This window comes from Pongo abelii, chromosome 11, assembly GCF_028885655.2.
Source record: "Pongo abelii isolate AG06213 chromosome 11, NHGRI_mPonAbe1-v2.0_pri, whole genome shotgun sequence".
In the NCBI taxonomy this organism is placed as follows: domain Eukaryota; kingdom Metazoa; phylum Chordata; class Mammalia; order Primates; family Hominidae; genus Pongo; species Pongo abelii.
Genome location: NC_071996.2, coordinates 134,261,609 through 134,405,787, shown reverse-complemented (window position 1 = coordinate 134,405,787; position 144,179 = coordinate 134,261,609). Strand labels below are relative to the sequence as shown.

Here is a 144,179-nt window from a genome sequence, read left to right as displayed (position 1 = left end):
TTACAGGCGCCCGCCTCCACCACGCCCAGCTAATTTTTGTATTTTTAATAGAGACAGGGTTTCACCATGTTGGCCAGGCTGGTCTCGAACTCCTGACCTCAAGTGATCTGCCCGCCTCGGCCTCCCAAAGTGCTGGAATTACAGGCATGAGACACCATCCCCGGCCTTTTTTGTATTTTTTATAGAGATGGGGTTTCTCCATGTTGCCCAGGCTGGTCTCGAACTCCTGGCCTCAAGTGATCCTTCCACTTTGGCCTCCCAGAGGGCTGGGATTACAGGCATGAGCTCCTGCGCCCGGCCGTCATGTTGTTTTAATTTGCACCTCTCTGATTACTGCGAGGTCTGGAATATTTTCCTGTGTGTTTATTGGTCAAATAGTTCTTTCTGAATAGTCTGCCTGTGTCCTTTCCCAGTTTTCTATTTGTCTGTTGATCTTCATAAAAAACAGAGACGACCCCTCTGTATATTAAGAATATTACCTGTGTCCATCAGAAGTCACTGGTATTTTTCCATTTTGACATCTGCCTCTTTATTGCATTCATGGGCTCTTTTGATACATAAATCTATCAAACTTTTCTATTATGGTTTATTCCTTGCTTGTGCCCGCAGAAAGTTCCTCTCCTCCTTGTATATTCACCAATATTTCCTTCCAGCACTGATAGACACACATAATCAAACATTAAAATTGTTGGTCATCATTACTTTTTTTTTTTTTTAAATGGTCTTGACTATTGTAATGTGTTGGCTTTTCAAGACAAATTTTAGAATGGTTTTGCTACTTGTTTGCAAAAACCTGTTGGGATTTAAATTGGATTTGCTTTAATTTTGGGGAGAATCAGCATTTTCATAACCTTCCCATCCAAGAATATGGTTTGTCTCTCCATTTACTTTAAGCTTTATGGTCCGTAGTAAAGCTTTATGCCTTTCTTTAGGTAGATTATAAATTTCTTCCTAGGAATTCTGTATTTGCAGTTGCTGCGAAGGGAATGTTTTTGCAGCCAGTCTTCTTCCTGGGAACGCCGTCGCGGGCTGGGCCTCTTTTCCCGCGGTTGGGGGAACCTGCAGAGGGCAAGAGGCACGTTCGCGGACCGCAGACCTGGAGGTGGTGGCGCCTAGCTGAGGGCCCTTGAGGCCTCCGGGAGTCCCCGCCGGGCCTCGCTCGGGGCGAAGACCCCGAGAGAAACTGGATTCCGGCGGCGCCCCCTTGTGGCAGACGGCGGCGCCGCCTTGTGGCAGTCTGCAGGGCCGCGCTTCTGCTACTGTTAAGTTCCACCCCGAACTCCCCTCCTCCGCCTTCCTTCCCAGCTACAAGTTTGAGTCACCGCCCAGAAGGAAGGCAAATGATTTTTAACCACTTTAGACTCAGAAAAAGACAAATACAGTTTGGAAGGTGGATATGAAAAAGTCACTTGAGGCCGGGCGCGGTGGCTCAGCACTCTGGGAGGTAATCCCAGCACTTTGGGAGGCTGAGGCAGGCGGATCACTTGAGGTCAGCAGTTCGAGACCAGCCTGGCCAACATGGTGAAACCTCGTCTCCACTAAAAATACAAAAATTAGCCGGGTATGGTGGTGCATGCCTGTAATCCTGGCTACTCAGGAGGCTGAGGTGAGAGGATCACTCAAACCTGGGAGGCAGAGGTTGCAATGAGCTGAGATCTTGCCACTGCACTCCAGCCTGGATGGCAGAGTAAGACCCTGTCTCAAAAAAAAAAAAAAAAAAAAAAAAAGTCACCTGAAAGTCACACTTACTCTTAAAAGTGCAGCAGCATCTTATTCATTCATTTAATGCCTATTGATTGAGCGAGGTGTCTCATGCACCAGGCTGTGGGGATTCAGGCTTGAACCAAGATAGACAAGGGCACTACTATTCCCTTTCATCTATGTTCTAATGAAAGGAGACAGGCAATAAGCAAGTAAATAAGTGTGATTATTTCCAAGAGTAAGTGCTTTGAAGAAAACAGAACGGTGATGTAAGAGGAATGAAGGGTGGGGGGTGGCCAGCATTGGCTAGGGTAGTCAGGGTGGGCTTTTGTGGGGAGGCATCGTTGAAGTGATGAGCTGATGAACAGAAGTCAGCCAGGGCAAGATGGGTCTACTAGAGATCACCCACTCTTGTCAAATCCAGAGTCTATTTGTTGTAGAAATGGAAATTCAATCAGGAAAGACTGTAACACGTGCATCTGGTTGCCTTGTCTGTTCTTTCATATTCATGTTCACCCACAACATTAAAGTTCAGTTTCGTCCACAGGGATAAGGGCATGTGGGTCCCCCTAGCAGTTTGTACTTGTTTAGGGAGTGTGGACCTCTTTGGCCTGGGTATGGGAGGCATTTCTTTTTAGAACTTGAGCTGTCTTTTGGGCTATGCTTAAGGACATTTTTTCATCTGTAATTATTGTTGTCAATAAAGAAGTGTAAGTCTAGAATTGGTGACAGTTTAATGGGCTAAATTGTACGCCTATCCTCAATTCATATGTTGAAGTCTTAATCTCCAATATCTCAGAATGGGACTGTATTTGGAGATAGGGTGTTTAAAGAGGTAATTAAATTAAAATGAGGTCATTAGAGTGGGTCCTAATCCAGTGCTGGCCACCCCCCTCCCTTCATTCCTTTTACATCACTGTCCTTATAAGAAGAGGAGATTCGGACACAGACACACACAAAAGGGGGACCACGAGACCCCTTGGGAGAAGATGGCATCTACAAGCCAGGGAGAGAGGCCTCTGGAGAAACCAACCCTGCAGACACCTTGGTCTTGGACTTCCAGCCACCCAGTCCGTGGTACTTTGTTATGGCAACCTCAGCAAACTAACACACTTAGATAATGTGATCCTTAGAATGAAATTAAGAAAAATCAAAGTATAATGGTTGAAAGGAATGACCCACTCTAAGACATTATTTGTAAATAGGCCTTAGGCAAGCTGAGGCCTAAGTAGTCATGCTGTACCTGGTGTGAGGAAAGAATGTGTTCAGAGGAGGTGGAACAGGGAGCTCAAAGGATAGGGACTTGAAAGCTTTCAAAAACTCATTCATTCAACCAACAGTGTAATAAGCACCAGCTGCTTGCTAAGGGGTGGAGGTGAATCAAGCCCAAGGAAGGGACACATGAAGTTCAGAGCAAACTAAACAACAAATCAAGTCTGCAGGTCTGGGGAAATTCATCATGTATTTCCATCATCTGCTGAAACAGTCCTTGAGACACCCCCTCCACTGTCCTGACTGCTGCCGTGTTGGATGCCTACTAGACAACTTTTGGTTTCTAATTTTGCTTGACTTAGGAGAATGGTGTTCACCATCCACCTGAAGTTCATTTAATGAGCACCTACTGTGTGCCAGGCACTGGAGATAACAGTGAGGGATTGACCGGGCCCCTGATTTTAGGGAGGCTTTATATTCTGGGATATAGAGAGAAGTGGGTGGAGTTGCACTATGTTTGTAAATAGAGTCAGAAGAACATGGAGAAGAATTGGATGTGTGGGGAGGTAGGAAGGAAAGAGAGGACTCCAGGATGACTCCCAGGCTTTTGGTCTAAGGAACAGGGTAGATGGTTGTGAAATGGAAGCCCGTGGAGAGGGGAATGGGGGAGAATTATCTCAGTTGTGTTGGGTTTGAGATGTCCTTTAAGCACCCAGGAGACATTAAGTAGCAGTTTGATACGTGGATCCTGGGAGGAGGCTGGGCTGGAGATATAGATTTGGGATTCAGCTTACAGGGAATTGAAAGTCATGAGGCTGAATGAGAATACCTGGGAATAACCCATAGAAGGAGCAGTGAAAGGCCAGAATGAAGCCTTGGGGCTTGCGCACATTTAGAGGTTGAGCAGAAGAGGGGAAGAGACCAGCACGGAGACGAGGAAGCCTCCTTCTATCAGGAATGTGTGGTGCACAGAAGCCAAGGGATGATCATGCTCTAACAGGGAAGGTGTGGTCAACTGTGTCACATGCTGCAGAGAAGCAGGGTAAGACGAGGACAGAGACTGGAAGTCTTGGGTGTCCTGCCCAGCCGCCACAGGGAGATCCACGGGGATGGTGCCACTCTCCACTGCAAACTGATCACCTCGTGAGATTCCCTAGTATCAGTGAGTCCCTGGTCACTGGGATTCCCGCTCAAGAAGTGGGGAATGTTTCTGGGTGTCTGTCTAGACAGCCCCCCACCTGCCAATGCCAGTAGACATATCCAGAGACCAAAGTACATTGTTAAGGTATTTTCTGTCTTTGAATAACTAAATTATCTTCTCAGACATGAATGGGAAGGTATAAAACACCATTAAAGATTGGGATGGGGGCCTATGAGCAAACCTTACCTGTAGTCTTTCCAGGATGAACCACATAGTCGTTAAGGTAAATACAGAAGGAATAAATAGATAAAGGTATGCCTGGATGGTAGAATGGCTGGCTGGATACAGAGTTTCACAACCTTAGGACCATTGGTATTTTAGGCTGAAGAACTCTTGGTTGTAAGGGCTGTCCTCTGCATTAGTAATATCCCTGGTCTCCAACTACTGGATGCCAGAAGCACCCTGCTCCCCACCACCAATTGTGATAACCAAGAATATCTATCTCTAGGCATTGCTGGAAGTTCCTTGCAAAATTGCCTTTGGTTGATAGATGTTTGGATGGCCACATGGCTGGCTGAATGAATGGATGGCTGGCTGGCTGGTTGGATGGTTCGATGGATGGATGGGTGGTTGAGGATGACAAGGGCAATAGAAACTAGAGACTCTCCAAGGGAAGGAGGAAGAAACCTGGGAAGTAGAATACAGTCTGCTTAGCCACCGGGGACCCTCTGCTCCTGGCAGTTCTTCAGTGCTAAACCTTTACATATTAATTGACTTGGTTACTTAGAAAGGAGGTTGGACAGGGACAGGTATCTGGAAAGGAGGGTTGAGGAGTCCAGAATAATTAGTGGGTGGGAACAGAGTAGGCACAGGAAATCTACTCATGCTTTCCTCTCAGCAGCTAGGACAGAACTGTTGTGAACAAAGTCTACCAGGAAATGACTTAAGATGATTTGGTTTTCCAGCATAAAACAGGGCGGACATGGTGAGGAAGGCGGTTACCCTGAGGTATCTATAGTTATTCATATATCTATACCTATGTCACCTTGGAAGATAGAGATCTAGATCTATATTAAAAGCAGCAGCCGCTAACATGTATTGAGCATTTACTACTTTCAATACAGGCACAGTGCTAAGCACTTTATGTCCATTACTTAATTTCTCCCATCTCTATGAGGTAGTTATTACTACCATTACTATTGTCCCCACTTTATAGACCTGGAAACTGAGGCATTTAATTTTCACAAAGTCACAAAGCTGCTAATCAGTAGAACAAGGATTTGAACCTCCAGAATCTGTACTGTCTACCATCAGCATCTTTAATGATTTGTCTGTTCTGCTGTCTATATTCTCAACCTCATCTCCTTTAGTGACTTGGAGCCTTTAAAACAGCAATGCCTGTTACTGATTGCTAGGGGTTCAGCAGGTCCTGCTGCTTGCCACACAGAAAGCCAGTCACTGAGACAATGAGTATTGCCAGGGAAAATGGCTTTATTACAGGTGACGTCAGCTGGAGGGATGGGAGGCAAGCCTCAAATATGTCTTTCTCTCACCAACTAAAGTTAGGGGTTTAGATTATAGCAGGGGAGGGAAAACAGGTGGGGCAAGGAAGAAGAGTTGCTCAGCAGGTGCTTAGATGAGGGGTCCAGCGTCTGTCTCATAACCACGTGCAGGAGAACAGGAGTTAGGGAGGGGTGAGGAAGAGGAGGTGGTCAACAGGCAGCAGGTGTGACTCACTGTACAAATGGAAGTTTCTCAAGCTTCAGTTCTATGGGCATCTGGCTTGTTGGAAAATTGAGCCTGTCTTTCCTCTGTTACTTCTGCCATAATGGCCTTCTTCTCTTCATGAATGACTGGGTCAGGGGTCCCTTACTGGACCCTGGGGAGAGCAGTTGCTGATGAACTCTTACTTTATGATATGATGTTCCATTCCATCCCATTGCTTATTGTTTTCTCATCTTCCTTTCTGCATGTAGAGACCCCAGTGACAGCAACTTTGTCTTCATTATCTTCATACACCCAGTGGTTGTTACAATGCCTAACTCAAGAAAGTTATTCAGTAATTGCTAATAGTAGGTTATTGTGCTTTATCATCTTTAGTGCTTACTAAATTCAGTCGAATAAAACAGGTATATACAGCAAGTTTTATACAGCAAGTATAAAAATACTTCCAAGTGTTTGACATATTATTTCTCTTAATTTGAACATATCCCTTATGTAAAGGTACCACTTTCATCCTGGTTTTACAGACAAGGAAACTGACATACAAAAGGTTAAGGTGGCTGGGCAAATTGGCTCACGCCTATAATCCCAGCACTTTGGGAGGCCGAGGCAGGTGGATCACCTGAGGTCAGGAGTTTGAGACCAGCCTGGCCAACATGGCGAAACCCCATCTCTACTAAAAATACAAAAATTAGCGGGGCATGGTGGCGTGCACCTGTAGTCCCAGCTACTTGGGAGGCTGAGGCATGAGAATCACTTGAACCCAGGAGGTAGAGGTTGTGTTGAGCTGAGATCACCCCACTGCATTCTAGCTTGGGTGATAGAGTGATACTGTGTCTCAAACACACACACACACACACACACACACACACACACACACACACACACACACACACAGAGTTAAGGTACTTGCTTGAGGTCACACATTTAGTAGATCAGTCTGTCTGGATGCATAGCCTGGAGCTCTTACTGTGCAGGAGAGGACTGTGGGAAAGGAGCTGTGGAGGACAATTAGAATGAAGGGAGGTAGAAAGTTGGGCAGAGATGGCCGGGCGCGGTGGCTTATGCCTGTAACCCCAGCACTTTGGGAGGCCGAGGCGGGCGGATCACCTGAGGTCGGGAGTTGGAGACCAGCCTGACCAACATGGAGAAACCCCAGCTCTACTAAAAAATTTTTTAAAAATTATATATATATATAATTTAATATAGATATATATATAATTTAATATATATGTATAATTATATATAATTTAATATATATTATAATTATATATAATTTAATATATATGTATTATATATAATTTAATATATGTATAATTATATATATAATTTAATATATGTATAATTTAATATATATAATTTTATATATATATAATTTAGCTGGGCGTGGTGGCACATGCCTGTAATCCCAACTACTCGGGAGGCTGAGGCAGAAGAATTGCTTGAACCTGGGAGGCGGAGGTTGTGGTGAGCTGAGATCCTTCCATTGCACTCCAGCCTGGGCAACAAGAGTAAAACTTCCCTCTCAAAAAAAAAAAAAAAAAAGAAAGAAAGAAAGAATGAAAGTTGGGCAGAGATAACTAAAATCCAAATATGGGTAAGTCTTTAAAGACAGCTTTAAAAGATAGTTAGATTTTTTCAATAAAGATCAGAAATAGCCCAGTGCAGTGGCTCACACCTGTAACCCCAGCACTTTGGGAGGCTGAGGCAGGAGGATCGCTTGAGCCCAGGAGTTCGACACCAGCCTGTACCACAAAGCGAGACCCCATCTCTACAAAAAAAATTTAAAAAATAGCTGAGCGTGGTGGTGCCCGCCTGTAGTCCCAGCTACTCAGGAGGCTGAGGCAGGAGGATGGCTTGAGCCCAGGAAGTTGAGGCTGCAGTGAGCTGTGATCGCACCACAGCACTCCGGCCTGGGTGACAGAATGAGACCCTGTCTCAAAGAATAAAATAATAATAAAAATTTGTGTAGTATGAGTCTGTCAAATTTAGCTGGGCGTCCTGTGTTTAATGTGGCAGCCCTGCCTGGTGGTTCTCTTGGCCTTGGCCAAATGCCCATTTGGAACATCAGGGTTGCAGGCATACTCTTGAAAGCATTAACATTCTTCTCCAATAAGTTTTACTAAAGTATAATTTTTCTTAAGTTTCTAAGGTTTTTTTTTTTTTTTTTTTTTTTTTTCAGCCAACAGAGCTCTCAGCCCATTATCGTGGGTTTTTTTCTCTTACAGGAAATAGGCTAGCTTGCGTAACAGCTTATGATTCTTCTGCATTTTTCTGACAGAATTTGGGCTTGTACTTTATAAGTCTCCAGTATGCTTGATCTTGCCATCTGCTTCGGAAATAGTCTCCTCTATCATTAAAGGGCAAATTCTCTCTAAATTGGCTATTTGGTGCACACTGATTTCTTTTTCTTGATGCAATTCAGGAAGGACTTGGAGTTCCTGCTGGAGCTGTTGCCTCCCCTTTCTGTGTTTGTCTGACTTCAGTGAGTCTGTCTCAGTTTGTAGATTTTAAATACGAGGGCATCGATCATTTCATCTCCCTCAGCTAATTTAGTGTACATTTGATTTCTTTTAAGTGTTTTAGCTGGGCTCAGTGGCTCATTGCTGTAATCCCAACACTTTGGGAGGCTGAGGTGAGTGGATTACTTGAGCCCAGGAGTTGGAGACCAGCATGGGCAAGCTAAAAAGACCCTGTCTCTACAAAAAATACAAAATTAGCTGGGTGTGGTGGTGTGCACCTGTAGTCCCAGCTACTTGGGAGGCTGAGGTGGGAGGATTGCTCGAGCCCAGGAGGTCCAAGCTTCAGTGAGCCATGTATGTGGCACTGCACTGCAGCCTGGGTGACGCTGTCTTAAAAAAAAAATAAACAAAAATAAATAAATAAATAAATAAATAAATGAAGAGTTTTATAAGAATTCTTTGAGTTGCATTCACTTCTTCAAAACTCCTTTTGAATAATCTAGGAGCCGTTGGTTTTCGAATGCAGTTGTTCTACCCAGTTCTGAGCTCCCACCATCCACGCTGCCTTCTCCCAGGAAGGCCGCCCAATCACTCCTCTTTAAGCAAGTGGCCACCTACAGGCTTGATCTAATCTCCTTCAGAGTTTTCTATATTTCATTCTGCTTAATATGCTCACTCACTCTTCCTTCTCTTCTCTGGTTTCTTGCGAAAGCAGCCTCACACACCCCTGAAGACCACCATGGTCATCCAGGTCACGCTTCATGCTGTCTAAAGGTCCTCTGTTTCCTTTGATGTATTTTGAAGGCGGTTTGGGTTGCAGATACTTGATATCGGATATATTTTGGTGCATCTTCTAAAGACTGAATGTTTCTTGCAATGCCAGCCGTCAACTCAACTTGTTCTGAATGTTTAGATTTCTCTTTACGTCCTCTTCTAAAAGCCTCTATTTTAAGCCCAAATAAAGAGTTGGCACTTTCCAACTCTTGATCAATGGCCTCCAGTTTTTATATTTCCATGTGGCTGAGTTTTCCCCCTAGAAGGATGGAAATGTCAGTGGCCAGTCTGTCTCTACTTGCATAAAGTAGGCTCTCAACTAAACTCTGGCTATGACCAAAATCGCCCTCTTGCCCAACAGTCCTTGGGGAGCTGGGCCTGGTCCTGGGCATTGCTCCCACTACTTGGCGTGGCATCTCTAGGACCAGTGTGACACAGAGCATCATGGCCATAGCAGATCCTACGTGGCCCTGACGCCACTGTGAAGTCCCTCGGGTTGTCAGGACCCTGCCAGTTACAACAAACTGAGGAAAACACAAAGACTGAACCAAACCAGCCTTGGCAACCAGGGCAGACTCCAGCGGAGGTGGGGCAGGGGACAAGTTAGTAGACCTGGCTAAAGTTCTTTCTTCTCGTAAACTTTTCATTCTGAGGCCCTGAAGGCTTCATCTTGCCCATAAAAAGTTACACAAAACTCCTGATGCTCAGTTCCTCCTTGGTCTGGGTCTGGCCACCCTTGAATGTGTGTAGGGAGGGGTTCAGGAGGGGTTACTTGGGGTCCTGCAATGAGGTTTGGCTTACTTCACTAACTTCATCTTTAAACAAGGAGGAGGAAGTAAGTGGGATTTTTTTGTCCTAATAGTATAACTGCCCAAGGGGTTCACCTTGCCTGCCGCCTAGACAGAGCCAATTTATCAAGACAGGGGGATTGCAGTAGAGGAAGGGTAATTCACATAGAGCTGGCTGTGCAGGAGACCAGAGTTTTATCATTACTCAAATCAGTCTCCCCCAGCATTCGGGGAGCAGAGTTTTTAAGGACAACTTGGTGGGTGGGCGGAAGCCAGTGAGCCAGGAGTGCTGATTGGTCAAAGATGAAATCATAGGGAGTCGGAGCTGTCTTCTTGCACAGTCAGTTCCTAGGTGGGTTCCTAGGTGGAGGCTGCAAGATCAGATGAATCAGTTTATCAGTCTGGGTGGTGCCAGCTGGTCCATCAAGTGCAAGGTCTGCAAAATATCTCAAGCACTGATCTTAGAAGCAGTTTAGGGAGGGTCAGAGTCTTGTGGCCTCCAGCTGCATGACTCCCAAACCATAATTTCTAATCTTGTGGCTAGCATTAGTCCTACAAGGCAATTTAGTCCCCAGGCAAGAAGGAGGTCTACTTTGGGAAAGGGCTGTTACCGTCTTTGTTTTAAGCTATAAACAATAAATTAAGTTTCTCCCAAAGTTAGTTCAGCCTACACCCAGGAATGAACACGGATAGCTTGGAGGTTAGAAGCAAGATGGAGTCTATGAAGTTAGATCTCTTCCACTGTCTCAGTCATAAGTTTGCAAAGGTGGTTTCAATAGTTCAAGAAATAAGCCAGCCAGCATGAGCAAGGAAGACATGACATTCAACTCTTCTTATAGGAGTGAAGTGTTTGATAAGTCAGAAGCCCTTAGAAGGTATTAGATGCTGGATAGAATGTGTGGCAGGAGGTTTGGGCCACCTGAACGCTTCTGCAATGTAGAATCTGGTCCCTGGGCTATGGGGGAGACCAGCCTTGTCTAGCTTAATGAGCAGCCGGGTGTTGTTGATGATGAGGCTGCAGGTCAGCTGGAGGTTGGCTGATTTGGGCTGGGCATGGCTGGGAAGTTCTGCTGACCTCAGCTGAGCTCACTCCGGTGTCTCAGGGTCAGCTGAAAGTTGGCTGAGCTTGACAGCCCTCTGCCTGACTTGCTCATATGTCTCAGGGGCTGCTGGGGGTTGACCAATTCTGAGATTGGACTGTGGGGGACATTGGTGATCTTGGCTGGGCACGCTCCTGTGTCTCAGGGTTGGCTGGGTGTCTGTTGATGTAGGCTGGGCTTAGTGGGGTGCTCGGCCCTGCCCCACGTGTGTCTTTCCTTGGAGACGTCAGCAATTGTTTTGATGACCGTTTCCTTTCTCTTCCTGAAGTCATCCTTGTCAGGAAGGCTGTAGGTTTTCAAAACCAGGATATAGAATAGGAGCAGGTATAGTCACCCATTGCTTATTTTGTTTCTACGGCTCGCTTTACCTCACCAGCCACTGAATAATAGAACATGTATGGAAAAAATCTCAGGTCTGGTAGGGCCTCATTTAGTGTGGACAGTGCATGCTTGGCAGAGCTGATGGAGCAAAGTTTCAACCTCTGTAGGGTTTTCATGAAAGAATAAGCCAGAATCCATGTCATATGGATGCACCAAGCCATTTCTCCTATGGCCTTGTTCAAAGGCCATGAGCTTTTAATTCTTGGTCTGAAAGAACAGCTGCAACCAAGAGCTCCAAAATCTCAGTCAACTTGGCATTTTGCTCTTCATCTCTCATTTCCACCTCTGAGAGCCACTGGCCCTCCTGCTCCTTGGGGACTTCCGTGACTGACTCCCTTGGGCTGGGCAGTGGCAGCAAAGTGCAAGGGGGTATCCAGAGGAAGCTGCTGTCTTCACTGGATTTTGTCTGCTTATTCCATTAATGACAGAGAAAGGCATGTTTCATTGATAGATTGCTGCATAGCAAACCACCCCAAAACTTCATGGCTTAAAACAATTCATTATTCCCCATGAGTCTGTGGGTCCACTGGATCATTCAGCTTGCTGAGGTCTCAGCTGGTATCATTTAAACAGCTGCAACCATCCAGAAGTTCAGCTACTGCTAGCTTCACTTATGTGTTGGGGCCTTGGCTAGGATGCATCAGTTTTAGTCCATGTGGAGTCTCTGACTCCATGTGATCTTCCAATTCTCAATAGTCTAGTCCAAGGTATTCTACATGGCAACTGGCTTCCAAAAGAGTGAAAGAGAATCTTTCAGCCTCTTAAGGGCCAGGCTGGAACTGGCCCAGAATCATTTCTGCTACATTCTGTTAGTCAAAGCAAGTCATAAGGACCATGCTGATTTAAAGAGTAGGAAAATACAGCTGGGCGTGGTGGCTCACACCTGTAATCCCAACACTTTGAGAGGCCAAGAGGAGTGGATCACTTGAGGTCAGGAGTTCAAGACCATCCTGGCCAATGTAGTGAAACCCCGTCTCTACTGAAAATATAGAAATTAGCCAAGTGTGGTTGTGCATGCCTGTAGTCCCAGCTACTCAGGAGGCTGAGGCGGGAGAATCGCTTGAACCCAGGAGGCAGAGGTTGCAGTGAGCCAAGGTCACACCACGGCACTCCAGCCTGGGTGACAGAGCGAGACTCTGTCTCAAAAAATAATAATAATAATAAAAATAAATTAAATAAAGAGTAGGAAAATAACTCTTGTTGGGAGGTGTAGTACGTGGTTGGATGATGGTGACATTGTTGGTGGCCATCTTTGGAGACAATGTGACAATGATTGCAGATTCATCTATTTCTCCATTTAGTTCTGTCAATTTTTGTTTCATGTGTTTTCAAACTGTCATTAGATACAGACATATTTAGGGTTGTTATCTTCTTGATAAATTGACTCGATTATCATTAAGAACTATGTCTCTTTATCTTTGGTAATGCCTCTTGCCTCAGAGTCTATTGATATTAATATGGTTATGCCAGCTTTCTTGTGATTAGTGTTTGTACGTTCTTCTTAATCCTTTTACTTTTTATCTTTGTATCTGTATCTTTATATTTAAAGTACACTTATTGTAAACAGTATGTAGTTGGGGCTTGTTTTTTATTCAGTTCAACAATGTTTTTTGTTTTCTCCTCTCGTTCTTGCTGTCATCTTAACAGTTTTTGTCTTCGAAATGGAGTGGTTACCCTGTTTACATTTAACGTAAGTATTGATATGGTTGAGGTTTCAGTTCATCATTTTGCTATTTGTTTTCGATTCATCCTATCTGTTGTTTGTGGCTTCTGTTTTTCTGTCTTGTTGAGGATTAATCAGGTACGTTGTGGTATTTTATCTTATCTCCTCTGTTGGTTTTTCAGATATACATCTTTGTTTCCATTTATTTGATTTCTTTAAAGTGGTTGCTTCAGGCAGTCAATAAAGCATGTATCCTTAATTTATCACAATGTACATTGAATTAATATTAAACCACTTCTGTATAATACAAGAACATTACATTAGTATAATTATTCCTGTTGTCTTTGATCTATCTGTGTCATAGATTTTGCTTCACATTTGTTATAAACTCCATATTATTTTTTTGCCTTTTAAAGAAATGAAGAAAAGAGATAAAAACTGTCTTTTATGTTTACCCATAAATTTGTATTTCTGGCTCTCTTTACACCTTCCTGTTTTCATCTGTATCATTTCTCTTCAGCTAATGAGCTCCCTGTAGCATCTCTTGTCTGGTGAGTCTATAGGCTATGAATTCTCTCAGCTGCAATTTCTTCACAAGTGTCTTTATTTCACCTTCAATTGAAAATTTTTTTTAAACTTTGGTATGATGGAAATTATTCTTTTTTTTTTTGCAGCATCTCATTCCCATGGCCCAGGCTAGAGTGCAGTGGTGTGATCATGGCTCACTGCAGCCTCGACCTCCCAGGCTCAGGTGGTGGTTTTACCACCTCAGCCTCCCAAGTAGCTGGGACTATAGACACGCGCCACTATACCTAGCTAATTTTTTTGTATTTTTAGTGAGATGGGGTTTTGCCACGTTGCCCAGGCTGGTCTCAAACTCCTAGGCTCAAACGATCCACTTGCTTTGGCCTCCCAACATGCTGGGATTACAGGAATGGGCTACTGTGTCCAGCCTGGAAATTATTATTTATTTCCATATTATAATGATATTTTACCACTACTTTGTGCTAAGAAAAATGTATTAGCAATTATTACTTTATTTATCAATAGATCATATTTATTCAATAAAAAAATACAAACTTTTTTTTTTTTAACAATAAAGTGTTTCTAAACTTTAAGATAGCTGGGGCCAGGCGTGGTGGCTCATGCCTGTAATCCCAGCACTTTGGGAGGCCGAGGCGGGCGGATCACTTGAGGTCAGGAGTTTGAGACCAGCCTGGCCAACATAAAGTGAAACCCTGTCTACTAAAAATACAAGAATTAGCCGGGCATGGTGGCACGTGCCTGTAATCCCAGCTACTTGTGAGGCTGAGGCAGGAGAATCACTTAAACCTGGGAGGCAGAGGTTGCAGTGAGCCAAGATCGTGCCATTGCACTCCATCCTGGGTAACAAGAACAAGACTCCATCTCAAACAACAACAACAATAACAACAACTACTCCTGGTAGGTTCAACATATTTGAGGACCTACCACGTGGATCTCTTTGCATTGATCGTAGTTGGGGTTCGTTGAGTTTCTTGGATGTGTGGAATGATGTTATTTCACATACAATCATAGTTGTTGATGGAAGCCTTTCCCCCTATCTGGTGCAGGGATGGATCTTTCAGATTCCTTCTAGAACAAGATGAGTTTGACTGGGCTGCAGCTTTAATCAGGGGCATTCTCTATGGGGAGCCCAGTCCCCAGTCTCCTGAGCCACTGTCTTTTGCTCTTATAGACAGGGAGCTGATTGTCTTCAATTTCAGCTATTTTTGGTTCACCTTTGGATTCAACGCTGGCAGAGCCCCAGGATCCAATCACTGCAAGAATGTTTCGGATTACACAGTTTCTTTCTAGTTATCATTCTTTGCCCTATTGGTGTTTTCTTAGCAAAACTCAGAGGAGGATATTTCTGGGCCAAGTGATCCGTTCTTGTGTTTGAGGCTCGTCCAGACTCAGTCTGTCCCACAGCCCTGTTTTCCAAGATCTGACTGATTTCCCCTAAAAGTCTCTCCATCCTTGGCAGAACTGCTCTCACCCAGATGAGGCATCACCTCCCCATATGGAAGCTGTCTCAGCTTCCCATTCACCTACAACAGCCTCAGAATGCTCCAGAATTTACTTCTTCCAGGTTCCTTGTTGCTACCACTTTTTGCTAGCTTCATAAGAAGCACGCTGTTTCTTATTTTGCTTGTTTTCTTCTTGTTACCACAAGACTGAAGTCTCTTGTGACCTAAATCCTAGCTGGGAGCAGAGGCCAAATCGGGAGTGCTTTCTTGCGTGTCCTGAACTTCAGGGTGACTGTTCTTGAAATCACCATTGCAAAATTATAACTGAGACACTGAAAGAGATCTGACCTCACCAACTCCATCTTGCTTCTAACCTCCAAGCTGTTCAGTCCTGGGCGTAGGTCGAACTAACTTTGGGAGGAACTTAGTTTATAGTTAAGAGTTTAAAACCAAGATGATAACAGCCCTTTCCCAACAAACCCCTTTCTTGCCTGGGGACTAGACTGCCTTTGTAGGATTAACAAATTAGCCAAAAGAATAGAAATTATGGTTTAGGCGTTATGTAGCTGGAGGCTACAAGATTCTGACCCTCCCCAAATCGCTCCTGGGGATAACATCACTATTGCAAAACCTAAGATCAGTGCTTGAGATATTTTGCAGACCTTGCACCTGGTGGATCAGCTGGCACTACACAGATCGATAAGCTGGCTCATCTGATCTTGTGGCCACCACCCAGGAACTGACTCAGGGCAAGAGGACAGCTTCGACTCCCTATGATTTCATCTCAGACCCAACCAATTAGCAATCCTGACTCACTAACTCCCAACCCACCAAATTATCCTTTAAAACTCTGATCCCAGAATGCTCGGGGATACCGATTTGAGTAATAATACAACTCTGGCTTTGTGTGAATTTCTCTTTTGCAATTCCTGTCTTGGTAAATCGGCTCTGTCTAGGCAGCGGACAGGCTGAACCCGCTGGACTCCTACCTACGGTGCTTCACTGTCCTGGCAGTCCTGACCTCACTGTGTGAGGGTGGAAGGACCGAGACACAGCCACACTCAGCACCACCTGGGCTGGCAGCAGGGTTCGGTACGCACTAGCTGTAACAGTGGCTACAAAGCACGGTGGCCCAAGCAGGGAAGGCACCAGGATGTTTCTAGCACAGTAAATGCCAGTGAGTGGCTGTGCTTTCATCCATCAAACAGGGGTGATGAGTCAAGGCAAGCAGTGACCTGAAGGTCACACTACACACGTGACACCCAGTGGTTTTTCCAAGCAAGCATGTGTTAAGCCGGGCACTCTCTGAGGTCCTCACAAACTCTGGCTTATTTAGTGCTCACAGAAGGCCTTAGGAGGTAGCTCTTACTCTCTCCAGCCTGCACAGAGCTGAGGAAAGCAGGCTGGGGAGAGGGGAAGCACATGTCCTGCCATTGCACTTGGCTTCAATGCCTGCATGAACTTGACATTTCGTCTCTCACATTTTCAAAATGTAGTAATATTTAAACTGACAGGATCTTTCACTGAGACAGTTTTTAACACTTTGTCCTTCACAACTGCAGGTCTGGGTCAAAGGCCCACCTCTTACATGAGGAATAAAGGATTTGCTGTCCTCCTGGCCTCAGTGACGTTCCCATGTACGTCAAGGAGAAACCACCCACGGTGTCCATAGGGACAGCCACTGGCCCAGGCTTCCTCCCTCGCACCTAGCATGGCCAACAGGGGTCTCGGGGACCATTTCCTCAGGAACTGTGACTGGATGCAGGTGACAGAAGCCATGTGGCAGTGGCATGGGGTTCTCCTCACTTCACAAATGCTCCCAAGTGGGGAGTCCATGCCTGGGCCGGGCTGTGTCCAGGTCGGCACCAAGCCTCTAGGACGCTTTCACCCCTGCTCAGCATCCCCAGGGCCCAGCAGAAGGTCCTGTCTCCACTCCTGGCTGGTGGTGGTCTGGGGTGGACTGAGCAGGGTGACACCATGTGTATTGCTTCTTCCCTTGACTCTCTCAGGGAGGCCGGCCCGCCAATCCCTGTACTGGTGTCCCTTAGAGTCGCCCAGTGAACTGGAAGGAGTGCGTCCTCGTCACTACCTCCCTGGGCACCAGGCTTAGCCAGCAGCTGCCTCTTGCAGAAGCGCCTCCCGTGCTTTCCAGGGCTCAAGGAGGGTCCCCTTCTGCACTGCACCCCAAGCCAGGAAGAGCTGAGTCCTGCACTCAGTGGGGGAGGCAGAGGCTGCTGCCGCCATAGGAGCACAACAGCTTTCTGGCAGAGGGACCCCAAACATCACCTGGGGACTCTTGAGTGTCCACTTTCCAGGCCTAGGCCCTGCGGCAGGGACAGGCCCTCGGGGCAGCAAGGACAGGCCCTCTGAGTGGGAGACGGCCTCGAGTCCCGCACAGGCCTTCGACACAGCAGGGACAGGATCTGGGGCAGCAGGGACAGGCTCTCAGGGCACGGCCGCAGGGACAGGACCTCGGGGCAGTAGGGACTGGACGTCGGGGCAGCAGGGACAGGCCCCCTTGGGAGGTCTGGGCCACGGTCTTGGCTGTGGGCGGGCGCCTGCGCTCAGGACTCCCCAGAGACCCCCGGTTGCTTTCCCAGGCTCCAAGGCCCCAGCCCTGGGGCGCCGCCGCCTGGCTCTCGGAGAGTCTGAGGCTCCGGGCCGCTGGGGGTCTCCCTCGGGTAGGGACAGCCCGGGACGGTCGCGGGCCGGAAGGAAAGGGCGGCCTCCTCCCCAGTCGCCGGGGCCCTCTGCAGGAAAGCGGCCCAGTGAAAGCCGCAGACCTGGGAGCCCGGGCCCGCCGCGGCGCTGGGCTGAGCCCTGGGTGGGGCCCGGGGTGAAAGGCGCTCTACGCCGGCTTCCGACCTGGCTACACCCTAGCTCCGGGTGCGGGGACGCGTGGACAGACCGCGGGGACGCAGGCGAAGCCCACAGCCCAGGCTCCACCCGGGTGGCCATCGGCGTGGCCTCGGTGAGCTCCTTGGGACCTGGCATCCCAGCGACTCTGCCATACGCCTGGGCGCGTACCCGGGACACGCCCACCTCAGCCCGGGCGCACCTCGGGGCTGCGCGCCCCGTACCTCCAGGAGCGCGCGCCTGGCCCTTCTCCGCCCCGCGGCTGAGGTCGCCCGCCCCCGATGGCGCCTCCCGGTGTGGTCCTCACAGCAGCCTAGTCTGGAGTCTCGGGCCCCACCCTAGACCGCCGGACCGCCGATGGGTGGCGTGGACACTGCAGTTTGAGAAGCCTGCTCCGAGCCTGGCCCTGGGCCCAGCAGGGCGGAACGTTCTGGTTCTAACCTATCGGGACGGTGGCAAATCGCCTTTCCTTGTCGGCGGTCCTGTGACTGTTGATCAGAGCAGATGGGATTCCGGGACACTTGGCACTGCTCCTCAGGCCCCAACAACGTGCTCTGGAGGTTCTGGAGGAAGCCAGGCATTTGGAAGAGGGCGCAGAGGGCTGGACTAAGGAAAAGAAATGTCAGCTGGGCGCGGTGGCTCACGTCTGTAATCCTAGCACTTTGGGAGGCCGAGGGGGGCGGATCATCTGAGGTAGGGAGTCGAGACCAGCCTGGCCAACGTGGAGAAACCCCATCTCTACTAAAAATACAAAATTAGTCGGGCGTGGTGACGTACGCCTGTAATCCCAGCTACTCGGGAGGCTGAGGCAGGAGTGAACCCAGGAGGCGGATGTTGTGGTGAGCTGAGATCGCGCCATTGCACTCCAGCATGGGCAACAAGAGCAAAACTCTGTCTCAAAAAAAGAAAAGAAAAGAAAAGAATAGAAAGAGAAAGAGAGAAAGGAAGAAAAAGAAAGAGAAAGAAAAGAGATGTCGCAGCCACCTCTCTGCTACCTACTGCTGTTTGGTCTTGGCTTAATCTCTCTGTGCCTCTGTTTCCTCCTCTGCAAAATCAGAATAGAGTAACCTGTGCTTCTGAGTGGCCTGAGGACTGAGTGAATTATCCCCCGCGAAGCCCTTGGTAATCACTCACCAAACGTTAATGAGGATTGTTGGCTGTTAATGAAGAACTCGAATGAATGGGGCATCTGCTGTCATGGGTGCTTTAGGAAGATGTAGTTGAATTTCTCAGATGAATAAGGACAAGGTTAGCAATGATTTACCTATCAGTTACTAGAACACTTAAATGAAATCTGTACACATTCTGCATGGCTTCCTCATAAAATTGCATTTCTGTTTCCTAAGAAGGGAAACGAACTTTCTTGTAATTTTAGAAGGCTTGCTCTAATAGTTTCAAGGATGTTTGACTTGCAACCTTGAAACTAAAGCGTTTTAAGGCAGAACATGATTTGCTTTCAATTAGATGGGGGAGGAGGCCGGGTAAGGGTGACTCCCACATTGCTAGCTTAAGAAACCAGGAGGCAGTGGCGCCCTGAGCTTTGGGGTCCTGATTGGTGGGCCTCCATCTGGTTCTGTTTTGGACACGGTGCAGGTGAGATTGTTGTTGACCTCTGTGTGCTGCAGCCGCTGGGCAGTGGGTGTATTAGTCTGTTCTCATGCTGCTAATAAAGACATATCTGAGACTGGGTAATTTATAAAGCAAAAGAGATTTAGTGGACTCACAGTCCCACATGGCGGGGGAGGCCTGACAATCATGGCAAAAGGCGAAAGGCACGTCTTACATGGCGGCAGACAAGAGAGAACTTGTGTAGGGGAACTGCCCTTTATAAACCATCAGATCTCATGAGAACAGCATGGGAAAGACCCACCCCCATGATTCAGTTACCTCCCACAAGATCCCTCCCACAACATGTGGGAATTATGGAGGCTACAATTCAAGATGAGACTTGGGTAAGGACGCAGCCAAAACATGACAGTGGGAAAGTGAATTCCGGAGAAGGTGCTGCGTGTGCTGCTGCATCCCCAGATGCCCCTGAAACCCCCGTGCCCTTGTACTTGGTAGCATGTGCAGGATGTATATCATCGTCCCCACCCTAGCCATTTTTTCCCACCTTTTCATTATGAAATATTTCAAGCATACAGAAAATTGAAAGAATTTTACAGGAAAAAAACATATAATGGAAAAGAGACAAATCTTCATGCAGAAAAACGGTAAATATTGTATGTAGATACTCCATTCTCAGGAAGGTGGAGCATAACTCCCTACTTGGTAGGTGTGGGCTGCATATAGTGACTTCCTTCCTCAGAGTACAGAACTGAAAGAGGGAAAATAAAAAGCAATTGGGGAGAAACCTGACAAACACAACCTCAGCCAGGCGATCAAGGTCAACATCAACAGGGAGCAGTCATGTCCATAGTGTGTACCCTTGATATGATGTGATGAAAACAGCACTTCAGGCTAGGCGCGGTGGCTCACGCCTGTAATCCCAGCACTTTGGGAAACCGAGGCGGGTGGATCGCTTGAGCTCAGGAGTTTGAGACCAGCCTGGGCGACATGGCGAAACTCTGTCTCTACCAAAAGTACAAATCAGCCTGGCGTGGTGGCGCATGTCTGTGGTCCTAGCTACTCAAGAGGCTAAGGTGGGAGGATTGCTTGAGCCTGGGAGGCGGAGGTTGCAGTGAGCTGAGATCGCACCACTGCATTCCAGCCTGGGTGACAGAGTGAGGCCCCGTCTCAAAAAAAAAAAAAAAAGAAAATGAAAGAAAAAGAAAAAAAAGCACTTAATCTGTATGGTCTTCCTCCCAAACCCCATAATCTCATCTTAATCATGAGAAAAAAGGCAGACAAATCCCAGTCGAGGGAGATTCTACAAATACCTGATGAGTACTTTTTGAAACTGTCAGCAAAAACCAAAGTCTGAGAAACTCTCAACTAAATAGAACATAGGATCCTGGATGGGATCTGGGAACAGGAAAAAGACATCAGGGAAAACATAAGGAACTCAGAATAAAGTATGGACTTTACCTAATAATAGTGTATCCATATTGGTTCCTTAATTTTAACAAATATAACACAGTCATGTGAGATGTTAATAACAGGGAAGATGGGGTGCAGAGTATATGGGATCTCTCTGTGTCATCTTTGCAACATTTTTTGTAAATCTAGAACTCTTCCAAAAAATAAAGTTTATTAGCAACCAAGACAACCATATACCTACCACCTAAACTCTACCTTTCACATTACTCTCACGCATTTGTCCCGCCCTCTGTCACTCTTTTCTTCTTTTCTTTTCTTTCTTTTTTTTTTTTTTTTGAGATGGAGTTTTGCCCTTGTTACCCAGGCTGGAGTGCACGATCTTGGCTCACCACAACCTCCACCTCCCGGGTTCGAGTGTTTCTCCTGCCTCAGCCTCCCGAGTAGCTGGGATTACAGGCTTGTGCCACCACGCCCGGCTAATTTTTTGTATTTTTAGTAGAGATGGGGTTTCTCCATGTTAGTCAGGCTGGTCTTGAACTCCTGACCTCAGGTGATACGCCCGCCTCGCCCTCCCAAAGTGCTGGGATTACAGGCTTGAACCACGGTGCCCGGCCTCTGTCATTCTTTTCATAACTCCCTTAGACTGTCCCTGCCTTTTTGCCCAAAACGGCGTCCAGGAAGCTCAGGGCAGTTGGGTCCACGACATCCCAGGTTCTCTGTTGTTGCCCAGATTTGCCCTAGGAATGCTCCATTCCCTCCAGCTCAGCACCTGCTAAAAACAAGGAGCTCTACTGTCACCCAGTGGACATTTTTTTAAAAATGAAAGCAAGTTGACTGCAGGAAAAGCTCATGGGGATCCCGCAAGGCAGAGAGGCCCCTTCAGGCGTCTTTAAGCTGCCTCAGCACCATTGGGTGGGCTCTGCCTCCACACAGACGCTAGCCCTCTCTCCACTGTCCCCATCCAAATTCTTATCTCAACCTGGACGTTTCCTAAAATTCTGGCTCCAATTCCCAATTGTGCAATCATTTTGTTGGGCTAGACTATACCTTTCAGGTCTTTTTTTTTTTTAAAGGGGGCAGAACATGAGAAAATCTGGAGTTTTCCAGTTTTGCTAGCATGCTTGATGACCATGAAGAACTATTTGGGAGCAGATAGTGTGTCCTATCCAGCTGCTTTTGAAAGGATAAGAGTCAGGGGGCACTGGCTGACTGGCGGACAGCAAGCCTGTGTTGGGGGTCTCAGAACAGCTTCTTTAGGCAGTAGGAGCTGTGGTCAAGAGCGGCTCTGCTGAGTTGGGCTTCTCCCTACCTGGTGTCAGGCTTTGATGCATACTCGGGGGCCAGCCTCTCTTAAATATTGAGGCAAAAGAGACAGGAAGGATGCTTCCAGAAGGGCAGGCAGCCCTGTTTGCTGTCCCACTGGCCTCCTCTTTCAGGAGAGAGCCCTCTCACCTGGCTGACCATGGGCATGGCTGTGAGTTAGAAGAAACAAAATGAGCATGTCTTAGTTTGGGTTACCCCAGAAGCACACCCTCAGATAAGAGTTCCAGTGTTGGTTATTTGGGACTTGATCCCAGGAGATACTACAGAGTGGGATGTGAGCCGGGGATGGAAATAATCTGACAAAAGGTTTCTAGCAAGCTGGTTAATGCAGTGAGCATCAGAGCTCAGCCCCGCTGCGGGCTCTGGAAGGCAGGAGTGCAGCTGTCCCAGCTGAGGGCCAAGGACACTGGCAGCTGAGGGCTGCTTCTGGGGACAGTCATTTCTGCATTTGGGGGCAGAGGAGAGTGCCGAGGCAGAGTCACAGGTATTCACAATAAGCAGAAGTGGGTGTCAAGGACAGGGTGTGGGGCACTGACAGGGCCCTCTGTGTGTTCGGATGACACAGGTTGGCACCCAACCGTACCTCACGCCCCGGATCTTCAAAGAAGCAAGTTCCCAGAAACCAGCAGGTCCTCGATGGCTTAGGGAGAGCCCAGGACCACACAGAGATTCAGCTAAGTGTGACAAGGTGCCCCTTGGGTTAGGAGGGGACTTGGTGCAGAAGGACCCTCACCTCCTTTTTCTCCACACGGGTGAGGACTTTGTTAAGATGATGGGATATATGCAAAGGTCCCCATGAATATGTGTGAGCAGTGTTTCTGGGGAGGGATATTTGCTCCCTGGGATTGGTTGGGGCTAGAGGGGACTTGAGGTCTTCATGCTGCAGTCCATGGGGAAGAAAGAGGGAGCCACCAGAGGTGCAGTCTTGCCTGGAAACTTCCTCTGGGCAGAAGCCTCCGCAGCTGGCCTGCGGCTCTTCCTGCCTTTGCACGCCAGTTGCATCTCGAGGAAACAAGACTCAGCTACCAAAACTTAGAGCTAGACCATGCTGTTTCCATGAAACACCAAGACTTAGGTGATAATAAATTATTACCAAGGGAAAGGGGCTCTTATGAGCTAAAGCTCATCTGTAAAACCTGTCAATCTTGTGCAGAATGTTGAAAAAATGTCACTCTTTTCCAGAAATCTCTGGGGTCTGTCTTACTACTGAAGTGCTACCTAGAAAAAATAATAAAAATTTAACAAATTGCAAAGGAGGAAGTCTTCTGCATAGAAACCGGGGGGTCTGGCTGGGGGTGGTGGCTCATGCCTGTAATCCCAGCACTTTGGGAGGCCAAGGTGGGCAGATCACGAGGTCAGGATATCGAGACCAGCCTGGCTAACACGGTGAAACCCTGTCTCTATTTAAAAATACAAAAAATTAGCAGGCACCTGTAGTCCCAGCTACTCAGGGGGCTGAGGTAGGAGAATGGTGTGAACCCAAGAGGCGGAGCTTGCAGTGAGCTGAGATCGCGCCACTGCACTCCAGCCTGGGCGACAGAGCAAGATTCCGTCTCAAAAAAAAAAAAAAAAGAAACCGGGGGGTCGCGGTCCTTGGAGATTTAGCTCCCGGCGGACGTGCCCTCAGGTGGAACCTGCCCCACCTTCCAGCCACAGTGGGGACGGACACTTGGCTGCCAGTTGTCAGACATGAGCAAGGTTTTAGAGGACACTGTAAGGGCACACACAGCATGAAGTCCTCATATAGCTGTGCAGTGACACAGCCTTGTGCAACCACCACCATCCTCTTCAGTTAGCGTGAATGCTGGTGGCAGGACTCCTGGAGGTTCGAAAGCTTAAGGTCCTTATTAGGCACTTCTTGGGTCTTAAGTGCTCGGTGGCGGAGGTGTGCTGGTTGACCGCAAGCAGACTGTCAGCGGGTGAAAGCGGATGGTATTCGTAGTGAAAAGCTCCAGTGGGTCTTTCTGCAGGACTGAGATTGCTGACTGGGGAGAATCTTACCCTGTCCTTCATGTCTTCTGGAAACCAGATGGTCAGTGAGGACACAGCCATGGTTAGGGAGAAGACTCCTGACACATCTGGGAGTACCTGAAGGGCGGTGTGTGCTGGGCTGCCCGCTCTTCCCCTAAAGGACAACTGGCACATTGGCAGGTGGGCTTTCTCATGACCGTGAGTGGCTCTAGCCTCCAGCATGAACAAGGTATTGGGCACTGACTGCAGCCTCAGAGCACTTCCTGATCAGGACCTTGTTGGAGCCTAACTAGGAAGGCTGGGTGAGAACTGCACTACTTCTGAGCTGCCTGAAGCGCAATGTTCTGGGGCTTCTTTGGCAAGGGGAGGAGGGCATTTGATTGGTGATTGTGGTAGAAGTGGAATTTGGGCTGAAGCGTGAATCCAGTCCTCAGCCTGGTGATCCTTGGAAGTGGCCAAGTCACAAGTTATGACTTAATGGGCCCTTGTCACCTTTGGGGAACCACAACATACAAGCAGACTAAACTACTTGACAGAAATAACGAATAGGACATTGTTATTCGGATGAAGTGTTTTTGGCAAGACCATGTCCCCTGCCTTCATTCCAGAGAATATTTCATTTACTGACAGGGGTTAAAGTCGAGGGCGGGGTTGTGAACTATGGATTACGAGGCACCCTGGAAGACAGACGAGGGACATTCTTTACAGTGCCAGAGTTCTTGTTCCTGCTTCCACGGTCCCCTTGCCTTCATGATCATTTCACGTCAGTAACCTGTGAATACTCCGGGCCGAGTGCTCTAGTTCAGCCTCGCAGTGTTGATAACAGCGAAAGAGAGGATCTACTCCTCAAACGTTAGGGTCTAAGAAATGGTGCCATTAAAAGGTGTAATTTTACTCAGGAAGGGTAAGGAAAACATGAGCACGGGGGCGGTGGGGGGGAAGTGAAGCCCCTGAACAGGGAAAAAGGCAGACAGGAATGGGTGTTAACTGTCCCTCCACTTTCAGTTGGTGACAAAATTTGGGCTTGTGTGTCTCCTGATGAAGCTGTTCACAGTAACACAAATGCAACTGTCTACAATACATCATAAAGACAGACAATGCTGTTTCTCCAAAATTTTATTTTAATTTAAATTACAGGGCCAGCCAGATATTATGATAAGAAATTCACTTTTCCTTAGGAGAAAGAAAATGCTTTCATGGCATTGTTAACAAATGTATACATCTCCACTTTTTTAAGGGTTAAAAATCACATTAAGTAACTGCCTTATGTAAAATTAAACCTTTATAACACAAAAAGAAACCACTTCCAGTATAATAGTCTTGGTAATATGAATATATTAAACGATCATAACTTCAAATGCAACATTTCAAACTTAAATGTTTTCACATTGTTTTGTTTAAAAACAAAATCCAAGAAGTCTGAACTACCTTCAGATTCCAATGCAAGAGTAACACATTAATGTTGTCTCTGACACGCTGCACCCCCTCACTGTCTTCCACCTAAAAGGCTACAACATCATTGCCAAAGTGGAAGCTGTTCTACATGTGTAAGTTGTAAGAATGAGCTTGACAAGAAGACATTTCTTCCACTTGGTGTAATCCATGTTTTTACACTAACTCCATACACACAGCACTACACCACAAAGCCAGGATACCACATCATGGCCAAGTCTTCCTTCCTAAACATCCAAGAGATTTTCTTTTCAAGGAGACTAGATTGCCTTATTTCACACAGACTCTGGTAAAGACAGTCTCAGGAAATGCCAATTATGATGTAGACTGCCATTTTAATAAAAATAAAATATATCTATATTTTCTGGAGCTATTTTCCTAACTGGTGTTCTTGAAGGTTTTAAAACCTGCTGAAACAGCAATTGGGAGGCCCATTTTACTGGCCAATATATAATTCCATTAGTAAGAGAGGCTAGCAAAGAATAATCGTATCAATTTCTTAATCAGCTGCAGCCATGCTGAATTTGAACTGGCAAACTCTGATTTGTAAGTTGTTAGTTGTGATCTTCATATCACTAAAATGAACAGATACCATTCTAATAACTTTACATAGATATAGTCTAGAAGACATTGTTCTGCCGTGGTCACAGTAACAAAAAAGTGGTGCAAAATCAGTTACTTTATAAATACTGATAATTTGCAGCATTAAGGAACAGGACATTAAAAAAAATAAATTTCCCCATAGGACACCTATGACTAGGAAGTCATCTTTTCCTAAGAGAAGCCAAAGTTTTAATTATTCAGTTCACAACTATTGTACTGGGTTACTTAGTCTAAGAAAGAAAAGGTGCTCTACAGAGGTTTCCCACACACACAAAGAATCAGCATTAATTTAGCATAATCTCTATCATTCACAGATCTGGCAGATTCATTAACTCATTTTAAATGAATAAGGCCAATAGGATGCAGGAAGGTGTGGCTGACTGAGCTCCAGGGCTGTATCGCAGCTTATTGATGGCACCCCATTAGGTAACTGAATACAAAAGATTGGTTTACTTTTTTTTTCTTTTAATGCTGTGATACTTAAATGTTAAATCAGCATTTTCATGTGATCTGAAGTATTTCAATTACATATGAGCATTCATTGTTTTTTGCAAAAACTCAGTATTAGGTAATAGTTACATACTACTACAATAACATTCCTCTGCTGTACAAATTAAACCATTTAAAAGAAATGAGCATTCTAAGAATTATATACAAAAGAAACCTTTAAGCAGTGTTGAAATGAAATGCAAGGTGTCATTGCTAGCTCTACTGTTTTAAAATATCTTTGAAAAGTAAAATTAACAAATACCCTTCAACATATCCAGGTTTACAAGTCTCAAGAAAATCAAATGTCAAAAAATTCTAGAAAGCTGTGAAAAGCATATATACATTTTCCTTATGATCTTATGAGGATTCTTTACACTTTTAAGAAGTTGCTAAGTTTCAGTATCAATTTATTCGCATGTCAACTTTATCTGCCCCCAAACTCCCATTTTGGATAGTTCCCCTCTGATTTCAGATAAAGCTCTGCGTCATCTTCCTTCAGCGAAGGTGCGCGATCTGAAGGTGCGCGATCTGACACAGGGATGCCAGGTGTGCACTTGCCACACTGCACTCAGATCGCCAACAAAGATGGGTGCAAACACATAGGTCTAATCTGATATCAATGCCCTCTTCCCTAAACCACACTCTCATCCATACATTTGCCTTCATGAACCCAGCCATGTTCAGAACTCCTGTAGCACACAGAGTCTTTGAATTCTGAAATGACACAAAGATCAAGAGAAAGCCCACATGTGCCCTAGTGTGCAAGCAGCAGCAGCTACGATCTCCAACCCGGACTGAAAAACAAAAGGGTAAAATGAAAAACCGTTCACTTAACAGCAGATTAGCAGTAATGTTCCTCATGAATCAATAAGAGTGCCTGATGCTGAATAGCTAACAGCAAATGCTGAATTTGGATTTAACATAGATGTTTATTGGAGATTAAGCTTCTTGCTGAGCTGGTCTCTTCAAATCCCTGATCTGTTTAACTAAATAGGTCTTCTCGTCGTTAAACTGCTCATCCTCCGTCCTGTCATTCTGAAACTTGCTGAGGAACTCTATGAGTTTGGTCTGGTTCTTGAGGAGGATGTCTAGGATGGGCTGTGTCTTGTTAGGATTGGCTACAAACACCTGCATGGAGAGAAACGCACATGAGGCACAGATAAAGAACAAAACGCAGCCACACCTGAGCTGCGGCCACAGCGCAGAAAAGCAGAGCTATGCTCTCCTGGGGTGGCCCTGAAGTCAGGGTCATTAGGTTTTGCTTTACAAGGCCTTATTTTACAATTTGGAAAAAAAATAATAATTACATGTTTTAACACAAATACCACTGATAAACTCATTCTGCCAGCCCTGCAACACAGTGTTTAGTATTAAATACAGACTTTGATTTTAGAATAAAATGGGCAGAAATTATTTCTCAGCACAAGAGGTCAGACTGGATTTTAAGAATGAAACCTCCACAGAAAGCATTAAGAAATACTTTTGTTTTGCAATTAATAATCTTCTAGGCCAAAGATAAATGACACTCCTCTATGAACAAACTTTCTCGTTGCCAGATCCAAATAGTAACCCGTTTCCAGGTCTATCCTTCTGTTTAAAAGTCATAGCACACAAATATGAAAAGTGACTGAATTTAATTAAGTCACCTGGATTACCAAAGTGAGGCTAATAATTTCCGTTATTTGCGAATGAAAGAAGACGAACAATTCCAGTGGACAGTATCATTGATGCTTCTAGTACTCTACCTTAAAAACGTGAAAGGCCTCAAACTGGATGTTGCGACTTTTGTCTCGCAGCAGGTTCATCATTAATTTGAGGTTCTCAGGTTTACTGATGTATTTTGTCATAATTGTGAAGTTGTGTCTATCTAGTAGTAGTTCACCGAGAAGCTGGGAAGACATTTAAACAATTACTCTTACATTGTTATTAAAACTTAAAGAAAAATCAAAGTTTAAAAAAACAATTTATTTTATAATCATCAAGTACAGAGTATTAGTAGGCACTCAAAAGACCGAAGAACTAAACTGAATTACAACCTAAAAGCTATCAAGGGCCTTCTCTCTGCCACCTGAATGCCTTCCTACCTTTCCCTGAGGAGATGAAATCTACGGGAGGCCTGACGCTTCTCTCTGCAGAGGATGTTCAAGATGCCCCCTTGGCCCCCAGTGGGAGACTCTCAAAGCTTCCCCTTTAAGCATGCATTTGTGTTAGCTCACTAAAAAGAAACTATTCAAGAAAATGGTCAAAAGTTATTGATTATTCTTGTTAACTAACAACAAACCTTAGCTTAATTTAAAACAACTATTTTTAAATTTTATTTAGCGGGACTTTCCAAGATAAAGGGTTTTGTGTCCAAAGTTTTCCATATGTGTACCCTGCACATGCCACAGGTATCGTTTTATCACAGCTAATTCAGAAGGGTTTACACAAGTGAGTATTTTTCTGCTCCTTCTTAGGTCTCCTGAAGACAATCCAGTGTTTTCTTACTGATCCCTCATCTTCACTAATTATACCAATTACGCTAAAAAACATCTGTTTACTTCAGGGTTTACTAATTTCTGGAGAGTTGGTTATATCATATAAACTCATAACTTTTAAATTGTCACTGCTTACTCTTTCCTAAAACCAGCAGTCACTTCTTCAGGTCGTCAACATGCCAACAACCTGACCAAGGCTGAGTGTGCAGAGCCGGCAGTGGGGCAGGTGCCAAGCTGTGGTCTTTGTGGGAGGAGGCAGAGCAGTGGAGAGCTTGGTCCCTGGTGCCAGCCTGCCTGGGTTCCAATCCTGGCTCCCTACTTCTTGTGAGCTCTGTAATCTTGAGCACATTACTGAACTCTGTGTCTCGGTTCCATCATCTGTATAATGGAACAGTGCCCTTCTCTCAGAAGAGCGCAGTGAGAAATGAGCATCAGTGTGCAAAGCACACATCAGGCCTGCATCTGCAGAGATGTAAGTGAGTGAGGGCTAGGGGAAGAAAAGGCGCGAATAGCGGCTCTGTGTCTTTGCTTTAATTGCTTTTGTTGCTTCCTTTCTGGGTTTCTGGCTATGTTCTAGATACTTGAAGTTTCCAGATAACTGATCTCTGGATAAGTAACTTGTCATCATATTAAATAAAAAATGAGCTGATGTACAAGAAAACAAATCTATTTTACTTAGGCTTTATAAGGAACTCATAGGAAGAACTCAAAGGAGTAGGCTTCATATCAGTGTGAATCACAAAATCTATTCTTACGGTGAGAAGCAACCAGTATCTTACAAAGACTGAAAAGTTTGTATTATGTGATTTATAGCTTTTGTGTTCTTTTTCTATCACAGAAACCAAAAAAAATCTGAATGAAGATGACTTCAAATATGTAATTCTTTTTTTATTTTTTGAGATAGTCTCACTCTGTCACACAGGCTGGAGTGCAGTGGCACAATCTTGGCTCATTGCAACTTCCACCTCCCAAGCTCAAGTGATTCTCATGCCTCAGCTTCCCAAGTAGCTGGGACTACAGGCTTGTGCCACCACACCTGGCTAATTAATTTTTGGGGGTAGAGACAGGGTTTCACCATGTTGGCCAGGCTGGTCTCGAACTCCTGACCTCCATCCACCCATCCACCTTGGCCTCCCAAAGTGCTGGGATTACAGGCGTGAGCCACCGTACACTCAGCCCAAACATGTAATCCTTTACTAAAAAACTTGGAGTCTTGCATAGGGAATATAAATTTGCTGGCAACATAAATATGGGAATAAATAAATGCCAATGTGGCTACAAAAAAGAGAGTACAAATTAAAATCCATCTTTAAAGTACGGCTGGTGCTGAAGCCGCTCCATGTGTTCATGGGGCACTCACAGGCCCACCGCTAACATAAACTGCAGGAGCCAGCGACTTGCTTTATATCCATTCCTAAGGGCTTGGAAATGGTGGTCTCAGCCTTTCTTTTCATGTTGGTAATTCTGAATGGCAGAAGGGTCTTGAAGGCCTTTCTCCTTATCCAAACAGCCCAAGAATCCAACATTTGGTCAAAGTTTATGGATTTGCCAATAACCTCCCCGCTGCACCCCCGGCCCCCGCTTCCTCCCACAATGGCCCTAGAAGCTACTAACCTAGGCTATCCTGTCTGGCCTTTGTGGCCTTAGAAGATACTGACTCCAGTGAACTGTGTGCATCTGTGTAACTGCTGGCAAGAGTAGTATACCTCAGCCCTTTGAGGATCACAGAGCAGGAGAGGCCCCAGGAACCTCCACTCTCTCACACACTGATGTCCAGGGAGGAGAAACTCCTCCCACAGCTGCCAGGAAGTTCTGTCCAACCCCCCAAAGATGAAAGGACAGCAAATGATCCTCTAGCCAGGGGAGGTGGGGTCCAAGCAACAGCAATGAATGGAAAGCAAGGGCCTGGCTGGACCGTGCCTGTTCCCCAGCTGTGGCTGTCACGGATGCCCTGCTGCAGGAATTACAGCCTTACACGGAAAAAAGGCATATGCTGTTCTGAAAGAAAGTGCTGATTGAAAATGCGGACGGTGGAGTGTTCCTATCAAAGGACACAAAGTATTCTAGATGCTCCTAGTGTCCTTTAGTCTTTTCCACAGAAAGATAAGGTCTTCAAGGGAGATTTCCCCACGGTAGGAAGGGGATGAGTGGATGGAATCTTGGTCATTATCGGTCCAGACACCCATGAGGGGAAGAAGAACTCTGGGCAGAGTCAAATTTTAAATGGACCTGGCAAAAAACTGAATGAATTATGATTTTCCCCTCAAATCCTTTGTGATTTCATCTATATTTCCTGTTGGGACTGCTTACTGACAGAGTGGAGGGTATGCACTTATTAACTGCTATAAGAACTTTCTAAAGCAGGGGTCAGCAAACTATCAAGGGCCAAACAGTAAATATTTTAGACTTTGCAGACCATAGGGTCTCTGGGGCATCTATTTAATTCTGCTGCTGGAGCTCAAAACAGCCACAGACAATATGTAAATAAATGAGCACGTCTTTATTCCAGTAAAACTTTACTTACAAACACAGGCAGCTGGCTGGATTTAGCCCATGGGTTGTAGTTTGCCAACCCTTGTTCTACAGTTTAAATCTTAAATTTAACATTCTAAACTTGCAAAGGATATCCTGTTTTGATACAAAGCAGCCAAGCCTGTCTATGGTCCACAGCCTCACACGCACATCGCCTCCCTCCACCCTCACACACCTGCCTGTGCCACCCAGGCCACAGCCCAGGAGCACAGCGCCTGGAGTGCCTTCATCTAGCTGATACGACTACGGCTCAAAATCGCAAAGAATGCACTGCTAGGAGATGAAGTCTTCTTCAAACTCCCGTTCATCCCCTTTCCGTGTCTCCACCTTCCTAGGAGGCAGGAAGGTGCTCCACATGGATCACTGTCCAACTCCATTCCTTTCCGCAAAAATCTTGACCCTCGGCAAAGGTATTTATTTCCCCCAAATGTCTATGACGCATCCTGCACATCTCCCTTTCCCCAAATCCACATTTCAAACACAAGGTGCAGAGAAATAAGCTATACAAAATGGTCTGTCATACCTTCAGTGACTGTCTTTTTGTCACATAATTTTCTGAATGAAGTAACTTCTCATATTCACTGAAAAACTAAAAGATAAGAAAACATAAATCAGGGTTATTGCAAAAAAAAAAAAAAAAAGACTGGTAGGTAACATTGTAAATTAGCTTAAGGACACGCTTCTCACACCATGAAGGCCAACAGCTGCCCTGGCTCCCCTGCCACTCTCTTTCATGTCTTCCTCTCACATGTTTGCTCTGAGACTCTCAGGTGATCCCCTCAATCCCTTCCATGAAGAGGGCTCCTGGGACTGAGACCCTTCCCAGTTTCAGCCAGGCCCACAGAGAGAGCTTAAATCCAGGCCTCTCTGTCACCCCAAGCTCCCTATGCACAAAACCTAACTCCCTTACCCCTCACGCTTCTGCTTGAGTCTGCTCTCATATCTTGATGCTAGATTGAAAAACTCGTATTTTATATAAACAAGAATTCAATTTGTTCAAAGCACAACCACAAAGAGAAAAGTTATCTGCTCTTTCAATGTATCAGGCAAAGAGATAAAGTAATTCGGAACAGAAATTAAGAGAGGAGAAATTCAGCATTGTGTTAACAAGGCCGACAACGAAGGTGGGGCTTAGGCTCAGACCTGGCGGATGGGAGGGATTTCACTCAGAAATGGAGGGGAGAAAAGAGAATCTGGGCAGATAAAAAAGGAAGGACATAGTATGAATGAAGCCCCGGGGAGAACAAAATGCCGCAAATTTAAGAACTGACAGGTCCACTAGACCTTCAAAACAGCGGTCACTGACAAGAGTGGCACTGCTGGAATGGTGAAGGCTAGAAGCCCATTAAAGCAGAGAGTTAGAAAACCGAAATGACAGGCACTCGGGGGCCAAGGCTATCCTTCAAAAACCTAGTAGACAAGGCCAGTTAGCCTTAAGATTTTATTTTTTGTCTGTCTGTTTAAACCACAGATAGGCTTAAAACATTGTGAAAGTCTGCAGCACTAGTATGACTGTTGGATCTTGGTGCTTTCCTGAGACTTTCCTTTGGTCATCACGAGTGCCAGGGGATGCCTGCTTTGTCATCTGTCCATGAGAGAACTACTGGTGTCCATGCTTTATGATGGGTCCTCATTAGTCATTCATCTGTGGTCTAGAGCAGGGGATGGCAAACTATGGCCTGCTGCCTGTTGTGAAAAGTTTTTCTGGAACACATCCATGCTCATTTGTTTACTGAACATGAATTCACTGAAAAGTTTATGTATTATTTACAGCTGCTTTCACAGAACAACAGACAGGAGAGTCAACAGAGACCACATGGCTTACAAAGCCTCAAAAATTTGCTTTCTGGCCTTCTTGGTTTAGAGCTAACACAGAATTATACATTATTTCTTTGCCTGCCTCTTGGCAGAGGTGAGCTGGCCATCTATTTGGTAAGTATTTGAGTTAGATTTCTCTCTTTTCAGAAAAAGCTGTTAAGCCTACCTTCTCAAATTATCATCAAACTGATGATCAAAACAACTGGACCTGCTTTTAATCAGTAACAAAATATATACATCTCAAGTTCTTGATAGAAGATGCAAGTTAAGATTTTCTGCTGCATCTTTGGATAAGCTTGGTTGCAAGAAACTTTTCATGGAGAACTGCCTGAAAAGTACGTATGTGGCCCCTGTTTCCTTCAGATTATGTTAGATTTTTTTTCTCTGAATCAGGACAGACAAAGAGTAAGTAACAAACCTAGACACCTGTCCTCCCACCCACTTCTGGGTTCCTCAAAGACTTGCTTTCAGGGAACTGCATCGGAGTTGAGCATTTTATTTACTGCAATGCCACGGCAATGACTGTCCACTACATGACACTGTAACTTGACTCTCCTTTAAGAATGCCAAGGAGAGAAACCTGTTTCAGGTCCCAGTGCTAGGAAAGGCTACGTTTCTTTTGAGCAGCCAGCATGTATTTTACTTTACAAATACTGTCATCTTTTAATTGCTTTTATTTCTTTCTAGGCTTTGGTTATTAGAAAGCTCAGAGCCAAACTGGGCCGGAATTTAGAGCATGCATTTTGGTGTAATAACCTCACCTGTGGCTTTAAATTACCCACATTCCCCCACTGCTTCTCCCTCTATAAGATCTGACTGCTTTCTATATATTTGTTGCCTCACATACGTTTTTCTAAAATCCTGTTACTGACGTCATCTATTAACAACATGTAGGAAGCTATTTTACTGCAAGATTAAATAGATTTCACTGTAGCAAATGTCTTGGAAATCAGCTAGTCTGTGTCTTTGGTAGGCCTTAAATTACTAGTATGTTGAAAAATCTTTGTGGTGATGATAAATGAACTAACATTTATTAAATGCTTCCTGTGTTCCAGGCACTGTGCCATGCACGTCACATACACGTTCTTATCTAATCCTCATGATGATACCAGTAGACAGGTACTATGAAGAGCCTTCTTCAGGGTGGAAGATCCTGAAGGCACAGAGGGTGCATGAAGGCAGTTGCTGAAGTCTTACCAGCCCATGGTAGGGCTGAGACTTGCAGCCAGAATCCAGGCAGTCCAAGGCTCAAGTCCATGCTTCTATCTACTGTAAAAAGGCCCTGATGATGACAGGGCTGCCATTTTAAAGCAATGAACATACAAGAAACGCACCCATATCCAAATATACATGAGCTGAAATAAAAATAAAGGACCAGCAATTTTTAAGCCATTTATGAGGCTACTTATGAAGGACTTGTGTGCTCAGTGTTGTGTTAAGTTCTTACTGGGAGTGGAGGGCAGGGGGAAAAGACAGGAAAAAAAAACACAAAAGAACAAGAAAGCATAGATTTTTGCCTCTAAGAATCTCATAATGTATTTGAACAGCATAGTGAATAATGAAGTATTAATAATACTTAGGATTTCAAAAATTTAAACAAGTAGTGGAAAAATTAAAATCTAAACCAAATCTTGCAGGATAGACAGGAATTTTAAGTGGACTGTCATTCTTCTAACCTCTTTACGGGTACCTATCAGAATCTTCGACGATGTGTAGTTAAACCAGTACATCACAACAGTGCTTGTGGGTATTGTGGAAGATCCTCCTGAGGCTGGCAGAACTGGCAGTGGTGGAAGAGATCATTTCACATGGCAGCCCTAGAGGCAGCTGTGTGGGTCTAGGGAAATCAAGCTATCAAGCACTCTGGAAATCATTGACAAATCTCTGGCGGACACTATTACCAGGAACATCTGACATTGACTCAGTGCTGGAAGGGACCTTACCGACAAGCTAGTCCAATGTCCTCATTTTACAATAAGGACGGACTTCTAAGTCCCCAAGCGGTTAACTGCCTTGGCCATGGCCACAAAGGAGTGAGCAGTAGAGCAGGAGCAGAGCCGGGCTCCCGTCCCCTCTGGCCAGTGCTGCTCTCATCCTATCAGCTGCTGCCTCCCTTTCTCTCTATTTGTATGCAGCAGAAATGTGGGGCAACTGATGGAAAAGGAAGGAAAAGTTAAAAAGTCAGATAATTTTCCTACTATCTTTACTATCATTTTAGCAGCAAAATGCTCTATTTTCCTCTTTTAAAGCAATAAAAGCTTCAAAGGGCAGTATGTCAATCAAAAAGATCTACTTCTGACCAAGTAATATTCTATAAGTTGTTTAAGTAGAGAAATAACTACAGCACCATTTATAAACATTACATATGCAAAATAAATATTCTAGTACAAAAACCTAATGTAAGTCTTTCATTTCTGGTAACAAAAGTTACAATTTATTATTTAAAAATAGTATTTCATATACTTACTCTATCATAATGCTGTTCCAAAAATTCTGCACTGAGCAATTTATGTCTTGTAAGTAAATCCTACAAAAAGAAAAAAAAAATTTTTTTACAGTTGTTCTCCAAGTTTTCAAAAAAGAGAATCCTAAAACATTCCACACCATTTTACCTAATAAAAACTGTTGTTAAAAATCACCATACTTAACATTTGAGCATGAATTGTATTAAAAACGCTGATTCTATAAGAGCAAAATAAAATCATTAATTATTTGGAACTGCAATTTTAATGATTATGATGAGTCATGGCTACAGCTCTTAGAAAAAATGATAAAGGCAATGGAAATATAAACTAAAGGAAAAGAATAAGGAATTGTAGTGAAATTAAAGTTAACACTCCCCAAGTGGGCTGGTTATTTAAAAACAAAAACACAAAAAGAAAGCTAACAGTAGTGGTAAACTGTCAAACAATTCCACGCCCACTTAGCACTCCTGGTGGAGAAAGAGGAAATTTCTTTTATTAGAAAAAGGATTAGAGGCTCTATTTTCTTCCTCCTAAGTTCAATCACATTCAGGTTCATAGCTAACGCAAATTTTTTAGAGGTAGAATGTGTTTTAGGTAAGCAGAATGTTGGTACGATAACGTAAAATTAACAATGACTGTGAACCTCCAGTCTGATTTTGTATTACCATGAAACAGAACCCTATGCCTCACCCTATAGCTTTCCCAAGGATCATTCATTCAGAAATATTTACTATGTGCCAGGTAAAATTCTAGGTGCTAGGGCTTCAAAGACAAAAAGATATGATCCCTGCCTTCAAGGACCTAGAAGTTAGCAAAGGACTAGCCTTGGTCTCACTGGGTGGGAAAGAGAATGGGGGAACAAGTGACAGCAGGAAGGCCTGGCCAGTAGCTGGTAAACTAATGGATTGAGGTCCTTCGTACCACTGCTAAAGAAGATAGTGCCAATCATCGCCTTTCTCCCAACCAACTTTCCTAGTTTTCATTCCTGTTTATGTTTGAAGGTTGCCCAGGTTACAAAGAACTAGTGTTTCTTGAAGTATGCTGAAATGAAACACTGGTTCTGAGAAATGCTTTAAGAAATGTCCCATGGTCAAGCAAACGAGGGAAGTGCCACAGCTCACTCCAGATGTCAGGTCCTAGACTGCACAGGGAGCTCTTTTGTCACTTACTTGCTGTGAAAGTCCTTCCCGAAAGGGCCTCTGTATAGGCTTTCCCCACTGCGTGGTTACCTACTGTTCGTCTTTCGGACCTCAACTCCTCCTGATTGGTCACCAGCACAAAAGCACTGGACATAGCTGTAACTTTACACTGGTTTGTGGGATTATTTGATTCAAGTCTCTCTTATGCCACACTGTAAGTTCCATAAATACCAGGATCGTGTCTGTTTTTATTAATCTTTGAATCCCCAGCACCTATGCAGTGCCCAGCGCATAGTAAGCGCTTAATATTTAATAAATCAATGAATGAACCAATAAAATCAGGGAACATGTCTGGAAAAACATCACATTCAGCAATCTTCAAAGTATGCTTTTGAGAAGGTTTCTAACCCCACCCCAAAGATTTACAGTTGTTCAAACTGCTGGATAGGGTATGTGTTATATTTCCTGATTATAACAGGGATGGCCAGGCAGGACCTACCCAATTTTTCCCAAATCCTTGAGGATTCAACAGGCCGTATTAAAAACCTGGAGTTTATTCTGAGTATCCTCAAGAGTTTGGCAAGAAGTGCTACAACGTTTCCCCTCCAGGGGAAGGAGAAGAGAAAAGTGGTAAGAGAATTTCTATTATCTTCCTACTGTGGTCCATGGGGTCAAAGATGCAGAGAGAGGAACATGAACACCTGAAGGGGAATGTATCCAGTACGGACAGCACCATTTAACATGCTATTGTGGTGTGTTTATGGCTGGTGTCCTGCTGTGGAGGTGCCACAGGGCAAAGTTTGTCTGTAGGGTTCACTGCTGAGTCCCCCACACCTAAAGAATAGTGCCTGGCCAAGGTGGGTGGATCACCTGAGGTCAGGAGTTCGAGACCAGTCTAACATGGTGAAACCCTGTCTCTACTAAATACAAAAACCTAGCTGGGTGTGGTGATGCATGCCTGTAATCCCAGCTACTCAGGAGGCTGAGGCAGGAGAATCGCTTGAACCCAGGAGGTGGAAGTTGCAGTGAGCCGAAATCACACCACTGCACTCCAGCCTGGGCAACAAGAGCGAAACTTCATCTCAAAAAAAAAAAAAAAAAAAAAAAAAAAAGCAAAGAAAAGAAAAGAAAAAAAGTGCCTGGCACAGAGCAGGCACTGACAATCTTGGTGAATAACAAACAAATGTGTTAACTTAGGAATTCACATGTCAGGATCCCTGTCAGACAGTGTTGCTTCTAACTTTTTGCCACTAAATCGTTGTGGAGGCCAGTGTGAGGAAGAGCAGCAGAAGGAACCTGCTGCTCACTGTTCTGTCATAACCTCATGAAGAGAGTGCCAAGCAGGAGGGTCCTGAGAGGCACTGGCTCTCAACTGGGGTTGGATTCTTAGGTACAGGCAGGAAGAAAGTATCTACTCTATAAAGCAAAGGCCCTCTAGATGTTAACATGTTGCACAACAGATTTTTACTGAAGGTTTGAGAGAAGCGAGTATTCACTCTGTAAGGTATCTCAAAAGCAGCCAGAGGCTCACAGATGGGCCACACAAAGGGGGACCTCTAACATCTTCCCATGTAGGGGAGATTCTATGTGTTACCATCTGGAAACTCAGGAAACTGCTGCCAACCAGAAATCAAATCTCAATGGCTTTGGGGTAGGAGAGATTGAAAGAGGCACTCAGAGTCTGCCCAAGGAGCAGCTGGACCCAGTACATTACAGGATGAAAACTCTTTGTTAAAAAGGGTCATTCAAAGGCCTGGGGTGGAGGGTTGGGGGGGGTAAAACACTAGTAGGAAAAGAGCAACTGTTAAGAGCCAGCTCAGAGAAAAAGGTGAATACTAAGCTGGGACAAGGAGGAGATGAGGACAATCAGCAGTGCATCTACTGAGAGATGAGAAGGAACCTTAGCCTAGTGACTGCAGCCAAAAACTTCAGACAGCTCAAACTGGGGTGAGTGTGGGTGGGAGGGGGTGTGTGTAGACCAACAGAATAGAACATAATGGGCAAAGGGCATGCAGACCTGCAAAGTTTAGGGTGCATGTGACCCCAGACCAGCAGAGTTGCTAGGTCAGTCAGCAGAGGGGAGAATAAAAGGATTCCTGATCTTCTATCTTTCTGAATTCCAGTCCATGCCAGGCCCTCATATAATGGAAGAAAGACTAGGGATCATTTCCCAAGTCCAGCAGACTAAGCAGCCAATTTTTAGGGTGGGCTGAATTTAAAAGCTTCCTAAAAGCTTGAGTTTGGGCTGAAACATCATGTGACTAAGACAGCCCTGGGATCCCTGAAGAAATCCTGCTAACCCAGGGGGCTTATTTTCACATTCATCTTGGCAAACCATATGGCCCCATTTCCTACTTGATGTTTGATTATGTCTAAGGACAAGAAACTCAATTTTTCCAGTTGTGTGGTTCACTGCTGGAGTTCTTACAGTGTGAAAGTTCTCCCTGTGCTAGGGTCAGACCTATCCCCAAGTACTACCCCACGAACCATCAGAGCCGACAGATGCATGTTTTGTCCATTTTCTATGGGACCCCACTTCAAATACAAGTAGTGCTCTCATGGCAGGTCCCTACCGAGTCTTCTCTTCTCCAGGCTAAATACGTCCAGTTCCTTTAACCACTGCTTGAATGACAGGGTTCTGAGTCCCCCTCACCATCTACTGTCTTCTGAAAGTCATCTATTTGTCTATGTGCCTCTTAAAGTGTAGCGCCTGGAATGGAACACATTTATGTGTTGTTACCTGATAAGCTCATAATGGAGTGAGACTATGAGTTAGCTCCTTAAGTTACATACTACGTGGTCACATGGAGCTCTGGGGGACACATTATCATACTGCTTAATTGTATTGGGGGTATTCAAAATTGTTTACTCAAAGTGGGCTCTGGTAGCCTGCCTGCCTGGGTCCACAGTCTGACTTCCCCATTTATTGTCTGATTTCAATCAAAATCTCTAGATTTCACTTTCCTCATCTGCACAGTCAGTAATAACAACACTTCCTTCCTAGCGTTGAGTATGGTAGGAAATTATCTACATTCTAGTAATTATTATACTTAGTATCTCATTTTATATTTATTATTATTGTGTTATTCCTCCATCCCATATTTTATACAGTTGGGTCCTCAAGTGGAAGACCTCAGTTATCTGTATTTAACTTCATCCTGCTATATTCTGGTCTCTCTGACCTTTCTAAGTTTTAGGATCCTGTTATCTGCTGTCCTTTCCTTCATGGCTAACATCTACACATTTGAGAAGTATGCCTTGTCACCTTTTATTTCAGTCACTAATAAAAACGTTCAGCTGGGTGGGGAAAGCCCCGAGGAAATTCACTAGTTTCTCTGCAGGGTGACGGCAATTTACATGCCAATAGCATATGCATATAACATACAACTGGTTGTGAATTACTATACGAAAACTCCATCTAGCTCAGTTTTACTGTTTCCATGAAAACAGATTTGTAGAATTATACAACATCTAGCATATCCTTGTTGTGATGGAGTAATTCTAACAGCTAATGTTTACTGCATAGACACTGTGTGAAGGCATAACTGATATGGTCATGTTATTACCTGAATCTGAACAGATGAAGAGATTGGAGGTTAAATCAGCAGCAGAGCTGGTGTGAACCCAGGCAGCCATGCCCTTTTACTCCCCCAATCCACCAGTACCTATGAGATCAATATGACTGAACTTCCTCTTAGTGAATCCATGATGGCTGTGGGTACAGTTTCCAAACTGCTCAGAAGCCATCTTTTTTTTTTTTGTATATATTTTTTTAAATTATACTTTAAGTTCTAGGGTACATGTACACAACCTGCAAGTTTGTTACATATGTATACATGTGCCATGTTGGTTTGCTGCACCCATTAACTCATCATTTACATTAGGTATTTCTCCTAATACTATTCCTCCCCCACCCCGCCACCCCACGACAGGCCCCGGTGTTTGATGTTCCCCGCCCTGTGTCCAAGGGTTCTCGTTGTTCAATTCCCACCTATGAGTGAGAACATGCGGTGTTTGGTTTTCTGTCCTTGTAACAGCTTGCTCAGAATGATGGTTTCAAGCTTCATCCATGTCGCTACAAAGGACACGAATGCATCCTTTTTTAAGGCTGCATTGTATTCCATGGTGTATATGTGCCACATTTTCTCAATCCAGTCTGTCATTGATGGACATTTGGGTTGGTTCCAAGTCTTTGCTATTGTGAATAGTGCAACAATAAATATACGTGTGCATGTGTCTTCATAGTAGCATGATTTATAATCCTTTGGGGATATACCCAGTAATGGGATCACTGGGTCAAATGGTATTTCTATTTCTAGAGCCTTGAGGAATCGCCACACTGTCTTCCACAATGGTTGAACTAGTTTACACGCCCACCAACAGTGTAAAAGTGTTCCTATTTCTCCATATCCTCTCCAGCACCTGTTGTTTCCTGACTTTTTAATGATTGCCATTCTAACTGGTGTGAGATGGTATCTCATTGTGGTTTTGATTTGCATTTCCTTGATGACCAGAGATGATGAGCATTTTTTCATGTGTCTGTTGGCTGCATAAATGTCTTCTTCTGAAAAGTGTCTGTTCATATCATTTGCCCATTTTTTGATGGGGTTGTTTGATTTTTTTCTTGTAAATTTGTTTAAGTTCTTTGTAGATTCTGGATATTAGCCCTTTGTCATATGGGTAGATTGCAAACATTTTCTCCCATTCTGTAGGTTGCCTTTTCACTTTGATGGTAGTTTCTTTTCCTGTGCAGAAGCTCTTTAGTTTAATTAGATCCCATTTATCTATTTTGGCTTTTGTTGCCATTGCTTTTGGTTTTTAGTCATGAAGTCCTTGCCCATGCCTATGTCCTGAATGGTATTGCCTAGGTTGTCTTCTAGGGTGTTTATGGTTTTAGGTCTAACATTTAAGTCTTTAATCCATCTTGAATTAGTTTTTGTGTAAGGTGTAAGGAAGGGATCCAGTTTCAGCTTTCTACATATGGCTAGCCAGTTTTCCCAGCACGATTTATTAAATAGGGAATCCTTTCCCCCATTTCTTGTTTTTGTCAGGTTTGTCAAAGATCAGATGGTTGTAGGTGTGCGGTGTTATTTCTGAGGCCTCTGTTCTGATCCATTGGTCTACATCTCTGTTTTGGTACCAGTGCCATGCTGTTTTGGTTACTGTAGCCTTGTAGTAGAGTCTGAAGTCAGGTAGTGTGATGCCTCCAGCTTTGTTCTTTGTGCTTAGGATTGTCTTGGCAATGCGGGCTCTTTTTTGGTTCCATATGAACTTTAAAGTAGATTTTTCCAATTCTGTGAAGAAAGTCAGTGGTAGCTTGATGGGAATGGCATTGAATCTATAAATTACCTTGGGCAGTATGGCCATTTTCATATTGATTCTTCCTATCCATGAGCATGGAATGTTCTTCCATTTGTGTCCTCTTTTATTTTGTTGAGCAGTGGTTTGTAGTTCTCCTTGAAGAGGTCCTTCACATCCCTTGTAAGTTGGATTCCTAGGTATTTTATTCTCTTTGTAGCAATTGTGAATGGGAATTCACTCATGATTTGGCTCTGTTTGTCTGTTATTGGTGTATAGGAATGCTTGTGATTTTTGCACATTGATTTTGTATCCTGAGACTTTGCTGAAGTTGCTTATCAGCTTAAGGAGATTTTGGGCTGAGATGATGGGGTTTTCTAAATATATAATCATGTCATCTGCAAACAGGGACAATTTGACTTCCTCTTTTCCTAATTGAATACCCTTTATTTCTTTCTCTTGCCTGACTGCCCTGGCCAGAACTTCCAACACTATGTTGAACAGGAGTGCTGAGAGAGGGCATCCCTGTCTTGTGCAACTTTTCAAAGGGAATGCTTTGGTTTTTGCCCATTCAGTATGATATTGGCTGTGGGTTTGTCATAAACAGCTCTTATTATTTTGAGATACGTTCCATCAATCCCTAGTTTATTGGGAGTTTTTAGCATGAAAGGCTGTTGAATTTTCTCAAAGGCATTTTCTGCATCTATTCAGATAATCACATGGTTTTTGTCTTTGGTTCTGTTTATGTGATGGATTACGTTTACTGATTTTCGTATGTTGAACCAGCCCTGTATCCCAGGGATGAAGCCCACTTGATCGTGGTGGATACGCTTTTTGATGTGCTGCTGGATTCAGTTTGCCAGTATTTCACTGAGGATTTTCGCATCGATGTTCATCAGGGATATTGGTCTAAAATTTTTTTTTGTTGTGTCTCTACCGGGCTTTGGTATCAGGATGCTGCTGGCCTCATAAAATGAGTTAGGGAAGATTCCCTCTTTTTCTGTTGATTGGAATAGTTTCAGAAGGAATGGTACCAGCTCCTCCTTGTACCTCTGGTAGAATTTGGCTGTGAATCCATCTGGTCCTGGAGTTTTTTTGGTTGACAGTCTATTAATGATTGCCTCAATTTCAGAGCCTGTTATTGGTCTATTCAGCGATTCAACTTCTTCCTGGTTTAGTCTTGGGAGAGTGTATGTGTCCAGGAATTTATCCATTTCTTCTAGATTTTCTAGTTTATTTGCATAGAGGTATTTATAGTATTCTCCGATGGTAGTTTGTATTTCTGTGGGATCAGTGGTGATCTCCCCTTTATCATTTTTTATTGCGTCTATCTGATTCTTCTCTCTTGTCTTTTTTATTAGTCTTGCTAGCGATCTATCAATTTTGTTGATCTTTTCAAAAAACCAGCTCCTGGATTCACTGATTTTTTGAAAAGTTTTCTGTGTCTCTATCTCCTTCAGTTCTGCTCTGATCTTAGTTATTTCTTGCCTTCTGCTAGCTTTTGGATGTGTTTGCTCTTGCTTCTCTAGTTCTTTTGTGATGTTAGGGTGTCAATTTTAGATATTTCCTGCTTTCTCTTGTGGGCATTTAGTGCTATAAATTTCCCTCTACACACTGCTTTAAATGTGTCCCAGAGATTCCAGTAGGTTGTGTCTTTGTTCTCATTGGTTTCAAAGAACATATTTATTTCTGCCTTCATTTCGTTATTTACCCAGTAGTCATTCAGGAGCAGGTTGTTCAGTTTCCATGTAGTTGTGTGGTTTTGAGTGGCAGAAACCATCTCTTTAGAAATACTTTCTAGAACCTTACACAGGCACAGTCTGGGGAAGCTACCTTCTTTTATTCTAGAACATTGGAAACATATTTTTGGCTTTCTAAAGCCCCTCCCCATCTCCTTAATTCCTCAAAAAAGAAAAAAAAATTAACAAATATTTGGCCATCTGGTTTACTGAGTATCCATTTATTCAAGCTATGAATTTTGGACATATTTAGAGCATTTTTTTTTTTTAAAACGGAGTCTCACTCCGTCGCCCAGGCTGCAGTGCAGTGGCGTGATCTCGGCTGGCTCACTGCAACCTCTGCCTCCCACGTTCAAGGGATTCTTATGCCTCAGCCTCCTGAGTAGCTGAGACTATAGGCACACGTCACCACAACTGACTAATTTTTTGTATTTTCAGTAGAGACGGGGTTTCAACATGTTGGCCAGGCTGGTCTCAAACTCCTGACCTCAGGTGATCCACCCACCTCAGCCTCCCAAAATGCTGGGATTACAGGCGTGAGACACCGCACCTGGCCTAGAGCAATTCTAATTTCCTTTAAAGACTCAGCACCTGTTCCAGGGCTATGGATGAGCCACATGTTTGGAAATTTGTGTGTGTAGAGCACGTTTTCTGGGAGGGCGCTCTTGCCACATTCTCAAAGGAAAGCATGAACCATAGATCTATTCTCCTTTTCCATTATAAGAATATGCTCTGCAAACAGGAGACTAGCAGCAAGACAGGAGAGGAGCAGCAAGGTGTCCCTCCTTGTCAGCGCCTCTGGTGTGCAGCTGTAAGGCTGTTCCTGCTGGTCTTCCTTTCTTCCCTGGCTGGAGTTTCTTTCAGGGAGGAGTAGGAAGGTGATTTCCACCTGTCTGCTAGTTTAGCCACCCTGAGATTATGATGGGAGGTCTGTCCTCTCTTTCACGTGTTGTCTTGGCTGTAGACTCCGCTTAATTTTGTTTCTTGGAGAACCCTCTTTTGGTGGGCCTCTCCTCTCAGCTCCTTCCTTTCCATGCAATCAGGAGCACCTGAGATGCAGAGTCCAGGCCAGCTCCCCAGTGCTCTCTCTTCCAGAGCTCACTCTTAGGACACTATCTTGTTTTATGAAGCTTCCTCTTTATCAAGTAGAGGTGACCTGCCTGGCTGCCCAGTCTCTCTCTCTGGCCACCATGACCTGAGAAGGCCGCTTTACCCATAGCGATCCATCACTGCCATTTTCTCCTTGGTGAGAATTATCAAAAGAAGTAACCCTAACTGAAATGAAATTATCAGCCAGGCCAGATGAGACTCACTGCAAATCCCATTTCCAGCACGTAGTCAGTACATCTCTCTCACCTCTGAGCCATCTTTGCCATCTATGCCAGAAGCATGTCAACCACATCCTGACGGGGTCAGGGGTCTTGCTGCATTCTCTCACACCACTGCTGCTCAATCCTCTTCCCTCACCCTCATGTGGCCAGAGTACTGCCACCCTCAGGCTCCTGGCTGTCCTTCCACACAGGGGAATCTCTCCTTGACACATGGTGCTGCTACACCGCTCTTCATGGCAGGTCTGCTACTTCTGAATGGGGCACACCCTTCCACCGATGCATTATAAGCATGAGTCCTAGCCCACCAACTGTGGTGACACCACTCTATGCTATAATCTCAAATTCATTTTGTTTTGCTTTGTACACCTACATACAAATATCTGGGGCCTCACCTGAGGCTTTCGACTCCCTCTTTAAGAGTTTTGGGAAATAAATTCCTGGGGAGCTCTCACACTATGACCTGATTCTCATTCAATAAATCCCTGGGGGCCTTATGACCTGATTCTCATTCAAGGTAAAACCCTAATTATCAGGTCCCCAGGTTTCATCCTATCTTTAGGGCATTCATTCACTCTGAGGTGGAACATATTTCACCCAGAGACCAAAGTGTGTGCTCATTATTTCAGGGGCTTTTCATAATCATGAAAATGAACCCTCACAAGAAAGTGTTCTCACTGTGATAGTGTTCTCACTGATAGTGTTCATGGTTTCTGAGCATGGTTGTCTGCATATCAGTATGCTAAATACTGGTGTGTATATATATATATATTCTTTGGTGTATGTATGCATGTGTGTGTGTGTGTGTGTGTGTGTGTGTGTGTGTGTGTGTATATATATATATATATATACACACATATATATATATTTTTTGAGATGGAGTTTTGCTTTTGTTGCCCAGGCTGGAGTGCAATGGTGTGATTCTCAGGTCACCACAACCTCCGACTCCCGGGTTCAAGCGATTCTCCTGCCTCAGCCTCCCGAGTAGCTGCGATTACAGGCATGTGCCACTACGCCTGGCTAATTTTATATTTTTAGTTGAGACGGGGTTTCTCCATGGGTTGGTCAGGCTGGTCTCGAACTCCCAACCTCAGGTGATCCACCCACCTCAGCCTCCTAAAGTGCTGGGATTACAGGCACGAGCCACTGCGCCTGGCAAGTATTGGCTTATATTAAAACAGCTCTAAATATTTACTCATAAGGTTAGGCAATTTATATAAGGGAATGTAACCTACAAAGGCTTGCTCTCATAGTAAAAGACTCCTGCTTTATCCATAGATTGTAAACAGCACAGAACCTTGTAACTCAAAACAAGAATCTGCACATTGTACAGTGCTGTCACATCATGTATGTATTTAATTTATACAAATATACACCAAGGGAGGAAAGGTAGATGGGGGAGCGGGGAAGATACATTATGATTTGAATAATGTAGGTGATTCTGTCCACGCTCTACATTTAACAGACATGATCCAGTGTGAGCAGAGATGGGAGAGGTGAATCCACTGTTTCCTTGGGCCTGTCCACAATGTGAGTATCTCTGTCCTGAATGTGGTCCTAATATTTCATGAAGTGTATATTCCAAATTAACAGAAACCTGAACAGAAGCCAACTACTTCATCTGGTGCTTAACCAAAAAAACTGCTACACAATGTTTCAACACAGGAGAAAACCCGGTTGTTACATATGCTGTACAGTGTAACATACTTAATCATAATTTAACAGCAAAGTAGAATTTTGACCACACAGGACTTTTGCCTTTTAGACAGACTTTAGAATCTAACTTTTCCACCCTTTTAAAGCTGTGACTTTACTGCATATACCTCTATCACACAAACACATATAAAATGTATCTTTCTCTTCCCACTAGAGGGCAGCCACATGTAGATTTAGGAGGGCAATGAAGGTTTAGAAAAACAGCACACCTCTGACTTTCAAGCATATTTAGAATTCTAGTTTTTGTTACCTTGAATGTGGCGAATGCATCTGAAGCTATGTCAAATGTTGACATTTCGACATATCTGAAGAAATCATAAAACTGTTCCGACCACAAAATGATTTTTGCAAGTGGTTCATGTCTGATGCATTCTCTTAACATTATTCCACAATTTAGAGCTATTTCTGGAGATTCATACCTGCAAAAACAAAAAACCAAACAAAAAAACCAAACATGATCGCTCTTTCAAAACTCCAACACTGAACAGCTCAAACTTTCAGGGCAAAGAAAGTTTTCAGACATGTATCCTAACTAAATGACCATCGCAGATTACAGAAGGTATTTCTGTCGGAGCAGAGCATGAGCTCAGGTAAACTGACTCCAGAGTGCAAACACACACTAGTTGGTGATGACTGCCTTAAACCAAAGAAAAATAGCCACACGAGTGACTGTGTGACTAAAGGTTCATTATTTAAGTTGAAAGATTTCAAGAGAAGTATTTTGGGTCATACCACTCCATACAGGGGTTAGCTTTTACAGATGGCGCTGTTGACACTCAGAAAAACCAAAAGCTAAATCAAAAAACAGAAAACAAAGTATTTCCCCAAATTCAGAATATCTAAATAGGTCTATAAATATATAGAATTTGTACCTTGTTGTTTCAATTCAATACTCAAGATAGTACTTGGAGACCCTCAGCCACATGTAAACACTACCAAGCTGATAAGCTTCCTCCTGAGGACTTCACAAAGTGTCCCCATCAGAGAGACCAGGGGTCACGGAGCAGGCAGACCCCCCTCATCAGCTCTCCGCACACAGCCTTCCCTATGCTCATCTCCATGTCTCTGGCTTCTTCCTTCCCCGCCATTAGAGAGACACCTCTCAGCCAAGCAAGTGGCATTTCCCCTTCAGATGTGCACAAGCCCTCTGACTGGACTCTTCCGCCCCCTCAAACACATTGCTCTCTTCTACTTCCTCTCAAGCTGCATGCACTGGCTTTCTTTCCACCTCACATTCTCCTCTAGTCATATTCCATTTCCCAACACACTAGTGAAATAACGGGCCAGCAAAGATTCTCTCTTGGCTAAAAAGAGTCTTCTACTCAAGTGTCCTGACAGTGCTGTAAAAAACCAAACCAAAATAAAACTTTTCACGTTCTCCTTTCTATCTCTCTGACTGTTTCCATTTCTTGCCTGGCTGAGGTCTTCACCTGTTGCCTACAACCTGCTAGTGAAATCCCATACAATCTCATGGCTCCCACCATGACTACTAACCCCACCTCCACGTCTGCTCCTGAATTAGGCATTTTCTGTTGCCTCTGGACAACTTCCGTTAAAGGGCTACCATAAACTCAACGTGTCTCAAATCAAATCTCATCCCCCTCCATAAAATCACCCCCACCCCCTGCTTCCTCATTTCTATAATTTGGCATCATTATTTTGTTTCAGTTACCCAGTTCTAAACCAGGTCTAACAGAAATTTCCATGTTTTGTTATCTGTGCTGTTCATTATGGTGCGACTGGCCACATACAGCTACTGAGCAAGTGAAATTTGTCTAGTGTGACTGTGGGGTTGAATCGTCAACATTATTTAATTTCAATTAATTACATGTGGTTAGTAGCTACTATACTGGACAGCCCAGTTCTAAACCTTTCCTTCTTTACTCCAAATCTTCCCAACTTCAATGTCAGGCTTTAAAAGCCTTCAAAGGCTTTTAAAAATATTTTTCTGATTATCTTAGTTTCATTTCCTTTTATCCATTCCCACTGCTACATTAATTCATACCTGGACAATTGGAAATGATTCCTAGTCAGCACCTTTGTTCAAGCTCTGTCATAATAAATCTACCCAACACACAAGTGTATCAACAGCATTTCCAGCTTGGGAGCTTAAAATGATTTCTTCTAGCTAATCAAATAAAGACAAACTCCTGGACTTAACTGTCCAGTCTTCCTCTCATTAGATCTCCTGTTCTAGCACAGTGTCACCTCCCACCCTGCCATACAACTTTCAAATTCTCTCCTTATTGCTGCCAATCATGTTATGTTCATTCCTGCCCCTGTACCTTTGTTCCCAGTCATATGCCATTAGGATGCCTTCTCTCTCTTTTCTGTCTATGTAAATTCTAAACTACCAGGAACTCCCATCTTAAGTCCTATTCCTTTTATCAACCCTTGCCTTATTAACCCAAACCACATTTTATCCTCTGAAATCCCGTAGCACTCATTTGTTATCTAGTAGTGGTGTCCTCTTACACATCATAGATCCTCAACAAAATAAAACCACACTCCTTGGCATCAGTGGAGGCATGCAGCTAGAATGCTGACCGGCTCTTACTTGATGGAAATACCTGCTCACAAAATGGCTGATCATACAATTCATCTTTGCTGAGCTTTAGTAGGCAGGAAAGACAAGGTTAAGACAGTTTGGTACAAGTTGAACAGGTTTTGATGGAGGCTTGTCAAGCTTGTCTAAATGATTAAACCATAAACCAGTAAATAAAAGGCAAACAGTTATGCTGTATAACCTGTGAGCACTAGAGTGAACAGCATATTAACATGTAAATTGCCAGTAAAAAAAATCGTCTCCAAATGTAGTCTAACGCTAGCAATACGACTTCAAATGCATGTTAATATTAGCAGCATGGCCCCCCAAATAAATATCTAACATAGAAGTACTTACAGCCTAAGAAGATAATCACACTGTATGGAAGCAGTCTAAATTAATTAACAAAAGTACAAAAATCTTAAAATGCAGTTCACAGCGCTCCTTGAAGAAACGGCTGTTTCCAGGTCTGGCAGGACTCGTACAAAATGAGCAAGACGGTCATCCTACGCCAGAAGGCAAGGAAGCAATCACAGACTGATGGGGTCTTGCCAAAAGAACACAGAAGGCAACTTGAAGGAGCTCCCAAGGGCCAAAGATGGGGCAATTTGGACACAAGAAAGTAATGACTGGAATGGATTGAGACATATCAAATATAATTTTAAAAAAGACAAAAACGTGAGTTTATAATGATCCTTAAAACAACTCAATACTTATCTAAGGAAGTGGCCAGGTCACCAACTGATTATACTAAAAAATAATACCTGATTATACTAAAAAATGACACTATTTTGGGGTAACTAAGTCATCAAGGAAGAAGGGTTCCTCTTTATAGAAACAATTTAATTATATGAAGAAGAAATAACAGAATCAGGAAACTGCCATTCTGAATCTAGGCAATGATTCTCAAAGGAAACTAAAACCAGGAGGTGAAAGGTCAATGAGAATTTTGTAATGGACAGATTACAGACTGAGAACACCTGCATCCACCAGTCAATCTGAACATCACCAGAAATGGGATAACCAGTGCCACCCAATACGAAGCACACAGCACCATCCATGAACTTTTGCCCCCCTCAAAGTGAATCTGAATCTAATAAAAATAGCCAGATCTAACTATCCACCACTTAAATCACTAGCGGATAGTGGAACATGTTACAGAAGCAACAGGAATGCCAAGTCTAAAATATATGATTTTTCTACAAAACAAACAATCCAGGCTTCAGCAAAGAGATGGCATAATATTAATTATTATAGATTAAAAGAGAGCTCAGACTTATATTAACCAAATTCAGTTTGTGGGCCTTGTTTGGAACTTTTTTTTTTTTGGAGACCAAGTCTTGCTCCGTCACCCAGGCTAAAGGGCAGTGGCACAATCTCGGCTAACTGCAACCTCCATCTCCTGGGTTCAAGATATTCTTGTGCCTCAGCCTCCCGAACAGCTGGGATTACAGGTGTGTGCCACCACACCCGGCTAATTTTTGTATTTTTAGTAGAGGCGGGGTTTCACCATGTTGCCCAGGCTGGTCTCAAACTCCTGGACTCAAGTGACCCACCTGCCTTGGCCTCCCCAACACTGGTATTACAGGCGTGAGCCACCATGTCCGACCTGGAAGTAATATTAAATAAACTAACTGTAAAATGCCATTTTTGTGAAAATTGAGGAAATCTGCAAATTGGGCATTGGACATTAGGTTTGCAAGTGGTATCGTAACTGTGTTATACTGTGTTTTGTACTGTGTACTAGGGATGCATACTGAGGTGATGTCATGTGTCAGAGGAAAAAGGGAGCAAGGACTAGAGGAACAAGAACGACAGAACATTCGTAACTGTTGAAGCTGGGTTTAGGGTTGGAACCGGTATGTTACATATTCCCTCTAGTTGTACGTACATTTTTCACAACAAAGGAGGTAGGCGGGGCTTCTGGTGGGTCCACCAGTTGCATTCTCCATGCTACTTCCTGGCTGGAAGTGTCTGCTCTGGCCAGCACAGGTGAGAGCTCTAAACTGTAAATTGTATCTCAAAAGTCTTTCTTTACATGCCATTTAACAATATTCCATATCATGCCTCTGATTACTCTGAAGTGAAAAATGTCAGCAGAGTTAACTAATGTATTGATTTTAATAATCCTTGGTTTCTATGGAAAAGGAAATATGGGCTTTAAAAACACACAAAAGCACCTGAAAGCTGCTCTAAGATCACCACAATTTCACACTACTCACTACATGTTTTTACATACAACTCTGAATTGATACAACAAAAAATCAGATGCCAAAAGTTCTGTATCCCAAAATCTGAAGAAGTAACACAGATGGTTAGAAATAGAAAGAGGGAAACAGAACGCTGGCATGCAACACAGGCACTGACTCACACTTTGTCTAAACAAGTTTGAACTTGGGGGAAGTGTTAAACCGCAGAGACGTGAATCAGACTGAGGCAAGCTATAAAGCCAGGAGGAGTAGAGCAAGCTGATTCACACCAACAGTCATGCCAGGAACATGCCTGCCCACCAACTTAATAGAACAGACCACCATCAATGCTGGGACACAGATGCACACCATACCCGGGGCTGGCACACAACTCTGGTGTGAAACAGCAGGAGGTTACCTTGCCAGTCAATGAGGCTCAGGGATGAGGGAGAAGGGCATTTGGTTCTATGGTTCGGTTTTCAGGCTTTTTTAAACTGACAAGACTACTCAAACATTAATTCCTGCTTAGACAGTAGTAATTTCAGGAAGATGCACTGTGAATTACCAAATTATATGGATTAGTAAGTGGACACAGAGAGGTAAAAATCAAAGGACACTACTTCATAAACATGTACTTTGCTGACTCAACAAAGTAAAGCTGTAGAGAATCCATGCTCCATTTAAGACGCAGCTTTTACTGCCTTACAGCGAGTGTATTATGTCCAAAGGAGATGTCTTTCAATATATAACTTAACTGATACTTCAATGAAATTCAACTTTTTTAAATCCTAGAGAACAGAAATAAGACCACAGAGAATTATTATTTTTTCCTTCAGTCATGCTGGATTTATGAATTTAAAAGCTCAGAATTCACCTAATTTTAAATTCCCACCTGTAGGGCATTTTCAAATTCAATTTAGCTCACAGGTTGAATTTCAAGGAGGGAAATGTGTTCAAAATCTATGGAAAAACTATCTAACTACAGAGAAAATGCTTCCCACATTCAGCATCCTGTTTTTTTTCCCAAGGCAACCTTTCCTTTATGTTCAACTGAGAATACAAATTTTATTACATTGTACATACCCTTTCAATAACATGAACAAAATATTCTGTTGGGTGCAGATGTATTCAACAGTAGGAGTTCTCGTACCAATTTGTCTTCTGAGAATATTGTTGAAAATTTGAGCCACGTCTTTTTTGCCCTATTAGGAATACAATCATTAACATATTTTCCTGACTAAACATCAAAATGCCCATTCACCCTCCCAAATGAACTCGAATAAGGCCATTGTACTTATTGTTATGACTGAAATCTGACTTTAACACATTCGTAGACATTAAATTATCTCATTTGTAATTCCAAATTGTAAGTTTACTAGTGTACTATTTTTAACATGAACAATGTGTTGACAAAAACAACAATGGGTTGACTATATTCCACATATAATTTCCACCATTTCTAAGTCTCAGGATCACGCTGACTCTGGTATGAGAAACAAAACCCTGCAATATGTTAACAATCTAAGGGATCTGAATTCCACCCAAATGGAACAAGCAGCTTCAAATAAGATGCTTACATTGGGAACACTATATGTGCTTTCCTTTCATAGTGATGGAAGGAGAGGAAAATATACTCTGCTGCTATACTAAAAATGGAATAATTCTGTATGAAGCTGGGCTTTAATGGAAAGTAGACCTATCTTCCAATTAAACTAGGCCTGTTTAGGGAAGACTTTATATAGATTAATAATGAAGGTACTGAGTATCACATGATACAGTAGTTCAGAGATCAGAACTTCATTACACTACTGTACAAAACAGACGGATCTTTCCAGTGAATCTTACAATCAGAAAGCTGCACAAGAAATCAACAAATGGAGAACTGGACTCCAAGTGGCATTTCTGAACAGCCACTTGCTACAAGGCTAACAAGCCCATAGGAGAGTGAGTGAAATGCTAGCTTTCCAGGGTATACCTAAACCACAGACAAAGAGATCATCCTGGGCCCCACACTAGCTCAGGAGCAGTAATGGCAATCTCTAAGAACCAGCCTTTAGGGCACACTTTTAAGGTGATGTCTTTAAAGTTCCACATAGATATTAAATTCAGTGTCCAGGTCGGGTGGAGGCAGACAAAGGAGAAGGAACCTAGATGTTCCACTACATCCCCAACTTTGCAGAGGAAATAAAAATTGTTGCTGTTGGAATTTGATACATTATTAAAAATACATGAAATCAGCTATAAAATGGAAACATTGCAGTTCTATCTGCTCTACAGTAGGACAGAAATAAAATTTTCTTTATTTTATTGTCAGTATTATACTCAACTTATGAACCATACCCTCTCATCCTTTTCCAAAATTTAATCTGGCTATACGTCTGTCATTTTCTCCTCTGGAACATGTACCTGTCTTTCAAGCACCTGTACAGACATCCACTCACTCAGGCTGACAAACACTGGGGCTTAAAACAAAGCACACTGATGACAAAGAGTTAAAGAGGCATGGCCATGCCACAGTGCTTCATTAGCTTCATTACCATATATGCATCGCAAATATTCAGATGGTATCCAGGATCATTATTCTCACTGTTAAATCCACTAAATATTTAACATAGCATGATCCAACTGTATTAACTTGGGCAACAATGTCAAATGTCTACCAGGGCTGGGCAGGAGATGCAAATGGGCCCTGAGACAGGAGGAGTAAGCTGTGCCATCTACAGCAAACCCAGGTGTAGACACCCTGTGATGCTACTCTGCTCTAGCTGAAGGGACAAGTAGGACTATATACCCAATATTGCTAGAATCAAGTTTTTCAAGAGAAGCCAGAAATTCAGATCGTGTATCAATGTCCTGTCACTCAAATGTTATACTAATTTAAAATTTAAAAGCAGTGCTAAGCAAACAAAACACATATGGTCTCTGGTTGTAATGAATTAACAGGTAATGAAGGCATAACTGGATGTTCTCTTAAGATTGTATCTTCCTCTGAAATTCTAACATTGTATAGCCGTCTTTAGATTGTTTATTCCTTGAAAGTCAAGGGTCAGTGAATTATTAGAGCACTAGAGTGCTCTAATGAGCAGTTGTTTTTTAAAACAACCTAAATGAAAGGGCATAATGAATATCTAAGAAACTCCATGTCCAATGTGATGAAACAGGGAAGAACCCTGTCCCAAGCCTGAAACACCCCTGGGTTCCTGCCTTTGCTCTGCTAATCAGGCAGGCAGCCCAGACATGCTGACAGAGGTCAGTAACCCTGAGCCAAGAACCCAATAGGAATCTTACGATGTTCCAAAAGAGAGAACGTATGGAAAAGAATTATGCACAGGGTACTGTTTTTTAAAAATAAGAAACTGATTTCTTACCTCAAAGTCAATGAGCTGTAAATCAGCTACCAGGGTGCTAAGGAGCCCACTATTATAGAGTTCTTGAGCAAGCTGAGCTACTGCTTCTGTCTGAGGCTCTTTTTCATTTGTGCCATACAGAATTTCTTTCATGGCAACCAGATTTTTGGAAACTTCTTCTGTAGCCTAATTTTAGAGAGAGGAGTTGGGAAGAGGAGAAAAAACAATTCATTTGAACAAACATGTAACACGTCAAAATTTGTCAAATCACCTCTCTATATTACAGACCCATGGACCTATGAACAAGAAGCAAAGTGGGCAAGCTCCATCCTTGCCCTCAGGAGCTGGGCGCTATGTATGCGTGCGCATGGGGACCAACATGCATACACCACAGGAAGGCCAGCATATGCACAACACAGACACCTAAACACTGAAAACCATGTTTATGTATGGCAGAAACAAAACAGGGAGAAAGGTTCACTTCCTCAAGTGGGAGGGAAACATCACCAAAGAGGCAACTGGGCTGATCCCCAAGAATGAAGAGATTCTGACAAGCAAGTATGGAGGATAAGGAATGGCATGAGCTAGGGATGAGGGAGAAGGGAAAGCACAAGTCCTGTCACAGAAAAGGTGTGGAGGAAATAAGGGAGAGAGCAGAAAATGGGTGAGTGCAAAGCTAAGGTGTTAGTGATAGATATAAAGTCACTAAAGAGCTTCTACTTCTGCTCAAGACAGAGAAGGGCCAGATTTACCTTTCCCCATGAAAAAGACTAATGAGTAGGATAAGATACATAAAACGACTTTTTGTTTTGAGACGGGGTCTCGTGCTGTCGCCCAGGCCTAGAGTGCAGTGGTGGGATCACAGCTCACTGCAGACTCAACTTCCTGGATTTAAGAGATCCTCTTGCCTTAGCCTCCTGGGTAGCTGGGTTTCCCACAGGTGTGTGCCACCATGCCAGGCCGATTTTTGTATTTTTAGTAGAGATGGGGTTTTGCCATCTTGCTCAGGCTGGTCTCAAACTCCTGGGCTCAAGCGATCTGCCCAACTTGTGCTGGGATTACAGATGCGAGCCACCGTGCCTGGCCAAAACAATGACTTTTAAAAAGTGGACTTCAGGCAGTACAGCACAGTGATCCCTGAGAGAAGGAAACAAATGAGGGAAACTTCATAATTACCCTACCTTCTTGCTAGGCCACAGCACAAGGAGGGGGGAGCCAGCCAGAAGAGGTGTTCTCCATTAGTTGAAGAGGCAGACCTAGTAACCCAGGGAGGCCAAGAAGACTAGAGTTTACAACAGCGCAGAGTGGCAGAGAGGAAAGAGCTGCCCAGAAAGAGCATGGCAGAGACCTGCAGAGCCCACTCACGTCTTCAACTGAGTACTGATAACCACACGTGGGTAAGGAAAGTAGTCAAGGCTAGGAACCAGAACCTTGGAGCTCACATGGGGCTGGAAATAGCTCCTGTTTCCTACCAGTCTAATGGAAAACCTCATATTCACTAGTCATCAAGCAAAGTACTCAGGGGGTTTTGCCTCAGCAGGCATACAAAATTAATCCTAGGCCAAAGTCTGATCTGGTCCTGCCCAACAAAGCTTAACAGCAATCCTGGAAAGGACCAAAACCGGAAAACACGACTAATAATAATAAGAACTAATCAACAGAAACAGCTGTGGAAATGGCATAGATGGCAGAATTACTCAACAAGGACATTAAAAGAGTTACTCAATAAGGTCATTAAAATAGTTACTACAACTACAAATAGTTATCTATCACTAACATGTACCATGTTAAGTAGAGGAATGAAAGGCATAAAAAACACCTGAATGAAACACTTAGAAATAAAACTACAAGGTCTAAGATAAAAATTATACCAGATGGGATTAAGAGCAGATTAGACAGTAGATAAGAATAGGTTAGTAAACACAAAGAGAGAGCCTAAAAACTATCTAAAATGAAACTTAGGGGGAAAAAAGGGACATCTCATTAGTGAGCTAGGGGATAACTTTAAGCAACCTCACAGATGTGTAACTGCAGTCCCCAAAGGAGGTGGAAGGGCAGACAAAATATTTGAAGACATAATGGATGAATGTTTTCCAAATTTAATAAAAACTGTAATTCCATAGAGCCAAAACATTGAAAAATCCCAAGCATGAGAAACAAGAAGACAATATCAAGGCATAGAATAATCAAATTGCTTAAATTCAGTGATGAAGAATCTTAAAAGTAGCCAGAGGGAAAAAATATTATGGACAAAGAATCAAAGAATGACAACAGACTTCTTGACAGAATGATGCAAGTCAAAAGATAGTGGAGGAACATTGTTAAAATACTGGAAAACACAACCAAATTGTCATTCTAAAATTTTATATCACAGCAAAAATACCTTTCAAAAACAAAGGCAGAATAGAGTTTTTGAGACACAGAAAAGTAGAAATATTTCATCACCAGAAGACTTGTACTTCGTGAAATATTTAAGGAAGTCCTACTGGCTGAAGAAAAATGATTCTTCACAAAGGAATGAAAAGCAATGAAGATAGTATTAAACAAAATTTTCCCTTTTATTTAAAAGAGAATTGGCTCTTTAAAGCAAAAATAACAATGTATTCTGGGGTTATAACATATGTAGAACAAAAAATACGGCAACAATAGCTCAAAGAGGTGTAATGGAGGTATATAGGTATAATGTTGTCAGGTCCTTATAATAACTGAAGTAGTATATTTCCTGAAGATAGACTATAGTAAGTTAAAGGTGTATACTATAAGCCCTAAAGCAACCACTTTAAAAAAAAAAAACAACCCAAAAACAAAATCAAAGATTTATAGCTAATAAACAAACAAAGGAGACCCAAGTAGAGTATTAAAGAGACATAACATGAAGGCTATAAAAACGTATATAAAGTGAAGCATTTATGATCAGAAATATACTTCAAGCAGATTACTTTGCAGATTCACAAAACCTCAGTGTTTAGCAGTACTTAGAGGATCATATAGTCTCATGGTATTCAGTTATGTAACCTTTTAACCTTCCTACCAAATCACATGACTTTACCTTAAATATTTCCAGTGTCCAGTAATGCAGGATTAGCTGAATTCAGAATCAGATAGCTGTTAGACAAATTTACGAGACAAACATTGCCTCATTACACTGTCTACTGGCCCTGGGTTTGTACTGCAGATCAGGCAATATTTTAACTTCTCTTCCACATAAATCTCTTGAGGGCAGCCTGCCTATCTTCCCTAAATTGTCATCTTCTCCAGAAAACCTCCCCTCAGGTTCTTTGATTAACCTCCTAAGAAAGGCAGAGCTAACATTCAGCCCTATCCAGAATGGTACAATGCAGAAGACACCAGACCACCACTCCTCCCTTACAAATGTTAGTGCAGCCCAAGGCTACCTTCTAAGAATTTTGCAATTATATTGTATAATTGAGTCAGAGAGAGCTTACAGTGAACAAAACGTCTTTGGCTTTCACAGGTACTGCTTGGTAAAGACAGGTCTTTCCAAATGTTATTCTTAAACTGGGGCGAATGACACTGCAATGAAGACTTTAATTTTTCTATTTAATTTAATCTCATCAGCCCATCATTCAAGATTATGGCAGTAACTCTGGATTCTGATGGACATCCAATGTATTAGCTAAACGCTCTCACATACATATGAAAATCTCATATGTATGTCTCCCATGACCTGTCTCAATCATTGACTAAAATGCTGGAAAGGAATGACGCACGAATAGAGCCCATCATGTCTTTGAATCATCATGCTCCTTTCAGTAATGATCTACTACAAATCTTGGAGCAGGGCTGCTCAGTCATGTATATATGCAACTATTTCCAAGTTATATTCAAAAGGTTTTTTTTTTTGTCAAATACCTTGATAAAATTAAATTATACTATTTCTTCCCTATTTCCTGACCATGAGAAAATGAAGTTATTTGGTCTGACCTTTCTACTATACCTACACTAATATCTACTGACTACGACATTCTTTTCTAAATGCTTGTAAGTCATCCTCCTAATAATCCCATTATGAAACCATACTCAGTATCAATGCTAAGCCGAGTCTACCTTTTCCAGCCTGCTGTTACTACTTTATTATCGGTAATGCCTTGGAGATCTCTGATGGTAGTTCATCATCCCATATGCAAATTCAGTAACCCAGAATGTAATTTTTCTGGGCCAAGAGAAAATCATTTAGCAATAGTAAGTGTTCTCTTACAATCTATCTGCATGTCTTGGGTTTTCCACTCCATTTTACTATCTATTCTTCAGATAATTCTCTTTGACAGGAAGAATCTGATACCTAATAGGTTTTGTGAATGCATTATCTATTGATTCTATGCCAGTGACCCTAAGTAGGAGGCCTCAGCCTCCTTTGCTTCTCTGGTTAGATCAAAGTTTTAAAGCTCTTAACAATTCTTCATGTACCTCAGTTTATACTTTTCTTTGAAATCATTAAATGATTTTTAAATTTGAATTCAGACCATATTCCATTCTGACAGTAAAAGATGAATAAGAAAGAAGGGAGGTCAATTACTAAAGGGTACAGGTTTGTGAGGTGACAAAATGTCCTAAAATTGACTGTGGTTATGGTTACACATATTTGTGAATAAACTAAAAACCACTGAATTGTACCCTTCAAATGGGTGAACTATACAACATGTAAATTATATCTCAATAAAGCTGTTCCCCCCATCCCCACCCCCTCCCCCAAAAAAAGGAAGGAAAGAGAGAGGCAGGAACATAATTAGAAAGCTATTTATGGCTGGGTGCGGTGGCTCACGCCTGTGATCCTACCACTCTGGGAGGCTGCAGCAGGTGGATCACTTGAGCCCAGGAGTTTGAGACCAGCCTGGGCAACACGGTGAGACTCCATCTCTTTTTTTTTTTTTTTGAGACAGAGTCTTGCTCTGTCACCCAGGCTGGAGTACAGTGGCGCAATCTCGGCTCACTGCAAGTTCCGCCTCCCAGGTTCATGCCATTCTCCTGCCTCAGCCTCCCAAGTAGCTGGGACTACAGGCGCCCGCCACCACACCCGGCTAATTTTTTGTACTTTTAGTAGAGATGGGGTTTCACCATGTTAGCCAGGATGGTGTCGATCTCCTGACCTTGTGATCTGCCCGCCTCGGCCTCCCAAAGTGCTGAGATTACAGGTGTTAGCCACCGAGCCCGGCCGAGACTCCATCTCTTAAAAAAAAAACAAAAGTTAGCTGAGTGTGGTGGCATGCACCTATAGTCTCAGCTACTCAGGAGGCTGAGGCTGAGGTCATGAGGTTGAGGCTGCAGTGAGCTATGATCATACCACTGCACTCCAGCCTGGGTGACAGAGCGAGACCCTGTCTCAAAAAAAAGAGAGAGAGAGAAAGCTATTTGTTGTACTTCTGAATTGAATGGCATTGTGGACTCTGTATAAAGCCCCCTTCTCTTTCAGAAGGAATTCCCTCACCAGCTGATACTGCACCCGCCACCTACATTAATCCTCACCTGCTTTTGGATCTCCCCACCCCCATGCCTTCTTAGGAACTCACCCTGCCTGTTACCTCATCTCCTCCTCACAGAGTCAATCTCCCCTCACCTAATTTCTTCCTATCGGTTTTAAACCTGATTAAGACTCCACTTGACAAAATCGAATAGGCCCTCCTTAGATTCCACAACCGCCCCCTGCCCTCCTGCCCCCGCGCCCCTGCCTAGCTACTACCCACACCTCATAATTAAACCTCTCAAAACATTTGCCTGTATTTACCATAGTCCAAGTCTTTTTCCTCACTCACTCTTCAGCCCAATCCTTTTGGCTAGTCACTGACCTGCATGTCATTAAATACAATTTTGTGTCTTTATTACTGTGAGAAATGGGAAAGTTCTTTTTCAAAGATTATGAAAAGTCACAATTTCTTACTATAAGATCGCTGTGCACTATTAGTGTGTATATGTATGTATTCCAAATCAGCTCTCCTAGCTTGCTCCAGCATGCCTGGACAGAACTAGGCACACCGGAGCCCACAGTGCATGCCATTCCTTATTTGGAGATGCTTCCTTAACTAGCCCTGGACAACTTCCTTTTCTTTGTTCTGTTCCCCTTACCTAATTAAGAAAGTTTTAAACTAATAGCCAATAGGATAAAGTGTAAAATGTGAGGTCCTATCCCAGCCAATGGAAACTGGACACAGCAGTAGGGTAAACACGTCAGGTTATAAATAACTCTGTCTCCTTTGTTCGGTGTGCTCTCGTGGCCAGACAACTATTGAGTAGCACCCTTTCTGCAGAAAGTAAAGCTCTCTTTGCTGAGAGATCATTTCTTCCCACATTAATTCTTTTTTTTTTTTTTTTTTTTTTGCGACACCAAAAACTTCATTCCCAACAATCACACCTGAACTTTCCACAGGATTCGGAATTGCTGATTACATCCGCCTCTGAAAACCATTCTTCTGGTCCTCTGTGACTCACCACCATCCTTATTTTCCCTCCTAACTCTCTGGTTGCTCCTTCTCTGTCTCCTTTTTGCCTCATTCACCTTGGCTAGGCCATTTAAACACTGGGAATCCCTCAAGGCAGGGTACTAGGGCTTCCTCTTCTTATTCTCTAGACTCTTAAGTGATCTCATCCACACCCACTGCTTTAATTAACAGTTAAATGCAGATGCCTCATAGATTTCCTATCTCTAATCCAGTTCTTTTCTCTCAGGCCTTACCAGTACCACTGGGCAGCTTTCTCAAAACGTCTCCACTTTAATGTCTCAAGGTACCTCAAATCGAATACATCTAAAATAGAACTCAAGATCTCGCCCTAGTGCCTGATATCCCGCCTTGTTCCGTTTCATGTAACTATACCACTGATGATGTTATTACACTTCAGAAACTTAGGAGTCATCTTCAACTCTCCCCTCTTCACCTCGCCCCAATATCTAACTCATCACTGACTCCCAAATCCATCCATTTATCCCCCTGTCTACCATCACCACCCAAATCAAAGTTCCCTTAACTCTTGCCTAGATTAATACATCGTGTACTGACTGGTTTCTTTGGATTGCAGGGGGCCTAATGGGGATGCATTCTCCACATCACACCTAGAATTATCTTTTCATAACATAAATATGATTAAGACATTGCCGTTGCTTAAAATGCTTCATACATTATTGGTGAATGGCTGAAAATCAGCATTCCTGATCACAGGGTTTAAAATCCAGATTACAAATGGATGTAGAGAAATGTGATGTTATCATACCATGAAGTCAAGGGATTCCTTAAAAGTGTTGAATTGAGGCAGGCCACAGTGGCTCATGCCTGTAATCCCAGCACTTTGGGAGGCCAAGGCGGATGGATGGCTTGAGCTCAGGAGTTCGAGACCAGCCTGGAAAACATGGTGAGAGGCCCTATCTCTACTAAAAATACAAAAAATTAGCTGGGCATGGTGGTGCATGCCTATGGTCCCAGCTACTTGGGAGGCTGAGGTGGGAGGATCGCTTGAGCCTGGGGGGTGGGGGTGGGGAGTGGTGCAGAGGTTGAACTGAGCCGAGATGGTGCCACTGCACTTCATCCACTACCTGGATGGCAGAGCAAGAGCAAGATCCTGTCTCAAACCAAACCAAACCAAACCAAACCAAACAAAAACTGGACAAGAACAGACTTCCCTCTAAGAACAGGCAAAGAAATAAATCACCTCAGATGTGAAAAAATAACTGCAGTTCAAAGGAAGGGAGCCAGCTAAAGAATTACAAGCAGATGTCTTCCTAACAAAGAGTTACAGCAGTGAGCAAGGAAATAGACTGGCTGAGTGATTCAGTGCTGGCCATTTCACTTAATAAGCATATGTCCAGAGCTTGGGTCTCAGTGTGCACGCACAGCTCATAGTGTGGACATGTCCCCAAGCTGAACCCAATGAAAGCCAACTACTGCATCTGGTGCTCCACTAAAGAAAGAGCAGTCTGGGCCGGGCGCAGTGGCTCAAGCCTGTAATCCCAACACCTTAGAGGCTGAGGCGGGCGAATCACGAGGTCAGGAGATCGAGACCATCCTGGCTAACACGGTGAAACCCCGTCTCTACTAAAAAAAAAAAAAATACAAAAAATTAGCCGGGCGTGGTGGACAGTGCCTGTAGTCCCAGCTACTTAGGAGGCTGAGGCAGGAGAATGGCGTGAACCCGGGAGGCGGAGCTTGCAGTGAGCCGCCACTGCACTCCAGCCTGGGCGACAGAGGGAGACTCCCTCTGTCTCAAAAAAAAAAAAAAGAGAAAGAAACAGCAGTCTGTTTCAATGTTGGAGGAAATACTTGCGGTGTTGGAAATCTTGAGTCACAGTATGGCCACGCTGTTTACTGCTCTGTATGGACAATTAAGGGGTTTTCAAAGGTAAGTTTGGTTGTGATTTGCCTTGTGCTCAATTTACAACGTAATTCCCTATGGTCTCACAGAGAAAATACTCTGGGAGAATACACATCAAACTCAGTATGGTCATCTACCTGCGGGGTGGAGTAAGAAGAGTATTTGCTCCATTTCAGACTTGCTTGAATATTTTTTCTCACAATTCACATTCTACTTTTATTTAAAAAAGAAAAAAAAGATGAGGTAAATTATATAGATCAAAATGATCATTATGTTGGTACTCATTGATTTCTTCTTCCATTTCTCCTTTTTCAGCCCTCCCCACGAGACATCCCCTCTCCCACATTTTAAAGATTTCTAACAAATAACCAAATAACCATGGACAATTATAAGCTGATTAAACAAAAAGCTTGAAAAATATATCCAAATATTACCAAAAGATGATCAGAAAATTTTAATAAGTATTTCACAAGAGAAGGCAATTCAGCAAGTATTTACTAACTGAAGATGCCATACACACAACAAATAAACCTGGTTGTGGCCGAGAGTGGTGGCTCATGCCTGTAATCCCAGCACTTTGAGAGGCCGAGCCGGGCGGATCACCTGAGGTCAGGAGTTCGAGACCAACCTGGCCAACTTGGCGAAACCCCGTCTCTACTAAAAAATGCAAAAATTAGCTGGGTGCAGTGGCATGAGCCTATAGCCCTGGCTACTTGGGACGCTGAGTCACGAGACTATCTTGAACCTCGGAGGCAGAGGTTGCAGTGAGCCGAGATTGAGCCACTGCACTCCAGCCTGGGTGACAGAGCAAGACTGTGTTTCAAGAAGGAAAAAAACAAAACAAAACACAAAACTTTGGTTGTTCTTGTTTAGTTTTGACTTGGTTCCCTTCATAGCAGCTTGCATTAGGGACTATGCCTAGGGCGCCACCTCTGACCTGCAGGCATTGTATCAATATGTTCTCTGCCCTTCTAACCACATCCTTCTCATCTCCCACCACCCCGTCAGTCCCCTCACACCTACTGAGTAAGGTATTCACACTTACAGCTCCTCCAAACACTGTATCCTTTTCAAGCTGCTGAATCATCATGTCACCTAATCCACTGACCCCTTAATGACCACATTCCAGGTCCTGCCAAGCCTGCACATTTCAGTGCCACTCAAGCGAGCAGCTCAATGTCTCTTGGCTCCCCTACACAATCTTAAATGTGCTTTATTCAAATCTTTCTCTACTTGAGCTCCCAAATTTCTGAGCACTGTAGAAAAAGTGACGGAACTTGCGCACATTCGGTTCACCAATACACCATGCCATTCGACTTCAAAGCAGCTCAGAAATAGTCCTTTAAACCGGGCTGATTTCCAACCAGTAACTCCCAGCAGCACATATTTCAAGACGGCTCCACTTTCCTCAAGAGCCATTAGTCTCTCTTTACTCCTTTATCTGAACATCTAGCTTCACTCCTCCTATATTAACATAAGACTTTCTAATTAAAACATTCTCAACTTCTTCACTACATCTTGATGTATTTCTGCATCCTATCTCAAACTTGTCAACACACTCAGACTCACTTGAGAAACTTTTAGAAGAGATGCTCAGTTCCCCCGAGATAATTTTTTTTTTTTTGAGATCGGGTCCAGCTCTGTCACCCAGGTGGAATGCAGTGGTGCAATTATGTCTCACTGCAGCCTTGACCTCCCAGGCTCAAGTGATCCTCCCACCTCAGCCTCCCGAGTAGCTGGGAGGCCACCATGTCTGGCCAAGTTTTAAATTTTCTGTAGCAATGGGGTCTCATTATGTTGGTCAGGCTGGTCTCAAACTCCTGAGCTCGAGTTATCAGCCCACCTCAGCCTCTCAAAGTGTTGGGATTACAGGCATGAGCCACTGAGCCTGGCTCCAAGATACTTATTAATGACAAAAGGAAAAATAGTAATTTTCCAGTAGACACCACCTTAACCAGATGTTACTGACCATCATCAGTAATGAGACTATTGACATCACTGCCTCCTGAACTGATGCAATGAAAAGGGTACTTCACTTCTGTGGTATTCTTGCAAATGCATAATCAACATTGAATCATGAAGAAACATCAGGCAAACCTAAATCAAGGGACACTCTATAAAATAGCTGACTAGTATTTCTCAGAAGTACCAAGGTCATAAAAGTCGTAAGAACGACTGAGGAACTGTTTCAGATTAAAGGAGACCTAGGGAGGTGTTACGACTCCCTAAATGTAATGTGTGATCCTGAATTAGATTTTGGTTCAGAAAAAGGACATTTAGTAGGACAACTGATGAAACTTGAAAAAGGCCTGTGCATTAGTTAACAGTATTATACCAATGTTATTTTTTGGATTTTGATCATTGCCCTGTGGTTATAAAAGACGTTAACATTTAGGGAGGCTGGGTGAAAGGCACTCTTCTAAACCATTTTGTAAGTCTGATAAGTTCATCAATAATCTTTTTGCCTTTTCTTCACAGGTAAGAGGCATCCTACTTAGTCCCAAAGCTGATGGCTCTCTCTGTGCACTGGAGAAAGGGCTCCTAAACAAAAAGGAGGTTAGCTTTGACTCAAGTACCCCCTGTGCAATTGTACCAGTTGCATGGCCTCATGGAAACCTGTTGGGTCTTACTGGACCATCCGATAATTAAGTGAACTGGACCAGATGACCCCTGAGACTCATTCCATTTCTTTAAGATCTCAAATTCCAAATAAAGGTCTTCAATTCTCTTTTGCCCTGTCATCTACATTCCTTCTCTCACCCTGGACATCTCTGTCTCTACTCAAGCTAACATAAAAGCCTGAATGCTCACACTCCTTCTTTCCACTCTTAAGAGCTCCTGCATCCAAGAAGACTCCCTCCCTCCCATGACTCTCTCCTCCTCTGATGCCTACAGCAGCTGTGACCTTATTTCAGTTGCTGACCTTGTAAGTGTTATAACCTTTCACACGTACCTCTCATCTCCCTAACACATTCAAGGGCTTTGGAAAGCGCTTATGATGGCAATTTACACATGGAATGACTTGATGATTTTGTTAACTGACTGAATTGTCTGGGAAGTTTCCTCAGTTGAACATGGTGTTCCAAGACACAGATGCTACATTTCTATGTACGAGGTAGCCTCATATTACTTTTCATGGGCAGACTGCTTTATTAAAAGTAGCCAACTGTTTTATAGATCATGGTCAAAAAGAAACGCATGAGAAAACAGCCCCCCTTTACAACAAGCCCACTCACTTGCCTAGAAAGAGATGCGGATCATCCCTTACTGCTGACTCGTCTGGGAGGGAGGTACAGAGTTTTGTTTCAGTTCTTAGCTGTTTCCTTATGGCTTCTGAGAAGTGCTTCATCCTGTGTGGCTGTACAGAGCAGCCGTATGTGGTGGGAGTGTAGAGGCTCCAAAAGAGCACAGCACAGAGGAAAGGGTCTGGGGCTTGGCAGAGCTTCTCAGATCAAGGCTCTGAGTTGAGAGGTGAAGTCCCTATGTCCCATGGGGCCAGGCATATTAATTCTAAACTATGGAGCCTGACTTCCACATATGATCAAATGATAACAACTTCATCTTTAATTACATTTAATAATTTTTTAAAATTAAAATATTTAAGTGTTAGGATCAACTTAAGTAGTAACCAATATCCCAAAGTTCACACCTAATGCTCACCTCACTAGTAACAGTATCAGAAGCTAAACTCCTTTCCCTCCCAGGGTGAGGACATAGGTAACTATAGTCACGCATCACATAACGTCTTGGTCAACAGCAGACCACAGAGACAACTGTGGTCCCATAGATATAATACCATATTTTTGCTGTACCTTTTCTATGTTTAGATAAACAAATACTTGCCATTGTGTTCCAACTGCCTACAGTATTCACTATAGTAACATGCTACACAGATTTGTAGCCTAGGAGCAACACGCTGGAAGAAATCGCTTAATGATGCATTTTTCGGAATGTATCCCTGTTGTTATGTAACGTGTAACAGGACTTCAAATTTTTAAGGATAGAGTCCCTAATAACCTCTTCAAGTAGCACTAAGGCTATGAGATTTTTCACTGCCTGCTTTCCCATTAAAAAACAAAACAGGGTGGGAAAATAAGCAATTAGTAAGCTAAACATTAGTACAAATGGCCTTTTTAGAGATCACCAAAACCTCAGGAGGTTTCGTATTAACTCTCTTGACTTAAATCCAATATTCCCATGGTACCTATCAGTGCACTATTTTACTGTCACTAGAGGCAATTGCTGATAAAAAGTAGTGATACAAAAGTACAATTTCAGAAGACTCGAGAAGACAGCTCACATACCCATTAGTCCTTCTATGCCACGTCCTTGAAGTACTCACAGCCCTTACCAACACTCCTCCTCTGGACCCAAGCACTCAGTAGATCCAAACCGGCCTTACGTTAGGAAACAAGGTGACAAGAAGGCTACTTCCAGATGAAGGGACAGGACTTTACTTGGTGAGATACAAGACTGGGCTGCCCTCTTCACTGTCCCCAATTTTTAGTAGTTAGTAGCAATTCTAACCTCAATATAGAAAGCACACTTAAAGACAAACATAGTAACATGCTGAAGTATAGAAATGGCTAAGTCAGACATTAAAAACCTTACAAAAGATTCTATTTCATAGTAATAGTAAACAATCTTAAAAGGATAAAATATTCTTCCTTCTTATCAGAGGCAAAGGCTTTTAGATACACTGCTGGTAGGAAAATAAATTGGTACAACTTTACTGGAGGGCAATTTGGCAAAATGTTATTGAAGAGTTTTAAAAGGTGCAAGGCCTGTGACTCATTTCTGCAACTTCCTGTGAATTATACTTTCAGGAATTTACCCTATGGAAACAGACAAGTACACAAAGGTAAATACATGCAGTGTTACTTACAACAGCAAAGAATTAGAAGTAAAAGTTATCCCACTGAACTAGTTTAATCATGATGTACCCATAAAATGGAATAACCATGGCAGGCTTTAAAAATAATTGAGGGCCAGGGGTGGTGGCTCACACCTGTAATCCCAGCACTTTGGGAGGTGGTCAAGGTGGCGATCACTTGAGGTCAGGAGTTCAAGACCAGCCTGGCCAACATGGTGAAACCCCATCTCTACTAAAAATATGAAAATCAGCCAGGTACCTGTAATCCCAGCTACTTGGGAGGCTGAGGCACAACAATTGCTTGAACCTGGGAGGCAGAAGTTGCAGTGAGCTGAGATTATGCCACTGCACTCCAGCCTGGGTGACAGAGCAAGACTCTGTATTTTAAAAAAAAAAAAAAAAAAAAAAAATTGAGATCTATATGCACATGAAAAGATATTAAAATTTAAAATTAAAAAAAAAAAAAAAAACAACAGGTTACAGAGCAGCAGGACCCCGTACTCATTTACTTATCTGCCCCAGAGAGAGGGAGAAAACAAGCTAGAATATGAATGAGCATCCCCACCAAGTTAACAGTAGTCATTTCATGTGGTACTGAATTAAGGATAAACTTTATTTTTTTCTTTATAGTCTTGTATTTTCTGCTTTTTGGGGGAATGAACATACATCATTAGAACATGACTTTGTATAGACACAGAAATAAATTAGAATCTATGAAGGAAACAAAGATCTTTCTCGCACACACTCATACACACTTCCCTACTACCCAATGTAGAATTCCAATATACTAGTTAGAATAAAGTAAAACTAAAAAAGTGGATGAGAGGCCGGGTGCAGTGGCTCAAGCCTGTAATCTCAGCACTTTAAGAGGCCGAGGCAGGGGGATCACGAGGTCAGGAGATCGACACCATCCTGGCTAATACGGTGAAACCCTGTCTCAATTAAAAATACAAAAAATTAGCCGGGTGTGGCAGGCGCCTGTAGTCCCAGCTACTCGGGAGGCTGAGGCAGTAGAATGGCATGAACCCAGGAGGCGGAGCTTGCAGTGAGCCGAGATCGTGCCACCGCATGCCAGCCTGGGTGACAAAGCGAGACTCCGTCTCGGGAAAAAAAAAAAAAAAAAAAGTGAATGAAGTGAGAAAGAGCACCTGGAACCATGACCTACTTGTTTCTCCAGAGCAATGAACTAGTGACACTCACAACCACTTGTGTGGATCTCATGAAATGATGCTGAGTGGAAGAAAGCCCATCTCAAAAGTTTACACGCTATATGATTCTATTTATTTAACATTCTTGAAGTAATAAAATGTATTGACTTGGAGAACAGATTAGTGGTTGCCAGCAGGGGTTAGGAATAGGGGAGATGGGTCTGGCTACCAAGGGGTAGGAGATGGGTCTGGCTATAGAGGGGTAGTAAGAGAGGTGGTGATGAAACAGTTCTATATCATGAGTGTTAATGGTGGCTACAAAAGTGTGATGCAATTGCATAGAGCTATATGCATATCCACACAAACTGTAAAACTGGTGAAATCTGAACAAGCCCTGTGGATTATTATACCAATGTCCATGCTCTGGTTTTGATATCGTATATAGTTATGTGAGAGGTTACCACTGGGGATATGGGTGAAAGGTACATGGGTTCTCCTGTACTCATTTCTGCAACTTCCTGTGAATTAATTAATTTCAAAATAAACAAAACAAAGTAAGGCAACATAAGACTTCTATAGCGTAAGACCTCTTGCACTCCCCCTCAGTATACCCTTAGGTTGTCTAGAAGGCCCTTTTCATTCTACCAAAGCTTGTTTCTCTAGTTTTACTTCCTACCACTCCTCTGTATCTCCACCTCTTCAAGTCAAACTGAACTTGTCACTGTTTTCTGAACATGCCATAGGTTGTTTCAAATTCTGTTCCCTTTCACACTTTGCCTGCCAAAAACCTTAAAAACCAGCTTAAATGTCACTTCAAACCTGTCATCTCTGTATCTGTCTCTGACAGACATAGGAACTGCTTTATCCTCTTGGTTCCCATAGAATTTTATCTGCGCCCCCAAGTCCCTGTATATTACATTATTTACATGTGTATTTCCTCTACTAGATTATATACTTTTTTAAGAATGGGGACAAGGTTTGACTCCTATGCCTATGTGCCCACAAAGAGAGGCACTAAAATGTCTGTGGATTCAATCAAACTGGGGATCTCTTGCAAGAGATACTAATGCCAAGTAAAGACAGCAGACAACAACAAAGGTAACCATGCATGAGGAAAACGTTAACTCCAGTGAACACCACTGTTAAGTCATCTTTTTAGAAATAATTTTGAAGGGATCTATTTAGCAAAATTTTCCATGCCTGTGTTCATTAGTTTACATAACTGAATAGATTCTAACTTACATATAACTAGTTATTATTAAGAAATGCCTCAAAGAGGCCAGGTGTGGTGGCTCATGCCTGTAATCCCAGCACTTTGGGAGGCCGCAGTGGGAGGATCACCAGGTCAGGAGATCAAGACCATCCTGGCCAACATGGGGAAACCATGTCTCTACTAAAAACACAAAAATTAGCTGGGCATGGCAACGCGTGCCTGTAATCCCAGCAACTTAGGAGGCTGAGGCAGGAGAACCACTTGAACCCGGGAGGCAGAGGTTGCGGTGAGCCGAGATCACACCACTACACTCCAGCCTCGCAACAGAGCTAGAGTCTGTCTCAAAAAAAAAAAAAAAAAAAAAAAAAAAAAAGAAGAAAGAAAAAAAGAAATGCCTTAAAGAGCTCAGATTTGGGGGGAATGATGAGGCTTAAATTATTATTATTATTTTTTTTTGAGTTTCTTTAAACCCAATCTTTAGCAAAAGAATCATTTTAAACAAGAGTCCTCTAAATATCTACCCATTTATATTTACTGCCTGAAATATCAATTCATTCTAAAAGAAGAGATTAAATGACCTTGTTGAAAAAAGAAAGTTCTATATCAAAGTAAATGAAGACCAAGATGTGAAATGGAATCTAAAAGTGAACTGACAGATACTGTTGGTGCCAAGTATTTGATAATAAGAACAATTCTATTATCACATTAATTCCAGTGATAAATGCTTTCTACCTCCCCCCCACCCCCACCTCTTTACTAAAGAAAATGTCTGCGTAGTCTAAGCTGAATGATCATGGACTAAGGAAAGTCTATTAATAACCTTCTGGTGTCCAAGATTACTGTAAACAAGTTTAGTAACCATGAGTCACTGTTAAATGGCCATGCTATGAAGAGGCTACTCCCTTTCCCCCCTCTTAAAATATGTCAGCAAACTTACTCCTCTCATGAAATGAGTGAATATAGCTATTCAACCCTGTGAACACAAGCATTCATCGTGAGGAAGGGAACCACCTATAAGCTGAGCAAGGCAGCCATACCTCCCTTACACAGCATGTGGTGGGCGAAGAGTATGTAAATAGTCATCACACACACCACATCTGTTTGGCTGTTGGCAGTGAAAGACTAAGTCCCACCCCACCCCTGCCCCCAGTTACCTAAAAATAAGGATAGTAACATTAACCGCTTTTTTAAAATGTAAGAAAATTAGTTTTGTATGAATTCTTTTAAAAGAATTAGTCTCCTAGGAGACTAATCTATTTGTATCATACACAATTCTTAATGTGGTAACTATGTACCATATAAAACAAATACAAATACCAACATATAACAAATAAAGGAATAAACACTCTAATGTTATATTTATCATTTTGTCTGTGAGATCACAAGAAATGGATGGAAAAAGCCCAAGGACATAATGAATAAAGTGGAAAAAAGCATAATTTTACCATGGGTTTGGCAGAGCTAGGTGTGAATTCTGTCTCTGACTCTAATATAATGAGTCAAAGTAATGAGCTTAGTAAACAACAGCTTTCTTCATCTGGATCACGGGAAACCAGAATCAATTCTATCTCAAAATAAGATGGGGGACTCTATACAAAAGCACCTTGCAAAGTATGGTGGTATATCGATGTAAGGATATGTCAACAGTGCAAAGCTTGAATTCCTTCTAGAACACTTAAATAAGTGGTCACCTAGTCCATGCTAATACCTCTCCAGAAACAGAAAACTTGCTGTCTTCTGAAAAAGTCAGCTTCCGCTTACTGTTTTTCCTAATATCAAGACAAAATTGGACTTCTTGTTTTATTTCCACTCATGGGTCTGAATTCTACCTCCTGCCACGATCAGTTTGAATCCTTTTGTTACATTATATGGTCTCCCAAATACATTTTACTAAGAGCCACTCCGCCCTACTAGGCTGTACCTCACATCTTCAGGTCATTCAACTGTTCCTCACAGTAGAGTTTTGAATTTCTATGTCAGCCTGGTCACTCCTCTCTCAGCACACTGCAGTTTCTCTACATCCTCAAGTGTGGACTTGCCCACACAGAGTAGAAGATAATCACTGAATTTCAATAGTGTATTTCAAGTACTGCAATCTAGCCTTCCAATGGCCTTTCTGGGTGCTTTATGGTTTCTAAGCCACATCTGCCCCAGTTGGTACATGAACAGTCTTTTTTTATTCACTACTGAGTTATAAATGACATACAATGAACTCCACATATTTAAAGTACCTAATGGAACACACACACATATATATATATACACACACACCCATGAAACCATCAAAATAGTGAACACAGCCGTAACCACCAAAACCGTAACCACCAAAAGCTTTATGCCCCTTTGTGGTTCCCTCCCTCTACCACGCAACCCTTCCCCTACACATCTTTATCAAAGCTAAAGCAACCACTGATCTGCTTTCTGTAATTATGGATTAGTTTTGTTTTCTAGAGTTTTGTGCAAATAGAATCATGTACTATGTGCTCTTTATAGTCTGGCTTCTTTTGCTCAACATAATCACTTTGAGATTCATCCATGTTGTTGTGTACAGCAATAGTTTTTTTTTTTTTTTTATTGCTGAGTAGTACTCTGTTACATGGATGTACTACAGTTGGTTTATCCACACATCTGGGCTATTTACAAATAAGGCCACTATGAACATTTAGGCAAAAGTCTTTTCATGAACATATATTTCTTGTTCTCTTGGGTAAATACTTAAATGGCTAAATCATATGGTTGGTTCGAGTTTGGTTTAAAAAGCTGCCAAACTAGGCCAGGCGTGGTGTCTCACGCCTGTAATCCCAGCACTTTGGGAGGCCGAGGCGGGCAGATCAAAAGGTCAGGAGATCGACACCATCCTGGCTAACACGGTGAAACCCCATCTCTACTAAAAAATACAAAAAATCAGCCAGGCGTGGTGGTGGGCACCTGTAGTCCCAGCTACTTGGGAGGCTGACGCAGGAGAATGGTGTGAACCAGGGAGGTGGAGCTCGCAGTGAGCCAAGACTGCGCCACTGCACTCCAGCCTGGGCAACAGAGTGAGACTTTGTCTCAAAAAAAAACAAAAAACAAAAAACAAAAAACCTGCCAAACTATTTTCTAAAGTAGTCATACCATCTTATATTCCCACAAGCAGTTCCAGCTGCTCTGTATCCTTGCCAACATTTGGTATAGTTAATAATTTCCATTTTAGCCACTCTAATAGCTGTGTAGTGGAATCTCCTTATGGTTTTACTACACAATTTCCTAATGATTAACATCTTTTCAAGGGCTTATTTGACATCTGCCTATCTCCTTTGGTGAAATGCATATACAAATATCTTGCCCACTCTTAAATGGATTGTTTCTTACTGTTAAATTCTGAGAATTCTTTATATATTCTAGATGCAGTCTTTTATCAGATATATGCTTTGCAGACTTTCTTCCAGTTTGCGGTTTGTCTTTTTCATTCTTCTAACGGTGTCTTCTGAAGAGCAGGTTTTAATTTTTATGAATTCCATTTATTTTTTTTTTTTAAATGAATTGTGCTTTTTGCATAACATCCAAAAATTATTTGCCTAACCCAAGGTCACAAAGATTTTCTTCTGGCAACTTTATAATTTTAGGTCTTACATTTGGCTATGTGATCCATTTTGAGTTAATTTTTAAATATGGTATGAGGTCTGAGTCCTATCTTTCTGCCTACTAAATAGTTTCAGCACCAATTTTTGAAACAACTACCTTCTTTCTGCACAACTGCATTTATGCCTTTGTCAAAAATCAATGTTCCACACATGTATAGGTCTATTTCTGCACTCCAATCTGTTCCATTAATATATCTGTCTATCTTTGCACTGACACCACACCATTTTAACAATCGTAGCTTTTTAAGTCTAGAAATCAGACAGTGTGAGCCCTCCATCTTTGTTTTAATTAGTTATTTTGATTACTCCAGGTCTTTTGCACTTCCATTCAAATTTTAGAACAAACTCTTTGATTTAAAAATCCTGCTGGAATTGCACAGAATCTCTAGATACATCTGGAGAGAAGTGACATTTTAACAATATTGAGTTTTCCAACCCATGAACAACATGTATCTCCCGCTTATTTGGGTCAATTTCTCTTAGCAGTATCTTGCAGATTTCAATGTACAACTCTTTCACTTCCTTTGTCAGATTTATCCCTATTTCATGTTTTTAATGCTATTCTAAATGGTATTTTTAGCATTTCATATTTTTTGATGCTATTCTAAATGCTAGTTTTTTTCTTTTTCTTTTTTTCCATTCTTTTTTCCCAATTACACCTAACACTCTTGAATACAAGGTATTTTTAAATTTCAATTTTGGACTGTTCATTGCTACTATACAGAAATACAACTGATTTCTGTATATTGACCTCATAACCTGTGACTTGCTAAACTCATGTACTAGTCTACTAGTTGTGTAGATTCCTTCAGTTTTTCTATGTAGATGATCATGTCTTTACAAATTAAAAGTTTTACTGCTTTCTTTTCAATCTGAATGCCTTTAATTTATTTTTATTGCCTGACTGCATAGGCTAGAACCTCCAAGTACGAAGTTGAATAGTTGTGGTCAAAGTAGATATCCCTGTCGTCTTCTTGATCTCAGAGATAACATGACTTAGCCTTTCACAATATGTATAATGCTAGCTGTAGGATTTTTGCAGATGCCCTTTACCAGCTTGAGAAAGTTCCCTTCCTCTATTTCTAGTTTGCTGAGATTTTTTTTTTTAATCAGGAATAGATGCTGGTTTTTTCCCCTTTTCATCAATTGACATGTACTTTTTCAATATAGTGAATTACGCTGATTAACTTTGTAATGTTATACTAGCTCTGCATTCTAGGAATAAACCCCACTTGGTCTATTATTCAATTTGCTAAAATAGAGAAATTCTGCATCTATGTTCGTGAGACATATTAGTCTGTAGGTTTTATTTTATTGTAATACCTTTGTCTGATTTGGTGATGATTATAATTCTGACCTCATAGAATGAGTTAAGAATGATTTAAATTTGCTGGAAAGGTTTACATAGAAATTGTATTATTTCTTCCTTAAACATTTGGTAGAAATCTCTAACGACGCCATCTGGGCCTAGAGTTTTCACTGTGGTAAGGAAGGGTATTAACTATATAGGGCTATCAGGTTATCTATTTTTTCTTGAGTTAGCTTTGGCAATTTGTGTCTTTGGAGTTTGTCCATTTCATCTAAGCTGTTGAGTTTAATGGCATGCAGTTGTTCATATACTCCCTATTAACTTGTACAATCTGTGTTAATGCCACTACAGGGATCTCTCACTCCAGATAATGGGAATTTGTGTTTTCTTCCTCCTGGTCAGTCTTAGCTAGAGTTTATCAATTTTCTTGATCTTTTAATTTTTTTTTTCTATTTAACTGATTTGTTTTGACAGCTATTTCCTTTCTCCTGCTTACTTTGTATTTAATTTGCTCTTGTTTTTCTAGTTTTTAGGGTAGAAACTCAGACCTTTCTTCTTTTTAAATATATTTTAACATAGATATTTAGTGCTAGAAATTTCCCTGAGTAAAGCTTAGCAGCATCCCACTAATTCTGAGATGTATTTTTGCTTTTATTCCACTCAAACTACTTTCTTTTTTTTGAGACAGGGTCTCACTGTGTCAGCCAGGCTGGAGTGAAGTGGTGTGATCTCACCTCACTGCAGCCTCCACCCCTGGGCTCAAGCGATCCTACCACCTCAGCCTCCCGAGTCCTGGCCTTTTTTTTTTTTTTTTTTTTTGTATTTTTAGTAGAGACAAGGTTTTGCCATGTTGGCCAGGCTGGTCTCCAACTCCTGAGCTCAAGTGATTTGCCTGCCTCAGTCTCCCAAAGTGCGAGGATTACAGGCAAGAGCCACCATGTCCAGCCTCAAACTACTTTCTAATATCTTCTTTGATCCATGAGTTATCTAGAAGTATGATATTTAGTTCCTAAATATTTTGGGATTTTCTAAGGATTTTTCTGTTATTCATTTCTAATTTAATTCTATTGCAGTCTTGGAACATCCATTGTATAACTTTATCCTTTAAAATGCACTGAGACCTTTTTCTTTGACCCAGAATATGGTCTACCTTGATAGATCTTCCATGTGAACTTCAAAAGAATGTGTAGGTGTGTTCCACAGTTGTTGAGTGTTCTATAAATGTCAATCAGGTCAAGTTGGTTGACAGTATCACTCTGGTCTACCTAGAAAATCCTTGCTGATTTTCTGCTTGCTTGTTCTGTCAATTATTGATAGTGGGGTACTGAAATCTCCAACTATTAATTGTGTATTTGACTACCTCTTGCAGTTCTATCAGGTTTTATTTTGCTGTAATTTGAAACTCTGTTATTAAGTGCATAAATGTTTAGAATTATTATATCTGTTGGAACATTTCACCCCTACTTTATCATAAAATGACTTTCTTTACCCTTGGTAATATTCTTTGCTCTGAAGTCTATTTTGTCTGCTATTAGTACAGCCCCTCCAGCTTTCTTTTGATGAGTGTTAACAAAGTTTATCTTTTTCTATTCTTCTTACTTTTAACCTATTTAAGTTGCTAACTGTAAAGTACATTTTGTAATAGGCACCATATAGCAGGGATTCTTTCATCCAATCTGACAATCTCTGTTTTTTAAATGGGTTATTCAGACCATTTGTATTTAATGTGATTACTGATACAGTACATCTGAGTCTATCATCTTACTATTTGTTTTCTATACCACATCTGTTATTTAATTCCCTTCATCCCTTTTCAAATTAATCAAGCATTTTTAATGATTCTGTTTTCTTTTTGACACGTGGTCTGTTTTTTTACATACAGAGTCATACTTTTATTTGTACTGTGTTTTGTCAATTAATATTAGCCATTCCCTCTAACCGCTGACCCACCACCTCCACCTAATTGACCCTTTTTTGGTGCCTAATTCAGTCACCCATAGAATGTGCTATTCTCCTCCAATTTTTATCTTTCACAAACTTGGCTAATTAAACCCTTTAATTCTCTTCATATAAGTTAATCACAATGAATGTCAGCTTAGACTTGAGAACTGTCCTAGATCACCAAAATCCTGCCAACAAGCTCACAGTGATTCAATCATCACATCCATTAGTTATGATTATTTATCTAATAGGGAAAAATGTCCCCTGATCATCCTTAACTACAGGGAAGATGATGAACATAAACCTATATGGACAATACCAGGACCACCAGTAAAGATCTCTTGAGAAAGGACATTTATCTTACTACTTCTGTGGGCAGCAGCACTGAAAAGAAATATAATACAGTAGCTGGCCACCATCACAGAATCCAGAGAACGTACCTAGCTATGGTACTCTCTCCTCAGTCACAAATTCAATATATAAACTCTTATAAGTCTTAGCAATATTTGTTTTAACTAATTCAGATAAGATAAGAATTCAGAAGAGAACAAGATGACCGTGTATCATGTTATTAGTAACTCTGTTTTTGATTCCATTTTCAATAAATACAACTATTCGTTGAGCTCTATCTTTGAAAGGCTGATGGTCTAACAAGGGGAAAATAGTAAGCATATATCATTATGTATAGTGCACAGGAAACCAGAGCAAGATAAGGGGGAAGAGGAATGCCACACGGTAGGGTTGCATTTTAAATAGAGGATTGGGTGAAAAATGGCACTTGAGCAAAGACTTGAAAAAGACAGGAGGTAAGCCAAATAGAGCACTAGGGAAAGAACCTTCCAGGCAAAGGAAAAAGCCAAATGCAAAGGTCTCCAACAGGCAGGAGTATGACTGGAGTGCATGAGGAAAGGAGACCAATGTGGTGAAGAGTATTAGGAGACAAGATCATAAAGTCATGGGCCTCATTGCTCAGGATCAGGAGTTGGCATTTATTCTTCTGTAAAGGAACAGACAGTAAATATTTTAGACTTTGCAGGCCACATAAGGTCTCTGCCTCATATACTTTGCTTTTTTAACCAACTCTGTAAATGTAAAAACCATTCTTAGCTCACGAGATTGATAAAAATAGGCCTCACAGGATTTGCCTGCAGAACTTACTTTAGGCCCCTGTTAGGACTTTGACTTTTACTCTGAGGAATATATTATTTGACTCATGTTTTGAAAGAATCACTATGGTTGTAGGGAAACCAAGGGAGACCAGTGAAGCAGTGAGCAGGACACTACAGTAATCCAGGGCAGAGAAAAGGACAGCTCAGTGGGAACAAGGAAAATGGGGAGAAGGGATTAGATTCTGGACTTTTTTTTTTCTCCAGATAAAGTGGATAGATTTGGGGAGCGAGAAAGTAGTCATGGGTGACCCTTAAGACTTTTAACCTGAAAAACGGAAAGGACAGAGTTCTGCTAATGATGAGCGTGAAGAATGTGAGTGGAACAGGTTTTGAAGTATGCATTTTGCTTCAAAACAGAGTGGAACCTCTATCTGTAAAGTTTCAAAATTATCCTGCTGTGATCTGAATAGAATTGCTTTAAGCACGATTTGGGAAGAAATGGCATTTTAACTATATTCCATATTTACGTCTAATAACATAGACCAGGTAATTCTTGTACCTCTGAACAAGATCCTTGAGCTTTCTTCATACAGGTTCAGCGTACTTCCTGATGAAAATGTTCCTGGACATCTTATACTTGTTTTTTTGCTGCTATAGTGAATGAGCTACTTTTTTGTAAAATTACATTTTCTAGATATGGTTGGTGATATGATTGGGATATCTGTCCCCTCCAAATCTCATGCTGAAATGTAACCCCCAGGCCAGGCATGGCAGCTCATACCTGCAATCCCAGCAATTTGGGAGGCCAACTGGGGTGAAGCTTAAGCCCAGGAGTTCAAGGCCAGCCTGGGCAACATTGTGAGACTCAGTCTCTACAAAAAATAGAAAAATTTGCCAAACATGGTGGCACATGCTTGTAGTCCCAGCTACTTGGCAGGCTGAGGATTGATTGAGCCCGGGAGGTGGAGGCTGCAGCAAGCTATGATCGTGACACTGCACTCCAGCCTAAGTGACAGAGTGAGACCCTGTCCCAAGAAAACACATAACCCTAGTGCTGGAGGTAGAGCCTGGTGGGAGGTGTTTGGATCATGGAGGTGGATCCCTCATGAATGGCTTGGTGCCCTCCCCATGGTAATGACAGAGTTCTCGCTGTGAGTTCATGCGAGATCTGGTTGTTTTAAAGACTGTAGTACTTCCTAGTCTCTCTCTCTCTCTCTCTCCCCTAATAAACTATCATTTTTCCCACTAATTATCTTGTATTTTGTAAATGTTTATAAATACCTCTACAATAATTTCCCCTCTTTACTTGCAATAGGTATATTCTTTATTTCTAAACCACTTCTTTATGCATTGAGTAGAATTTCCAGAACAATGCTCAACAGGTCGCAAGCACCTGGGTTTACAGTCATCAGATTTTCAAGTATGACATCAGTTGTTTTTCACTGTTTTCAATTAGCGATTGAATTTTCATCTTTCCATTGTTTTCAGGTCTCAGTACTCTCTTCGTCATCTGCATTAGTTGCTACTTCCTTTTGAATCCTGATAAGAAAGTGAACTGGAAATTCCAGGGTTTTTCCCTCCTAGTCTTAAACTATTTCAGCATAAGTAATTTGCATGGACTGCTCTTCAGAAATGCCTCCTTCCTTTGAACTAAAATTTATTTTTAATAAATTCAAATGTTTTTCTTTGTTTTGTTTATCCTAATAGCGAAAAGTCTATTCTTGTTCAATGCTGGTTTGGGGTAGGAGTTCTCAATCTCAGCATTGTTAACATTTTTTTGGCTAGATAACCCTTTGTTGTGGGGAGCTATTCATTCCCTGTTTAACAGCATCTCTAGCCTGTACTAACTAGATGCCAGTATATTCCCCTAGTGTTACAACTTGTAATGTCTCCTGACATTGCAAGGGTCCCCTCCAGGGCAAAATTGCCCCTGGCTGAAAATCACTCATTTAGTCAAGCAGATGATATGGATTTCATCAGAGACTAAACGTGCCTTCTATCATTGAAGACTCATTTTCAATGTCACCTTCTCAACAAGACTTTCCCTACATAACCTACCTAAATTAGGACATTCTCCCTACCTGCAGCCACTCTCATACACAGTCTTTTAACTATCATAGTACCTTTCAAAGTGCGGACCTTTGAGGTCCTCAAGACCCTTTCAAAGGGTCTGTAAGGTCAAGGCTGTTTTGATGTAAGACATGTGCTTCCTCCCTCTGTATTGCTATTTATACTGATGGTGCTGACACCATCATGAACCAAGCATGAACGAAGGCAGTGACGCCAAACTTTAATAGCAGTTATTGCAGTCTTCATCACCGTGCACTCAGTTAAAAAAAAGTCAGTCCATTGGGAGGCCGAGGCGGGCAGATCACGAGGTCAGGAGATCAAGACCATCCTGGCCAACATGGTGAAACCCTGTTCTCTACTAAAAATACAAAAAAAATTAGCTGAGTATGGTGGTGCACGCCTGTAGTCCCAGCTACTTGGGAGGCTGAGGCAGGACAATCTCTTGAACCCAGGAGGCAGAGGTTGCAGTGAGCCAAGACTGCGCCACTGCACTCTAGCCTGGCGACAGAGCGAGACTCCGTCTCAAAAAAGAAAAAAAAAAGGTCCAATTTAAGAATGTTCCTGAAGCAGTAAATATTTAATTTTATTAAATCTTGACCTTTGAATATACATACAATATTTTTAACACTTGGAGTTAACAAATGGGATGTACATATAAAGTACCTTTGGCTCCTTATAGAATGGTTATCTTAAAGAAAAGCCCTTGTGTGATTATTTCAACTATAAGTTCAAGTAACTGCTTTTGTTATTAGAAGACAGACAGACAAACTATTCAGACTTGAATTATCTGGCAGTTATTTTCTCTAAAATGAATGAAATGAACCTGTCATTTCAAGGAAAACGACCAACTATGTTTGTTGCCAAATCTGAATTCTGAAATTTGAATAGACCATGAATAAGCTTGACCACATCCCAATACTTAAGACTCTTCTAATGAGATCAGTGGTGTTATTTAAAAATGTTAATTTTTATAATCTGTATAATGTGTCAACATCTGGGAGATCTGTATATGTCAGTGATCCAACACAGATGTTCCTCATAAACTGATGATGGAGCTACATGCAGATATACCCGTCAAAAGTTGAAAATATTGTTAAGTCAAAAGTGCATGTACTACACACCCAACTCACAGAACACCACAGCTTAGCATGGCTTACCTAAAATGTGCTTGGAACACAATAGCCTATCATTGGGCAAAATCCTCTTACCCAAAGCCTATTTTATAATAAAGTGTGGAATATCTCATGTAATTTATTGAATATTGTTATGAAAGTGAAAAACAGAATGGTTGTATGGGTACTCAAAGTATGGTTTCTACTGAATGTATACCTATTTTGCAACATTGCAAAGTTGAAAAATCTTAAGTCGGGGACCATTTGTACTTTCTTTTTTTTTTTTTTTTTTTTGTTCTTTTTGTTTTTGAGACAGAGTCTTACTCTGTCACCCACGCTGGAGTACAGAGGCACCATCTTGGCTCCCTGCAACCTCTGCCTCCTCCGTTCAAGCAATTCTCCTGCCTCAGCCTCCTGAGTAGCTGGGACTATAGGCGCGTGCCACCACACCCGGCTAATTTTTGTGTTTTTAGTAGAGACAAGGTTTCACTATGTTGGTCATGCTAGTCTTGAACTCCTGAACTCAAGTGATGCGCTTGACTAGGCCTCCAAAAGTGCTGGGATTACAGGTGTGAGCCACCATGCCCAGCCACCATTTGTACTTTCTAAACGACCAAAACATGTTATAAAATCATGTACTGGTAAAAGTTTCGTTCAAAGTACAGAGTATAAAAAGTTCATTCATGTAGTTTAATGTTCTGTAATGCAATCAAGAAACCACCAATTGCATGGTATTAAATATTTTACATTATCTGAAAGGCTATTAAAATACTGCTCTTTTTTCTAACTACATAGCTATGAGACCACGTTTTCTTTTTCTTGTCTTTGTTTTTTTTTTTTGACAGAATCTCGCTTGTCACCCAGGCTGGAGTGCAGTGGCGCCATCTCGGCTCACTGCAACCTCTGCCTCCCAGGTTTAAGCGGTTCTTGTGCCTCAGTCTCTTGAGCAGCTGGGACTACAGGCGTGTGCCACCGTGCCTGGCTAATTTTTGTATTTCTAGTAGAGACAGGGTTTTGCCATGTTGGCCAGGCTGGTCTCGAACTCCTGGCCTCAAGTGATCCACCCACCTCGGCCTTCCAGGGTGTCAGAATTACAGGCGTGAGCCACCACTCCCAACTTTAAGTATAGATTTTCTTTATATACTTAAAGCAAAATAATGTTTGAGCAGTTTGATTACAAACATAACTAAGATAAGCCAGCTGTTTTCTATTAAGCCAGACACTGAGATTTTCAAAACTTAAAACAATGCTACACTTCTCACTAAATTTTTTGTTTTAGACAATATGGTTATTTTTCATTAAAACACATTATTTATAACTTGTAATGAGCTTATTACTTTTAAATGCATTAATAAATATTGTTAAATTTTCAGTTTTAATTTATAATAGGGTAGCATCAATAGATAACACACCTATACTTACACGAATCTCTTTTGGGTCCTCAATAACTTAAGAGTATAAAAGGGGTCTTGAGACCCAAAAGTTTAAGAAATGTGCTCTATCATCACATCAGTACATTCTATTGCTTTTGTGGCACTTGCTGCCAACTGAAATTCTTTTTCAGTTATGTTTACTTATTTACTGTCCAGCTTTCTTAATTAGAACGGAAGCTACGAAAGAGCAGAGACCTTGTTCATCTTACTGAGTATTATATCCCCAGTGCCTAAAATCTGACCCAGCATTTAGGTGTTCAGTACGATTCTGATGAATAGAATGAATGTAATGAGTAGACAACATATTTAGCCACAGACAAAAGATGAACCATTTTTAATTTATGGGACATACACATTATCCTTTCATCAATTTGCAGTTTTAGGGTAACGATTACGGAATAGCCACTGAGGGCAGTTCCAGCAGACATGTATCATGTCTACTCTGTGGGGTCTGCTCTCTCCTGACTGCCTCTAGAGGCCAGTCTTGGGTAACACCTCTGCTCTTTGCTGGCTGTTAGCTGCCTCCACCTGGTGCAAAGCCTGTAGGGCTATCAGGACTGCTGAGTGCTTCCTAAAGTTGAAGATGTCCAACTGTGAGAGGGAGGCCAAGTTATGTGCTATTACCCTCTGAGTTAGTAGATGTTAATGTGGTTCAGTCAAAAGTCCCCTCTACCTTCTTGAGGTCACTTTGTTTCTAGTTTCTGGAGCTAAACTTTTCATATTTTTATATCCCCATTGACCAATAAAATGAGAAACGTACTTGAATCCTGTGTTTACAATACCACTTACCAGCCGGGCACGGTGGTTCACACCTGTAATCCCAGCACTTTGGGAGGCTGAGGCGGGTGGATCACCTGAGGTGCAGAGTTCGAGACCAGCCTGACCAATATAGTGAAACCCCGTCTCTATTAAAACTACAAAAATTAGCCGGACATGGTGGTAGGCACCTGTAGTCCCAGCTACTCTGGAGGCTGAGACAGGAGAACTGCTCGAACCCGGGAGGTAGAGGTTACAGTGAGCTGAGATCGTGCCACTACACTCCAGCCTGGCCAACCGAGTGAGACTCCATCTCAAAAAAAAGAAAAAACAAACAAAAAACAGTATCACTTACCTTACCCAAGGAAGTTCTCTTAGAATATATATTCTCTTATTATAAATTGTTTCAATTAATCTAGTTTCCCAGTCCAAAGGGCATTATAAACATTGAACAGAATGAGAAAATGAAAGGAAGCAAGCTTAAGATCAGCCAGCAGCACATACCAAAATAAGCAATAAAGGAAAATACAGACAGAACAGAAATGATAACTCATGGGTACCGAAGCTAGGACCTTTTGGAGTAGGAATAATTAGTTGTATACTCCTCAAACTCACCTGAAAGCATCCATACTACACTGCAGTATAATCCTTATGACAGAAATCCCAAATCAAATAATGATTATGACATTCTATCTAAGAGGTTACAACAGATACAAGTGATACAACAACTATGCTGCTTAGTTACCCTGAACTAAGGTACCACCTTAGTTCCAGTACCATCACACTCCAGCCTGGTATTATTAATGGTATGTCATATTTTTTTATTGTTAAGTACTTACATGTGAATAAGTGTAAGAAAATGGCTGCTTATTGGTAGCATATAAATTCAGAGTCAGGAATGATGATGATGCCACAGAACCAGAGACTGTGACATTGGTGGCTGAGATAGCAACATCTTTGCCTTTTGATACTTCAATGTACACAAACTTCATTTAATGCAAATTTAAAATTTTGTATAAAATTACCTTCAGTCTATGTATATAAGGTGTATATAAAACATAAATGAATTTCAGATCCCATCCCCAAGATCTCATTATGTACATGCAAATATTCCAAAGTAAAAAAAAAAAAAAAAATCCAAACTCTGAAACACTTCTGATCTCAAGCATTTTGGATAAGTGACACTAAACCTCTACAATTTACTTAGAGAAACAAAGATCAGATCACGAAGGTCTTGTGTGTTACAAGAAGAATCTACACTGAAAATGTAAAGCAGAGACTTTTAGAAAGTGCAGTAAGAAGGCCACTGCTAAAATCACAGAGTACGAACAACTTCTTCAAGAAAGAATGGAAGTCAGAATTGAATCATAAACAATTTAGGGAGTTGAACAAGATTTAGCAAAAAATTATATTTTAGGGAAGAGAGGACAAGTCACAAGTGGGATGAATGTTGGGTTTTGGACTGTGGTGACTGGGTACATGGAGACATTTGGCACGGATACACTGAATACAGGAAGAAAACCAGGAGGGGTGTCCTCCCAGGAAGATTGTGGGGGAAGAACCGATTTCAAGAATCAGGTAACTGTGGCACTTATATCTCTCAAGTTGCCTGCTTGGCCTTCTTTCAAGTATACTTTACTTCCTTTTGTTCTTGCTCTAAAACTTTTACAAACAAACCAAGCAGATAACTGATAACTGTAATCCTAGCACTTTGGGAGGCAGAGGCGGAAAGATCACTTGAGGCTTGGCGTTTGAGACTAGCCTGGGCAACATAGCACAACCCTGTCTCTACAAAAATAATTAGTAATAATAAATAAATAAATAAATAAATAAATAAGAATCAAACACTTCAAGATGAAATAAAACACAATTTAAATAAACTCGAAAACCTGACAGAACAGTTAGAAATCTATTTGTTAGATGAAAATACAGAAGAAAAAGTATGTTGCAACAGCAGCATATGTTGCTTTTGGATGTTATTTTTTAAATCCAAAATAAACCCAAATTGGGACTTACTGATTCCTCACATATGGTGTCTTGCATTTGCTAATTAAGATATTTCAAATATAAATAAAGCCAAGTCCATACCTTTTCTGCTTTTTTATCAGAAATGTCTTGCTTTTCCAGAACAGCCATGCTCTCCTTCAGATTCTTCACAATGTCTGCTGGAGATTTGTGAGACTTCCCAAACGGGAACGGCATGACGGCAGCGGCAGGGGCCTCCGCTGCACTCTGCCTGTGCTACCTGGAACACAGCACAAGGTTCATGTGAGCAAACACTGGGATCAATGGAAGACAGACTTTCTAAATCCTAATCTGGGAAGAAAACCCGTGTTTAGGAAAGTCATTTTACATAACTTTCAATATCAGTAGGAACAGGAAATCCACACATATATGCAAGAAATGATAATACACAGATGTCTTAGAATTACAGAACACTGTATTTTTCAAAACACTTTGTTTTTCTTTCCTTCAAATCAATTGCTCTCCTAACTCCACAAATGGGGATGAACATGCTGTCTGATGCTGCTGAGGTAGAGAGCAGCAGCTCCCACTCACAGGGCAACTGCTACTGCCAGGCCTGATGCTGAGTACTAGAATTCATCATTTCATGAAACCCTTTCTAACAATCTCCTGCTCCTATTTACTGGTGAAGTTTAGCAAGGTTGAGAGTCAGGCTCAAGGTACTAAGTGGTCAGACAAGCTCAGATCTGTCTTGATCCAAAGTGTCCTTAATCACCACACTGTACATCAAATTGATAGTATCTATTTTACAGCTGAGGCAACTGAGGCAAAAAGTTAGGTAGGGTGTTTAGCCAAACAGCACCAGCAACAGCCTACTATCTAGGTCTCTCCAGATGCTCTTTTCCCGGTGTTCACGCTGCTCCTCCTAAGCACCCCAGTGGGCTGCCCTGAATATGGCACACACTTCCTCGGCACACCCATCCTCTTATTCAGGCAGTCACAGGGTCTCAGAGCTAGAGAGAAGCCTGGATGGGGGAAAAAATCTCCCATTAGATCCTCTAATCCCCTATGTGACAGTTGTCAAGATGTACTCTTTGTGCCTGGATTTGACCATCTCCTATGAAAGAACTTGCTGGATAAAATCCTGGGGATGATGAACTTCCAGAAGTTCTTAATTTTTTGTGGGCAGTAGAAAACAACATTTCAACCACATAAACCACAGTATTACATCATCCAAAAGGAGGACATGCAACTATTCCAAGAAGGCACTATGAAGAAACAAAGTTAACAAGACAAACAATGGAAGTGACTTGGGAACATGTTGGAAGTTACCATTTTTCAGTACAAAAACTAGAAGAAGTTAAATTCACAGGCACTAAACAGTCTCATATCAGAAACCAAAAGATGACACTTTTTAGAAAAACCTTATGGATCACTTAGATTAGTGGTTTTCTGACTGTAAGTTTCAACATCCTATATTTAACTGCCCAAGGTGCTCCCCACACACATCCAAGTAAGAAAAGGTGGCTCTCAGACACCCCAACTCTACTTTGTTTTCCCTTCTATATAAACACAAAAATACGTCCATTGCATAGTATCATAACACTTCTTTTGAGCTTTGCCTAAGATTTGATGAACAAACTTGAGTGTTTTTCCCTTAAGTTTGAAACACAGTGACTTACATATTTGTTTATAAAGAATGTTTAAAACATGCAAATGAATGCTAATGTCAAGCCTACAACTAAACCATAAACAAGTATGTTATTTCTCAACATGTTCTGATGTGAACTGTTCCAACCAATCTCTAACCCCAAATATTGCCTATCTTACCTTCTGTCACCTTGTAAATCCTTTTTTGATAAAATTAAAACCACATTTTCATTAACCAAAGAGAAATAGTTTAATGCATATCCTTTGTCATAGGTTCTTAAATATCCAAGGATTTTTTTTTTTTTTTTGGCGTCTCGCTGTGTCACCCAGGTTGGAGTGCAGCAGTGCAATCTTGGCTCACTGTAACCTCCACCTCCCAGGTTCAAGTGATTCTTGTGCCTCAGCGTTAGCCTCCCAAGTAGCTGGGACTATAGGTGTGCGCCACCAACCCAGCTAATTTTTGTATTTTTAGTAGAGATGGGTTTTCACCATGTTGGCTAGGCTGGTCTCAACTCCTGGCCTCAAGGGATCCACCCACCTCGGCCTCCCAAAGTGCTGGGATTACAGGTGTGAACCACCATGCCCAGCCATAAAATCCAAGGATGTTTAAGTCCACTTCTAAATAACTTTTCTATGCCTAAAGTCTGAACTGACGTTAGGGGAGTCACTCTTAACTAGCTGTCATATGATTGCTCTACAAGCCAGACGGGACACAACGCCAGGATCATTCTTTTCCTTTTCCTGGATCATTACTTTTTCCTTTGGGCAGGGGAGTGGGCGGCAGGGGGTGGGGGGGAAGCATGCAAGTTGCTTCTCCATAAACGGTGTATCACACTCATAATATGTCCTCTGAAAATATTATCTTTCCTATCTGTAACTCTGCAAATAATAGCAGTGATGTGGAGGGTGGGAACGTTTAATGGTATTTTGCAGGAAGTGTTACGGTGCTATGCAACAGAGATATTTTCAGCTCTGGCCCAATGGTGAAAGATGTGACTTTCCAGGGTAACAGAGGTTTACAAGTCCTACCACACACCAAAAGTTGGTTATAGCAGAAAGAGTACAGCCACCAAAAAGAACACATATACAAAATACTTCTGTGTGGGCAAGGGGAGGCATGACATAATCATTTCTGTTAATTAATATACCAGCCAGCTAAGATTTTACAGAACATATGAACTAGTAAGACTGTATTCTACAGAAATACAGGCCAGGTGAGGCAGCTCACGTCTGTAATCTCGGCAATTTGGGAGTCTGAGGTGGGGTGAATTGCTTGAGGTCAGGAGTTTGAGACCAGCCTCGGCAACATAGTGAGACCCTGTCTCTACAAAAAATTTAAAAATTAGGTTAGCATGGTGGTGCGTGCCTGTAGTCCCAGCCAGCTACTTGGAAGGCTGAGGTTGGAGCATCACTTGAGCCTAAGAAGTGGTGACTGTACCACTGCACTCCAGCCTCAGTGACAAAGTAAGACCCTGACTTAAATTTAAAGAAGGAGGAAAAGAAACACAGTAACAACTACCCAAAACAAGAAGTGACATTCCTCAGTAGGATCCAAACACACTGGTAAAATAAATCATTGTTCATGATTTAGTTTTAAAAATACAGTTAAAGGCTGGGCATGGTGGCTCACACCTGTAATCCCAGCACTTTGGGAGGACGAGGCCAGCAGATCACGAGGTCAGGAGCTCAAGACCAGCCTGACCAACATGGTGAAACCCCATTTCTACTAAAAATACAAAAATCAGCTGGGCGTGGTGGCGTCCACCTGTAATCCCAGCTACTCAGGAGGCTGAGGCAGGAGAATGGCTTGAACCCGGGACAGGGAGGTTGCAGTGAGCTGAGATCACACCACTGCACTCCAGCCTGGGCGACAGAGTGAAACTCCGTCTCAAAAATAAATAAATAAATAAATAAACAAACAAACAAATAAATAAATAAAACAGAAACTATCCTCTTTATTTTTGAAGTATGAGTGTAATAATTCTCAAAAATCATTTATGTTCTTAGGCTCATCAACTCTTAATACAATTACCCAAGATTTTGGTAGGCAAAAAACAAGGAAATAACACTCCCCAAAACTTCTGCACTACAGAATTTGTTTCTTATGTTCAGGTTTGCTAAGCATTAAGCTTAAATATCTTACACAGTCATGTAGCTGCCTGATGAGGTTTCAGTCAATGATTGACTGCATTATATGACAGTGGTCCCATAAGAGCTGAAAAATTCCTATCACTTAGTGCTTTGTGTTACAAATATCTACTGTATTCAACACAGTAACATGCTGTACAGGTTTATAGCCCAGGAGCAATAGGCTATATCACACAGATTACTATGTAGTTGACTATACTATCTAGGTTTGTGTAAGTACTGTACACTCTATGATGTTTGCACAACGACAAAACTGCCTGATGCATTTCTCAGAATCCATCCCAGTTGTTAAGCAACACAGGAGTTAATTCCTTCACAGGATCATGTGTGACCTTCAGACAATGCTCAAGTGATAGCAAAGGCACCTTTAAGAGTGGACTCTTCAGCTGGTACTGCTTTCTCCCGGGGGGGGGCGCTGCCTTCCAAAGGGCCTGGTCCACCATCAAGCCATTTAGAGTGCTCTGTGACCCTGAAGGATGTGAAGCACATGGGCACATGTCTGAGTTTTGAAACTGACAATCCCTAGAGTATGGAGATGCCCAAGTTGGAAGTAGCAATGGTTCGAGAAGGGTTCCAGTGGTTTAAAGATATATTTCACCATAACAATCCATCTACCTTTCTCATCTCCCCTTTATCATCAGCAGTGTTTCCTTTTATACATATTTGGAGGAACTTAAGGGAATAACACAAATCCACTGGTTAAGGTCTTCAATAATTTTTCACTGCCCTTAGAATAAAACTCAAATTCCTTGACCAAAAACCCAAAAGCAAATGTAATAAAAGCAAAGATAAATAGCTGGGGCTTAATTAAAGTGCTTTTGCATGGCAAAAAAACAGCAGAGTAAACAGACAACCCACAGAGTGGGAGAAAATCTTCACAATCTATATACATCTGACAAAGGACTAACACCCAGAATCTACAACAAACTCAAACAAATCAGTAAGAAAAAAACAAACAATCCCATCAAAAAGTGGGCAAAGGACATAGACAATTCTCAAAAGAAGATATACAAATGGCCAATGAACATATGAAAAAAATGCTCAGCATCACTAATGATCAGGGAAATGCAAACCAAAACCACAGTGTGATACCCACCTTACTCCTCCAAGAATGGCCATAATTAAAAAAATCAATAAACAGTACATGTTGGCATGGATGCGGTAATCAGAGAACACTTCTACACTCCTGGTGGTAATGTAAACTAGTACAGCCACTATGGAAAACAATGTGGAGATTCCTTAAAGAACTAAAAGCAGAACTACCACTTAATCCAGCAATCCCACTACTGGGTATCTACCCAGAGGAAAATCATGGAACCAATCCAAATGCCCATCAATCAATGAGTGGATAAAGAAACTGTTGGGGGTGTGTGTGTGTGTGTATGTATGTATCTATATGATGGACTACCACTCAGCCATAAAAAGGAATGAATTAACAGCATTTGCAGCAACCTGTATGAGACTGGAGACTATTATTCTAAGTGAAGTAACTCAAGAATGGAAAACCAAACAACATATGTTCTTACTGACATGTGGGAGCTAAGCTTTGAGGACGCAAAGGCATAAGAATGATACAACAGACTTTGGGGACTTGTGGGGAAGGGGGCGAGCAATAGAAGACTACAAATAGGCTGGGCGCAGTGGCTCATGCCTGTAATCCCACCATTTTGGGAGGCCAAGGCAGGTGGATCACCTGAGATCAGGAGTTTGAGACCAGCCTGGCCAACATGGCAAAACCCTGTCTCTACTAAAAATACAAAAATTAGCCGTGCATGGTGGTACGTGCCTGTAATCCCAGCTACTAGGGGGACTGAGGCAGGAGGATTGCTTAAACCTGGGAGGCGGAGGTTGCAGTGAGCTGAGATCGTGCCACTGCACTCCAGCCTGAGCAACAGAGCAAGACGAAGAAGAGAAAGGGGAAGGAGGAGGAGAAGGAGGAGGGACGAGAAGGAGGAGAAGGAGGAGAAGGAAGAAGAGGGGAAGAAGGAAGGAAAGGGGAAGAAGGAAGGAAAGGGGAAGAAGGAGGGGAAGGTGAAGGGGGAAGGGGAAGGAAGAAGAGTAAGTAAGAAGAGGAAGGCAGAAGAAGGAAGAAGGAGGAAAGAAGAAAGAAAGAAAGAAAGAAGAAGACTACAAATATGGTACAGTCTATACTGCCTGGGTGATGTGTGCACCAAAACCTCACAAACCACTAAAGAACTTATGTAACCAAATACTACCTGTATCCCAATAACCTATGGGAAAAAAAATTAAAAATAAATAAAATCCAAATTCCTTACCATGGCCCTCTAGGTTTTACCTATCTCCAACTCACAGCACAGCCTCTGGCCTTGATCCTAGAGGTCCAGACACACTGATGTCCTTTCTGCTCCCCAAACTACTTCTAAGCCAGAGTATCGCATTTGCAAATATGGTAAAATTGTAATTTTAAAATTTAGATGGTTGGTGGGTGTGTGGGTTTTCATTGTTAGTTAACTTTTCTGTATGTTCTAAGTTTTTCTTAATATTGTTTTAAAACAGCCTTAACCACGTTTTGGACATAACTGAAGTTCACGAAGAAAATGAACAGAAATATTTTAATAAAAAAATGCATTTGGCTTTCAAATACAATTCCCTTGTCCATTAAAAAATGTTTTGTTTTTTTTTTTTGAGATGGAGTCTTGCTCTGTCACCCAAGATGGAGTGCAGTGGTACGATCTCAGCTAACTATAACCTCCACTTCCTGGGTTCAAGCAATTCTGCTTCAGCCTCCCCAGTAGCTGGGACTAGAGGCGCGTGCCACCACGCCTGGCTAATTTTTGTTGTAGAGATGGGGTTTCACCATGTTGGCCAGGCTGGTCTTGAACTCCTGACCTCATGATCTACCCACCTTGGCCTCCCAAAGTGCTGGGATTACAGGCGTGAGCCACCACGCCTCGCCAAAAAATGGTTTATAATAAACCTCAGCAGGATTCCTTGGGCTAAGCCAAAGGTATTAATGTGACTGGGACAAAGCCAGACAGTGACAGGATTCTAAAGTGGGTTGTGGCAATCCGTACCTGCTATGGGGATAGGCTTCCTTCTGATGGTGTATACTTGAATCTCAAAGTGGTGGTGTGGGGGGTGCTGTTAACATATTACTTTCATATAAAATGAACAGTTACAACACTGCAAGCTGAATCCGCACGGACATTTAGCTTCCCCCTTTCGCATTCATGCACTGCTCTCCGCTAGTTGTTTTCTTCTCTCTCCCAATGCCCTTTCCTTTCCTGCATCTAGTTATTTATTTATTTATTTTCCTTTCTGCATTTAATTCAATGACTCTACGCCAATGCTGATGTCCTTGAAGGTTCCATTCTTGGCTGTCACCTCACCCTATACTCCCTCTGGGTGATCTCATCTATGGTTTCAACAATCTGAAATCCATTTCCGGCCCGACCAGTGGCCTACCTTTCCAACTGCTGCTCCCTATAGATGTCCTTCAGGCAATCCAAATCTCATCTAAGTCCTGCTTCTTTTTCAATGTTCCCCTTCACAGTTAATGGATCTATTTTTCACCCCATCACTAAACTTGGTTGTCACAGCAAACTCTACTCAACTCTTCCATGTATATTCAGTTCACGATTTCAGTCAATTCTGTTTTCTAAATCTATCTTTACAGACATTAAGGGTAGACCCTCACCATTCTCCACAAAGGCCAGGAGTTGTCAATGGGGTCAATATCACCTCTAGGGGATTACTATGGTCTGAATATACCTTAAAATCCATGGGTTGGAAATTTAATTCCCAATCAAGTGTTGGGAAGTAGAAACTAATGGGAGATTTTTAGGTCATGAGGACTCTGCCCTCCTGTCACTATAACGAGGGCTTACAGGAGTGGATTGCTCTCTTCTGCCATTGTAAAGACATGGCATTTGTCCCTATTTTGACCTTCCACCTTTCACCATGTGAGATGCAGCCCTCCTCAGACTCCGAATGCCAGCACCGGATCTTGGACTTAGTCTTCAGAACTGTGAGAAATAAATTTCTGTTTTTTATAAATTACCCAGACTCGTATATTCTGTTATCGCAGCACAAATGGACTAAGACAGAGATGTTGTGTGAGATATGGTTGTCTATGATTGGGACATTTACTGACCATTGAAATCTTTTTTTTTTGTAAATATGTAATGTTTCACAAGTTTGTGTGTCATCCTTGTGCAGGGGCCATGCTAATCTTCTCTGTATCATTCCAGTTTTAGGGTATGTGCTGCCAAAGCGAGCACCAAAATCATCACTTTTAAAAAGGCATTGCTTTTTACAAGCACATAAGCATATCCTTCTGCTAGTTTCTATATCCTTTGAGGTTGGGGGTGTGTATGCGGGGGGGGGGGGGGGGTCAGAATATGAAAGTCTTTCCAATTACTCCTGCATCTAAGTCCGTCACAGAGAGTTAAAATTCGAGCTTTTAAAAAAACGGTTATACTGTTCATTATGCAAAATTCAAACATTAAAGGATTACCTAAGGTAGAAAAGTGAAAGTCACCTGAAAAGCCTGTAAGAGACAGTCATTATTAGTAGTGTATATATTCTCCTTTTTATTACTTGCTTTGTATTTGTGGGGGGTTTTGGTACTGAAGTCTACTCTCTTCTCCAAAACAGATGGAGACCAGATGACACTAGAAATGGCCACTTCTATCTTACAAAGAACAAAGACATCAAATCACTGCTCTATTACATTAATATTCTCAAGAATATTTTCAAGAGTACAAAGCAACATCCCAAGAAAGTGCTAGAGAATATACAGGATACCCATTAAGAAAATAAAAGCCCACACCATTAAAGTTAAGCCTGTTAGGTACTGCCCATCTTTGGAGATCTGACTGCTTTTGGGTTATGTGACACACTCCTCTTCACCTATGTATTGACAAATACTGAAAAGAACTCAAAAGGTCCATTAAGTCAAAAGGTCCATAAGCCAGTCAGTAGAACATTCATTCACTCCATTTCTAACTGTGTGTTTACTATATGTCACAAACTTAAGGCATCAAGAGTGCCTGCTCTCAAGACAACATTCTGGTGTGTATGGATGTGGGCGTATGTGTTTAGAGACAATAATGAAAAGCTGCTGAATGACAACACATTCCTAGACAGCTGAGCTCACAAGACTCTACACTAACATATGTGTTAGATCTGACTCACGAACTTCGTGGTCAAAAACAAAAAGCACAAACAAAGAAAAAACCCCACACACCATAAGATAGTTGCCTACAAGGATTATTAAGGTTCTTAAGCAGTCATGGAGTGTGAAATGTAGTACATGCATGAACACATTCTTTTTAGATAACTGGCTCTAAGACTTAATCCCTTGCTTTCAGCGTTAATGTTACTTAACTAAAACAGTAACTATTTAGATACTGTGTTAGGTGCTAGACTATCTGTCTGGTAGTACAGAACAATTATTTAAAGCACAGTAGTTAATTACACGGGCTTTAAAGATAGCCTGGGTTCAAATCCTGACTTTGTTATGCCTCAACTGACTTAGACATTTCTAAGCACCCTTTTCCTTATCTCTAAAATGGGAAAAGCAATAGCTACTTCACGATATGGTATAAGAATTAAAAAGTGCTTAGCATTGTATCTGCACATCTATTATATAAACTGGATAGCAATATAAAATGGAATAAAATGAATGACCTTATTGTTCTATTTAAGCCTACATCTAAAGTCTTGATTCAGCTTTTGGATGAATGGGAAGCAAGACTTTCTTAGCTGCAACTAAGTTGTGATAACTAAAAATTTTTTAAATAGAAACAAAATTGAGAACTACATATGGAGAAGTAAAAAAAAATAAAAGATGTGGTAACTTAGGTTCCATTAAAATAAATCAAGAGTAGCTTTAAGAAGCAGTTGAAATTTGGGGTAATTTATAAAGGGAAGAGGTTTATTTAGCTCACAATTCTGGAGGCTGAGAGGTACAAGATCAGGTGGCAGCGTCTGGTCAGCTTCTGGTGAGGGTTTTGTGCTATATCTTAACATGGTGAAGAGGAGGTGGACATATGTAAAGAGACCAAACAGCAGAGGTGGCCTCACTTATAAAAGCCTGCTTTGGCATTAACTAATCCAGTCCCAAAACAGTGAGAACTCAATCCTGGGAGAAAGGCATTAATCCCTCTTAACGACCTAATCACCTCTTAAAGATATCTCCTCCCAACACTGCCATATTAGGGGCCAAGCCTCAGCATAAATTTTGATGGAAATAAACAACATTCAAACCACAGCTGGCACATATTTGTAGAATATCTGTAGAATGAACTATTATTTATTTTGATCCTCAAAGTAACAGCGGGATTCTCCATTTGTTCGTTCCTACAAGAAGTTCTATTATTTCTATTCTATAGATGAGTAAATTAAGGCTCAAAATTATTGGCTAGTTTGTTCAAATATCATGAAGCTAGCTAGTAAAGCGAAAAAGCTGGGACTTCAAAGCAGGTTTTTAGCAGCTCTTATGCAGTGTCTATCAGGTTGTCCAGTGTCTTTCATACTACAATCAATATATTCATATGTATCAGTAAACTTAAAAATGTTTCTAAGCCCGCAATTACACTTCTACGAGTGTATCGTCATAATCTATTGCTTCTCTAAGATTTACATACAAAGATGGCCACTGAATAGTTATTTAATACAGCAGGAAAAGGAAAACCAACCAGAATTCTCAGCAAATAGAACTGAACATTCAGAAGTCATTTAAAATCAATGCTTCTGAGGATTTCTACTGATATGAAAAAATGTCTACAACTCCTCTCAAGTGAAAACACTTTAAATATAAGTTTGCATACATATAATCTCATCTTTATCTATACATGCAGAGGGATTTGCTAAGAGAAAAAATATCAAAGGTTAATAATGGGTAGTGAGAACATGACTTGATATTTATATTTTTCTTAAGGTTAAGTATTTACAATGTTCATATAATACTTTTTTTCTAAATATAAAAAGTGTATTTTTAAAAAATCAATACATGATCATTTCCTACTAAAAGAAACCAAGACTTCATGAAAGAGCAGGAAATAGATGAGCCAGGGACATGTTACTCCAGAAAGCAAATACTGTAGTTATGAGGTCATGCTAAAAAAGGCACAGGAGCTAAGTTGAAAAGTGCTGCAAAGGCCTAAGATGGTAGAATTTGAGCATAAAAAATTATGACTACAATGCATTAACATGGAAATCAAGCATCTGCATACATTAAAGTATTGTATATTTAATAGTAACATACGTATATATAAGAATATATGTAAAACATTAGCGCCCATTAAAATTATAATACTAAAAATAATTTTCTTTGGTTACCTTGGAGGTTGTGAAGGCAACAATGCAACACTCCAACAATTGGTTAAAAAAAAAAAATGGGGGCGGGGGCGCACATTTATCCTGCCTTTTTCTGTACAGACTATATTTCAGGATAACCATATAGACGACAAGGGAAAGTTCTTTATAGGAGATTCATAGCTAGTAAGTGTGGATAGGAAAAAATGACCATTTTGTTATACATATATATATATATATATATATATATATATATATATTTTTTTTTTTTTTTTTTTTGGAACCAGTCTCACTCTATTGTCCAGGCTGGAGCGCGGTGGCATGATCTCAGCTCACTGCAGACTCTGCCTCCCAGGTTCAAACCATTCTTGTGCCTCAGCCTCCCTATGTAGCTGGGACTACAGGTGGGCACCACCACGCCCAGCTAATTTTTGTATTTTTAGTAGAGATGGGGTTTCACCATGCTGGCCAGGCTGGTCTCGAACTCCTGGCCTCAAGTGATTGACCTGCCTTGGTCTCCCAAAGTGCTGGGATTACAGGCATGAGCCACTGCACCCAACCCATTTTGTAATTCTTGATGAAATAATGGAACTAGGCAACAATCACCAATGGCCTTAACCATTAGGTGAAAGGCTGATGGGGAATTTCATAGAGGATACACAGGCTAACTATATGGATAACACTAATCTATTAGGACAACCACACACCAGTGTGACTCATGATACAACACAATAGGAAGTACAAAGCATCATCTATCAAAATTTGACTCTCCCTCCCCCACCCCGCCCAACTACAATTCTGAATCAAATCAAGCTTCTAGATCTAGCGGTTGGTCTACAGGCAACAAGAGGGAGGAACAAGTCTAACATCACCATAGGGAAGCAGTAAATCAAACCCAGAAAATGGGACACTTCACAGGACAGATGTTAGGCTTCTCCAAAAAACCAAACAACATAAGAAAAAGGAAAAAAAAAAAAAAAAGACAGCAGAGACTTAAATAATAAGAGCTTCATATAGTCAAATACATTGCATGGGCCCTCTCTGGATCCTGATTCAAATAAATAACTGAAAAAAAGATATTTTGGCAATCAGGGAAATTATATACTGGGTATGACAATTAAGGAATTACTGTTAATTCTGTTAGGTATTATGACGTATGTAAAAAAATATCCTTATCAGTTAGACATACATGTGGAAGTATGAGTGATATGGGATTTCCTTTAAAATACTTTAGTTCCACCTCTCTCAGAGAACAAGCTGGGGGACAGATGAAATAGCTAGCAAAGTATTAACTGTTGAAGCTGGAAATTCATTACACTATAGCCTATATGTATACACTTACATATTTCATAATTTAAAACACAGTAACAAGACAAAAGTTTCTATTTGAAGAACTGGTATGTCTCAAATCACTGGAAGGTGAACTATATAATCCATTGTATTTTGCGCTAATTTTCCCCCTTATTTGCCAAGAAGTTCAAAGTTAGATTTATGCATAACTGCAAAATGACCACTGTAATCCATGTTTCAGACATAAACACTACCTCTTCCTTCTATAGTCTCAAAGCTCTCTTACTTAACTGTTCCAATCTACATGTGTTTTCATTTTGTCCACTGTAATTTAATTAAACTCACCTTGTTGATGGTAGGTAAGAGGAAGAATATCTATAGAGGAAACAGTTCCATGGGCAATGCCGTCAACAAGTGGTTCATAGTGCTCCTCTCCCCTTCTATCCGTGAAATAATTTTTGGAAACTACAGCAATGCCAATGGGGGTAACCCCTCCTCAGAAATGCCCTCACTCCTCTACTTGTCAAAATGCTGCCCATCTCTAGACCACTTTTTTCTTTTTCTTTTTGAGACGGAGTCTCACTCTGTTGCCCAGGCTAGAGTGCAGTGATGTGACCTCGGCTCACTGCAATTTCTGCCTCCCAGGTTTAAGCGATTCTCCTGCACCTGCCTCGGCTTCCCCAAAGTGCTGGCATTACAGGCATGAGCTACCACGCCAGGCCTCTAGACCACTTTCAAACATCAGCTTCTCCATAAAGATCTCCACAGTAAAAGTGTAAGACCCTCCTTATACCTGTAAGATTTTTAAAATCTTGATTATAATGTATTATTATGTATGTATGTATCACTCCCAACTAATCTGGAAGCCTCTTGATAGCAAAGTTGTATATTAACAGTCATTTCATATTCTTATAACATTTGGCATGCTGCTTTGCGTAAGACTCCAGATACATTTGCCGAGTGGGACTGAAGAACATTTCTGAAAACAAAAATCACACCAACAAAAAAAATCCCACAGAAATGATACATAAATAACCAAGAGTTGACTAGAAAATTTTCACCTGAAACCCATGCAGAAAGGAGCTAGAGGCCAGAACCAAGATGCTCTTGGAGGGTAAGTGAGCAGGAAATCTAGCAAAGTGCCTATAATTTCTCTATTGCTACACACAAAGCTGGACTCACACCTTTGCTCAGCAACTCGTCTGTCCGAATACTGTTTATGCCATGAATATAAACCTGGCAATATTGTGACTAAAGTGTGATGGCTTCACGTAATACCCACGATGGAATATTCAAAGGGTTAATCTGGGTTCCTAAGAGTGCAACACTATTTATAGAGCCATCCTGTTATGCAGCGTTGCAGCTTTTTTGGATTGACTGTTTTTATCAGTGTTAAACTGGAATGACTCATTGATTAAGGTGTGTTATATACTGTGATGTGTACTCCCTAACCCAATGTCTGCGAACACTTTCCATCCATGAAACCACCCTGCACCCTTTCTCTAGCTCCCATGGTAACTAATTCCTGTATATCTTTAAAGTCACATAAAAGGCCAGCCGTGACATTACACACTGAATGTAGGTGTCAGGATTCAAGGCAAGTCTTCTGATTCCAGATTCTACTTTTTGTACTTACTTGTTCTGTCATCTTACACATAAATCTGGTATTACAAAAAAATGTAAAACATAAAAATGTAATTTTAAACACAGTAATCACAAATAAATGTTTGCTGAGTGACTTTGTTAAATCCAGACCAAATAGGCAAAGGGCAATTTCTAAGATTATGAGTCAAATAAACATGAAAAGGATACCCCTGAATGCCCCATCCTTAAAAAAAATTTTTTTTTAATTTAAAGATTTTGGCCAGGCGCAGTGGTTCATGCCTGTAATCCCAGCACTTTGGGAGGCCGAAGCAGGTGGATCACAAGGTCAGGAGATCAAGAACATCTTGGCCAACATGGTGAAACCCCGTCTCTACTAAAAGTACAAAAATTAACTGGGCGTGGTGGCATGTGCCTGTAGTCCTAGCTACTCTGTAGGCGGAGGCAGGAGAATCACTTTAACACAGGAGGTAGAGGTTGCCGTGAGCTGAGATGGCACCACTGCACTCCAGCCTGGGCAACAAGCGCGAAACTCTGGCCTCGCCGCCCCCCCACCCCAAAAAAAAAGAAAAAAATTTTAAGAAGTTTGGCCCATACCCCAGCTTCATCTGCTTTTAAGAGGATTATTGCTCATCATTGATAAAGTTCCTTTTCTATTAAATCTCAGATATATGCTGCATAGAGAGTACCTTCCAGTCCCAACCAAGTCTCCGGAGTGCAAGCACAGGTCTGAGGACCATGAGCTTCTCTACATACTCATCATCCTTTGGGAAAATAGTATCCTAACTAAAACAAAGTTCCTTTAGGCACATGTCTACATTTTTCTCAGAACACTTACAAAAAAAGATTTTTCAAAGACTTCAAATTTTTTTAACCTTTCCAGAATAGAGAGGCAAGGGTAAAGGTAGACCATCGTTAGCGGAACATTCTCCACGATCCTAAAACTAGATATACTTATTATATATGTCAAGTAGACCATTAATTCCATTTTGGTAATCTAAAGTATTAAATAATTCTTATGCTAACTATCTTTAATGAATGAATGAATTATAGAATGAGTACTTAATGAAATGGGCTTAGTGAATGTATTGTTTAAAAACACTTATGTTCCTCTTAAAAAAGGCTTTCTGTTAATCCTTAAAATTTTTCTTTATAGTAAATGAGAAACGTCAAATTATGAATGTTTATGAAATATGCTGTAATGCTAAGGTTCATTCTTCACTGGAGCAACAAAATATATTTGCTTAGAGAAAAGAGTGGGCTTTGCTTTAGTAGGTGATTTTTTAGAGAAAAGTCATTTTACAAAGTAGCAACAGCTCTTGCAGAAAGCTATGTGTTAATTTTACAAACAGGAACTTCATGTTAAACCTCAAATACTTATTGAGAGACTCATACTACTATTGTCAAATTTTACTGTGGTGATTTCAGTGTACCATGCAGTTGTTACAGATTTCAAAAACTAAAGTTATAATAAACACAACAGACTATTTCAAGCTCCCTTAAATTCTTTCTGGAACAAGGTAGGACATATATAAACAACCACTGTAACATCTAAACACAGTTATATAGAATATACTTCAAAATATGGTTGGAGGCCAGGCGTGGTGGCTCACGCCTGTAATCCCAGCACTTTGGGAGGCCGAGGTGAGCGGATCACAAGGTCAAGAGATCAAGACCAGCCTGGCCAACATGGTGAAACCCCATCTTTACTAAAAATACAAAAATTAGCTGGGCATGGTGTTGCGTGCTTGTAGTCCCAGTTACTCGGGAGGCTGAGGTAGGAGGACTGCTTGAACCTGGGAGGTGGAGGCTGCAGTGAGCCGAGATCGTGCCACTGCACTCCAGCCTGGGCAACAGAGTGAGACTTTGTCTCCAAAAAAAGAAAAAATATATATATATGGCTGGAAGTGTTTTAACCAAACTGACCATAACTAAGTAGCTCTTTGAAGTTAAGAATGTATCATGGGGCTGGGCATGGTGGCTCACGCCTGTAATCCCAGCACTTTGGGAGGCCAAAACAGGTGGATCACTTGAGGTCAGGAGTTCCAGAGCAGCCTGGCCAAAATGGTGAACCCCTGTTTCTACTAAAAATTTAAAAAATTAGCCGCGCATGGTAGAAGATGCCTGTAATCCCAGCAACTAGGGAGGCTGAGGCAGGAGAATCACTTGAACCCAGGAGGCAAAGTTTGCAGTGAGCTTAGATTGTGCCATTGCACTCCAGCCAGGGTGACAGAGTGAGACTCCGTCTCAAAAAAAAAAAAAAAAAGTATCATGTATCAGAGCTCTGTGACTTTATTCTTCTAAGTTCTAATAACCATATATATACACACACATACACACACTTACCTGATTTCTGCAGACAAAAGGTTTCTTTCTTTATATTAATATTTGTTTTTTGCCCTAATTAAATACTGGCCCCAATTAGCAGTTTTCAAATGTCTTTTGTTGTTTACAAGAAAGGTAGTTTGCTCAGTACTGAAACAAGCTGCCATTTAAAGCATCAAAGCGAGTACTCTTCTAAATGAGTTTCTTCTAGTTGTGACTAAATGAATATCAAGTTCTAAATTAGCTTAATAACATCATAAATAAAGTCAAGTTTAAAAATTAAGGTCTATATCCTTATGTTTAAATTTTCTATATTAATGTAGCTTGGCAAAACTTTCAATATTTTTATCAATAACTCCACACAAAACTATCTTTAATAATGTCCTTTAGATTAATTATAAAAGTAAATACATATTTTCTTCACACTTGAAACTGTCAGACTAACACAACTCTTTCTGGAGTCAGTAGGGGGTCATCACAGCATTTTTCCAATGGACAGATTGCTTTGTAACTATTTCAGCAAAAAGACTCGTCTTTGGGGGTCTTATTTTTAATGAGTTACTCTATCTGTCCCTTCCTTTCTGTGCAGACGTAGCCGAGCTTACTTTGTCTTAGAGTTCCAGCCTAGTTGTCTGTGGAAGTCATATAGAGTGAGTGAAGGGAAAGAAACTGCAACTCCTTGTCTTCCTCTCTACTAACCAGACCTAGGACAGTCAATGAGCTTAAATGCCAGTTTCCTCATCTTTATAAAACTTGAGGTAATTAGACCTGTCCTGCCCACCTTAGAAAGCTACTCATAAGGAATGGCTAAACAAACGGCTGACCCGGCCACAAAGAGATCACACAATGTTCTGTGCAGTTATGTATACCACATATGAGAGTAAAATGCAGCCAAGGAAGATTCTGAGTGACTCTGATAAGGCAGCAGCAGTCTGAGAGTCAAAACACAAAGATTCTTAACTCATAACAAAAACTTAGGCCAATTTACACAGTCTTGAATCAAAAGTCCATGAGGGCAGCTATTTCTTTGCCAGCTAATCAACACTAGGACCTATTACCCTTTTCGATTTGCCAGATTAAAAATGCTGTCTTCTTGACTTCCTCTTCTTTCCACCCCTCTGATCAATTATTTTAATTTGAATTGCCAATCATTAATGACAATGAACATACTTCCATTTGTATTTTCTTACTGAAACTGTACATCTCTATTGCCCATTAGCCAGCTGGATTTGGAGTCCTTTTCTTATTGACTTGTAGGATACTGAATAATTATGAACATTACCCCTTTGGCTGTTTAGATTTTTTTTTTTTTTTTGCAAATATGTTCTCCTAGTTTGCCATTTGCATTTCAACTTTGTCACTTAACATAAGAAGTTTTCGTTTTCTCATAAGATTTATCGGCCAGGCGCGGGGGCTCACGCCTGTAATCCCAGCACTGTGGGAGGCCAAGGCGGGCGGATCACAAGGTCAGGAGATCGAGACAATCCTGGCTAACACGGTGAAACCCTGTCTCTACTAAAAATACAAAAAAATTAGCTGGGCATGGTGGCGGGCGCCTGCAGTCCCAGCTACTTGGGAGGCTGAGGCAGGAGAATGGCGTGAACCCAGGAGACGGAGCTTGCAGTGAGCTGAGATCGCGCCACTGCACTCCAGCCTGGGCGACAGAGCAAGACTCTGTCTCAAAAAAAAAAAAAAAAAAAAAAAAGACACTTATCTGTAAATCTTTTTATTTAGGAATTCTGGATTTCCTGCTAGGCTTGGAACTGCATGCTGAGTATGAATCCAAAATTTCATATTTATAGATATCAAACATTTATGGTCAAGCAATGGTACCTTTCTGAAATAAGCCATTCTAATAGAATCTCATTTAATGAATCTCACTACTATCCAGTTTGAGAAAGGATGGCTGCTTTCATTATGGCACTGCTTAGTTATAGACAAAAAAGTAAATCAAGAAATCCACTGTAAGAATTTGTGACTTTTCTCCAGTTAGCCAGCAACTAATTAAGCTATTTTGGGGGAGGCATAATATATTCTTTATATGGTAACTATATCTAAATACATGTTGAAAAAGTATAACATTACATAAACTTATTTAAATTTGACATATTGTTCAAAATTATAGCTCTATGATTTGAGGATATTTAAAAAACTGAATGTATACACATGCCTTTTAGAATTGGATTCCAACTTATGATGTGATCAAATTCCCATTCCTAGAGTTGGGCATGGATGCCTGTAATCCCAGCTACTCAGGAGGCTGAGGCAGGAGGACTGCTTGAGGCTAGGAATTAGAGACCAGCCTAGGCAAAAAAGTGAGACTCCATCTTTTAAGAAAAAAGACAAAATAAATTCCCATTCCTAGACCTTATCCCAGTCCAAGCCAAGCCGGGGCAAATACGAGAAGTAAATTGACGAAATATCAAATCTGAGCAACCATTTCCATGGGTATCAGGTAGGAATATTCTGAAGTAGACCTGTATCCTTGTGTCTTAAGCATGGAGGCATCCAGGATTGGGATAAAATGAAAGAGATGTCATGAAGAAAGAGCTGAAAGCATTTTCAACAGTCTAATAAGACATGTTAATATGTAAATAACCATCTCCACACTAACCTGTGTGGTGTCTGGGAACGAGAACCATATATTCACATCGAATCTGCACCACAATTAGCATAGTCAGCAACCAAATTCCTATAAAATTTATCCAGCTGTGGTTTTGTCAGAGGGAGATAAACTTTGGGGGAATTAACTCAATCAGGGGACCGCCTGAATTATTCTCCAGGCATTCCTATTTGTCACTGCTCCTCTCAGAGTGTGGTGCTCCAAACAGGATCCCATACTCCCCATGTGTCAGCTAACCAGGCAGACTACCTTTCCATATATTTCATAAATGTGATCTTAAATTATGTTAAGTTTTAATAGTCACACCACACAGCTAAAACACTTTCTACTGAGCAATTTAATTGACCCAAGTCTTTTGTACATGTTGCATAGGAAGCCCCATCTTCATCCACTGTATACTACTGCAGGGGTCCCCAACCCCTGGGCTGCGGAGTGGTATGGGTCCAGTGGCCTGCTAGTAACAGCAGGAGGTGGGCAGTGGGTGAGACAGCATTACTGCCTGAGCTCTGCCTACTGTCAGATCAGCAGCAGCACTGGATCTCACAGGAGCATGAACTGCGCATTTGAGGGATCTAGGTTGTCCGCTCCTTATGAGAACCTAATGCTTGATGATCTGAGGTGGCACAGTTTCATCCTGAAACCATCCCCCGCCCTGCATGCCTCACCAACCCTAGACCGTGGAAAAACTGTCTTCCACGACACTGGTCCCTCATGCCAAAAAGGTTGGGGTCTGCTGTATTACTGTATTTTGGGACATGCCAGCAGGACTGAACAATTATTCCTATTTAATTCCTTCTGATTTAGACTCAGCACGTAGTATGGCATTTAAATTTTTTTTCTTGGATCTTAATGCTGTTATCCAGTATACATTAGCTTCCCCTACCAGATTCCTGTCAACTACAAATCTGATTAGCAAGTCACACAGGTTTTCCTTTACTTCCTGCTAAAAGTATGAATAGGTCAGGGAAGAGAGTATTGGAGCTTTCCCATAAAGCCTCTCATCAGTCTGTAGTTTGTGTACAGTCATTAAATAACCACGAGGCCACCAGGCCACCTAACTGCATTATAGTATCACTGGTGGCGTATAGACTACTTTGACCTCATGACCCATGATGCACATATATTCATACAAAGAAAACAAGAGTCACCAAATAGCACTTATACTTACTATGTAAAATTATACTGACATTCTTTATTCTATTTTGTTCTATCCTAGCCCTTCTCCTTCCCTTCCTTGTAAATGCTAGTCATAACCCACTAAGGTGATTTTATAACCCACTGATAAGATCGAACCTGCAGTTAGTAGAAGATTTAAAATCAATCTGAATAGCTCTTTTATACTAATGATAGCAACCATATTCACAATGCTGAACTTCTCCAATTATGGCAAAGCACAAAGACTTTATCATGATTTAAGACTTCAAATTAGAGGCTGGAGGTGGTAGCTCATACCTGTAATCCCAGCACTTTGGGAGGCTGAGGTGGGCGGATCACCCGAGGTCGGGAGTTCAAGACCAGCCTGACCAACATGCAGAAACCCCGTCTCTACTAAAAATACAAAATTAGCCGGGCGTGGTGGCGCATGCCTGTAATCCTAGCCACTCGGGAGGGTGAAGCAGGAGAATCGCTTGAACCCGGGAGGCGGAGGTTGTGGTGAGCAGAGATCGCGCCGTTCCACTCCAGCCTGGGCAACAGGGCGAAACTCTGTCTCAAAAAAAAAAAAAAGACTTCAAATTATAGTTTCATATTACAAAGCATTATTTAGAAACATCTGTAATACATGACTGATTTCTCTGAATATGTTAAAGGTCTTTTATCAATATAGATCTGCCATCTTTAGTTTTACCTACAATGATTTATTCACAGATACCCTAACAAATTAAGAGTTAAATTATCATATCTTTAGAACTAGTTTCAGAAAACGCGAACTTCGGCTATTTCTAGACAAATTAGCACTGTATTTTAAAATACAAAAGGTTAATCAATGTCTACATTTTAAAAATATCTATTTTCCTTCTGGTTAAATTTACTCTCACTTGCTACAAGGCTGTGTAAACACAGTCCATATGATCATGGGCAAACATCACAGCCTCACCCACATTTTGGTAAATAAGAAAAGCAAACAGTGAATCCTGCTCTTTTATAGAGATAATTCCTTTAAAAGAATACCTAAACAAATGAGAAAACTTGAAAGTTCAAGTATGGGGAAAAGGCCTTCCATAAAATTATTTTTGTGTCAAAGAATTAAGGTAGATTAGAAATGCTATGGTTCTAAAGTCATACCTGAGAGTGGTGAAATGATTTTTAGTTTTTCCTTTTAGTCATTCCAATGAATAACTATTTTGAAAAAAAGTTTTATTTGCAAAATTTATAACCTTAAACTTATTTCTACAGCATCAGATATAAACCTGGAAAATCACTCTCCTTCAAGGTCTAAGCATTGCTATTTCTGTTCTGGCCAAATGCCCACAAAAGCACAAACATGCCACAAAACCAGCCTAAGCTAAACCACCATAGTAGGAGATTGGAAGGTTTCTTTATAAACTGCTCAAAGGCTGTGGTATGGTGGTATTTAGTATAAACAGATTTTTTCCAGCAGCAGTATTTAGACTCACAGAATGCACAAGTACACAGCCCTGTAGATGATCACATAAAACATTCTACCCAAGGATAATTTCTGTTGAGAATTTTCCTAACCAATCAACATATTCTTTCCACTCCACTCCTCCACATCAACACACTAACTGGCATATGAAGCCTTGAACCTGATGAAATAATGAGGCTAAACAACACTGAACTTCAGAGGAAGTAACCAAACCTCATTTGCCAAGTGACTGGTATGATCAAATATAAAAGCTCTTGCTTGTGTTTTTGGAGGAAAAAAGTTCCCAATCATGAGCCTAAACTCAGCTCATAAACCAAAAGATCAGAACTAAATGGCATGAATGATAAGTGGTACATATTCGCTAGGTGTTCCAGGACTTAGAATACAGCTGGGGAGAAAGGCACAAATACAGAAGACTTAAATCCATGGAAGACTAATAGGCACAGACAGGGCACTGTGTGCTGAAGATCCCAGACTTCAGTGGAGACGTTTCTTGAACTGCATTATGTAGAATGAAAAATTTGGATAAGGGTCAGAAAATGTTTGACTGGAAGATTTTATGCAACAGTCTGAGGTATGATAAGGCAAGAAAAATGACTTTGTAATTTCGTCAAGCTCTGGTGGGTAATAAAGTATCGGGTGAAAAAGCAGGCAGAAGGTGAAAAACCCAAGTGCTGTTTACAGAATAACCACATACCTTCTTTTATTGCTCAAAGAACATTCCACACTTTATGGAGTGGTGCTTTCCAGGTAAGTGTTGACATCATAATATAGTCAAACTGGAAAACTTGCTTTTTAATTTCAAAGCAGTATCTAAAATGCACAACAAAAGCATCTTATATCCAAGGGAACATAAAAATTTAAGTTTTAGTGAGAGGCCTAAAACCATTCAGGAAGAGAGGTACAATGGATACATTTACTTAAAAAAACATTAAAAACTTATTTTCCTCTACAAAAATTTTGAACATGGGATTTTATTTTTCCTTTACTATTTTGGCAGAAGAATATTACTAACACAAGTCAATGTGAGGACTAAACAAAATATTTGTGACAGCGCTCTGTAACCTCTAACAAACAGATGATCACTTCCGTGCAGGCCTCAAAAATCTATCCTCTGGATTTTTCTATCTCCCCAAATGCTGGGGTTATTGTTAACCATATCGCCAATCTCTCAGACTCATAGTGGCTTGAAAAGGAAGTTACATTGTTTAAAATTAGATTTTCTGCAGGTGTCCTCAGAGGGTAGCGGGAGACAGGGTGAGCTTGTTCCATTAACAGTGGGAGAACAGCAATCCAGGCACTGAAGTTTTGTCAAACTAAAATGACAGTAGCCATGATTCTGATAGTGGCTTTTAAGCCTATTCTAAGATCTGCAGCAGGTGAGGGTCTATCTCCTCTTCAGCCCAAACACCTCACTCTTATCAGTTTTACATATTGGGTTTCAGTGTCATCAATTTAAAAAATTTTTTCTAAAAATTACTTTAAAACTGTGTCTATTGGGGGAGGGGGGAGGGATAGCATTAGGAGATATACCTAATGCTAGATGACGAGTTAATGGGTGCAGCACACCAGCATGGCACATGTATACATATGTAACTTACCTGCACGTTGCGCACATGTACCATAGAGCCTAAAGTATAATAATAATAATAATAATAATAATAATAATAAAATATTTTGAAAGACAAAAAAAAAAAAAAAAAAAAAAAAAAAAAAAAACAAAAACAAAAAAAACTGTGTCTATTAAAAATGTCTGCATGTTGGGTGCAGAACTAGTTTCTGAGGAAAACACTAACCTGGCCTCCAAGTCAACTTATATAACTAGATTTGAAATCAAGTCCTGGTTAAGTTTTGAAAGGCAGATATTAGTGTTGGCTGCCATTCGAGCCAACTGTTAAAGCCAGAGCAGCTACCAGACACTCTAACCTTGGACCTCTCTGGTACTCAATTTTAATTAAAAGGTTGGCAGCATGAATCATTATAAAGGGCCACTTCCACAGCTCCAGAGCATCAGGAAAACGATTTAATTAAACTGCACTCTGGCCTAATACTATGTCTTTTATGTCTTGTACTAAGATACCTTAAACTTGAACTCAGGTACTTCATTTTTACAGACACTGTTGAGATCAGAGAAGGGTCAAAGTTTTGAGATTTTTTGACTCCCCTCCTTCCCCTCCTCCTGACCGAGATTTGAGAAGTATATTAAGGACTCAGAGCTCGCATTAATAAAGGATCCACAGGGTCTCGATTACAGAAAATTATGCTTCTCCTAAGTGGTTGGCTTTCTTTTTATCTCATAAACTGTCTTGGATTTGCTCTTTCTTTCTTTGTTCTGGCTACTCAAAACTCAAAGCCAAATGTGTAGCTACTGTAAAAGACAAGCATTTGATACTAACCTTGTCCTGAGAATAATTTCGTCTCTCTTTACCTTTCCATTGCTTTTTATCTAACTCTTTGGGGTGACGTGGAAGATGAGACAGAAGGGGAGAAAAAAAAAAAGAGAGAAGGAAACATATTCCTAATTTTCTCCATTTCCCTAAAATGTCAGGCTAAGGACATGAAAAAATCTAATTTTAGCATGAGGGTGTAGCTTTTAACCTTACCACCATGTTAAATTTGTTAAATACTGTAAGATCTAGCATGTCAATATTCTCACTGCTGTAGAAATAGGTAACAACGTTACAGGGACATCCTGTCTGGGAAGAGATTACTACATTAAGTCAAACATAGAAAATGTGTTAAAGCCATCAACATGTACAATGTGCAGCAAAAGAGACTTCCACCATTTTTCTTGAGAGTCAAATACTTTCTATCCATGAGTAACAGCATACCAGCCCATTTGAACATGAGAGATGGTCGGCATAACTCTTACATCTCTCAAAGAGCCCCTATGCAGTGTGCAATAACTGCTTAGTTCCTCTCGTTCTCCTTTCTGGTAAGTAAAGATAAATAAAAATACTTCCAAGTTTCTTCAACATACTTTTCAAGCCCCTATTACATGCAAGCCATTACAGATATTAAAGTCTAAATGGTCTTTATAGAAAAATTTTTTTGTTGTTGTTGGGCATGGTAGCTCATGCCTGTAATCCCAGCACTTTGGGAGGCTGAGGTAGGTGGACTGGTTAAGCACAGGAGTTCAAGACCAGCCTGGGCACCACAGTTAGACCTGGTCTCCATAAAAAAATTTAAAACTTAGCTGAGTGTGGTGGTGCGCACCTAGGGTTCCAGCTACTTGGGAGCCTGGGGTAGGAGGACTGCTTGAGCCAGTGAGGTCAAGGCTGCAGTGAGCCATGACTACACCACTGCACTCCAGCCTGGGTGACGGAAGGAGACCCTGTCCCCCCCAACCCCCACAAAAATTATTTTTTAACTAGGTATACAAAACATTCATAAATTAAAATAATGGCTGACCTGGGAGCAGTGGCTCATGCCTATAATTCCAGCACTTTGGGAGGCCGAGGCGGGCGGATCACTTGAGGCCAGGAGTTCAAGACCAGCTTGGTCAACATGGTGAAACCCCATCTCTACTAAAAATACAAAAATAAGCCAGGCGTGGTGGCAAGTGCCTGTAATCCCAACTGCTCAGGAGGCTGAGGCAGGAGAATTGCTTGAACCCGGGAGGCAGAGGTTGCAGTGAGCCGAGACTGCACCACTGCACTCCAGCCTGGGTGACAGAGCGACAACTCTCTCTCAAAAATAAAAAAATAAATAAAATAATGGCTGAGCTCTACTTGTAAACCGTGATTCCACATTCTACTCCAAACTCTCAAGGAAATTAAGGAAAACAACAAGAATTCAAGGGGTATCAGGGCAGGCAACCAGCAAAGAGCACAATGTAAACGGAAAACAAGCCGATGAGATAAGCCAAAATGCTACCCAATCAACAAGTATTGGTCACTTGATGCTTTCCTATGATTCAACAGAAAACACAACCCCACCACCGCTGCCAAATATTGGTGGTTTAGACCAGAAGACTAATAATGCAGAACAGTGTTCCACCTGGGTGGGGCACATATTCCAGTTCCTCCCTCCACAGCTGAGAGAATGTAAGTGCAGTGACTCCTTAGTCATGGGTGGAATGCCTCTGGGATCCTGTGGGCCAGCTCTTTAGACTCCCTCAGGCCTTCATGATACCTGTGGCCAAAAGCCCTAAAGCAGGGCCTACATTTAAGACTAACATGAGAGATAAAGGACAAAATAACAGGAATGAAGATGTGGTCTGGGTCAAATAACCAAGAAGTCTATGGATGTTTGATTTTGGACACCTAAACAAATGAGAGGGGAAGACGATAGACTCCACCAATCCTCGGAAGGGTCATAGGGTCATTCTATATCACCCCCAGGACCATTTCTTTCTGGCAACTCCCCCACTACACATACCACTCACATAGCTCCAGTGGGTGGTACTATGGCCTTACATGACCACATCCCTGCTGGCCTCAACAACCTAACCGAGAGGTTAGGGAGGGGCAAGCTAGACACTGAACAGGAAGTCAGTCCATCCAAGGGCTGAAGTTCCATGATACATACTTAGGAAATGCAGGTGGCCAGATTTTCTATCAGGTGGAAAAAACTAGTCTGCACAGAGATCAAGGGGCGAATGAATAAGCAAGGAAATGCAGTAGGAAACGGACAGTCTTAAAGGTGCCTGTATTCTTGGTTCCAGCTTTTGAGACCCAGATGCACCTCTTCCTTTTCCCCAAAATAAAATTTTACTAAATCCCTGTTTTGTTGGAAGAAACAAGAGTTCCAATTAATACAAGGGGCTACCTCTAAGGGCAGGGGTCAGATCTTTGTCCTCTTCACCTTTTAGAGGGCCAAACTGGCCTAGTGCAGGCTGCGAGTGGCACTGTCTTATTCTTCCATATACTCTGCATATCTACTTTTGGGGATGGAGATCTGAAATGTGTCATTAACAGGGGAAGAAACAAAGAAAAAAATTAAAGTGTAAAAACGGTATGTCTATTTTCACAAATTGAGAACAAAGTTCAAGATTATATAAGCAAATGCAAATTAAATGTAATTTTTTCCCCTAGCCATCCTAAACTCAACTCCCAAAACGATCTTGTGAAACTCCTGGTATTTCCCTTGGAAACATTTGCTCTAAAACTTGGAAGGGATATGGAAAATAAAGAATTAAACATTATATAAATATGTAAGTATAGGAATACTGCTACACTGTCTCCTTAAACAGTCCTTTTTTAGAATTATAAGGCATCCAGTAACGACCATTTAAAATCTGCAACTCCCCAATTTCTCTTTCAATAGTTCCTGAGAAGCTACTTATGGGAGAGTGAAGGAAGAGAGAATCTGGGCAAAAACAGTGTTTACATTTAGAATCTCCTTTCAAACAAAGTCGAATACTTTAGAGCCAGAAGCGCTAACAGCATATAGCTCTCACTGAGAAGGAAGAAAAGTCAAGGCAATCTACTGAAAACCCTTTAAGTTTCAAGGAAGGAATGCTACAGCTCCAGAAGCAACACCTGAGAATCAAACTACGTTGGGTGTATGTGGGGGGACATCCGAGGACCTGATACGACAGCCTTACATCCTTAACACCAAAAAAATGAGAGGAGGGGGTCAAAAAACAGCTAGTCTTGCAATTGCTGAATGGTAAGATGACAATGTATCATCCAAACCAGGGCAAATTGGAGAACGAAGGGGGGCACGATGAATAAATACATCAGGACAACAGGCATAAATGAGTGCTGTCTGGGAAGTTGGGACATTTGGTCACCCCTACTAATCTGTGACTATTTTGATTCCCCTATGACTAGCCAACTTTCCTGTGCATGTCCATTTCTCAATCTAGCAAAGACAGAGCACCCTCTACTTAGAGTAGGGTGCAACAGGGTAACCTGCACATAAATATTTGTTAGTCCTGGTTGAAAAAAATTCCATATTTAAAATTTTTTTTAATTGTCAGTGATAACGTAAAGAAGTCTCTCTTGGCAGTATTTAATACTTCAAATCAGTAAATATCTACAATTCTCGAGATTTATTGGGGACTATGCCTATGTCATGAAATAAATAACTTTTCAACCTCCCACTAACCACACTGACCCAGGCCAGGTGGGCAACTAGTTGCCATTTCTCCTACAGGCACACACTTCATTATCATCATCATTTATCCCATCCTGCTCTCGTTGCTGAATAATCAGAACAGGCTCATCTAACTGATCTCATTCCCCCAGCGGCAAGAATCTCAACATGAGTTTTTTCTCCCTACTGAATCTTTGAGCGATTTTACCCTGATTCATGCACCCCTATATTTGAAAATTAACAATAAATGCATTTACATACATGACCCTAGACAGCAAGTGCCATTTTCATGTACTCCTCACAAGGTTGGATACAACTGAAAATAACAGAGATTATGTTTGTATGCACACATTAGTTTTAAATAAAGATGAGGTAGAAGATGTTTCCTAAAACCCAAGTAAGGGGTCTTTGACTGATAAACCTGAAACTGAGTTCTCCTGTTAAGAGATAATTTCGGCCGGGCACGGTGGCTCATGCCGGTAATCCTAGCTCTTTGGGAGGCCGAGGTGGGTAGATCACGAGGTCAGGAGATTGAGACCATCCTGGCTAACACAGTGAAACCCCGTCTCTACTAAAAAATATAAAAAATTAGCCGGGCGTGGTGGCGGGCGCCTGTAGTCCCAGCTATTCGGGAGGCTGAGGCAGGAGAATGGCGTGAACCCGGGAGGCGGAGCTTGCAGTGAGCCAAGATAATGCCACTGCACTCCAGCTTGGGCGAGAGTGAAGACTGTCTCAAAAAAAAAAAAAAAAAAAAAAGAGAGATAATTTCACCAAGCTCTCAGCTCTCTCTCCTTTGACCACTCACTAAGACAGTCTTAGAACTAATTCTACTTTCTGTAGATTTAGGATACTCCATTAAATGGGGTGTACCAATAAAATCAGTGCAGGATAAACTGGAAGGCTCTAACCTGTTAGAACATTTTTAACAACACTAAGTTCGAAAACGCTAACTATTTTCTTCTCCACTCAACAGCTAAAATAGCTAGATGTTTTAAATATTAGCTTTATTGAGATAAAATTCACACACCATACAATTCACCTATTTAAAGCATATAATTCAGCTGGGCATGGTGGCTCACATCATAATCCCAGCACTTTGGGAGGCCTAGGCAGAAGAATTGCCTAAGGCCAGTTCAAAGACTAGGCTGGGCAACATAGCAAGACCCCGTGTCTACAAGAAATTTAAAAATTAGGCGTGCAGGTGCTCGTCTGTAGTCCTAGCTACTTGAGAGGCTGAGGAGGGACGATTACTTGAGCCCTGACGTTTGAGGCTACAGTGAGCTATGATCACACTAATGCACTCACAGCCTCAGTGACAGAGTGAGACTTTGTCTCAAAAAAAAGTATTTTGAAGCATAAAATCCAATAATTTTCAGTATATTCAGAGTTAAGCAATCACCACCATAATCAATAAAACAGCTAGATTTTTTAAGACACTGAAGATCACTTGTAGTAAGAATGAAAAAGGAATTTTATTTTTTTCCTGGTTTACATGAGTATCTTAACAACCTGGCTATATACGGGACCAAACTCTTTCTCAGAAAGGCCCTACCAGCAGTACATGAGATCATCTTACCTTATGCATCTCAATGCAACCCTACTTGCATTAAGCATTATTACTTGTTAAAATCTCTAATAGCACCCCCATTGTTTTATTTACATTTACTTTATTTTGCCACTATCTGATCTGGTTGTTCACTTGTCCAGTGTTTTAGCCTTTAACTTGCTTGAAAGGCAGCATGCTTTAAGGGTTAAGACCATCTCTTATCAGATCCCAGTTTAAATCCTAGCTCTGCTGTTTAGTAGAGGTATGAACCAAAACCTGGGGATAAAACATTGACCTTCTGTATCTCATTTAGTTATAAAATGACTGTTAAAATTTTAACATGAATAAAATGCCTAGGGCAGCATTTGCAACTTAAAAGGAGCTTACTAATAAATGGCAGTTATCAGTTTCTATAAGCTTTTACTATACTGAGGTAATGTCAACACTTGGCCATTATCGCACAAATTTTTTTCACACATTTTTCTTAGTTCTTTTCTTCTATCACTCGACAGCAATGAAAATAAACCTGCTTTTTCATCCAATGGATATTCATATAAGTATTCTTCGCTGGGCGCGGTGGCTCATGCCTGTAATCCCAGCACTTTGGGAGGCCGAGGCGGGTGGATCACCTGAGGTCAGCAGTTTGAGACCTGCCTGGCCAACATGATGAAACCCTGTCTCTACTAAAAATAACAAAAATTAGCCAGGCATAGTGGCAGGAGCCTGTAATCCCAGCTACTCAGGAGGCTGAGGCAGGAAATCACTTGAACCTGGGAGGCGGAGGTTGCAGTGAGCCGAGATCGCACCATTGCACTACAGCCTGGGGCACAAGGCGAGACTTGGTCTCAAAAAAAAAAAAAAAGTTTTCTTCTAATGTATAGTTTTTATTCATTCTCCCAACTGATATATTTTCATATAAACGGGAGCTTAATTATCACAATTCATTTTCCCAAAGAATAACCAATCATTTAAAAATATTTTGCTCTAGCCTGGGCAACATGGTGAAACCCTGCAAAAACTACAAAAATTAACTCGGTGTGATGGTGTGCACCTGTAGTCCTAGCTACTCGAGAGGCTGAGGTGGGAGATCACTTGAACCCAGGAGGTCGAGGCTGAAGTGAACCATGATCGTGCCACTGAACTCTAGCCTGGGTGACAGGGCAAGATTCTGTCTAAAATTATAAGAAAAAATTTTTTTTCTAAATAATCCTTTCTTTTTCTCCACTAATGTGTGATGTTGCTTATGTAGCAGGCTCATATGTATCTTCTACTGTGTTCCATAAGTCAACTTTTTAAAAAATCTGACAGTATTCTCTGGCCAATACTACACTGATTCAACCTGCAAAAATTTTCTCATTTGTTCTTATTTAAGTCTTTTTTCACTTAAATTTATAGTTTTCTTTGTAAAAATCTCAAATATTTATAGATTCCTTCACCCTGGGCATTTCATTTTTTATTGCTATAATGAATGAGGTTTTCGCTCAAGATTTTTCATAACCAAGTGGTACCAATTATTAAATATCTTTATGTGGTATAAAACCATCTTACTAAACTTTTTTTTTTTCCTTAAGACAGTTTCATTCTTGTTGTCCAAGCTGGAGATCTTGGCTCACTGCAACCTCCACCTCCCGAGTTCAAGCGATTCTCCTGCCTCAGGCTCCTGAGTAGCTGGGATTACAGGCACATGCCACCACACCCAGCTGATTTTTTTGTATTTTTAGTAGGGATGGGGTTTCACCATGTTGGCCAGGCTGGTCTTGAACTCCTGACCTCAGGTGATCCACCCACCTCAGCCTCCCAAAGTGCTGGGGATTACAGGCGTGAGCCACAGCGCCAGGCACTAAACTCTTATTTTTAACTCTTGATTTGATTCTCCTGGTTTTCCCAGGTTTAAAATTGTGACTGTCTGCAAATACTACTATATTCCACCATTTTTTCCAATAGTTAAGTCTTTTATTTGATGTATTCTTGCACTGGCCAAGACATTATCAAACATCAGTGTTACTGGGCATCCTTGTTTTGTTTTCTGATTTCAAGTGTTCATAAAAGAAGAACTGTTTAACATTGCTATCTTGGCACATATTGGGATGATATAGCCAGAGGTTAAATACTAGCTGGTGCAAACCTCCCAAGGGTTCAAAACCAGGCTCTGTGGCTAATTTGCAACTAATCTTTGGGCAGACTAACCTTTTGGCCTGTATTTCATAATGTGTAAAATAAGCATAATCTCTTTCTTCAGGCTGAGGGGATTAATTGAGATAACGTAAGTGCTTAAAACACTTACTTGGCACACAGTAAATACCAGGTTTTGTCTTCTTTGACAATCTCATATTTAATTAGTTTTGCTGGTGTTTTACTTAGAATGTCCATGGCTTCTGTATGTGCATCTGGGGCCGGGTGCAATGCTTCACGCCTGTAATTCCAGCATTTTGGGAGGCCAAGGCAGGAGGACTGCTTGAGCCCAGGAGTTCGAGACCAATCTAGGAAACAAAATGAGATCCCGTCTCCACAAAAAATTTAAAAAATTATAGCTGGGTGTGGTGGCACATGCCTGTGGTCCTAGCTACTCAGGAGGCCGAGGCAGGAGGATTGCTTAAGCCTAGGGGTTCGGGGCTACAGTAAACTATGACTGCGCCACTGCACTCCAGAATGGGTGATAAAGCAAGACCTGTCTCAAAAAAACATATAAAAGATAAATTGGGGCAGGGTGCGACGGCTCATGCCTGTAGTCCCAGCACTTTGGGAAGCTGAGGCAGGTGGATCGCTTTGAGCTCAGGCATTCAAGACCACCCTGGGCAACATGGCAAAACACCATTTCTACAAAAATTAGCTGGGCATGGTGGCTCACCCCTGTAATCCCAACTACTTGGGAGGCTGAGGCTGGAGAATCACTTGAGCTTGGGTGGAAGAGTTGCAGTGAGCAGGAAAAAAAAAAAAAAGATAAATTGGAATATAGTTTTCATCCTTTGTAATGTCTTACCAGGTTGCTGTTCTTATATTTTATATTTTATTACGTTTTTAAGAGTTTAAGCTAGTTTTTATTTATTTATTTATTTCTGAGATGGAGTCTCACTCTATCGCCCATGCTGCAGTGCAGTGGTGTGATCTCGGCTCACTGCAACCTCTGCCTCCCAGGTTCAAGCAATTCTCCTGTCTCAGCCCCCGAGTAGCTGGGACTACAGGCGTGTGCCACCACACCCAGCTAATTTTTATATTTTTAGTAGAGACTGGGTTTCACCATGTTGGCCAGGCTGGTCTTGAACTCCTGACCTCAGGTGATCTTCCTGCCTCGGCCTCCCCAAGTGCTGGGATTCCAGGCGAGAGCCACCGCACCTGGCCTGGGCTAGTTTTGTAACATGAATTTGGTATCTTTTGGTATTCTAGGATCTAGAATAAATCTAGTTTGTTTTCTGAAAGTTTTAAAGAGAACATATAATTTATATATGGGTATTTATGTTAGGTATATCATTTATGTAAGAGTATATAATTTCTATGCTAACTGGGTCTGGAGCACTCCTTCCCCTATCTGGTTGCGAGGGCATGGCCTTTAATACATATTTAATAGATTCCATGAGTTAAGGCCAGGCACAGAGGCTTACACCTGTAATCGCAGCACTTTAGGGAGGCCAAGGCAAATGGATCACTGGAGCCCAGTTCTAGACCAGCCTAGGCAACATAGCAAAACCCCATCTCTACAAAAAATACAAAAAAATTAGCTGGGCATGGTGGTGCACACCTGTAGTCCCAGCCACTCAGGATGCTGAGGAGGGAGGATCACTCAAGCCCAGAAGGTTGAGGCTACAGTGAGCCAAGACTGTGCCACTGCACTCCAGCGTGGGTGATAGAGCGAGACCCTGTCTCAAAAAAAAAAAGAAAAAAATATATACATATACATACACACGCGCGCGCGCGCGCACACACACACACACACATATACATACATATGGTTAACAATCTATTCAAGTGCTCTACTTCTTAAATACATATTTAAATATTTACATACATTTAAAATATCCCCCGCCCCTCCCTTTTAGCTTCCATAAGGGGTACCCTCTTCCAATTTATATATATTTAAATATTTACATATATTATTAAATATGGTTAACAATCTATTCAAGTGTTCTACTTCTTAAGACAATTCTGAAAAGCAATCAGTTCCACCTTCATTATTAGCTCTTTCAAAGTTGTGCATGACACACAAATTTAGACCCAGTGTCTACGGTTACTTGGTCACTTTCTTCTGGATATACTCCTATGTCTTGTTCCTCTTCCCTCTCTGTACTTCTATTCCCTCCTCTTCTCAATGATAACAAAAGCCTCCATAAAAGACAGTCTTTTGACCTTTTCAAACACCAAAGGGCATCAGCATACAATCTCATACGCTAAGCACACTGATTCCTTCTGTCTTCCTTTCACTATATTTAAAAAGTCCAGGAGCTTCCATAAGATTAAAAAAGAAAAAACATTCCCCGCCCCTCCCTTTCAGCTTCTGTGGGGGAAGGGTTGCCCTCTTTCCATCAACTCAGTTTCCAATCACTATGTGAACAAAACCAAGACTAGCCTTTGAGTAAACGAATAGGTTAGCAACAATCTTAAAGAACAGAAATGAATGATTTTAACAATATAAAAATAGAAGGTATTTACACTTTGCTGTATTTACATACAGGAAGATGCTAACAGTTCCTAGTTCCTTCCTGCCTACATGGGAAGGTTAAGGCACAGGGATGCAGGCCACTGTACCTGTGACTAATGTGCCATATGTGACTTATGTGCCAAAGCATATTAGATAGCTATAATGAACACAAGTAAAAGGACCCTATAAAAACATCAAAATGAGACCAGGCGCAGTGGCTCATGCCTGTAATCCCAGCACTCTGGGAGTCCGAAGTGGGCAGCTCACTTGAAGCCAGGAGTTCAAGACCAGCCTGGCCAACACAGTGAAACCCCATCTCTACTGGGAAAAAAAAAAAAATACAAAAAATTAGCCGGGCATGGTAGCATGCACCTGTAATCCCAGCTACTCAGGAGGCTGAGGCACGAGAACTGCTTGAATCCAGGAGGCAGAGGTTGCAGTGAGCCGAGGTCATGCCACTGCACTCCAGCCTAGGTAACAGAGAGAGACTCCGTCTAAAAAAAAAAATTGCTTAATTAAATTAAAAAGCAAAAACATCAAAATGACTTTCAGGTCCTAGAAAATATTCCAATTTAAATTGTGCGACTTAATATTTTCAGATAATCTCAAATATGGAAGAACTATGCATTCTTTCAGCAATCCTATCCTGCCCCATCCTTATCTAAGACATTTAATAGAATCCTACTAAAAAAGGAAATAGTTAATAAATAAATGGATGGTAGCTTCTAGAAATCAACACTTAGCTAGGACTCTGGCAATCAACATCAAGTGCAGTCTCATGATTTGTAGATTCCATCTTTTCCTTTTATGGAAAAACCGTACTTTTAACTTTCCTAATTTTCTTGCATGGCTCCATTTCATCACAACTCCTCAAAGATCACTGACAGCAACCCAGTAATGAGAAATGAAAGTTCTCTGTGTCCTGAGACATCAAACATCCTGACCAGGAGACTTGACCTCATCTGTTTCTGTATCAGAAATGTCCTATGTTCCAGGATGATTCTACATTCCAGTATCCTGTGGTAGAGGCAGCATGGTAGGTTGCAAGTTCAAGCTCTGTGACCTGGGTTTCAAATCTAGGACCCCTTTCTACATGCATAACTTCGGGCCAATTACACAATTTGCTTGTTTTTCTCCATTACTCATCTAAATATATGAGGACAAAATTTGATATTAAAAAGGGCTGTTAAAAGATTAAACGAGGTAAACTATTCATAGAGGTTTTTTTTTTTTTTGTGAGTGTGTGTGTTTTTTTAGATGGAGTTTCACTCTTTGTTGCCCAGGCTGGAGTGCAATGGCGCAATCTCGGCTCACTGCAACCTCCACCTCCCGGGTTCAAGCGATTCTCATGCCTCAGCCTCCCAAGTAGCTAGGATTACAGGTGTGTGTCACCACACTCAGCTAATTTTTGTATTTTTAGTAGAGACAGGGTTTCACCATGTTGCCCAGGCTGGTCTCAAACTCCTAAAGGCCTCAAGGGATCCACCAACCTCAGCCTCCCAAAATGCTGGAATTACAGGTGTGAGCCACCACACCAGGCCCTCTTTATGCTATTTGCATACTGAATTGGTATGTGGCAGTGATGCTGATTGGAACCTTTTATTTCAGCAACTTCAGGTCACACTGAAGACAAACTGGTGAATAAAAGAAACAAACTGAGAAACACCTCGAATTGCCTCAGTAGTGACATTAATATATGAAGTAGCCAGCTATGTTTGAGATAATGGGAACCCTTGGCCAAACAATGCCACCAGGGCATGGAGAGGGCAGGGCAAGACATACGCTGAGTTCTTTCTCCTCCTACCCTCTAATCTTCTGCCCAGGGCTTCCATTGGCTAAACCCAACCAAAGCCCAACCAGCAGGCAGGGGTTTCTGGGTGCCATGGTGATAGTGTGGTCCTTCAAGGACAGTGTGGGGCACTAAAAGGAGCAAAAGGGTCTGGGAGGTGAGACAACTGGAGGATCAGCTCAAAGGCAACACATTGCAGGAACGTAGAGATGAAGACACACCTACTGCAGAAGGGGCAGCAAGATTTCTCTGATGTGGCTTTGGAGAGTAAAACTTACTCCCTCAAGAATGTTGACTCAGAGACTTGCTTGTCTTCCTGTGTTTGGGGGAGGTTCAACCTTAAAATTTAAGTGGGGTGGGTTCAGGAAGCCCACAGCAGAGAAATTAAAACGAAGTGTTTAAACCAGAAAGAAAAAAAGAAGATAATGGGAAATCAGGCTCCCACTATTGTAAATCCCCTGTAAATGTCCCTTTTCTTAGGTCAGGACACAAAATTAAATCCCCAATGGCAATATAAAATATTGAGGATGGGCAAACTCACCAAACCTGCAGAAACGTGGATAAAACAGGAAACAGTAACTTTTTTTTATTTTAATGAATTAAAACTACAAGAAAGCTAAATTAATAGGTTACAGGTATCAACATATTTTTATTTAATTACATGCTTATAAAGATTTTTTAAAAAGGCTTGAAAAGCTGCTAAAGTATTCATTCTTTTAACAAAATTGAAAATTAAGAAAGTTAAAAAAGAATAGTTTTAAAACTATATAATAATATGGCATAAAGCTCGGCAACTGAGAGTCAATTTGCAACTGAGACAAAACAACTTTAAGTGGCTCCTTTTCGCTATTTTTAAAACTTACTATTTCAGAGGGCTGAGATCACAACAAATGATACATCCAACTAGAGATCAAGAGTTTAGCTTTACTTGGAGGTTGCTTAAACACTTCTAAAGTCTTAAAATATTTTTCAAAGTACGTATAGTACAGCAGAAAGAATTTGAGACTCCAGCCATCATAAAAGCTAAAATGTATTGGACACTTACAGCACACTATCAGACAGGCTATGCATGGCATTCTTACTGAACCCTCACAACTACCTTACGTATAGGTTCTATTATTGCTATGTTACAAATGAGAAAGCTGACGAAAAACAGGCATTAAACACCCTGCCCAACAACACACAACCAAGATTTAAATACAGAATTTATGGTCAGAGTCCCTCCCATCTCATCTCTACACTGAGCTTTAGTTTTCTCACTTATAAAACAGTTTGGGGCTGGGCAAGGTGGCTCACGCCTGTAATTCCAGCATTCTGGGATGCTGAGGCAGGAGGATCGCTTGAGCCCAGGACTTTGAGGCCAGCCTGGGCAATATAGTGAGACCCCGTCTCTACAAAAAATATTTTTTAAATAGAAAAATGAAAGTTTGTATGGTATATTCTCACTCTAACGTAAGTTTATAAATTCATGTAACCATGTAGTGTCTCTCAAATTGCATGCTGATTTTAGTTCATAAAAAGCATTAAGAAATAAAATAGGAAGTATTAGAATGCATTCTATGTAGTAAGACCTAAGTACTGTTTCATGAAATTTCTTTTTCAGTTTTGAGAGTGTGTGTATGTGTTGGGTCACTGATCAAAAATATAATTTCTCACTGCAGGCTGAAATTAAAAAAAAAAAAAAAGGCTTGGTGAAAGCCACTACAATCTTAGTTGAATTCCAACTGATAAAAAATTATCATCCCAATTAGCAAGTAAATGCTTTGAATGCCATACTAGTAAGTATGCAAGTAAGAGCGTTTCCTAAACTGTGTTCCAGTAGAACCTTTCTTCAAGATGTTTGTGGGTATTTCCTGGGGGGGAGGGTGTGTTCTTTTGACCAAATAAACTTGAAGGAAGGAAATATAATGTGCAGTATTTCTCAATTTGCCAATACACACTACTAAAAACTCTGACAAGCTCTGCAGAAAAACAGTAACACAATCACCATCAAAAATAAAACTCTGTTTAACTATGTTTAACCCAGTGTTTTCCCAAGCTGAAATCTCACCCTGGAACCTCTCCTACAAACAACTAATCTCTCATAAGACTGGCAGCCTACAAAACACAATTTGGGAAACACGGCTTTACGTGGAACTTATCTGCGAAAAGGGGATCCTCATAACCTTCAATTATCACAGTATGTAAATCACTTTCAAATAAGCACAAATATAGCTGAGATAAAAAGATAAACAGAAAAAATTGTATTTTGGTTAAGTATTTCATCTCTGCTAAGCAAGTTTGCTTTTTCTTTTTTCTTTTTTTTTTTTTTGAGATGGAGTTTCCCTCTGTTGCCCAGGCTGGAGTGCAGTGGCACGATCTTGGCTTACTGCAACCTCTACGCCCAGGGCTCAAGCGATTCTCCTGCCTCAGCCTTCTAAGTAGCTGGGATTACAGGCACCTGACACCATGCCCAGCTAATTTTTGTATTTTTAGTAGAGACATGGTTTCGCCATGTTGGCCAGGCAGGTCTTGAACTCGTGACCTTAAGTGATCTGCCCACCTTGGTCTCCCAAAGTGCTGGGATTACAGGCATGAGCCACCACGCTGGCTGCAAAAGTTTTCTTATACTACCACACAGCTGTATCATTTAATATTTATAGAAAGAACATATTATTATACTCTGAAAACATGAGGTAGGGAAGAGGGGAGAGAAGATAAATTTTAAAAGGTAAAAAAACAAAAATCCTCTATCCAAATAAATTACAATCTAGAGACACGAAACTTACATACATAGGAAAAACTTATAACTCACCAATGCTGAACAGTGATGAAACCATACTGTAACTAGAGAGATGGGGGCCAAAACAGTATCTACATGGGTCATGTTAACGGCCTGAGTTTCTGTCTCCCTGCTATAGAATCTAAAAGTAAATGAACTGGCTGGCTGATGATATGCCATCAAAGCAGGAAAAAACTTGTTTACCGAGCTCCTTGAGGCCCAGCCTTTAGAACAGTACCTAGCATAAGAGGCATTAAAAACTGCTTAAGCCTGGCGCGGTGGCTCACGCCTGAAATCCCAGCACTTTGGGAGGCCGAGGTGGGCGGATCACAAGGTCAAGAGTTCAAGACCAGCCCGGCCAACATGGTGAAACCCTGTCTAAAATTAGCCACGCATGGTGGCGCGCACCTGTAATCCCAGCAACTCGGGAAGCTGAGGTGGGAGAATCGCTTGAACCCGGGAGGCGGAGGTTGCAGTGAGCAGAGATCGCGCCATTGCACTCCAGCCTGGGCGACAGAGCGAGACTACGTCCTGAGAAACAAACAAACAAACAAACAACTTGTGGACCAAATTAATAATAGACATTTGAGGAGGTATGAATGCTAATGGGTGGTGAATATCACCCTTATCTCTTACCAGTGATAGAATTCCGAGCTGCAAAGAACCCTGTGATCTAAGCCAGGATTCCACCTTTACATAGGTAGGGGATTAATACCAACCACAGCCAAAGCATGTTCTTTACATCCCCAAATTTAATTCTACATTTTTGGTTCTTTCTTTCCCACTCTCATTGCCTTTGGTTAATGTTTTCCTTCCCCTAAAACACACAACTCGCCCAACTTTACAACACAATTGTGACAACGAAACTGATGTGAGGCTTGAGGACTTGTTAATAAATTGACTTACTAAGCTTGTACTTTACAACCATAAAACATTTAGTTCTTAACTATTTATTCATAAGCACAAAGGTAGAAAATTTGAAAATACACATTTTGATGTTATTCTCATTACCCTAAGCAAAGAACTTCAGTACTGTGAAATAACACTACCATCTGACCAACTGGGAGAAAAAAGGTTAAAGCACAGTCACATGCCATAAAGTACTCAGACAGACTGCAAGACCACCAGCAAAAGGGGAGGGAACCAGTGCAGGAGAAAAAGGCAAGTCAGAAGCCTACATACAAATCACTGAAAATAAGGGCAAGAGAACTTGAGGGGTTTACAATCTGGGGCCATTGGTACAATAATGGGATGACTGAAGCCCAGAGAGATGGAGTTACTTGTACAGAGTAACAACATAATTAGTCATGGAGTCAGGACCCAGCCCAGATCTTTCAATTCCCAGGCTTCTGTGTTTCCCACTGTAACACAAGCCTCCCATCTTCTCTACAAGAATAATGTGGAAATTAAATACTATCTACTGGCGTAACTAAACTATAAGCCACTAATCAAATTATGACTATACAACTAAAGCATTTATAATAAACCATCTCTTTTAGATTGTAATGTGGTTACTGCTTGGAAACCTATTAAAATCCAAATTAGGATCTATTTATAAACCTTCATTCTAAAATACTAATTCAAAACTGCTCAGCAAGGAAAATAAAATTATTTCATGAAGGAGTCATACCCTATTTCAGGAAGCACATATTTTGAAGTGAGGCAGACCTGAGTTCAAATTCTGGCTCAACTGTGCAATGTTTGTGTTATTCTGGACAAACCCTCCACTTTGGTTTCCCATCAATAACGATGTTGGGGACAATACTACCTAAGAGGTTTGCCCAACATTTAGTGGACCTAAATGGTAATTTGTTCCCCCAAGCTAACTAATTTTTGTTAATTTTCCTTGATTCTTTGTCTATTTCAACTTTTAACTTCATACACCCCTCCCAAATAACTTGCCAGCTACATCACAAATATTATGAATATTAGTATATTAAACCTTAAAAAAGAATTATATGACAAAAAACATTTGATATATTTTGAATACAACCTTTGTAAATGTTAGTGAAAAGGTCCAAAAGAAGACATTACTGCATAAAGTATTATACTTAATTCAAGTAAACTGGACAAATAATGAAGAAAACCAGGCTCCAGATTCAGTCCTGTGGCTAATAAGCCATAAAACCCTAGGAAAGAGACTTCACTTTGCAGAAAGCTATACCTGTTACCCCTCAAAGTGAACCAAACTCTGCTCTAGTTACGGTGGGCCTCAGTGTTCCCACCTGCAGAAAGAACCATTCTGCCTAGGTTGTTTCTGAAGTTCTAAAGTTTCTCCCACCTGGAAAAGCCTATCATCAGCATCACAAAACTTATGTCTAGGCATCTGATACATGGCAGCACATCAGATGTAGCAACTCATTTAATCGTCCTACAACCCTCTCAGATATGATCTATTATTACCATCCAAGGAATTCAAGCTAGACAGAAGGAACTTAAGGTTATAGAGCCCACAGCAGAGGAATGAGGGTTCAAAATCTAGGCAGTCTGGCTGCACCTGCGCTTTTAACCACTAGCTAACACTGCCTCTCCAAATTCTATAAATCTAAGAGTGGGCCTTAACTACAGACATGTAAACAGAAACCTGTCCAAGTATTTCTTCCTAGTGCCTCAATACAGCTGACATATAATCTACTGTGGAGGGAGACAACAGTGACTAGCATGTTAATAGTACGCTGTAAAGAGCAAGTTACAGTTCATGAGACAAGATCACAAAGTAGGAGCTTAATTAAGATCAAGATACACAAGGTATGTTTTGTTTCTCAAATATATTACCAAAATAAAGTGTGTGATCTTTTCACAGTATCATACTTCCCTGGTCCTCAATGTTTGGTGGATAATGCTCCCAAAGAATAACTGCCATATAAAACCAAACCGCCACTAAATAATGGCTAGATTTTCCCCGTCCTTGAAACATGCACATGAATGCACACATAAACAAGCAAACACAATCTATAACTTCAACACTATGTTTTGAGTACCAAGACAAAAGCTATTAAAGATCATACAAATAGGTATGCACTGGATATGGTCAACATAAATGACCAAGGCAGGATTTACCTTCCTCCTTTGGAGCCACTTCACACCCGAATGACCTCTTGCAATTCTCTGCATGCCATTCTCCCTTCCTCTGCAGGCTTAACTTCACAGTTGCTATAAACCACAATTCTGCTGTCCCCTCACCCCTCCTGTTTTAAAAATTAAAAGCACAGTGGGACTGGGAAGCTCAGTGAGACAGAAATGGCACAACATCCCCCAAAAATGCAGATGGCAACAAGCTGTTAACCTGATTTCATCACCACCAGTCTATGATCTGCCACCTAGGCCTGCAGTAACTCTTCTCATAATCCTCGGAGGGCCTGAGAAACAGAGGCAGAACACTGATCATTTTATTCACAGACTGGTCTGCTCTACAAATGGTGACGGCAGAAATATTTGCTTCACTTTGCTCTGCCCCCATATTCCGGACTGTAGAGATGAGGGGAGTTGAGTCCAGTCTCTCTTTCTCACTGCAAGACACCCTTGCAGGAGAATTTTTTAAAAAGTAGTGGTTGGGATCCAGTCGGAAAGTCACTAAGGGCACATAACGTACGAACTCTCACACAGCTCAATTCCTTCTGTAATTAAAGAAGGCTCTAATACAAGTCTTCTCACAATGGCCAAAAGATACTGATGACTAAATTGCTATGCAAATTTAGATTACTTGACTTCATAATAATGCCAGATCTTTACACCTCAGTAATAACAAGTCACAAGTAATTTAACCCAGAGATTCAGATTTGATATTTTTTCCCCACAATTTTATCAAAGTGTGTAAAAAAAAATGTTTACCAAAGTTTTTCTGTTATCCAAATTAATCCACCTTCCACAGTCCCATTTCTGTAACATGTAAAGACATTCATAAAATCAAATGCCCAATTAAAAGGAGCAATGAAAAAGAGGAAAATGAATTTTTATTTTTATTATTTTTATTTTATATATACATTTTTTGAGATGGGGTATCACTCTGTCACCTCAGGCTGCAATGCAGTGATCAAAACTCACTGGGGCTGCAAATTCTTGGGCTCAGGCAATCCCTCCTGCCTCAGCCTCTTGAGTAGCTAGGACAACAGGCACACACACCACCATGCTCAGCTAATTTTTTATTTTTGTGGATATAGGGTCTTGCTATGTTGCTCAGGTTGGCCTCCAACTCTTGGGCTCAAGCAATCCTCCCACCTTGGCCTCCCAAAGCACTGGGATTATAGGAGTGAGCTACCCCGCTCGGCCTGACCTTTTAAAATAGGGCTGGAGGCCAGTGTGGTCACGCCTATAATCCCAGTGCTTTGGGAGGCTGGGGCAGGAGGATGGCATAAGCCCAGGAGTTCAAGACCAGCCTGGGCAACAGAATGAGACCCCATCTCTTTTAATTAAAACATTTTTTAAATTAAAAAATAAAATAGAGCTGGAATAGAAACAATGCCAGAAAGGTAAACAAAAGACAATACCTGAAACAAAATTCGTCCTACTACTGAATTTTATTTTTGGGGGTTGGGGAGGTTGGATTTGTGTATTTTCATGGCAGATGGCTAAACTGTGAGTGATTAGTCATCAATCTGGAAAAAAGGCTCTTGGGAAAGTATGGCAGTAACTAAAGAAATCTGTAATCCCACAAAAGTTGATCAAAACAGAAAACTTTAGTGAATATTCCAAGGTAATAAAGACACTGTGTGGCATACATATTTGCAATATAAAAATATTCAAATAAAATCAAGTTACCAAACCCCATACTTATACTGGACTTTCTTAGCAGTTCTTCTATATTAACTTTAGGAAACGTACACAGCCTTACTCAGCATCTTACTTCATACGTGATGAAACAGAAACAGAGATCTTATTAATACACCTTAGAATGTAAAATACATGGGAAAAAACTGACTTAGTACAAGAACCTGAAGTAGCAAATGCTAATGAAGGGAAGTAAGCTGCCTTGAAATTAAAAAACAAATATCCAGGCAGGCGTGGTGGCTCATGCCCGTAATCCCTGCACTTTGGGAGGACAAGGCAAGATTAGATTACTTGAGCCCAGCAGTTCAAGACCAGCCTGGGAAACATGGCAAGACCCTGTCTCTATAAAAATACAAACATTAGCCGGATGTGATGGTACGAGCCTGTGGTCCCATCTACGGGAGGCTGAGGTGGGAGGATGGCTTGAGCCCAGGAGGCTGAGGTTGCAGTGAGCCATGTTCGCACCACTGCACTCCAGCCTGAGCAACCGAGTGAGAACCTGTCTCAAAACACAAAACAAAACCAAAAAAGCAAATACCACCCATTTGTTATAGTAGCAAACCATTTCATGAAATATTCTATATTTATATCCAGCCTGAATCTTCGTGATGTCATGTTCAAAAAATAGTTAACCTATATGGATGGCCCTAGTGTAGAGACTATTTTTCAGGAGCGAAGTGGGGAGTGGGAAGGGACACTGCATCGCCGTCTGTGGGGGATGGTATACCAGCCATGACAGTAATCTTTTGACAACATCCCTTTAAAAGTCCATTCACTCCTATAGCAGAGATCTGTGTACTTTCTTCCTCTTCCATACCTCATGACAACACACATCCTGCCAAGAAAAACTTTATTCAACAAGCAAGAGGATCCAAGTCTTACAGAGAAAGAAATATACTTCAAACAAGAAACTTTTAGAAAAAGTTCTGTCCACACTAGTAGTTATTAAGCTTAACTACTGCATTTCATCTGAGGTAAATAATACAACCTTGTCAGGAAAACAAAACACGCTTAGAAGACTTCCATTGTTGAGTAAAAATTTTTTATATGAAGATATTTAATGACAAGAAAAGCTTAATAAGAGATATGTGTGTGTATACATATGCATACAATATATTTCAATATGCAGAGAAAAAATACACAGAAAAAGACTGGAAAGAAAATATGCAAAAATGTTAACAGTAACCAAATCTAAGTGGTAAGATTATAGAAAATGTTTTAAAGATTTTCTAGCACTCCCTGAATTTTGCAAGCTTTGACAAAGATCATGTATTATTTTGAAAAGCAGAAAATTTTTAAACTGCAAAAACGTGGCATTCACTTGTCATACACGCAAACAAGTGCATGCTTACAAAACTTAGGCCCTAAGCTGCTTTCACAGATCGTATATTCTAGATTTCAAATACAGCTGCTAATTACTTCCTAACAATCTGAACAAACTACAAAATAAAGCTAAACACTTTCACTTCCGGCTCTACTATAAAGATTTCATAATAAAATAAAATATAAAAACAAAGTTTTACCTTTCTGTAAAAGGTCTACGTCTGGCTTTCTACAGCAGAATATTACTAACCATTTTTTAAAAATCATCAATTTATGTTATTTTACACAAATGCCACCTCAAAGAATGTAGGTTTAGCTTAGTAATTCCAAAGTACAGACGCCTAATACAAAGTGCAAGAAGTTTTTATGCATTGTAGCGAACGCACAAATAGAAACACCTTCTGTGTGCAGATGAGCTTATTTTATAGACACCATTCCATTACCTCTTAAGAGCCTGACATCTAATGAAGCTTTCTGCAAAGGTACTTTGCTTAGCCTGGGCATGGATTTACTTGATTATCTGGGAAGCTGTCAAAATCGATCTGAAACTGCATTATATTCAAGGCACAGAATGTCAACTCCTGACTGGGCCTCCTTCTCTCTTCTTTCACAAGAGCGCCTTTAATATCCCCTAGCCTACATTTCCGGGCTCATGAGTCACTGAGAAATGAGCTCTAAGTTTCTCTTAGAATGCTGCTCAAATAGCTCCTCTACAGCATTCAAGGATCTGGCCCCGAAATACCTCTTTAGCCCAATACCCCCCGCCCCCTGCACCATGCCAACACACAGAATTACCCATGATTTCTAGGCTTTGTCTTCTCGCTTTTGCTACCCCTTCCACAAACCTCTTCTGCAATCCTCCTTTCCTAAATCCCATCAGGCCTTCAAGACTCTGCTCAGCACCCCCCGCCCAGGAAGCCTTCCAGGTTTCTGCTAGGCAGAAGTGATCGGTTCGGTTTTTCCGGGTGCCCTTCTAGCACTCCGTCGTTCTTTCACAGGACTTATCACCTGCTTCCCGGTATCGCAGTTATTTGTGTTCTCGTCTTATCTCCCACACCAGAGCCTAAGCTCCTCGGGGGAGGGGACCGGGGCCCGCTTCACCTCTGAATCCCTCCGGTGCAGGCCGACTACGGCGCCTGCACGCAGTCTGCGCTTGGGGTGGTTCCATTGAACTCCAGAACGCTCCGACCGCACAATTCCTAACCAGAAATCAGTTAGGCATTTTCCTGAGTTGATCACAAAGCTGGTATCTGCCTCCCGACAACAGGAAGTTTACCAGGGGCGGGAGCGAGGCGCCGGAGCCCGGGTGCAGCCGGTGACAGTTGACCCGGCCCGCACTTCCCCGCTCTCCCGACTCCGGCCCGGACCACCACGCGCCGCCAGCCCCGCCTGAGAACCACGGAGGAGGCGGCAGGAGCGCCTGGACTGGAGGCCCCCGGGCGCCCCACGCCGGCGAAGGCAAAGGGAGCGTCTCAGCGAGGGGCCGGAGCCGAGCCGGGCGGAGAGAGCAGGCCGGGCCCGGCTGCTCCTGGGGGCTCCGGGGCCAAGCTGGGCCGGGGCGACCGCCACCCAGGAAAATGGAGGCAGCCCCAGGGCCGGTGAGGGCCCAGCGGGGCAGGCGGAAGCCGGGCAGGCGTCCGCACCATGAGCACGGCCGGGCCGGGCCGGGGGTCACTCACGGGGCTGGGCCGGGCGTTCCTTTCTCTGCCTCCGCGTCGTCGCTGTCCCCGTCCTCGGCCGCCGCCGCTTCGGGCTGCTCGTTCGGTCCCCGCGGCGTGGCTCGGACGCTCCGTCCCTCCGTTGTCTTCCGCCCGCTCCTGCTCCCGGCGACGGGCTCCCGCGGCGGCGGCGGCGGCTGCGCGGGCGGACGGCTGCCCAGGGGCTCCCGCGGCTACCGCCGCGCTGCTGCGCTCGCTCTGGCTGCGGCTGCTGCTGTGGGGCCCGGCGCCGCCTTAGTCTTCGCCTATGCCCCCGCCCCGGCGCCTGAAGGCTCTGTGTCTTCCAGGCCGCGCCGCTCCCCGATCCCCGCGCCCCGCTCGCGGCCCGAGCCCGGCTTTGACGTGCGCACTGCGCAGCCGCCGAGGACGCGACGTCGGGCGGCGCCGCAACGCCCCCTTCCGCCTCGGGCGCCCCCGAGCGGCCGGCGGACTCAGGGCGCCGCGAGTCGGCGCGAGGCCCGAGCGGGAGGGGCCGCAGAGAAAAGCAGAAGCCAAGCCCCGCAATTCCTCTTCCTCCGCCGCAGCTTCCAAGGCGGGGCTCAGCCCCTTCTCCTCCGCCTGAGCGCTTTTCCTGCGGGAATCGCACGCCCACTTTCAACGACCACTTCCTCAACTCTTCAAGCTTAATTCTGCAAGAGGCCGGGATCCCACTTTGTGCAGACCGATTCTTACTTTCTTGGAGCAGATCACTTCATTTTAGCATCCGGGGGACACAGCATCTAGGGGGACAAGTGCCCGAACGTTCCAGATTAATGGGAATATTCCTATTTAAATCAGCAACCTGAATTTAAATCCTGCTCCACCATTTGCTATCTATGGGCTGTTTCACATCCCTGTGCCTGGATTTCCTCACACATTAAAAAAAAAAAAAAAGTGTGTAATAATATAGTGGTACCAGCCACGGGCTTCTGAGGATGAACGGGACAGTGCATTGCAAAGCTCTGACAACGGAGCCTGGCACATACAAATGCCATATGTGTGTATTTTTGTTTCTTTGTTTTTAATGTGTAACTGAACTATTTTTTTAAGCGCCTCCTGTACGCCAGGGGTGGCGCAGTGAGCGAAACAGTCCCTGCTCCTAGCACAAACAGTTGACAAATAATTGACTAATAAACCTACAGGTATGTATAATACTGGACAATTAGGCCAGGCGGGGTGGCTCACGCCTATAATCCCGGCACTTTGGGAGGCCAAGGTGGTCGGATCATGAGGTCAGGAGTTCAAGACCAGCCTGGCCAACACCGTGAAACCCCATCTCTACTAAAAATACAAAAAACAATTAGCCGGGCGTGGTGGCGGGCGTCTGTATTCCCAGGTACTTGGGAGGCTGAGGCAGGAGAATCGCTTGAATCCGGGAGGCGGAGGTTACAGTGAGCCGAGATCGCGCCACTGCACTCCAGCCTGGGCGACGCAGCGAGACTATCTCAAAAAAAACAAAAACAAAACAAACAAACAAAAAACAACAACAAAAATACTGGAAAGTTAAAAACACCACTGGGTGAGAAGGGGAGAGAAAGCAGGGTGTTGTTATTTACAGTGTTCCTTCAGGGAGCGGCTTCCTGGAGAGAGAGAGCCTGGGAGCTTTCCGCGTGGAAAGGCAGAGGGAATAGCAGGACCAAGGCCCTGAGGCGAGAATGTGCTGGCTTGAAAGCGGCCCCAGATAGGGCAGGAGATGAGGAAGGAGTGCAGCCCTACCAACCAAAGTTAGGACTTCCTGTTTTTACTCTCAAGGAGATGGGAAGCAATTTGAAGGGTTGTGAGCAAAGAAAGGACGTGGACTGACATTTCAGAAGGATCCCTGTGGCTGTGGTATGAGGACCAGACTGAAAGCCCTGAGGGTTTCAGCAGGGGGACCAGCGAGAAGCCTGTTGAAATCTGCCAGCCAAAAGATAAGACTGTCCTGCCGGGCGTGGTGGCTCGCGCCTGTAATCCCAGAACTTTGGAAGGCCGAAGCAGGTGGATCACCTGAGGTCAGGAGTTCGAGACCAGCCTGACCAGTATGATGAAACCCCGTCTCTACTAAAAATACAAAAATAACCCCAGCTACTTGGGAGGCTGAGGCTGGAGAATTGCTTGAACCCGGGAGGCGGAGGTTGCAGTGAGCCGAAATCGCGCCACTGCACTCCAGCCTGGGCGATAGAGGGAGACTCCATCTCAAAAAAAAAAAAAAAAGAAAGATAAGGCTCTGTCCAGGGTGGTGGCAGTAGAAGAGTAAAATGGTCACCTGTAGACACATTTAAAAGGTGGCTCACGCCTGTAATCCCAACACTTTGGGAGTCCAAGGTGGGAGGATCATTTGAGGTTAGGAGTTCGAGATCACCATGCCCAACATGGTGAAACCCTGTCTCTACTAAAAACACAAAAATTAGCTGGGCATGGTGGCGGGCACCTGTAATCCCAGCTATTCGGGAGGCTGAGACAGGAGAATTGCTTGAACCCAGGAGGCAAAGGTTGCAGTAAGGGGAGATTGCAATGAGCCAAGATTGTGCCACTGCACTCCAGCCTGGGCAATAGAGCGGTACTCAGTCTCAATAATAACAATAATAATAATAATAATAAAAGGTGGCTCACGCTTGTAATCCCAACACTTTGGGAGGCAGAGGAGGAAGGATCACTTGAGGCCAGGAGTTGGAGACGAGTCTGGGCAACATAGTGAGACTCCTGTCTCTAGAAAAAAAAAATTAGCCAGACGTGGTAGCATGTGCCTGTAGTCCCAGCTACTCCAGAGGCTGAGGTGGGAGGATCACTTAAGCCTGGAGAGTCGAGGCTACAGTGAGCTGTGACTGTGCCACTGTCACTCCAGCCTGGGCCACAGAGTGAGACCCTGACTCAAGAAAAAAAATAAATAAATAAAGGGTAAAGCTAAAAGGATTTTCCTGATTTCCATTTTTTTTTTTTTTCTCAAGCAACTGGAAAATACAATTTGGTGATACGGGGAAAATTTAAGCAGAAACAGATGTGAATGGAGGAACTTGGAAATTTATTTAGGGACATACAAAGTTTGAGCTGCCTGTTCGACACCCAAGTTGGAAGTTGGACTTAAGAGTTCAGAGCAGAAGGCCTGGCGCGGTGGCCCACACCTGTAATCCTAGCACTTTGGGAGGCTGAGGCGGGCAGATCACCTGAGGTCAGGAGTTGGAGACCAGCCTGACTAACATGGTGAAACCCCGTCTCTAATAAAAATACAAAAATTAGCCGGGCATGGCAGCGTGCGCCAGTGGTCCGAGCTACTCCAGAGACTGAGGCAGGAGAATTGCTTGAACCTGGGAGGCAGAGGTTACATTGAGCTGAGATTGCGCCACTGCACTCCAGTCTGGGTGACAGAGCGAGACTCGGCTCAAAAAAAAAAAAAAAAAAAAAAAAGACTTCAGAGGAGAAGTCTGGGCCAGAGACAGAATTTGCGTGGTTCTCAGAGTAGGTAAAACCTCTGGATTCAGTGAGATCCTTTAGGATGGGAGTGTTACTACTAAGCCCAGTCCCCCAACAATGACAGGTCAGAGAATGGTAAGGAACCAGCAAAGAACCCTGAGAGGGAGGAGCCAGTTTGGTAGGAAGAGATCCAGGAAAATCTGGCCAGCTGCAGGGGCTCATGCCTATAATCCTGGCACCTTGAGAGGCGGAGGCAGGCGGATCACTTGAGGCCAGGAGGTCGAGACTAGTCTGGCCAACGTGGTGAAACCCCATTTCTACCAAAAATACAAAAATTAGCGGGGTGTGGTGTTGCATGGCTGTAATCTCAGCTATTCAGGAGAGTGAGGCAGGAGAATTGCTTGAACCCAGGAGGTGGAGGTTTCAGTGAGCTGAGATCACACCACTGCCGTCCAGCCTGGGTGACAGAGTGAGACTATGTTAAAAAAAAAAGAAAGAAAAGGAAAGAAAGAAAAGAAAGAAAGGAAGGAAGGAAGAAAAGAGAAGAGAAGAGAAAAGAAAAGTAAAAAAAAATCATTTTCTGGGAGATAAGGGACACCTTTCAGTGGGGAGGCTGGATCTCTGCTGCCAAATGTGGCTTATAGTTAAGTAAGGTTACTGTTGGTCATTGGTCATTGGTCTCAGCTCCACTGAGGCCACTCAGAGGCCGCTCCTTGGTAAGAGCTGTTTCAGTGGAGAGGTAAGTGGCAAGGCCTGATTGGAGCAGTCTTTAGAAAGAATGAGACTGGTCAGGTGCGGTGGTTCACACCTGTATTCCCAACACTTTGGGAGGCTGAGGTGGGTGGATCACCTGAGATCAGGAGTTTGAGACCAGCCTGACCAACATAGTGAAACCCCGTCTCTACTAAATACAAAAAATTAGCCAGGCGTGGTGGCACATGCCTTTAATCCCAGCTACTTGGGAGGCTGAGGCAGGAGAATCGCTTGAACCGGGGAGTTGGAAGTTGCAGTGAGCCGAGATTGTGCCATTGCACTCCAGCCTGGGCAACAAGAGTGAGACTCTGTCTCAAAAAAAAAAAAAAAAAAAAGCCGGGCACGGTGGCTCATGCCTGTAATCCCAGCACTTTGAGAAGCCAAGGCGGGCGGATCACCTGAGGTCGGGAGTTCAAGACCAACCTGACCAACATGGAGGAACCCCGTCTCTACTAAAAATACAAAATTAGCTGGGCATGGTGGCATGTGCCTGTAATCCCAGCTACTTGGGAGGCTGAGGCAGGAGAATCACTTGAACCCAGGAGGCGGAGGTTGCCGTAAGCCGAGATCGCGGCATTGCACTCCAGCCTGGGCAACAAGAGCAAAACTCCGTCTCAAAAGCAGGAGACGAGGAGAGGGGAGGGGCGGGGAGGGGAGTCCCTAGAAAGAATGGGGGCCCTAGAAAGAGAGACCATTGGTTTAGACAACATTTTCATGAAGTTTTGTTTCTAATGAGGAGCAGAGAAATGGGGTGGTGGCTGGAGGGGAATGTGGGGTCTGAGCAAATGTTTCGTATTATTTCATTTTGTTTTGTTTTTAGATTGAGAGCTCTTCCAGTGTGCTTAAATGCTGGTGGGAATTATTCAGTCGTGAGGGAAAATGTGATGATGAGGATTGGGGGGTGTTTTCTGGAGAGCTGTCCCTGATTGAGTGAGAAGGGAAAGACGCAGAGTGCACTGGAAGGTCTGGCCTTGAATAGGAGCAAGGCAGGTGAGGTCACGGTACCAAGAGGGCAGGTAGAATGTGGGCACGAGGCAGGGAGCCAGGTAGACGAGGTTCCTGGAACTTGTGGACAGTCCCTTCCGAGGGCTTCGATTTCTTCAGGGAAACAGGAAGAACAGTCATTCATTTGCTCAGTGCAGAGAGGGAGGAGGTGTTGGAAGTTCCAGGGAGAGGAGCAGGTGTAAAGGACCAGTTGGCAGGCTTATTCCATGTTTTTCAGCAGCCACATTTTGCTGGGAAGGGGGGGAATTCTATCCCACCAGGGTTGTTTTTGCTAGATAATTCCATGGAAGGAAACAGGGGAAAGGAAAGTGAAGGTACAATAAGGAAGTATTAATTATGGTGGACTGTTGAATCCACGCCCGTCCAGGAGGGAGTGAGGAAGGGTTGTGGGCAGTGGGAGGAGAGAGGCCCATGTAGAAGTGTCAGGATCAACAGATGGTTGGAATCAGCACGGTAAGGGAGTGAGCTGGAAGGAAGAACATGCTGGTTGGAGAGCCAGGTTGCTTGCTCCTGAGATTATGGAAGGAGTGGTTTTCAGGAATGATAAGGCCTAGGGCGACTTCTCGAACTATGTGAATTTATAATGTGCATTTCCAGGGGATCTTGAAGAAATGTAGATAGTGGTTTTAGTGGTCTGGAGTGGACCCCTGATTCTGCATTTCTAACAAGCTGAGATGGGAAGGGGTAGAGGAAGATACTGATTTTTTTCTGTTTGTTTGTTTGTTTGAAACGGAGTCTCTGTCTGTCACCCAGGCTGGAGTACAGTGGTGCGATCTCGGCTCACTGCAACCTCTGCCTGTTGGGTTCAAGCGATTGTCCTCCCTCAGCCTCCCAAGTAACTGGAATTACAGGCACCTGCCACCACGCCAGGCTAATTTTTGTGTTTTTGTATTTTTAGATGGGGTTTCACTATGTTGGCCAGGCTGATCTTGAACTCCTGACCTCAGGTGATCCACCCACCTCGGTCTCCCAAAGTGCGGGGATTACAGATGTGAGCCACCGCACCCTGCCGGATACTGATGTTATTCTGATTATTGGCATGATACCAAAACCTCAATAAATGCAACACACAAAAAAGAAAACTAGACTAACCTTGCTAATGAACCTAGATAGGCAGATAGATGGAAAACCTAAGTACAAAATATGAAATATAAGGAAAATGTCAGCACGTTTAGAGTCCATCCCAACCAAGCACAGTTCATCTCAAGCATATTGGATGCTGTTAAAAAAAAAAAAACAACAGCCGTTCTCGCCAAGAAGGAGGCCCACAGGAGCTGTGGGGCTGGACTCAGAGAGAAATCAGCTGAGGAAACATCCTGCAACCCTGGAAGTGAGGAGGTGCAAGTTTGCTGATGTCCCTCGGTTCCTCTTTGCTAACTGTGAAAGGGTGGAAGGAAGGTGACCAGCCCTCACAGGTCAGACTGCAAGTGATGTCGAATTTTGAAACTTTGTTCATTAGGACTTTTTTTTTTTTTTTAAGATGAGAATTCTCTGTAACTGTAGTCCCAAAGAGAGGCTTTTATTGTGCTGACATTTCACAAAAACAAGTGTGGACCCAATTTCCCACAGAAAAAAAGAATGCACAGGGACGAATAATCCCATATACAGGGTTTTAATTGCTTTGCTTTAAGGATCAGAGTAAGATTCCAGATGAATGTCTTAACTGGGAGAAACAGCTGAGAATTGTAGCAGCAAGACAGTAGACATTTCTGGTATAGGGGTTTGTAACAAATTCTGAAACCAAACTGGAAGAAATCATGTCATTTGACCACTTGAATGTACACTGGGAGACATCTTCTAAACCCTTCTATTGGGCTCTCTGGGAAGACCTTTCTATTAAAATACTTCTCTGTAGGCACAACCACTTTCTAGAAAATTCTCCCACCTGTTCATCATGAAACCCTTTTGAACAGAGGCCCTTCATTCTCTAATGAGGGCCCACAGATCTCAGAGTTATAAGGCAGTGCCATGATTCTCGTTGAGTCACTGCTGGCTCTCTGTGTATCTTCCATCACTTTCATTTCCCTTCCTCTCCCCATGCAGCTTGGAATTAGGATGAAGGCACCTCCCTGCCTTAATCAGACCATCTATGAAAGGACTTTGGAGCCTGACTCACAGCTTCCCTCCCCACCCCACCTGGTGCCTGACCTGACTTCTCCTGGGCAACACAAGTGCCACTCATCCCATCTATGGGGTCATAGTTGCCTTGTATTCTCTGCTCCAGTGACCTTCCCTTCCACTCCACTTCAGAAACCACTTGTTTAGCCCCACCCTGGATACTGCACCAGAAGGACTCTACCTTTGAAGCATGAACTCTAGTTATCTCTTTCTCCTCCCATCCTCCCACCCTACCCACACCCTCAGACTCACCAAACCTGCTCTAAAGCTCAATGAAACTTTGTTTATTCAATAAATACTTATTGAGAGTAAAAATTACTGAGCACAAACAGTGAGAATGAGGCATTGAACACTGTGTGGTCCTTGCTTTCAGTGAGCTTATAGTCCAGGAAAGACACACAAGAAAATAGGCAACTACAAAAGAGTGAGATAAGAAACATGAATAAGATTTAGTCAAGTGAAGATGGGGTTAAATGTTCAAGGAAAATCATGCAAATAACACCAAAAGCATGGTGAACTTAGGGAACTTCATATGAGTAGTTAATTATATAGAGCTTAGAGTTTGAGGAAGGGAATTGGCACCGATAAAGTTGGAGCGATAAGCAAAGGGCCAGTCTTGAACAGCCATATCATCCATATTAAGGAGATTGGGTTTCAACATGAAGATAGTGGGGGTGGGTTAGGTAAGTGAGCATTGAACCTTTAAGCCATTGAGTGACACACTCAAATGTGTACTATGGATTTGGAAACACCACTCTGATCCTGGTGTGTGCTGTGGCTGAGAGGAAGGCCAGAATGAAGGCTGTGAGACCAGCAGGGAGCTGTTCTCATTCTGGGAAGGGGTAATGAGGGCCTAAGCTAGGATTGCAGCAATGGGCATAGGTAAAAGTGAATCCATTAGAAAAAAAAATATTTAGAAGGTAAGTACTTGGTGTTCTGATGGATGTAGAAGTCTAGGATGTGAGGTCAGGAGTTCGAGACCAACATGGCCAACCAACATGGCCAACCAACATAGTGAAACCCCGTCTCTACTAAAAATATAAAAATTTGCTGGGTGTGGTGGCATGCGCCTGTCATCCCAGCTACTTGGGAGGCTGAGGCGGGAGAATTGGTTGAACCCAGGAGGCAGAGGTTGCAGTGAGCCAAGATCATGCTATTGCACTCCAGCCTGGGCAACAGAGTGAGAGTCCTTCTCAGAAAAAAAAAAAAAAAGTCTAGGATGAAAACCAGGCTTTGCCAGGCACAGTGGCTCACGCCTGCAATTCCAGCACTTTGGGAGGCTGAGGTGGGTGGATCACCTGAGGTCAGGAGTTTGAGACCAGCCTGATCAACATGGTGAAACCCCCTCTCTACTAAAAATACAAAATTAGCCACGTGTGGTGGCATGTGCCTGTAATCCCAGCTACTTGGGAGGCTGAGGCAGGAGAATCACTTGAACCCAGGAGCCAGAGGTTGCAGTGAGCCAAGATCACACCATTATACTCCAGCCTGGGCAACAAGATTGAAACTCTGTCTAAAAAAAATAAAGAAAGAAAAAAAAAGAAAATCAGGCCAGGCACGGTGGCTCATGCCTGTAGTCCAGCACTTTGGGAGGCCAAAGCAGGTGAATCATGAGGTCAGAAGATTGAGACCATCCAGGCCAACATGGTAAAGCCCCATCCCTACAAAAAATACAAAAACTAGCTGGGCGTGGTGGCGCATTCCTGTAGTCCCAGCTACTTGGGAAGCTGAGGCAGGAGAATCACTTGAACTTGGGAGGCGGATGTTGCAGTGAGCTGAGATCGCACCACTGTAGTCCAGCCTGAAGACAGAGCAAGACTCCGTTTCAAAAAAAAAAAAAAAAAAAGAAGAAGCTTCCAGTGATCATCCTCCCTGCAGAAACACCAAGCAACTATCCCCACAAAAAAGCACCTTCCTGAGAACCAAAAATCAAGCAAGAGATTATAGCACCTGGTTTTAACTTCATATCACTGAAAGAGACACTGAAGAGGGTAGGAAAGACAGTCTTGAATTGCTGATGTTCCCTATCCCCCATCCCCTGGCAGCAACCATGGGGCACGAAGAGAATCTGTGCTCTTAGGTGAGGGAGAGCACAGTGATTGCAGGATTTTGCATTTCCAGCTGTGGTGGCTATGGGGCGAGAACCATCTGCTTGAGGAAAGGAGTGGCAAGAGTAAAGGGGACTTTGGCAACTTAGGTATCAGCTCAGCCTCAGGGGAGCAGAGCACCAAACAGGCTCTTAGAGTCCCTGATTCCAGGCCGTGGCTCTTGGATGGCATTTCTGGACCTGCCCTGGACCAGAGGGGAGTCTACTGCCCTGAAAGATGAGTCCTAAGCCTGGCAGCATTCACGCTAAGCTGATTGAAGAGCTCTTGGGCCTTGAATGAACATTGGCAGTGGCCAGGCAGTACTTACTGTGGGCCACGGTGGAATAGAGCATCAGATAGACTCTTAAGGTTTCCTACTCCAGGCCCTGCCTCCCGGATGGCCTCTCTGGACCTCTTTGGGACCAGGGGGATCTTGCTGCCCTCAAGGGAAGGACATGTGCCTGGCTGGTTTTACCACCTGATGACTGTAGAACCCCAGGGCCTTGAGGGAACGTAGGTGGTAGCCAGGCAATGGTTACTGTGGGTCTTGGGCATGACCCAGTGCTGTGCAGGCTTTGGGTCTGACCCAGCACAGTCCCAGTGGTGGTGGCCACAGTGATGCTTTGTGTCATCCCTCCCCCAGTTCCAAGCAGCTTAGCACAGAGAGAGAAAGAGACTCTGTTTGAAAGAAAGTAAAGGGGCTGGGCACAGTGGCTCATGCCTGTGATCCCAGCACTTTGGGAGTCTGAGGAGAGAGGATCACTTGAGCCCAGGAGTTCAAGACCAGCCTGGGCAACATAGCAAAACCCCATCTCTACAAAACATACAAAAATTAGCCTGGCCTAGTGGCGCATGCTTGTAATCCCAGCTACTCGAGAGGCTGAGGCATGAGAATCGCTTGAACCCGGAAGGTGGAGGTTGTGGTGAGCCGAGATCATGCCACTGCACTCCAGCTTGGGCAACAGAGTGAGACTCTGTCTGGAAAAAAAAAAAAAAAAAAAAAAAAAAGAAGAAAGACAGAAAGAGAGAAACGGAGAAAGAGAGAAAGAAAAGGAAGAGAACAAGATTCTCTGCCTGGTAATTCAGATAATTCTTCTAGCTTTTATCCAAGACCATGAAGGTGGTACCTCTATGAGTCTACATGAGTTGCAGCATTGCTGGGTTTGGGGTGCCCCCTAATACAGACATGGTAGCAGTGACCAAAAACTTAGATTACAACACCCAAGTCCTTTCAAATACCTGGAAATTTTCCCAAAAAGGATGGGTACAAACAAACCCAGACTGCAAAGACTACAATAAATATCTAACTCTTCAATGCCTAGAAACCAGAAAATATCCGCAAGCATCAAGACCATCCAGGAAAACAGCTCATCAAACAAACTAAATAAGACACCAGGGACCAGTCCTGGAGAGACAGAGATATGGGAATTTTGAGACAGACAATTCAAAATAGCTATTTTGAGGAAACTCAGTAAAATTCAAGATAACACAGAGAAGGAATTCAGAATACTATCAGATAAATTTAACAAAGAGATTGAAATCATTAAAAAGAATCAAGCAGAAATTCTGGAGTTGAAAAACACAATTGACATGCTGAAGAATACATCAGAGTCTCCTACCAGCAGAATTGATCAAGCAGAAGAAAGAATTAGTGAGCTTGGAGACAGGCTATTTGAAAATAGAGGAGACAAAAGAAAAAAAGAATTAAAAAGAATGAAGCATGGCGGCTGGGCAAGGTGGGTCACATCTGTAAACCCAGCACTCTGGGATGCCAAGGTGGGTGGATCACCTGAGGTCAGGAGTTCGAGATCAGCCTGATCAACATGGAGAAATCCTGTTTCTACTAAAAATACAGAAAAAATAAAAATAAAAAAAATAGCCAGGTGTGGTGGCACATGCCTGTAATCCCAGCTACCCAGGAGGCTGAGGCTGGAGAATCGCTTGAACCCGGGAGGTGGAGGTTGCAGTGAGCCAAGATCACACCACTGCACTCCAGCCTGGGCAACAAGAGCAAAAACTCCATCTCAAAAAAAAAAAAAAAAATGAAGCATGCCTACAAGATCTAGAAAATAACCACAAAAGGACAAATCTAAGAGTTACTGGCCTTAAAGAGGAGGTAGAGAGAGAGTTAAAAGTGGAAGGTTTATTGAAAGGGATAATAACAGGGAACCTCTCAAATGTAGAGAAAGATATCAGTATTCCAGTACAAGATGGTTACAGAACACCAAGCAGATTTAACCCAAGTAAGACTACCTCAAGACATTTAATAATAAAACTCCCAAAGGTCAAGGATAAAGAAACGATCCCAAAAGCACCAACAGAAAAGAGACAAATAATATACAATGGAGCTCCAATATGCCTGGCAGCAGACTTCCAAGTCTTCTTTACAGGCTGGGAGAGAGTGGGATGACATATTTAAAGTGCTGAAGGAGGCCGGGCACGGTGGCTCATGCCTATAATCCCAGTACTTTGGGAGGCCGAGGCAGGCAGATCACTTGAGGTCAGGAGTTCAAGACCAGCCTGGTCAACATAATGAAAACCTGCCTCTACTAAACATACAAAAATTAGCTGGGCGTGATGGTGCATGCCTGTAGTCCCAGCTACAGGGGAGGCTGAGAATCACTTGAACCCGGGAGGCAGAGGTTGCAGTGGGCCGAGATTGTGCCACTGCACTCCAG

The 144,179-nt window shown here is 42.3% G+C and overlaps 1 protein-coding gene and 1 non-coding gene across 5 annotated transcripts; both read right to left on the bottom strand.

The window, feature by feature from the left end:
• Positions 1–25,162: 25,162 nt before the first annotated feature.
• CAB39 (calcium binding protein 39) lies at positions 25,163–132,522 on the bottom strand. Of its 4 annotated transcripts, none has more exons than XM_002812968.5 (9): positions 132,131–132,522; positions 86,190–86,346; positions 55,220–55,384; positions 52,935–53,053; positions 47,368–47,536; positions 35,900–35,959; positions 32,138–32,203; positions 28,351–28,494; positions 25,163–27,733 (listed from the first exon to the last, which is right to left on the bottom strand). In XM_002812968.5, exons 2-9 carry the CDS (start codon positions 86,301–86,303, stop codon positions 27,545–27,547), a joined length of 1,026 nt encoding a protein of 341 aa, XP_002813014.1. In that variant the 5' UTR covers positions 86,304–86,346; positions 132,131–132,522; the 3' UTR covers positions 25,163–27,544. The 4 variants fall into 4 exon arrangements, with proteins under 4 accessions (XP_002813014.1, XP_054405937.1, XP_063569183.1 ...); XM_054549962.2 differs by lacking the exon at positions 132,131–132,522 and adding an exon at positions 108,288–108,398; XM_063713113.1 differs by lacking the exon at positions 132,131–132,522 and adding an exon at positions 106,438–106,684.
• LOC112132544 (U6 spliceosomal RNA) lies at positions 93,999–94,105 on the bottom strand. Its single transcript, XR_002914292.1, has one exon. It is a non-coding gene; the product is annotated as a U6 spliceosomal RNA (small nuclear RNA).
• Positions 132,523–144,179: the final 11,657 nt, after the last annotated feature.

Excerpts from the sequence above, each read along its gene's own strand:
- CAB39 (XM_002812968.5), bottom strand. The coding sequence starts at position 86,303 with ATGCCGTTCCCGTTTGGGAAGTCTCACAAATCTCCAGCAGACATTGTG. Across the intron at positions 55,385-86,189 it reads CTGATAAAAAAGCAGAAAAG|GCTACAGAAGAAGTTTCCAA; the intron begins GTATGGACTTGG and ends CTCTAAAATTAG. Across the intron at positions 28,495-32,137 it reads CAAAAAGACAGTCACTGAAG|CTTCTCGGTGAACTACTACT; the intron begins GTATGACAGACC and ends ATGTCTTCCCAG.